Source organism: Mytilus trossulus, chromosome 14, assembly GCF_036588685.1.
Source record: "Mytilus trossulus isolate FHL-02 chromosome 14, PNRI_Mtr1.1.1.hap1, whole genome shotgun sequence".
NCBI lineage: Eukaryota > Metazoa > Mollusca > Bivalvia > Mytilida > Mytilidae > Mytilus > Mytilus trossulus.
This window is the reverse complement of record NC_086386.1, coordinates 69774845-69919023: the sequence shown is the minus strand read 5'-3', so window position 1 is coordinate 69919023 and position 144179 is coordinate 69774845. Positions and strand designations below refer to the sequence as shown.

The 144179-nt window shown below is 32.1% G+C and overlaps 5 protein-coding genes and 1 long non-coding RNA gene across 7 annotated transcripts in view; 4 read left to right on the top strand and 2 right to left on the bottom strand.

The window, feature by feature from the left end:
* LOC134697254 (stomatin-like) overlaps positions 1-5331 on the top strand; it is an 18559-nt gene extending 13228 nt beyond the window's left edge. For both annotated transcript variants that reach the window (XM_063559412.1, XM_063559411.1), the window contains 5 exons: positions 740-822; positions 2266-2469; positions 2906-2961; positions 3368-3446; positions 4436-5331. In XM_063559412.1, the coding sequence (XP_063415482.1) occupies positions 740-822; positions 2266-2469; positions 2906-2961; positions 3368-3446; positions 4436-4624 (611 nt within the window). In that variant the 3' untranslated portion in view covers positions 4625-5331. The remainder of the gene's footprint in view (positions 1-739; positions 823-2265; positions 2470-2905; positions 2962-3367; positions 3447-4435) is intronic.
* A 10085-nt stretch (positions 5332-15416) lies between these two features.
* On the top strand, positions 15417-22937 carry LOC134697257 (stomatin-2-like). The gene is made up of 8 exons (XM_063559414.1): positions 15417-15687; positions 17309-17433; positions 17917-17989; positions 18323-18405; positions 19011-19214; positions 19961-20016; positions 20353-20431; positions 20705-22937. The coding sequence occupies exons 1-8, from the start codon at positions 15672-15674 to the stop codon at positions 20888-20890; spliced, it is 822 nt and encodes a 273-aa protein (XP_063415484.1). The 5' UTR covers positions 15417-15671; the 3' UTR covers positions 20891-22937.
* A 1760-nt stretch (positions 22938-24697) lies between these two features.
* LOC134695979 (cyclic nucleotide-gated cation channel alpha-3-like) lies at positions 24698-34731 on the bottom strand. Its single transcript, XM_063557486.1, has 5 exons — positions 34475-34731; positions 32740-32754; positions 31835-31956; positions 28222-28439; positions 24698-26476 (listed from the first exon to the last, which is right to left on the bottom strand). The coding sequence occupies exons 1-5, from the start codon at positions 34622-34624 to the stop codon at positions 24939-24941; spliced, it is 2043 nt and encodes a 680-aa protein (XP_063413556.1). The 5' UTR covers positions 34625-34731; the 3' UTR covers positions 24698-24938.
* Positions 34732-45209: 10478 nt separating this feature from the next.
* LOC134696485 (kinase D-interacting substrate of 220 kDa-like) lies at positions 45210-111836 on the bottom strand. The gene is made up of 23 exons (XM_063558319.1): positions 111716-111836; positions 104634-104806; positions 103560-103658; positions 103072-103170; positions 102373-102471; positions 75234-75332; positions 74624-74722; positions 73138-73236; positions 70574-70672; positions 70128-70226; positions 69292-69390; positions 68361-68459; positions 67761-67938; positions 65106-65267; positions 64204-64383; positions 62657-62816; positions 61758-61912; positions 60527-61272; positions 59168-59378; positions 58681-58843; positions 57513-57706; positions 51331-51674; positions 45210-47729 (listed from the first exon to the last, which is right to left on the bottom strand). The coding sequence occupies exons 2-23, from the start codon at positions 104790-104792 to the stop codon at positions 46425-46427; spliced, it is 4947 nt and encodes a 1648-aa protein (XP_063414389.1). The 5' UTR covers positions 104793-104806; positions 111716-111836; the 3' UTR covers positions 45210-46424.
* LOC134696486 (uncharacterized) lies at positions 90974-94597 on the top strand. Its single transcript, XR_010102956.1, has 5 exons — positions 90974-91047; positions 91647-91778; positions 92429-92509; positions 94112-94228; positions 94482-94597. It is a non-coding gene; the product is annotated as an uncharacterized LOC134696486 (long non-coding RNA).
* LOC134696484 (pre-mRNA-splicing factor 38B-like) lies at positions 111837-115412 on the top strand. The gene is made up of 3 exons (XM_063558318.1): positions 111837-111944; positions 112559-112633; positions 114489-115412. Exons 1-3 carry the CDS (start codon positions 111913-111915, stop codon positions 115375-115377), a joined length of 996 nt encoding a protein of 331 aa, XP_063414388.1. The 5' UTR covers positions 111837-111912; the 3' UTR covers positions 115378-115412.
* Positions 115413-144179: the final 28767 nt, after the last annotated feature.

The window sequence follows — 144179 nt, the reverse complement described above, 5'->3', positions numbered from 1 at the left end:
CAAATAGCCTTTAACTATTTATTCCGTATATCAGCACTAACAAGCTGTACTCGTAAAAGAATTAACATATAAAAGTAAAATACTTATGATAACACTTCAACTTTTTCAAAACCTAATAACCTGGTTTAATTTGTCAACATGGTTCATAGCATTTTACATTGGCCGTCAACTTTGTGCACGCCGTCACACTGTTGCTTGCAGTAACGACAAAAACAGAGTTCTGATTGGCTCGGGTGTATATAAAAAGACGAATTTACAGTCAGTATACGCATTATGAATATGCTTCCGGCTTTGAATTATTCCCCTCCTTTATGAAAATTTCGGTCGGGATCCACCTGTCTCTCAATCGATAGTACGCTTGTATATATGTAGGACTTTGTAGGTATGCAAACTATTTCAACCCCAACGAATTGTGAATAGACTTATTCTCATTGCTGGACTTTTCCATTCTGGCTTTTAAAGCTCTTATATACCCTAATTTCTAGTACTTTAAAGAACCATGGCAACAACTGTAAGGGAAGGTATTGTATGTTGCAAGAAACATTTTCATTAAACATTTTCTGATTGTTTTATACAGCGGTCTAAATTATCCTATGTGTCCTCATTCAGGCGGGTCCGCAAACTTCACAGAACATATTGATTAACTATTCACCAGCACAACATCAGACCAAGAGACTAGTGTTACATACAACTGCATGCTATATATCTTTTTCTGACTTTCTCTTTCTTTTTTACGCAGGAATGTTCTTCATATTACCATGTCTTGATGAGTTCAAAAAGATCGACCTCCGTACAGTATCATATGATGTCCCACCACAAGAGGTAAGAATACGTATTTAAAAGAATGTCACCAATAAAATAGAAAATTAACAAAAATACCGAACTCCCAAGAAAATTGAAAACAGAAGGACCCTTAAAAAATTACAAAACTCAAAAGCTCTAACACATCAAACAAATCGAAAGCAACTATAATATTCCGGACTTGGTACAGGCATTTCCTTGTGTAGAAACCTGGTTTTAAAGCTAGCTAAACCATTGAAATTGTTTCGAAACTTTGAAACCATTGCAATGCATGTTTACATTGGAATTTGACTTTAGTGTTTGATGATCTTTGCCAAACCAATGCATTTCATTATGTCATTCTTATCTACAAATTAAGCACATTTACATTGTTTTAATCAAGAGAACACGTAAAACAAAAAGAAAAAAAACATTGTCATGTTCCATCTTATCATCTTTATTATAATTTTTGTTAATATTATTAAAAACAAATTTACAAATGAAAACATGTTAAAACATAAGTCTTGTTATGTAATTTGTGTAAAAGGGGATAGCAAATGTCACGATGAAAAATAGCAATAAACGTTTACCTTTTCTGTAAAGATTATCATACAAGTAAACTAAAAAGTATTACAGTACATTTTTCTTAAAGATAGTTGTTCTTGGTTAAAACATGCTTATGAGTAAAAGTTTTAACAGGAAAATCCCAAAAATACTAAACTCCGGGGATAATTCAAAACGGAAGCCTAATCAAATTGCAAATCATAAGCTCAAACACATCAAAAGAATTGACAACTCGTTACAACTGTCATATTCCTGACTCGGTACAGGCATTTTCGGTGGGTGGATTTAACCTGGTTTTAAAGCTAGATAAACCTCTCACCTGTTTGATACTCCCATACATTTCCATTATATTGAACGATGTGGGAACAAAACAAACAGATATACTTATAGGTAAAATCTCAATAATAGAGGAACAGTAGTCAACATTGTGTTAAAATCGTAATCACTATGAAAAAAAAATATGTAAATGATTTGCAAGCACCAATCAACTCCTGTGACCGATTTAAGTTGTTCTGGTTTTGAATTGACTTCGAATATGTAAACTTCACAAGTTTGTTGTACCAGTTATATATTGAATATGTTTAACCCCGCCACATTATTTATGTAAGTGCCTGTCCCAAGTCTGTAATACAGTAGTTGTCGTTTTTTTGTTTTACATATTTGTTTTTCCTTATTTTTTTGTACATAAATAAAGCCGGTAGTTTTCTCGTTTGAATTGTTTTACATTGTCATTTCGAGGCCTTTTATAGCTGACTATGCCTGATGGGCTTTGCTCATTGTTGAAGGTCGTACAAAGCCTACAGTTTTTAATTTCTGTGACATTTTGGTCTCTTGTATCATTGGTCATCATACCACATCTTCTTCTTATATATATATATATATATGTTCTTTTACAAGTATTAAGACATGCACTACTTTCAGATTTTAACCAAAGATTCTGTGACAGTAGCCGTAGATGCTGTTATTTACAGCCGTATTTTCGACCCAACGATGTCCGTATGTAACGTAGCAAATGCAGATTCTTCTACTCGATTGTTGGCTGCTACAACCTTGAGAAATGTCCTTGGAACTAAAAACATGTCTGAACTCCTGACTGAAAGGGATTCTATTGCTCACCAAATGCAGGTTGGTATGTTTAGTATTTTTTTATACAAAGTTTTTGTTCTGTTTCAATTTAGTACATTTTTGTGTATGTCTTCTGATTAAACCAAACTTTCATCCACTTTTTGTCTCATCGAAACGAGAAAATGAGACATGGACATGCTGTTTCTGACCATGTTGACAGCAATTGCGGTGTCATCAATTTGTTAAAGTTTGTGGATTAGATCATTGTAAGGGCTTTGTCTAATAGACTTGCAAGTCAATGATATTTGGAAAACAGTTTAAGTAGCATTTGTGCATATCAATATCATTAAGATTATGCTTCCCGACCATCAGTTATGGTTCATCGACTGTGGAATTTTTCATACTTTATATTTGAAAAGTAAGTGTTAGAGAAAGGATGAGGGAGATAGCAATAACTATAGCATTGTCTCAGGTTTTTTTTGTGTTCTTTTTTCAGGCTATCTTAGACGAATCAACAGATCCCTGGGGAATCAAGGTAGAGAGAGTTGAAATGTATGTATCAGCTATGTCCCTTGTAATCAAAATTATTTATCATTTATGCCTCCCTTCAAGGATGGTACAAAAAGGATAAAATGAGCAGAATGGAGGGTGGACAGAAGAAAAATCGGATAAATATTAATTTACACAAAGATAATATTGGATAAAAGAAATAGAGAATAGAGAAAAATGGTGTAAACATTTAATAATACAGAAATGAAGCTTTCAAAGACCCTCGTCAAGACCAAATGTATTCTTTGTCAAACATCTTCGCTGAGTTGTTTTTCAAGAAGCTCTAGATGGATAGCAACTGTTAATTAGTTTTAAAAACGAAGAGAAAAAGTTACAAGCGAATGTTTCTTAAATAAGCATCCCATGTTCTGCGTATTAGTTGTAAATATTTATATTTCCTTTATTACAGTAAGGATGTCAGACTTCCGGTTCAACTCCAGAGAGCAATGGCCGCCGAGGCAGAAGCTTCAAGGGAAGCACGTGCTAAGGTTTGTTCACAAAACATTTTTTTTAGTGTATCTTTTTGTATTTTGGAGTTTTTTTTATTTTACGCATACTTTGTTAGAAATAAATGACGTTGTCCGTTAATCAAAGGGTTGACCAAAGGAGTAGGTTCAGTAAGATCCCTTTTTGGCCCCAAAATATAGCAGTTTTACAAAAGTATGAACATGTAATCTTTTAGCTATTAACTGGACAGTAGAATGCTTCTGTTACATAAATATGGTATGTTTTTGACAATCCAATGCACATATATCGAGTACTAGCATCATTAAGGCATGCTAAATTACTGAAATCTTCACAATTTGAGCATTTTAGTTGAATTTTAGACGGTGTCCGTCTTGAATGAAAGTGAACGCATTCGTGTTCGTTTATAATATTGAAATGTCAGTTGTATTTGATGATAATACATAACATATATAAATTATGAGGATGAACACGGATACGGCCACTTTCATTTGTGACAAAAACCATCTGAAAAATGACGTTTTTTTGCATATTTGATAGATTTTTCATATGTAAGCTTGAATAGGAGCGTTTTTAATGACAAAATCACTTAAAATCTTTTACACAAACTAATTGAATCAATTTTAATAGACACTAAAGTGTTATAAAAGTGTCTCAAATCTTTCGTTCGATGAACCTAGAAATTTGAGGCCAAAATCAGCCCTTTCCGGACCTACTCCTTAATTATGAGTTCATGGCGTTGTTCTTTTATTTATTTTTTATGACTTCATTACGCTGTTTTATTATTGATTTGCTACATATTCACGCCATTGTATATAAGTTAGCCTCAATAAGTTCATGGCGTTGTTCTTTTATTTAATCGTAATCTGTTCACGACGTTGTTATACTATCAATTTGTCACCAGTTCATGACGTTGTTATAAAGTTAGCCTCATGTATGACTCTAACTTAGTTAACGCTTCTATTTTGATATATTAAACAAGATATTTATATATTTCGTTTATTTTCACTAGGTATTAGCAGCTGAGGGAGAACAGCGTGCCTCACGTGCACTGAAAGAAGCAGCCGACATCATGGCCCAATCACCAGCCGCTATTCAGCTCCGTTATTTGCAGACATTGAACAGCATAGCAGCAGAGAGGAATTCCACCATTATTTTCCCATTACCTATGGATTTGTTGAGTGGATTTGGCAAAAAATAGAATTGATATTATATGTTGTTTCAATCCAATGTTGTTTGTATCATATAAAAGACGGATTATGCTAGAAAATTACAACAATCAAACAATATTACTTTTATATATAACATAATATGCATTGCCATGTGATATCCTGAATATGCCTTAACTACAAAAATAATAATAAAAACGAGATTTTTAGTGGTTTAAGAGGTGAATAGTGACCTAAAGATGTATACATTCACGTTTTCTTGTCTCTGCTAGAAAGTTAGCTTTTTCGCAATCGTACTGTGTTTCTATTATAAATTCCAATTTTTACCTTTTTATTATCAGGAAAATGGCCATGCATTCTTCTCCATGAGAGGCATAACTCGCTAGGCACTATTGGCTGTTATTTTTAGAATGACATTGCTTTGATGATTAAAATGGTCTGTTTTTTGTTAGGTTGAGAAGACAACCAAACCACTTCATGAACATCTCAAACCATTCAAGTTTTTTGGTTTGTTTTTAAGTATGTTTTAATACTAAGTGCTTAGGTGTTTCCTTCATTTCAGGGTGAACATATTTTGCAACTAATGTTGTCATATTGAATGATATTACATGTTACAGTTTCAATACATGCGGGTGTTTGATAGCAAGGTTAGATACAGGACAAAATCCTCATTTCTCATTCACAGATGAAATTAATACAGGACTACTAAAGGTTATTTCGTTTTTACTATTAAATGTAATTTAGGTCTCAACAGAAATAACAATTAAATTAAAATTTGACAGGCTTTTACACTATTGAAATCAAATATATTAGAAATATATTTATTTTATTTTTTAAACTAAGAAACCAATAATAGATCTTTAAAACACTTGTTCCAATGTATTGAAATGTCAAAGGTATTTTAAAGTAAATAGGTCGATATACATTTTTATATTTATCAATACTTCTTTCTTTCAAATAAATCCACTGAAAGCAGGTGAAATATTAATTACATGAAAAGCAATACATATACCTTTGACGTCAGTCAGATAACTATAATAATATGGTTGTAGGTCTCTTAATTACTATGTTTTATTTTGTATCTGTATCATATTGATGTCGCCAGGTGTTGTCAGTATTGCATAGTTTAGTTGTTATGGTAACATAAAATATCGTCTGTTTCATAACAAACCGATTGTACATAAGGGGTAAATGCGTATTTAAAAGCTTGCCTGTTTTTTAAGTTAAATTAATTGAGACATGCAAATACATATTCCATGTTTTTTTTACTTGTTGTTTGTACATTATATATTTCTTAATTACATAATAAATTTAAATGATAAAGTTCCTGTCCCAATTTTAAAACATATATTCTATTTTTACTATATTGTTATTTGTATTATATAATATCGTAAGACAAAAATAATAAAATTAATTAAAAAAATCATGTATGCTTTTATTTTTGAAACAAATGAGTATGCGGAAATAATGAATGCACACATTTGATTTGATTCTTGAATCGATGGAAGTTGGCACTTTGCATGACACGCCTCGTGATAGCATGTCCACTCTGAATGCCAAAACCGGGCCAAAACACCTTAAAACCAGTATTTGCTGCTTGCTTAAGTGTCAACATTTAAAAGATTGAAGAGTTACATGTCAGCTCGAGGTTTGACTAGTATGAAATTTTGAAATAGGGATCATGTCTTCTTGTGAACTGTTTACTCGTGAACTAGTTGTTCAGTGGTTGTTATTTTTTGATGTGGTTCATACGTGTTTCTCGTTTCCCGTTTCTTATATTATACACTAGACCGTTGATTTTCCTGTTTGAATTGTTTTACACTAGTCATTTTGTGGCCCTTTCTAACTTGCTGTTCGGTGTGCGCCAAAGCTCCTTGTTGAATACCATACTTTGATCTATATTTGATTACTTTTACAAATTGTGACTTCGATGGAGAGTTATTTCAATGCCAGTCGTACCACATCTTCTTATATCTATATAGTAGGTAAAAATCCACACGAATATCCTCAACGAAACGCATGTAACATTTCCGTGCCCTTGTCGTTGATTGTAAAATTTTCAGTGTTGCGCAGTTATTTTCTATTGGTTAGTCTGATTTAAACTTAATACGCAGTGTATATAAAGTGCGAATCCAGCTAGTTCATTTTTACTGTTATATGCGGATATGTCTATTGTAGAATAAAGGATCATGGGAAAACTGTATTTGTTTACGTTTTAAAAATATCAAGTTAAAGGATTTTAAGTTAAGTTTTAACATATTTTCATTGTGATATGTCTTTATAATATACAAACATAGCATTAAAGTTCAAATAAGTGTTATAAAAGCATCATAATATAGCATATCGATTATTGAAAGCGATCCATTTTAACTATAGATGCGATGAATTATCACTGTTAGTGCAGTCATTATTAATGTAGAATTTTCAAAGATGCGAGGAATTTTTATTGTAGAATTATGTGATCAATGCACTTGCAACAAATGAAAAAAAGTTAGTTGATGACTTTAGGATTTATGATACGTGTATTTCCAAATTGAAATACAAACTCCTCATTCATTCTTCATCAAATATATAGCTTTTCAAACTTGTAACACAAGCGATTCTCAAAATGTCATATTGTATTCTTCAAATTACGTCTCTCCTTGATTTTAACTCATATAGGGAATCACTGGAGCGTGACAGCAGCGGGCCCTCTTAGGCAGTCAGTGGGCCCCTAAAGTTATGAAAAATTCTAGATCCGCGAATGGATACTACCGCAGAGGTAAAACCATGCACATTTGGGTTCATGTACACGAAATGCATGCTACAATTCATTTTTTTTGATTTTAGACCTTTTGGAACTCTATGTGGGCTATTTCAGCAACTAGGCAAAAAATCCCCAAACTAGATACACAGTTAGATTCAGCATGTCAACGAATTCCAAATATCTATATTAAAGGACTTTTGTCTATAAATTTAGACCCCAAAAAAATTGAAAAAAGGACCAAAAATATAAAAAAAAAATGCATGCATCGGATACATTTGTTACTGAAGGCATGACTGTAACAATAGGATGAATATACAAAATTATCTTATTCTGGGGTCTCATTGGGGGTTCTGATCCCGGATCCCGCTTACTGTTTTGGCAGATTCCCGTATTTCGCTTATTGTTTTGTCAGATTCCCGTATCCCGCTTATACTATGCAGTTCTATTTTTTTTGTAATTATCCGTTTCCCGCTAGACTTCATTTCCCGTTTTTCACTACACAATCATTTGAAATTTCACCTGTCACGCTTGCAAAAAATCGGCAATCCGGATCGAGTGACGCTTATACCCAAATGCGACCGACTATTTTACTCTATTTTGACTCATATTAAGCCCATTATAAATTTATTAAAAAAGTAGCGTGGATTTTTTTTATCCCTTTTTATCCCGCCTCGTTTCTTTTTTGAGCCATATATATAGATGTCGTATGTGACAATGTGACAACTCTCCATCCGAGTCACAATTTATAAAAGTAGACCATTATACGTCAAAATACGGTCTTCAATATGGAGTCTTGGCTCACACCGAACAGCAAGTTATAAAGGGCTCCAGTGTAAAACCGTTTAAACGGGAAAACAAAGGTGCAATCTATATCAAGATGTACGTAATTAGTTGTGAAGTGTCATGGAAATGGATAAAAAAATAAGGATAAAGATCCCTATACGCTTTATCAGAAACTAAATGGAATACATTTGAAATAAATGTTATTTCTATTGAATTTATTAGAGTGTTTTAAAACAAAACTTTCCTCCGTAAGTTAAATTTTATCAAATCTTTCTCTTACTTTATCTATTGTTTGAGCAAGTCGGCTAAATTAAGGCTTTACAGCTAATTTCCTAATGCATGTAAAGCAAAACTTTCGTTTACTTGCTTGCTTTGTTTGTATAATTGTTTATACAAACTTTGTAAATAAGATTGACATTTTTAAACAATATGAATAGGCATAGTTTAACCTGTATTTTTAATAGTTGAATTAAATTGGGTGTTATCATAATGATTATCCAATAAAAAAAAGCAAGCAAATCAACTAAAGTCTTGCTCTACATGCTTAAAGAAATGAGCTGTAGTAGACGAAAAATAAATAATTATACAGTGAAAATGCACCGCATATACAATACTAATGATTCGCTCCACAGTTAAAATGACAGAGTAGTATCATTATTCGACAGTAAACATGACTAGCATTACGAAATCATCATAGTGGAATTTAGTTAAATATGAAGAAACTGAATGACAAAACATATTCTACGTTATACAACTTTAATAATTGTATTAAAATTAATATTTTTTACTGCAACATCATCTTACCTGTTAGTTATAAAGCACCTGCACGATCTGTTCGTGAAATGTCCTAAATATTCACCTATTTTGGTAAATATTTCACAGCTGGATGGCTTTAGGCGCGATAAAACCCCGTTCTCATCTTTTACTTTGTTTTATTAGTATTATGTATTTCTGAACATATACATTTTAACTCATTTTCTTCATTTTCTTCAAAAATTAAAAAAAGTTCGTCTGTTTATTTATCATTCTACATTAGACATTTATGGCATATACAGTAAAAATGATATTTTAGGATCCGCACTTTACATACACTGATACGCATCAGTGTTGGTAAATTAAACGAAGTTGCGTCATTCTATTCATAATCGTACATACAAAATAACCCGACCATTTTCTGAGACATAAACTCATGTAAAGATTGGTTCTTTTGTAGTAGAGTTTAAATAGCACGACTTCATTGAAATGAGATGATGTATTGTACTCGATTAAGATTTTAAAATTATAAGATATTCATCTAGAACAATTTCGAAATATTAGCTGACATGAAAATTAGTACAATATTATCCTATAGTATTCATAACTATCATATAGCGACACAAGCTGTTTGATCACCCTGCGCCGTCAGGTCCTGTAGGTTGTCTCTTAATATGAATTACTTTGGTCAACAGTTGTGTGGTTTCATGACCAAGGTAGTTTACTTTCTTTGCAAATAATGTGCACTTTGTGAGCTTAAACTTAAGGTCAGCTCCCTTCAGCCAATTAGTTGTTGATGCATCCCATCAAATGATTTTGAAACTACAATCATACCATTCAGATAAACTATTCATTTACTTTATTGTAGACCCGCTTATACCCTTTCAATCAATTTTTAAACGGTTGTTAGTCAGACCAAAAGTAATCTGTATAATCAGTCCCCGTCTAGAAGCAAACGTCAAGTTAGGTAGATATTTCTTTTTTATTTCCATCTGCCGGTACGCCTAGAATCATATTCAAAACAGTGTGGTCCTGGCCATTGATTGACGACCTAAATTATCCCATTGACTGGGACAGATTAGGTGAAAGTTTGTCTGTAACGACCATTGCTCACTTCTTACTTATTATAGAATTTAAACTGTTGGATCACCAAAGGTTCTTAACGCCTTTAATAATAAAATTATTCGAAAAATTATTCAGGAATAACCTTTATCTTTTGATTTATATTATTGATATAAATCAACACATTGTATTATTCCGGATTCGTTTTTCGAATTGCTTTATTTAGGTAGCAATAAACAGTTAGGAAAAAATATTAAAATTTGCCCTTATGAATTTTACCATTCCCTTTCCATTGCTTTCTTGCAATATCAAGCTTACTGTTTGTTTCATATATGGGCATAGGTATGTAATCAGAATCTTCCATAGATTTTATTTCCAGTATATAAAATGGTAAAATATAATTTCTTTTTGGTGTATCCATGGCAACAATCTGCATTTATTTGTTATGAAATATTGCAAAAAGGGTGGAAAGATGTCACATATTTCCCCAAAATTTGGCTAAAAGTAGAATTTCAATCGCTTGAAGAAATACCTTTTCTGAAACTGTGTACATATATCATTCAGCAAATCCAATGAAAATCATATGTCTTTCGTCTCATTTTTTGGTAAAATTGCGTCAAAAACTTCGTGTAGAAAAAGAGTGTTTGTAAACAGTACATTATTTTCTGGACCGATGGCCGGTCTAGCTATGAAAATACGGACTGTCAAACAGAAAACAGCCCATAAAACATGTAAAAAATAATCTTGATGCTCTTATAAACCATCTTTAAAGGCTAAATTAGCACTCATCTGTCTAAAAATTAATTTTATTACACAATAACTTTCCTATTTGAAAAATTCACAGGGGCCATAATGCGAAACTAAACTCCTAACTGTGTATTGCTACCTTAATAGTAAATATTTTTTTCAAATTTTCCCTTTTAACTTATTTTCTGAGTTCTGCTAGCTAAAAGGAGTAAAATGGCCTTTTATTTTTGAAAATTGGTTGAGTAATGAATATTTTATGAAGATCAGCAGTTGACACTGAAACGCGACAAAAACTGATTTTAAGAAAGGTGCCAAGTCAAAGTGTAAAATCTTGTCTCTACCTCAATTTTTAGCCAAATCTTAAAAACTGTACCTCTTTTGTCAGTTTTTTAATGTTGAATATCATAATAAGATCTCTGATGATGCAACATTGTACAAAAGTTAGCAATTTTAAGCATAAAAATGTTAATCTTTATGCTTATTGCATACAAAAGACTTGATTAAAAAAATTGGTGATAGGGAATCAATTTCTTACATCTGATTTAACTATACATTTAATATATGCCAAAATGTAACATGAAATCTTGATAAGAACAATAATTTGATATATTTGCAAGAAAAAAACCAACGCGTTCAATACTTGGGCTACTACATGCAGCCCAATATCAGAAGCAAGCGTTAAGCCGATAGAGTGCAAATATAAGCCTAGTGTCAAAATGTCTTATTTTGATTGCTAAGGACTGTAAACAATAAAATTGACACATATTGTCATTGTTAAACACTTAATTTACTCAGAAGTTGATTTTGAATCTAAATATCAATAGATTTGTGGCATGAAAAGTCTTATATTATACAATTCTGAGCTTGGTAAGTATGCCATAAGGTAGCAATAAACAGTTAGGAAAAAATACTAAAATTTGCCCTTATGAATTTTACCATTCCCTTTCCATTGCTTTCTTGCAATATCAAGCTTACTGTTTGTGTCATATATAGGCATAGGTATGTAATCAGAATCTTCCATAGATTTTATTTCCAGTATATAAAATGGTAAAATATAATTTCTTTTTGGTGTATCCATGGCAACAATCTGCATTTATTTGTTATGAAATATTGCAAAAAGGGGGGGAAAGATGTCACATATTTCCCCAAAATTTGGCTAAAAGTAGAATTTCAATCGCTTGAAGAAATACCTTTTCTGAAACTGTGTACATATATCATTCAGCAAATCCAATGAAAATCATATGTCTTTCGTCTCATTTTTTGGTAAAATTGCGTCAAAAACTTCGTGTAGAAAAAGAGTGTTTGTAAACAGTACATTATTTTCTGGACCGATGGCCGGTCTAGCTATGAAAATACGGACTGTCAAACAGAAAACAGCCCATAAAACATGTAAAAAATAATCTTGATGCTCTTATAAACCATCTTTAAAGGCTAAATTAGCACTCATCTGTCTAAAAATTAATTTTATTACACAATAACTTTCCTATTTGAAAAATTCACAGGGGCCATAATGCGAAACTAAACTCCTAACTGTGTATTGCTACCTTAATAGTAAATATTTTTTTCAAATTTTCCCTTTTAACTTATTTTCTGAGTTCTGCTAGCTAAAAGGAGTAAAATGGCCTTTTATTTTTGAAAATTGGTTGAGTAATGAATATTTTATGAAGATCAGCAGTTGACACTGAAACGCGACAAAAACTGATTTTAAGAAAGGTGCCAAGTCAAAGTGTAAAATCTTGTCTCTACCTCAATTTTTAGCCAAATCTTAAAAACTGTACCTCTTTTGTCAGTTTTTTAATGTTGAATATCATAATAAGATCTCTGATGATGCAACATTGTACAAAAGTTAGCAATTTTAAGCATAAAAATGTTAATCTTTATGCTTATTGCATACAAAAGACTTGATTAAAAAAATTGGTGATAGGGAATCAATTTCTTACATCTGATTTAACTATACATTTAATATATGCCAAAATGTAACATGAAATCTTGATAAGAACAATAATTTGATATATTTGCAAGAAAAAAACCAACGCGTTCAATACTTGGGCTACTACATGCAGCCCAATATCAGAAGCAAGCGTTAAGCCGATAGAGTGCAAATATAAGCCTAGTGTCAAAATGTCTTATTTTGATTGCTAAGGACTGTAAACAATAAAATTGACACATATTGTCATTGTTAAACACTTAATTTACTCAGAAGTTGATTTTGAATCTAAATATCAATAGATTTGTGGCATGAAAAGTCTTATATTATACAATTCTGAGCTTGGTAAGTATGCCATAAGGTAGCAATAAACAGTTAGGAAAAAATACTAAAATTTGCCCTTATGAATTTTACCATTCCCTTTCCATTGCTTTCTTGCAATATCAAGCTTACTGTTTGTGTCATATATAGGCATAGGTATGTAATCAGAATCTTCCATAGATTTTATTTCCAGTATATAAAATGGTAAAATATAATTTCTTTTTGGTGTATCCATGGCAACAATCTGCATTTATTTGTTATGAAATATTGCAAAAAGGGGGGGAAAGATGTCACATATTTCCCCAAAATTTGGCTAAAAGTAGAATTTCAATCGCTTGAAGAAATACCTTTTCTGAAACTGTGTACATATATCATTCAGCAAATCCAATGAAAATCATATGTCTTTCGTCTCATTTTTTGGTAAAATTGTGTCAAAAACATCGTGTAGAAAAAGAGTGTTTGTAAACAGTGCATTATTTTCTGGACCGATGGCCGGTCTAGCTATGAAAATACGGACTGTCAAACAGAAAACAGCCCATAAAACATGTAAAAAATAATCTTGATGCTCTAATAAACCATCTTTGAAGGCTAAATTAGCACTCATCTGTCTAAAAATTAATTTTATTACACAATAACTTTCCTATTTGAAAAATTCACAGGGGCCATAATGCGAAACTAAACTCCTAACTGTGTATTGCTACCTTAGGTGTTGAGAACCTTTAGTGACCCCACATATTCAGTGTCTTTAACAAGTACAAAGTAAGCAGTGATTGTTACCGACAAACGTTCACCTAATCTGTCCCAGTCAATTGGATAATTTAGGTCGTCAATCAATGGCCAGGACCACACTGTTTTGAATATGATTCTAAACTAAAGTATAGAGTAAAGAAACAATGTTTTTCTAAACATAATTATGCTTTATGAGTCGCCGACGAGGGGCAACTGATGTGCATCTGTTACTGGTAAATCGTTAACATTGCGAAAATCCACACAAAAACGAGTAATTTCGTCCTTCGTCAACAATACTATCCCAGAAGACCACTGACCATTGACCGTCGGCTGACTTAAATATCCCGCATTCTATCATGCCATCGATGTATTTATCGACGCTCTCTCGCACAATAAGTGTGCTGCAAGGTGGTTGTTTTGAGCTTTTTATAAATTCTAGTAAACAAGTTATATCCTTAATTTTGAAAGAAAGATTAATAGAATGTTCATATAGACACTGGTACTATCAAACACGCATTATCATCATATTTCTTATCATGTTTAGGCACTTGGGGTGCGCTATCAAACAACTAAAGAAACAGATGCATTATTATATTTCTAGAAAAATTATGCCAAGAGCAATATAAGGTATGAGGGTTATGATGGGAGATATTCATTAAATTTTTATTGCATTTCTGTCTTTTTATTCTTTATTTTCTAGCACCAGTGGCCTTTTCTACCAATCCTTTAATCTTAATTGTTTGCACCCTATTCTTCGTTTTATGTCCGTTCCGATTTATCTTTATTCTGCAAACCGCCATGTTTGCTAGCCATGGATTACTACAGGATACTGTAGAAGGAAAATCATATCTTGCCCCTTGGCTCGTGAAGATAGTAAGCTTCATCCCGACCTTAATGTTATTGATCATTACTTAAATTAAACATGTTTATACAAAATCAATTATTTAAAAACAATTACAATTTTATTTTTTTAATATGGTTAAACTTAATATTGTCTCAAAATATAAAATTTATCTGTACAAGGTAACTGCGAATGGCGCGAGACTTTGCAAAGCATTTGTAACCTGTTTCGAACCGGCTAAAAATAAAATGTATAATTTGAGACAAGGTATTGATATTTTCTTTCTACATTTTATTGTTCTACTGCAACTCTTAAAGCTGCTCCAAATAAAATAATATGGGTACAAACTCCACGAAAACCGATTGCCAACTTCTTAAGCAAGGCGATATACGGCCAGTGACTGTATATTACAAATAAATATACGGTCAATGCAATTCTCAGATAGCACTGTTGTAGTATACCTTGTCATCTTATCTTTCCTTTCCTTTCATGAATGTGACCTACCGAATTAGACTATTTACCGGATTTATTATCACATAAGCAACACGACGGGTGCCACATGTGGAGCAGGATCTGCTTACCCTTCCGGAGCACCTAAGATCACCCCTAGTTATTTGTGGGGTTCGTGTTGTTTATTCTTTAGTTTTCTATGTTGTGTCATGTGTTATATTGTTTGTCTGTTTGTCTTTTTTCATTCTTAGCCATGGCGTTGTCAGTTTGTTTTAGAATTATGAGTTTGACTGTACCTTTGGTATCTTTCGTCCCTCTTTTATATTTATTTTTTCGTAGTTATTTTGTAACTCGGATAACTACTTGCACATACTAAGTAGGTTTGTGTAAATACATTTTGAACTTTCAAGGACTATATTATTCTATTTTTACCTGTCTCGCATATAGGTTTTTACCTGTATGTGTATTGCATACTTGTGTTGGCAGCTAGGTCAAGATCCTATTTCGTAATTAATTCTTTGCTAATTTCGAAATAACGTCGTCGAAGTTGATCATGTGCTGTTTGTGACGTCACGGGAATACATCGTCTTTCTTAAAAACTATATTATATAACAAATAAGCTAGATAATTAAACAAGCCCGATTCGGAATTATTTGTTTCTACCCGTGACGTTATTTTACAAAAGACAAATCCGTTACTGGAATAATTTTGACGCAAAACATGGACGGAAACAGAGGTAAGAGTAAGACTAATTCAATTTCAAAACATTATTTCAAAAGTGATGGTTGATTTAGTATTAGGAGTAGTGAGGATTTAGAACCTCCTCTATACTGTTGGATAACTGAGGTGTGATATGCCTAAGTTACTATAGGGTAGTATATAAACAAGATACATATCTTTGATGATTATTTACTTATTAATAGATATTAAGATGGTTCTGCAAAAAAACAAAACAACAGACAACAACAAAACAAAACAACTGTGGAAAAGTAAGATAAAGCGTTACACGATTGATATTTTTTCTCAGACACACTTTGTTTTAGATACATAGAAACCAAGCATCCAAACAAATAAACAATTGATCATAAATGTCCATGCTAAAGAAAGCTATAGACATCTGTCACTTGGGGAGCGTAATTTTGTAAAGCAGACATTTCCATTGTGCACAGATTTCCCACAAGTACTCGATTTTAACATTGTTCTTAAATTAAGCGTATTTAGAATGTTTTGCAAGCCGCAATTTCAATTTGGAAATGTTTTACGTTTTAACCCTACCTAATGTACACATGTTTAATTGCGCTTTAATACTGTAAACAGACAAACGAATTTATAGTGCCGTCTTTTTTTGCAATTCGTAAACCAAACACTTTTACTAAGGAGAGGCAAAAGATACCAAAAGGACATTCAAAGTCACAATTCGAAAATAAACTGACACCGCAATGTAAAAATTAGGAAAGGATAAAAAACAAACCAACAGTATACACAATAATTAAAAATACTGACCAACAAATGTGCTATATTTTTAGGGGGGATAATTGTACGGAGACTATCAACTTATAAAAGTCACTTAATGTTTTTGTTCATAATTAGTTTTTAACCCCTGTATGATAATTTAATACAATAAGATAGTACTTTAAATTTAAACATCAAATACTGTAGTGTACCCATGTATGATTGGGTAGATAATACGGTGTGTAACTGTGTGTACAGGTCTAATGTTGACGAACAGAATGATTTACTTTAACATTTACCTTTATTTAATGTATTTGATTCAACAATTTATAGTATATGACTTGCTTTTTTGTTTTTAATGCTGAAATTTTACAACGGGTGTCAAATGTAGAGAGTTATATGCTTACCCTTCCAAATGTCAACCCATCTTTAAAGTCTTATAAGAAAAAACTGCCTCTCGAAAGACAAGTACTCATAAAAAAATATCCCCTGGTTTTCTAGAAATCTTAAATTTGTATATCATGGTGCGTTTTTAGCCTCAATTTTTAATGCAAACTCAGAGACAAGTAAGTTTAGGCTCAGGATGATTAAAAATATATCTCTATTATACCAAGAGTTTCATTTCCGTGAGTTTGTTGGTTATAGTGTATGTAATCAATGACACCGATATCACTGTTTTGTGTCAGAGTAGGGCAACATTAAGTTCTCAATTAGTTGTCTGACACCATTATGGAAGTGTTTACTCTGTAATCAGATATACTATTTTTTAAAATGAAAAAATGAACTTTAAGCGAATAACTGTGGTTCTATTATTGTTTCATTGTATTGCTTGACCCTCATGGGTGTAATTTTGCAATAAAGATATATTTATTAAAGATCATAACCACATACTAATGTCATTTCAGTTAAACATTCAGACACTAGTCAAGGAAATGACAGTGGGATAGGGTGCTGTGGATGCATTTTAATGGGACTATCATATGTTCTAGTTGCTTTATTTTTCCCATTTTCACTCTGCATGACGATAAAGGTAAGCAGCATCAAGTACAAAATTACGCGTCACTACTCGGCTACTTCCGACAAAGGCGGAAATGACCGACATACGATTGCTCGAGTCATAGAAATTCATATAACTGACGAACCTTGTTTAAGGCTGAGACAACTGTTACTGTAGTCTCAGTTTAAGGCAAAAGAGATATTAATATCTGAATGATGTTAACTTTGAAGAGATAATATTTTTTTTTTGCAGGATTGACTCAGTTTTCTGAAGTTTACATTTATTTATGTAGGTGGACTAAATTTTAGACACACAATTCATGAAAAGTTAATAAAATACATGCTTTATGATTCATGATCAAGAAATATGATCTAAGGAAAAAAGATTAAATTTGTATCTTAATTTTATTGATAAATGGGTATCATTAATCAAATTGATTTGCGATGCATGCACTTTTTGAAGTTTTTTTTGTGTTGCTGCATGTATGGGATAATCAGACGTATTTTATTGTTTTAGATCGTGCAAGAATACGAGAGAGCTGTCATTTTTCGACTTGGACGCGTACTTCCTGGAGGAGCCAAAGGTCCAGGTAAGATTATAAAAAATTTGAATTCACCTTCAACAGAAGGGTTGTTGAAATGGGTGGTTGTTGTTGATTTAGTCATAATGTTATCCCACAGTCAACCAACCGTTGTAAGTTTTGCACTATTTATGTACTTTGCAAAGACCGTTGATGTCCATACAATATTTGTGGTAACTACTTTTATCTACTTGATAAATTATACAATAAGATATCTACTGTCTTTCCAGAATATTGGAAAAGATATACTGTAAATGTAATAAATAGTTGTTTTACCAAAAAATAATACCACAATATATTTTGATTTTTAAAAAGCAGAATTTTTTTTTAACATTTTTGCAGGAATGTTCTTTATATTACCATGTCTTGATGAGTTCAAAAAGGTCGATCTTCGAACCGTGTCCTATGATGTTCCGCCTCAGGAGGTAAGCTGGTATTTCATCCCTAAACAACAATCGTCAATTTTAGGTTGAACCTGCTCCTCGTTTTCTAAGAAGGCACGGAAACTGGCGAGTTGTGACAAATGCCATTAACAAAATTTTCATGCAATGTCGTGCTTGGTTCTTACACACCAAGCTACACGTACGCAGGGGCAAATGCAGGAATTTTCCAAAGGGGGGTGCTATCCCAGGTCAAAGGGGGGTGCAAAACATATGTCCCGATACAAATGCATTGATCGGCCAAAATAAAGGGGGGTGCGAACCCCCGGAACCCCCCCTCTGGATCCGCCACTGCGTACGCCAGTGCAGTCCGCAACTCTCTGTGAAAGTTGTAAAAAGTCGCGATTTTGTGATCTCCTTCAATGACAACTTTACCCCTTTTTTACAATTTTGTTGAAAACTGAGAAAGAATATAAAGCAGTAACCCAGTAGTTTTCTGATAGACAGGAATATAATCAGCTGTTAAAAAACGAATTTCAGAATTACTGTAAATTACATTTGTACCAACAAGAAGTACATTCACTAACCTACGAAACCGCCCCTTTATTGTTCCTCAATTGGTTTGATTTATTTAACGTGTTCATTTGCAGATTTTGACGAAAGATTCCGTTACAGTAGCCGTAGACGCTGTAATCTACAGCCGCATTTTCGACCCTACAATGTCTGTGTGTAACGTAGAAAACGCCGACAGTTCTACAAGGTTGTTGGCAGCTACCACTCTCAGAAATGTTCTCGGAACTAAAAACATGTCTGAAATTCTAACTGACCGAGATTCTATTGCTGCTCAAATGCAGGTATTATTATAAATTAAGAAATGTATCTCCCTCATGCAAAGCTCTTCTTTCTTTCACGGATTTGGCTAAACTTTTTGGACCTTTTGAATTATAGCTCTTTATTTTTTATATAAGCTTTGGATTTCAAATATTTTTGCCATGAGCATCACTGAAGAGACATAATTTGTCGAAATGCGCATCTGGTGTAAGACAATTGGTACCGTTTATTATATTAATAATATCTATAACGTGTTAACATCATGTACAGTGTGTTGTCAGCATGTCCCTTCTGATTCTTCAATTGCTGTTTTGGTTGTATTTTTTCTGTTGTTTTGGGGATATGGGGTGAAAAAACGCAATTGTTTGAAAAATCTTTGCAAATGGTATTTTTAATTTTAAACGGAATGCATCGTTTGTCATGCATGTATCACCTGTCCCTAATATGAATACTATGACAATCAACAGTCCATCCCGCGGTATCAAAAGTTGGCATTACCTCATTCTTTATACCAGAATTACAATTGTGTACGCCAAATGCGCGTTTCGTTTACCAAAGACTCGTCAGTAACGCTCGAATAAAAATTCGAAACAAGCCAAATAAAGTACGAAGTTGAAGATCATTGCGGACCTAAATTCCGAATGGTTTTTCCAAACAAAGCTATGTTGATCGATTCATGTCACCTGCAAATTTGAATTATATGTTTTCTCCTCTTAGGGTATAAGAAACTAAAAATGTGAATGTGACTTCTTATAAATTTAAATTTCAGCACATTTTGGATGAATCGACAGATCCCTGGGGAATCAAGGTAGAAAGAGTCGAAATGTAAGTTCTGGCTTATTTTTGTTTTATCAGTTTATCTGGATAGATAAATATTTCATAATTATCAAATTTATTGCATTTCTGCAACTGAAATTTTACTATATGACATAAAAGTATGTTTTGCGTAAGGAATTTTGTCACATTAAATAACAAATTATGAGAATTTATCAAAAGAATAATAAATGCAAAAATTCTGTAAACTATCAATATCAAATTTATCTAAAATAAGTATTAGGTAAATACTGTATACATTTTGAGTGCTGTTTTGTCTGAATTGCTATTTATTTCACTTGCATATTTTCTATGATATTTGAACGATCTATTTTTTGTGATTAATAGTAAAGATGTGAGACTTCCAGTACAACTCCAGAGAGCAATGGCCGCCGAGGCAGAAGCTTCAAGGGAAGCACGTGCTAAGGTATGCATGAATTATATTTAATGCGATAATTCTGTCAGATCTTAGGTATAAGTCTACTTTGTAAATTGATTTTGAATTCGTAAATTCAACTTGTACTAAGATTGCATTTCTCTTTGGCAAAGTTGTTTAGAGACAATTTTGGATGGTGGATAGAAGCATTTTAGCTGTTTAAGTTTATATGCTTTCAAACATTTCATTGTTAACTAATTTTTTTAGCAACAGCAGCCTTTACATTTGTATTTTTTTTCATTAAATTTCTTTATTTTTTAACAGGTTCTTGCAGCCGAGGGTGAACAACGTGCCTCACGTGCGCTAAAGGAAGCAGCCGACATCATGGCACAATCACCAGCCGCCATTCAGCTCCGTTATTTGCAGACGTTGAACAGCATAGCAGCAGAGAGGAATTCAACCATTGTTTTCCCATTGCCAATGGATTTATTGAAAGGATTTGCAAAATGATAAAAGGTCGAATATTCCGGAATGCGACTTATATGCTTGTAGTTTTAAAGCTAACCAATCACTTTTATTAACCATATACTTACTAGTTTCTTAAAATCTCGCTTGGTTTTTTTTTGTATTCAGATGTTACCAAATGCATACATGTTTTTTCTTATTTGAAATTTTAATGTATACTTTTTGAGAAAAACATAATTTTTGATATATAGTCCAGTCAATCTAGCATAATTTAGACCCTAACCCGAAAGTATTTGCAACAGAAGAAATTTAAAGTTTAATCTTCAGCATTATACCTCAAATATACACAGAAAAAAGTCCCATATAAAAACTTAACTTGAGGAAGACTATAAAAAATCCCCATTTAAAACTATGGAGATTTGAATTGAAAAGGGAGATGAAAGGCAGAAATATCAATTAAAATTGATACAATATTATTAATTTACCACTTCTATTCATCAGAATGTAATGATTCCTGATTTTTTTAGCGGTCTTTAGGGTGTGAAAAACAACTCTAAAGGTGTTTTCATATCTGTAATCTAGATTTCGAAAAATTCATTAGTTGACCACTTATTCAATTTTTCATTATGTCAAGGTAAAGAATCTCTCAAATTTAATAAAAATAATTCAGCATGTATTCTTCTTTTTGTGGTTTAAAGTTTCTTTAGATTAGTAAGTTGCTGAAAAAATTTAATATACAGATATAAACAATACCAAATTTTCATATTATTTTTTTCAAAATGATCACAAATCTTCATATTTGCGATTTCTTTAATGAAAAATGCATGAAAAAAATAAAGCTACCCATAACACTTCGGTTTTGTACATTTCATGAGCAGAAGATTGTATGATTTAGTCCAAATTATTACCCCATCAAAGTATCATACTTTACATAAATTTCAAGAAAAACAACCAAAACTGACCAAAAAAAGACTCATTTTTGCAAGAGTTATCTCCCCTTCCAATGTTAATTCTGATAGGAAATTAAAAATGCTGATTTGCAGTTTTCCTCAAGTTAGATTTTACGGGACTTTTTTCGGTGTATATAGAGGGCAAAATGCCATAGATTAGAATTTAAACATTTTCTGTTGGAATTAGTTTGAGGCTAAATCTTAGTTTGACTGGACTAATACTACGATTTTATGTTTTGGTTAATGTTAACTGGTTTCTTGCATAAACTTGGCTTTTGATAGGTTTTGAAGACTACATGCCTTAGTATATAAATCATTTATGATTTTATCAGTTTGAAATCCATTAAGGAACAGGCCAATTGTTGATGAGAGTTTTCATGTGTAGTTCTGTGTTTTTTTTTCCAGATTTCCTTCATTGTTTTTTTTTTTATTATTTGTATTTAAAGTCGAAAGCAATCTTTGATGCAATTTTAAAATGATTTTGATGTGCCACTAGTTAGTTCTTGAAAATCTTTGCTAGTACGTATACTACCTGTTAAATCTTGTGACTAATACTATGTATTATATATATGTCAAAAAAGTAGTTTCTTTGAACAAGTGTGTTGTCTCTATTTTTCAGTGGCGGATCCAGATATTTTTCAAAAGAGGACTCACTGACTGTCTAAAAAGAGGCCCACTCTAGTCATATTTCAGAGGTCCCCTTATATAATTAATCAAAACTACCCACAACATGAGTTGCACCCTGGGACCCCTCTCAATCCTCCTGTGGTTTTTATCTAGGACAATATCAATCGAATAAATTTAAGGTCTAGTATACTCGATTTGTTATCGTTTATAATTCAGTTTTACTATAGTTGATGCATATTTGTTTAAGAACAATATTCTTTCTTCTCATATTTGCTTATCTAACACGAACTTGTCTTTTAAAAAGACAATGAAAACGAAAGAAATATGGTAATTAAAAAGTCTTATCTACTCATATCGTTTAAATTAAAAAAAAAAAAACGATAATCGATCATAAAGAGATAATTGTTAAAACTTTTATTCTTTTTATCGTCTGGCAGAAGAAAGATTATTTGTGCTGCAGAGTTGGATTTGCCTGTATGTTTACCCATGGGTAGACCCGGTGTTAGCTTTGCGTATAATGAATTAAATATAATAATGAAAATTTTGTTTTGTGATTTTATAGAATATTATAGTGATCTGCTTTTTTGTCATCTCTTGTAGCGTGTTTGTAAAATAAGAAGATGCGATGTGATATGATTGTTTATGAAAACATTCTGCGCTGGAGAACAATTGACACAGAAATTAACATCGATCTGTAACCTTAGTTACGGCTTTCAACAATGAGCAAAGCCCATACCGCATAGTCAAATAAAAGGCTCCAAAATGACCCGCTTACATGTTTAACGCCAAATTATTTATGTATGTGACTGTCCAAAGTCAGGAGCCTGTAGTTCAGTGTTTGTCGTTTGTTTATGTGTTACATATTTGTTTTTCGTTCATATTTTTATATAAATAAGGTCGTTTTATTTTCTCGTTTGGATTTTTTTACATTGTTATATCGGGGCATTTTATAGCCGACTATGCGGTCTGTGTTTTTCTCATTTTTGAAGACCGGTACGGTGACCTATAGTTGTTAATGTCCGTGTCCTTTTTGGTCTCTTGTGGACAGTTGTCTCATTGGCAATCATACCACATTTTCTTTTTTTTATATATAAAATAATTAATGACAGCTCTCTCACATGCAAAAAAAAAACAGCAACCAAAAAACTGTTAATGTATAAATGCAGACTATAGGCATGGAGAAACATTCTACTGCATCCACACAGCTTAAGACAGCTCTCTCACAAGTAAAAAAAACTAACTGTAAGAATATAATGGTTTACTTTTAAAAATTGTTACTTTAATGTAGAGTTGTCTCATTGTCACTCATACCACATCTGTTATAACTATCTATAACTACAGGTACAGGGAAGCATTCTACCGCCACCATACGGCACGTTTACATCCTAGTTCTTTGGACCATTTCATATTCTTCAAATTCCAGTATGTATTTTTTACCGGGCACAAATTTTTTGCAAAGGATTCCACTCAAACCAGTGCTAGGTGCCTTCTAAAACTTGCAGTGAGGCGAATTTGGTTTCTCCGTGTTGACGGCTTTACTGTGAACCACAATGAAAGGGCCTTTCCTTTACTATTTTGAATTTGATCATAGATTGATACCGTATATCCTTTGTGTTTTCCAGTAATGACTGATTAGGATATTTGATATTGTTATAAACTTTCAGTTTACATTTGTATTTAGACCTGACCTACTAAAACAAGCTTCGTGCCGGAGCCTTGTATAACCAATTGTACGCTTTGTGTTTTTCTCATTGTTGAAGGCCGCGGCCTATTATTGCTTAAATTCACTTCATTTTAACTTTGATAGATAATCATTTCATTGGCAATAATTTTACCACATATCCTAATGTTTAAAGGGAGGGACAGGACCCTGTAGTGTTAAGTCTCAGTCTAGGGGTAATTGTTTTTAAAAAGGCCAAAAGACAAACAACAGTCCACTAAATATGGCATAGAAAACTAAATACCGAGCAACACGAACCCAACCAAAAACGGACGTACTAATATCAGGTTCTCATGAGGGGTAAGCAAATCATTCTCCACACGTGGCACCCGTATTTAGACCTAATCTAGTAACATTAACAGATTATAAAATACAACATAACGAAAATCAAATCCACAAAAACGCTCAATAAATAAATTTTGATAAATATATCGTCAATTTTCAACTCTTTTTCACAGGTTTTCCCCCAAACAATCACAACATTCTCAAATCTTAATCATACATGTAACAAACCAATAAGAAAACCCATCATAGTTTTGAAATTAAACTTAGTAGTGTGTGTCCACTTTTACTTCTTACTAACAATTTACATAATAACAAAATATGATAAATAACAATAATACATATTATTGAAGTTCTAAATCCAAACAATCATACACCACCCCCCATGTAACGCAGCCATTCCACATTTCAGTTTTACAGTCATACTAACTTCAACGTAAATTTGAAACACTGAAAATGTCAGTTCTAGAAAATTGTGTTTTGCATTGTTTTTACGAAACTCTTTTTGTATGTTCTACTTTTCGCTGTCTTCTGGTTTTGTTTCTGGTTCTTTTTTACTTTCCTCTTTCAGAGCAGGTGCTTTTGGTGGGTCTTTATATTCCTCTTTCGGTGCGGCAACTTTTGGTTGGTCTTTAGCATCTTCTTTCGGTTGCTCTTGTGGTTTAGGCATCACCTCAATACGTGATTTAGACTTCGGTTGCTCTAGTGGTGTAGGCATGACTTCGATACGTGACTTAGATTTCGCTTGTAGAAGGCCTGGGTTCTGCTGATTTTGTATTTGTTTAGCCAGTCTTTTGACGTTACATTGCAGGTCATCAACTGCGTCATGAATTAGTTCAATCCTCTTGTCTAGATTCTGTAGACGTCTCTCCTCTTTTCTGGCGGCATCCTCGTCGAGAAGGTTGTCTTTACGAAGGAGTTGTTGACCCTTGTGCATAAGATTCTTCCTGGCTTCTGGGTATTCTTCTAAAGCATCCCATAGATCCCTTTTCGACAACAAAAACAAATCTGAATAACCAACACTGCGCACGCTTGCCGTTCGACGATTTCCGGTCTTGTTTCCAGAGATATTAAGAACGCTGATTTCGCCGAAGACGGAACCATCGCTAAGTGTAACAAAAATTACCTTTCCATCGTCTGACACAACTTGTAATTTCCCGCGTTTTACAATATACATGTCTTTTCCGATGTCTCCTTTACGACATATATAATCACCAGGGCTAAAGACCTGTAAACGAAGTTTCAACACAAGTTCGACAAGCAATCCTGGCTCGCTGTCCTGGAAAATTGCGACTCGTCTTAATGTCCCTAAATGAACGTGCACCGAAATTTCGGCGCGTAGTTTATCGGGAAGGTAAAATAGTACCTCTTTGTCATCAAACGACTGTTTGTTGTTCCACGTGTAATCGAACCATTTGATGACACGTACTTGTAGTTCTCCGAACACACCTCTTAATTCCATGTATCTCTTCACTGAATCTACCTTGGCCTGATATTCCGTTCTTGCGGCATCCATTCCGTTAATCAACGCACCAACGTTTCCAAAAATAGTAGCAAAAATCAACACACCAACCAGTGAGTCGACTATACAGAAACAATAGGATATGACTGTTTCCGGATAAGCCGTGTCCCCGATTGTAGTCAACGTCAAGCAAGACCAGTAAAAACTGGTTACATACTGCTTAAAGAAATCCCCGAAATCTTCGGTGGTTGGATCAGGGTAAACCCAACCATCGCTTCCGAACCCAAGATAACGGCTTATTGCGAAGTAAAAACAGGCGTTCCAGTGTATAATGATGATAATGTATAAAATCAACTGAGCAACACCAAAAAGATTGGGAAAGTTTGTATGAGTCTGAGCCAAGCCAAAAAACTCCCTCATTCTCCAAATTTTGATAATTCTGTTTAAACGAAAGGCTGTATTTCGTTGTAGAAAATAAAAAAAGTCGGTTGGTAAGATGGCTATTATGTCGACCTTGAACATCCAAGACTTCAAGTATACGTTGGTCAGGCGACCAACATCTTTCACCAAGAGACCACTCTCAAGAAACCCTGAAAAAGAAGTAAACGTAGATATAAGTTATAACTTAAATATATTCGGCTTAATATTCATATATTTATTTAGGCAGTGGCTATTATTCCGGCTCCGGCATAATAGCCTCCATGGCGCTATTTTGCCGGTTCCCGCAAAATAGCGATTTATATAGAGTTTTGCTATCTTGCTGGTCTTCATTAAGATTTTTAGTATATAAATTGAGAATAGAAATTTAAAATCTAAAAAATAAAATAAATACAAATTAACCACAGCATTCAAACTCAAAATATTGACACTCTAATTAAATCTTTTAGTATTGATATCCTATTAGTTTTGAAATAATCAGTAACGGAGCTACTTGGTAACGTTTTGTTTAAAAAATATCGATTTTAGTTGAAATGATAGGACAATTTTTGAGTTTGTCCTATGACTGATATATACATGTATACTGCCGGGTGTCTTTAATTCTGTATAGATCTGTAATTGTTGGGATATTTTTTCGTTGATTGCTGACTGTAATATCAGGCCATTGTTTTTTATTATTTGAATTTTAATTATTACATTTTTTCATGTCTGAGCCTTTCTTAGCTGACTACATGGTATACATTTTGCTTACCGTTTAGGGCCGTACAATGACTAATAATCACAGGCACTTGTCTCAATAAAAAAATTCTATATACCTTAATATAACACAAGGTACTTAACTAAATTTTTGAATAATGACACCCAGTCCCAAATTCCCGTTATTTTGTTTATTTTCTCGGTTGTCAACCCTACTTAAACTTTATATGCCGTAAATCTAAATTGATTTATCTACACAATGGTACATGACACGACTATCATTGTTGTCTGGATCATTAGTAGCAGGCCTCAGAAGTCGGTCAACGGGATGTTTTTTTGCATTCGTCTCAATTTTTGGCAACACCCAGTCCGCGTGTAATTTTATACTGGTTTCTCATTGGTCAATCGTCTGGCTAAAAATAAAAGTGGTAAATTTTGGTCAAATTATAACTCTACATTGGTGTCGTTGTGTACACGTGTGTTTCATAACAAACTTATTTGGGTTTGTTTCACGTAATCTGTAAAGAATTTACAATAAAGGTAATAATTCATAGTCAGAGGGAAGCTGACACTTTTTATTTTAATAATGTTTTATAAAAATTCAATCACTGCGGGCTGGGTGTTGCCAAAAATTGAGACGAATGCAAAAAAACATCCCGTTGACCGACTTCCGAGGCCTGCTACTAATGATCCCGACAACTATGATAGTCGTGTCATATACCATTGCCGCCTACAACACCAAAAGACGCTAAATAAATAATTTTCGTTCATTTTTGAAGTATGTATTAGGTCGTTGCATATCTCTGATGAATTGCTTTACGGTTTTTTTTCATACCGGGACATTTATAGCTTACTTTACGCATTATTTCTAACTTATAAGTACATACATGTTCAATTAGTCAAAGATTGCTCTGACATATGACGGTCTTTTTCGAGGACTAGTTTTTGGGCCCGATAAGCCTTTAAAAAAGCTGTCAGACGTCAGAGAACTCCAGGACTAATGATCGAAACGATTGCTATTGCTATAATAAGTATTAACCGATTCTGCCTTTGACAAACATCACAAAGATAGAAGAATTCTGAGATATAATCGAAGGCTAAAAAAGGGGCTTTCAACCCCGGAAACCACCCCCTGAATCTGTCACTGAACAATATCCATATACTTATGCTACCACTATATGATTGTATGGTAAGTACTAACCGATTCTGCTTTTGGCAAACATATCACAAAGATAGAAGAAGTCTGAGATATAATCGAAGACGAACCAGATTGGCATATTGTGTGGAGACTCGACTTGATCGTGAAAGGTTATTCTCAGGATGATGAACACAATGTTGTACATGATGATCGATGCAACCAACATCGACCAATAATAATACGGGAAATCAGCAGGGTCAAAAACCAGCTCCTTCCAATATCTAAAAATAGAAATATCTAAAATTAAAAAATCAAAATATCAAAAATTCTAGTACAATCAATCGAACGTCTACTGTAAGTTACAATATCAAAATTCTAGTATGTATCAACGTCTACGGCAAGTTGCAATATCAAAATGCTAGTATTTATCAACGTCTACTGCAAGTTGCAATATCAAAATGCTAGTATTTATCAACGTCTACGGCAAGTTACAATATCAAAATGGTAGTATGTATCAACGTCTACGGCAAGTTGCAATATCAAAATTCTAGTATGTATCAACGTCTACGGCAAGTTGCAATATCAAAATGCTAGTATTTATCAACGTCTACTGCAAGTTGCAATATCAAAATGCTAGTATTTATCAACGTCTACGGCAAGTTACAATATCAAAATGCTAGTATTTATCAACGTCAACGGCAAGTTTCAATATCAAAATGCTAGTATCTATCAACGTCTACGGCAAGTTGCAATATCAAAATGCTAGTATTTATCAACGTCAACGGCAAGTTTCAATATCAAAATGCTAGTATCTATCAACGTCTACGGCAAGTTGCAATATCAAAATGCTAGTATTTATCAACGTCAACGGCAAGTTTCAATATCAAAATGCTAGTATCTATCAACATCTACGGCAAGTTGCAATATCAAAATGCTAGTATTTATCAACGTCTACGGCAAGTTGCAATATCAAAATGCTAGTATTTATCAACGTCTACGGCAAATTGCAATATCAAAATGCTAGTATCTATCAACGTCTACGGCAAGTTGCAATATCAAAATGCTAGTATTTATCAACGTCTACGGCAAGTTGCAATATCAAAATTCTAGTATGTATCAACGTCTACGGCAAGTTGCAATATCAAAATGCTAGTATTCATCAACGTCTACGGCAAGTTACAATATCAAAATGCTAGTATGTATCAACGTCTACGGCAAGTTGCAATATCAAAATGCTAGTATGTATCAACGTCTACGGTAAGTTACAATATAAAATTCTAGTATGTATCAACGTCTACGGCAAGTTGCAATATCAAAATGCTAGTATTTATCAACGTCTACTACAAGTTGCAATATCAAAATGCTAGTATTTATCAACGTCTACGGCAAGTTACAATATCAAAATGCTAGTATGTATCAACGTCAACGGCAAGTTGCAATATCAAAATTCTAGTATGTATCAATGTCTACGGCAAGTTGCAATATCAAAATGCTAGTATTTATCAACGTCTACTGCAAGTTGCAATATCAAAATGCTAGTATTTATCAACGTCTACGGCAAGTTACAATATCAAAATGCTAGTATTTATCAACGTCTACGGCAAGTTGCAATATCAAAATTCTAGTATGTATCAATGTCTACGGCAAGTTGCAATATCAAAATGCTAGTATTTATCAACGTCTACTGCAAGTTGCAATATCAAAATGCTAGTATTTATCAACGTCTACGGCAAGTTACAATATCAAATTGCTAGTATGTATCAACGTCAACGGCAAGTTTCAATATCAAAATGCTAGTATCTATCAACGTCTACGGCAAGTTGCAATATCAAAATGCTAGTATTTATCAACGTCAACGGCAAGTTTCAATATCAAAATGCTAGTATCTATCAACGTCTACGGCAAGTTGCAATATCAAAATGCTAGTATTTATCAACGTCAACGGCAAGTTTCAATATCAAAATTTTACGGCAAGTTGCAATATCAAAATGCTAGTATTTATCAACGTCTACGGCAAATTGCAATATCAAAATGCTAGTATCTATCAACGTCTACGGCAAGTTGCAATATCAAAATGCTAGTATTTATCAACGTCTACGGCAAATTGCAATATCAAAATGCTAGTATCTATCAACGTCTACGGCAAGTTGCAATATCAAAATGCTAGTATCTATCAACGTCTACGGCAAGTTACAATATCAAAATGCTAGTATGTATCAACGTCTATGGCAAGTTGCAATATTAAAATGCTAGTATTTATCAACGTCTACGGCAAGTTACAATATCAAAATTCTAGTATGTATCAACGTCTACGGCAAGTTGCAATATCAAAATGCTAGTATTTATCAACGTCTACAGCAAGTTACAATATCAAAATGCTAGTATTTATCAACGTCTACGGCAAGTTACAATATCAAAATGCTAGTATTTATCAACGTCTACGGCAAGTTACAATATCAAAGTGCTAGTATTTATCAACGCCTACGGCAAGTTACAATATCAAAATTCTAGTATTTATCAACGTCTACGGCAAGTTGCAATATCAAAATGCTAGTATTTATCAACGTCTACGGCAAGTTACAATATCAAAATGATAGTATTTATCAATGTCTACGGCAAGTTACAATATCAACATTCTAGTATTTATCAAAGTCTACGGCAAGTTACAATATCAACATTCTAGTATTTATCAAAGTCTACGGCAAGTTACAATATCAAAATTCTAGTATGTTTCAACGTCTACGGCAAGTTACAATATCAAAATGCTAGTATTTATCAACATCTACAGCAAGTTACAATATCAACATTCTAGTATTTATCAAAGTCTACGGCAAGTTACAATATCAAAATTCTAATTTATCAACGTCTACGGCAAGTTACAATATCAAAATGATAGTATTTATCAATGTCTACGGCAAGTTACAATATCAACATTTTAGTATTTATCAACGTCTACGGCAAGTTACAATATCAACATTCTAGTATTTATCAAAGTCTACGGCAAGTTACAATATCAAAATTCTAGTATGTATCAACGTCTACGGCAAGTTACAATATCAAAATGCTAGTATTTATCAACATCTACAGCAAGTTACAATATCAAAATATCACACTTCTATTAGTTGTTGTCCACGGCATAATAATTCATTTCAACTGTATAAAAAAATTCAAATCAATCGAGTTCAATGCTTGATAGAGTAGGGGTTAGACATGCAGCTAACATAAAATCTGACGTCAGGGTTAATCATGAGGCATTGTGTTTGATTCGATCAAATAACGGCAGATGCAAGTTACTGAAGTGGTGCTTTCTCTATTCATAAATAACTAGCCGCCCTCGATTAGTTACACTAATGGAGTACTCTTTAAGAAGTCCTGCTATGCCAATGGCACCAATCATTTGGTTCTTGTCTTGTATAAGTTAGATAATAGTGCATATATTAAAAAAAACAAGAAGCAGAAATTGAATATCAAGAAAATATATCAAAGAAGATTATTTTTTTTTATAAATAAACCTTATCAAACGGAAAGAAGCATTCATATAAAATGGCAGTCACCATCATATAGATCCATGATTACAATTTAATTTTAAAACCAACTAGTTATAGCACTTGCAAGCAGCGCCACCATAAATTGGTAGTGTCTTAATAAACTCATTAAAAACAATTAATACATTTACTTTTTGGTAAATAATTTAGAACATTCAAAATTGTCATCTTCGTCTTTCTCAAATGCTCTTCCAGTTACTGTAAATTTATCTAGAAACGGATCTTTCTCTACGACTTCACTCTTTCTTCTTAACTGTAAATAATAAAAATAATGTTTTAAACTTTCCTCCGATAAATATAGAATTATGGACAGTGCAATTGATGTGATTAATTCGCTGTTTCAGAATCTAATGAATTCTGGGTAATATTTTCAAAAGTGTACACCAAAACGTCGTGATTGGTTGAAAGCGTTGAAAACAATGAAAATTCAACAAATGTCGTGACGTTATTTTCAATTTGGTGTACGACCAACGAAATTACCCATAGACCTTTCGATTCTGAAACGGCCAATTGGTCTACATGTATGGTTTTTTTCATGATTTTTTTTACAAACTAATTAAGACGAATATGAGCAGCCTCCTGTTTTGTGGTAAGATCAGGAAGGATGATATCTTCTGCATATTTTGTTATAAACATGTCATTTCAAAACAAAACAAAAAATGAATGTGAATGTGTTTTGTCTTTTCAAATTTAACATCAGCAGACTAAAAACCTTTGTGTGTTTCTTGTTTCAATTATTGAACTTTTTTTTTTGGGGGGGGGGGGGGGGGCTTGCTTAAGCTAGTTGAAGATTGTTCTGACGTCTGGTGATCTTTTTTAAACTTGATAAGACACATCATTCAAACGTCGGATTTTTATAGCGGACAATACTGTATGAATATTGCTTATTGTTTAAAGCCGTACCGACCGTATGCTCAAATTAAAAAAATTGACAAACTATGAATAAAATACAGATGTGGACACTTGTTCTGAATTTAATAATCAAATCAGTATTCTAAACATCTGAAATTATAAATTTTAAAAAGTTTGTACTTACCGATTGTCTCCGATTCTGAAAAAAAATTAAAAGCATAAGCAGTAAAATATAAACCAAATATTTTTTTATGAAAATTATTCAATCTGACAAGATTTCAATGACAACATCCATAATAAAAGTAATATGGTTCATCAAATGATATTAGTAATAGTTGTTCTTTCTCACATGATCAAAATTATGAATGCTCTCACTTACTTTTTGACGCATAAAAAAGATTTCAAAAACTTTTCCTTTTCCTTTTTGTTTTTCTCCAAGTTGTTTGAAGTTATATGCAACCAGTTTTTTAATGTTCAGGAAATTATTGGACCAATGCATACATATATTTTCAGATTCAGAGTGTTGTCGCAATAATACAAAATCTTCTTATCTATAAAAGTCATGGGCCAGCGATAGTTTCTCGTAACATTGAAGACCCATTGGTGGCCTTCGCTGTTGTCTGCTCTATGGTCGGGTTATTGTCGCTTTGACACATTCCCCATTTGATTTTCATTCTCAATTTTATTAGAACTGGGTTTTTTTCTAAATCTAGAACGTATAATCGACAAATAATGTATCATTCAGTGAAAGTTGGTAGATATTTTTGTTCTTTTTGACTTTTACCTTTTAGTCATTGGTTTATGTTGGTAGCTGTCCGTCATATTCCCTTTTCGTTACTATTTCTGTTTACAAATTAGGTTTAATGCCGCTTCTTTTTTTTTTTTAAATTACATGTATTTATCACTTCCATTTTGTCATGTCGGAGACTAGTATATTTTATACTTATAGCCCACTTTATGGTTAAAATTTTTTTCATTCTTGAAGGCCGTATCTAAATCAAATGCCAGTAAAGGAATAGTTGAGGGCCGTAATGGAGGTACCTTCATGACGAATAACGCTAAAAATCTTGTCAAATGACGTTAGCGATAGTTTTTGGTTCATTGCGGTATTAAAAATGTTCTTTTAGACGATAAAAAATTCGACTGATTTTGACGAATCACGTTAATTTTTTTCCAAAAATAACCGTAAACGTTGAGACCTCTGACGAATCACGATTACAGATATGTTGACGAATCACGGTAACATGTTAACCAATTTCACGCTAAAGGTAGCCGAAAATGACAGTTTGGCGCCTTACTGCAAAGGACACTCCTATATTCCTTCCAACATAGTTGTCATTGGCAATCATAACCTCTCCTTATTTTATAATATTCAATCTACCTTGGTCCAAATTGCTAGCTAGGCCAGTAATATTTTTTTCAGTAATTGTATTATTGAAAAAGTAAATATCAATTGTGCAGTTTCCCATTTGTAAGCAGGTCACTGAGTCAAATAGAGGACTAGGTTTGTGTCGGTGGGGATTATTTCCCTGGTATCACTACGGAAGCCGGATTGGTTTAGCCGGAACGACGAAAAGCAAATTGGTACTCTCCCCCTTCCCCCTTTAATAGTACTTTTATTTTTTTGCTTTATTATTATATTTTTCCCTTTCTATCACACTTTATATAATACTTGCTTGTATATTTTTGGTGCTACAAAATTACCTTTGCTAGTATTTCTTGCGCCCACCGAAAGCGGTGAGTATTGGTCTTGAGCTTGACAGTTCAACTAACAAATGTCAATGTAGATGTTAATAAGTTTTTTTGGAACTATTATACTTAACTTTTATTTCATTTGATGTAATTTACACTTTTATCTTAATTAATAAATGCTTTAAATTGACACCAATGTTGAACTACGCCGTCATATTTAGGCTTACCACATTTTTGACAGCTGTTCCCCATTTATTTTTTAAGGCTGGCGTTTTAGGGCTGCCCGGCTCATTATTTTCTGTTTCCTCGGTCTCAGGAGCATCATCCTTTGACCAGATTTTTCGTGCAATGGTAAATCGTCTAAATGCCCTAATCATTTTCCTTTGTGGTGTTTAATAATCATATTTGCATAAATCAAACTACCAATATTTTGCCAAAGTAGCCATTTTGTTGTTAAGGCGTTATGACGTCACAAAACACGTAATTTAAGATGAATGGTGGAATGGAAATGAATGGAATACGGAATCGCTTGATTATTAAAAATAGTTTTATCCCTGAATATAAATTATAGTTTGATTCGTGATTAATTCATGCTCGGCACCTATATATATATGTATACGTGCTAAATTAAATTAATAAGAATATGTTTCATGATATACATAGGTACTAGAAGACAGGACAATTTTATTTTGCCTTCCCCCTTTTTCAATACAAGTTATTTGTAGTACATTTATTTTCGTATAATACAGAAAAACGCGAACATAGCTGAAATTAATAGAAAACGAAAACTAACGGATTTTGAAAAAGGGAGAGGGCCAGAAAGTCTTGTCAGCAAGTAGGCCTACATATGACCACCTATATATGGCCGGTTCCAAATAATTCAAAAAAGGATTCTCTATCTTCGGAAATGACTAATCAGAAATTAACAAAAGACCTACACTAGGTTAGAATATATATTGGCTTTGGTATGAAATCCCATTAAATAGGTAGGCGTTCTGTATTCTTAAAACCTATAGGCCTAACAAATTCTAAAAAATCTGAAAATCTCTGAAGAAATCTAAATCTGGAATAAAATGTTATGTTTCGAATTGTATTTAGATAAATAAAACATGTTTTATATGCTCCCACATTGCTCTCTTCGCAAATTTTTTAACCTAAAGGTATTTCTGCATGTCAAGTCTATACGATTTTTTTTTTTTTAAAACTGAGAATAATTCGTGTCGATCGTTGTCAATTTATATGTTGGACCCATCGCCCCAGCTTGTCTTGCAAAACAGCCGTACGTTGGACGTCAGGGTAATTTCGGACTAATGTTGGACTAATGTTAGATAATGACGGACGGACAGGCGGTTCGACTGACGAACAGGTCAAAACATTCTGCAGCTTATATTAATCAAGGGATTATTATAGCTAGATTTACAAATCCTAGCAGTTGCGTAGGTCATAAACCTAGGTTTATATATATTTGGAATAACTTTCTTTTTCACACAAACGATTGCCGAATAAACAATGTTTGATTTATATTATTGACAGTGTTTGCAAATATGATAAAAATGCGTTTCTTCTATTTCGGAGAGATTCATTTTTTTTTATGTTTCTGTGCATGCGTGTGACATAGTCATAGATGTTAATTAACGAGCTCGAGATATCATGCAGTTTGTGTTCCTGGGGCCGGGGTGGGGGTGGTGGTACTTCCTATATTTATATATGTCTAGAACTGGAACACGTATCTAACTGTTTAAGATAAGTCTATAATCTAGTCTAGAACATCATCTACTTTATACGAGTTAGAACAGGGTAGACATTTTGTGAGGGTGTCTAGAACCGGGTATGTTTTTCAAAATTTCTGTTTAGAACAGGTAATGATTCTTCTTTTCTTTATATAATATAAATATTAATATTATGAGATATTTAAAACATAAGATTGATAGACAGTCTCTGGAAAGACTTTATATTGCATTTATAAGGCCTATTTTAGAATATGGGAACATAATTTGGGATAACTGCACACAAGAAGAATCAGAACTTATTGAGTCTGTACAACAAGCTGCTGCCAGAATTGTAACTGGGCTTCGAAAGGGAACTCATAGATGGAGATTATATAAGGAATTAGGTTGGGATTCCCTCCAGAATAGACGTCAGAAAAACAAATTATTGTTTCTTCATAAAACTATTTCTGGATATATTCCTAATTATATTGCTGCTGATGTCTTGTCATATACAAACACAAATGACCAGTATGGTCTGAGAAAAAAAAAGGGAATTTAAAACTCCTCAGTGTCGAACCACACTTATAAAAACAGTTTTATTCCACATACTCTTGAAAAGTGGAATTCACTTGATGGAGAAGTTAAAAATATTTTAAGCTTTACAGGATTTAAAAGAAAACTGAATGAGGACATAAGTCCTTGTCCTGTTTTCTTTTCCACTGGTTCACGTAAAGTTAATATAATCCACTGCCAATTAAGAAATGAAGCTAGTGATCTAAAAGATCATCTCTTCTGTGATCATTTGTCGGACATCTCTATATGTGCCTGTGGAGATCCAGTAGAGGATAATTTTCATTTCTTTTATGTTTGTCCATTTTACATCTATCAGAGATATGAGCTCTTTCGAAAAATAAGTAACTTTGATAATGTCAATCTTGATGTCCTACTTCAGGGTTGCTCAGACTTGAATATTGATGAAAACACAGAGATATTTACATATGTACAACAATATATTCATGAAACTGGAAGATTTTTATAATAATTCATGTGATATTATACTGTTTAGAAATCAGCCTATAACCACAGTGTACCACTCTTTAGTCTTAATTAAAGACAAACCTTTTACACAAAAAACAACCAATTGTGTTTAGCATTTTTTTGCAAATAAATTTATATATATTTTATTTTATTTTTTGTATTAGTAATTATATTTTCAAAAATCAAGAAATTAATAGTCTTGTAATAAGATGGTAGACTAAATTATTTATGTATTGCAAAAAAGGGCCAATCAATTCTTGTTATTCATATAAATAGAACAACTTTGTTGCAGTGAGTTCGTAAATTTGAGTAAAAAACACTTAATGATCTACTTGATTCCTTACCAACACTTATTAATGTGGTATAAAATTCGACATTACCTTCAGTAGGTCTTGCTTTGACTTTGTTAACATAGTTATTTATATATGTATGTACACAAAAAATACTTCAAGAAGTGGGGGAATTGCCTCCCCTGACTCACTGCAACAACGTATGGTCTATTAACTTATCAGAAAATTATATACTATCATGCATGTTATTTAATCCATCTTGTATGGGAAAGGATTTGTATAGGCACTGCCTTTTGTCCAATCCCTTTGTTTAAATGTACATTTGATATTTGAACAATAAAATATTTTGAATTGAATATAAATAACAAGTATGGACACAACATTCAAGCTGGATACAGCTCTGAATTTGGATTGTGATTAAAAAGTTGACACAGCATAGGTTTCGGACACCGAATGAATGCAAAGTGAACTTTTTTTTGCTTTTGAGCAATTCACTATGCTGTTGAATATTAATCCTCTCAAAAAATAATATTTGAGGAACTTTTTTTTCAATAATTTCTGAAATCTGAAATAAGAAAAATTGACCGAGTTGATAGTAACTTTAAAAAAAAAATGGGGAATATGTTCAAAGGGACACAGATGATGCCCCCACTAGCATATAACGTTTCAAAGGGACATAACTCAAAAACTGATAAAAGATTCAGACCAAAAGGACATAAAAACATACATTTAAAAGTCGTTTATCGATAATGAATCAACATCGTGTCTTGGACATACCTCCTTGTAAAGGGGCATAACCCTAGAAAGTGCTTGTAATTACTGAATGGTAAATATTGCTTTAATTTATTAGTTGGTAGTAAAAGTGAATATTGCAATTGCATTGTATATTGTAGATAGGCTATATAAAAGCATTAGTCCTGGTATCTATTATGAGTTTATTTAGATGATTCAACAACCATTCTGGACAAAGAAAGATAACTACAATTTATTGTCTAGAAACTACAAAAATGCTTGTTTTTTTGGCCCTTTATTCCTTGACTGTTTGCCCCATAACCCCTTAAAATATATCCCAACCTTCTACTTATGCTATTGAACATTGTGGTACACTTTCAGAACAATTGAAATACTAATTGTCCTGACACTAGATAAATGCTGGTTTTCCTAAACCTAAGGGACCATAACTCCCAAAATCAATCCCAACTTTCCTATAAAAAAATTGTGGTTATAAACATTGTGTTAAAATTTTATTGATTTCTATTTACTTAAACGAAAATTATTATTTGGAAACCATCAGTCTTCGGACGACGCTGATGACAATGTGATACAAATATCAAAGCTCATCTGTCCTGACTCCTATGTCAGGAACCTCTTGTTCAGTAGTTGTTGTTTGTTTGTGTGGTTCATTGGTGTTTCTCTTTTCTTGTTTTTTTATATAGATTACACCGTTTGTTTTCCTGTTTGAATGGTTTTACACTAGTTATTTTGGGGTCCTTTATATTAGCAATATAGCTTGCTGTTCGATGCTAGTCAAGGCTACGTGTTGAAGGCTGTACCTTGACATATATCAGTGTTAACTTTTAATACATTATGACTTAGATGGAGTTGTCTCATTGGCAATCATATCACATATCCTTCTTTATATGAACATCAGTACTCAAAATACAACATAATACACTAGGAGCAATATGAACCTTTACAAAAACCAGTGGTGATCTCACATGCTGCAGAAGGGTTGGCAGAGCCTGCTTCACAAATTATCCCTGTTACAACCAGATGCTCTGCAGGGCACAGCTTTATACAACCACAGAGGAAGGACCTTGAAGAGTTGGGGCATGTATGGCCACAACATACAAGCTTGATACAACTCTGAATTTGGATTATGATTAAATAGTTGACACAGCAAAGGTTACTCCCACAGAATGAATGTGGTCTAATTCAGATTTTGGATATTAGACCATAATAGGTAAATCAAATATATTTCATGGATGACCAATTTGATAACACAGCCCAGAAATCTAAATACATGGTTAGATTTAGCATTCATGTACCAAAGAACCCCATACATTAAATTTTTGTTGAAATCAAACATGGTTAGATTTAGCATACATTTGTACATGTACTAAAGAACCCCATACATTGAATTTTTGTTAAAATCAAACAAAGTTAAATTTTGGACCCCCATTTGGACCAACTTGAAAACTGCGCCCATAATAAAAAATCTGAATACATATTTAGATTCAGCATATCAATGACCCAAAGAATTCAATTTTTGTTTCCTTTGGTAGACCAATTTGAAAACGGGACCTAAAATTAAATCTCAAAATACACGGTTGGATTTGGCATATCAAAGAACCTTAATAATTCAATTTTTGAAGAAATCAATCAATGTTTAAACCCTTCTAAAAACGGGGACCAAATTCCAAAAACTTAATACATGGTTAGATTCAGCATATCTAAGAGTCCAAATAATTCAAGAATAAAACCCCATCGAAATTGGTCAAGAAATAAGCAATTTATACAAAGTATTAGAAAAGTATTGTTTTTGGCCCCTAATTCCTAAACAGTTTGGGCCATAAGCCCCTTAAATCAAACCCAATGGTAGTGGTAATAAACCTCAAGTTAAAATTTTATTGATTGCTATTTACTTAAGGGGTGGGAACAAAAGTTCAATGTAAGATAAAAAACTTTCACATAGTTTTTTCACTGACACCCCCCCTCTTAACTTAATTTGGCAAAAATTGATTTACCAATAGGGATATATGTAAAATCGATTTTAGATATACAAAACTTGCAGAATTTTACCCCCCCCCCCCCCCCCCCAAACTATTTGATTTGAGTTTTTTTTTATCCTACATCGATCTTTTGATGTCGTCCCTTACATCCAGAAACAATCCATTTTCAGATGACGACAATGTGATACCAATAAACGGCCAAAACATTTTCTAGTGCACACTCTGAAATGTCTCGCCTTCTTTACTTATCATTGATATAGTGTTGATAGTCCTGAATATAAAACTGTCACATAAACTCAACATTAACCAAGAAAACTAATCATTGGTCAATGAACCATGCCAGGGAGACATATACAGCTAACAATTCTTCCATACAACTAATATAGCTGACCTATGCTTATAAATTAAGAAAAACAGACTAAAACACAAATGCTTAAACCTTAGCAATGAACCGTGAAAATGAGGTCAAGGTAAAATTAAACTTGTGTTACTGACATTTAGGGCCATAGTAAATAATAGGTTTGTTTGCCCAAACGCTACCTACCCAGAACAAGAGGCTCTCAAGAGCCTGAATCGCTCACCTTAATTTTTTTGGTTAAATCTCTCATCAATGATTATTTTGGCTTTTCAATTTATTCAAATGTTCTTTGAATCGTCCTATTTTCTTCAAAAGCAAAAAAAAAATCATTTTCTCCTATGTTCTATTTTAGCCATAGGAGCTATGTTTCTGACATACAAGGAGATGAAATATAAAGTTTATACTAGAAACTCTGAAACTCATTTAGCCTAAGTTTGGCTGAAATTGATACAGCAGTTTCAAAGGAGAAGATTTTTTAAAGTAAGTCAACATGATGAACAAATTGTGAAAAAAGTCTTTAAAGGGCAATAACTCCTTATGGGGTCAATTGACAATTTTGGTCAAATTGACTTATTTGTAGAATTTACTTTGCTTAACATTTTTGCTATTACAATGTAACAGTTTATCTGTATCTATAATAATATTCAAGATAATAACCAAAAACTGCAAAATTTCTTTAAAATCATCAATTCAGGGGCATTATACCTGAAAAACTAGTTACCCAATTTCGGCTGAAAATTTCAGGACAGGTAGACTTTGACCTAATAAATACTTTAACTTCTTGTCTTATTTGCTCTAAATGCTGGAGTTTTTGAGATATAAGCCAAAAACTGCATTTTACCCTGTGTTCTATTTTTAGCCATGTCGGCCATGTTTTTTGACGAAATAAAAAATTAAGCACAAATTTTATTTTATACACCCTACTGATCATTCAGTTGAAGTTTGGTTGAATTTGGTTGAGTAGTTTTAGAGAAGAAGATTTTTTAAAGTTAGCAAATATGATGAACAAATTGTGAAAAATTGACATTAAAGGACAATAACCCCTTAAGGGGTCAATTGACAATTTTGGTCATATTAACTTATTTGTAGATCTTACTTTGCTGATCATTTTTGCTGTTTACAGTTTATCTTTATCTATAATAATATTTAAGATAATGACCAAAAACTGCAAAATTTCCTTAAAATTACCAATTTAGTGGCAGCAACCCAACAATGGGTTGTTTGATTCATCTGAAAATTTCAGGGCTGATAGATATTGACCTAATGAACATTTTTACCCCATCTCAGATTTGCTCTAAATGCTTTCGTTTTTGAGATATAAGCCAAAACTGCATTTGACCCCTATGTTCTATTTTAAGTAACGGCGGCCATGTTTTTTGACGGATCAAAAATCGAAGCACACACTTTGTGCAGGATAATCTAAGGAACAATCATGCTAAGTTTCATTCAAACCCATTCAGTAGTTTCAGAGGAGAAGATGTTTGAAAAATTGTTAACGCCAGGTGAGCTAAAAAAGCTGCCTACACTTTCTTTAATTGTCCTGATTTGAAGAAGGTTTTTTTTAATCAAATAGGCATGAAGACTTATAAACGTCTGATACTTCAATTTCTTTTTTGGAAAAAAAGAAAAAAAATGCCTGCCTACTTACCCACTGTCTCAACCTTTGGGTAGGGTTTGGGCAAACCAAAATATTTGCCTAGATGATAAAATATTTCCAAATATAGTTGACCTATTGCATAAAGTATTCGAAAAATAGACCAACACTCAACTTTGACCACTGAACTATGAAAATGAGGTCAAGGTCAGATGACACGTCAGTTAAACATGTACACCTTACAATCATTCCATACACCAAATATAGTAGACATATTGCATATGGTCCAAGACCACAATTAATTCGTAGTGCATTTCTTTTAGAACATAACTAAAAATAAAAAAAATCCCACCTGCGCTTTCTGAATGAAATTTTTACAGTTTGTTGTACTATTTTGGGGACAAATTATATCAAAATTATAGAAAGCTTCATCGGCTCTAACTCAAAATATGGTAAATTTTATGTTTAAGGCATAATTTTGACAGCTTCCAAAGTGCTAATTTTTAACCTTTTTCAGCTGGACCAAATCACTACTTCCCTTTAAAATTCTTGACCCATTTTTTTTACAGTGTAATTTCACCCCCTACTTCTTATTTGAGGCATAAAACATGGAGAAATAAATTTGGAAGGGGTAGGAAAAATATTGGCAAGTAACCCACTATCAACACTAGGGACTATATTCCTGAACAACGAAAAATCAGGGGACAACAATTGTGGTCTCGGACCATATAGTATAAGAAAAACAGACCAAAACACAAAATCTCAACTATAACAACTGAACCATGAAAATGAGGTAAAGGTCAGATGACACCTGCCAGTTGGACATGTACACCTTACAGTCCTTCCATACACCGAATATACTAGACCTATTGCTTATAGTATCTGAGATATGAACTTGACCACAAAAACTTATCTTTGTTCACTGATAAATGAAATGAGGTCCAGGTCAAGGGGAAACTGTCTGACGGGTATGAGGACCTTGCAAGGTTAAATATACTAAATATAGTTATCCTATTACTTATAATAAGAGAGAATTGAACATTACTAAAAATCTTAACTTTTTTTTCAAGTTGTCACTGAACCATGAAAATGAGGTCAAGGACATTGGACATGTGACTGACGGAAAGTTCGTAACATGAGGCATCTATATACCAAGTATGAAGCATCCAGGTCTTCTAATTTCTAAAATATAACGCTTTTAAGAAGTTAGACTATCCCTATGTCGAGCTTTGTGCAAATAAAGTTGAAGACTCAACAAAAACAAGTTATAATATAAAAGAGAAAACCCTCACTTCTTATCTCTGATGAATGGAAAAGTTATTTCAAATCCCTTCGACTTCCAACTTATCAAGTCCAACTACATTGTAAAATATCAACTCAATGACAAAAAAAATCTTTGTTATCTAGTTCCAATGTTACTTTGCCACAAATTGCTAAAAATTTTGACTCACAGCTAACATGTAAATATGCATAGTACTGTACAATAGTTTTAGTTCAATTTTCGGGTTGACACGACAGAGAATAATTGACAGTATCAAAATTTGAGTGTCTTCTGCACCTTGCAAGAGTTACATGCAAAATGAAAACAGTTTAAAGTTATGCTGTTTAATCAAGATTATATTTTTTAAAAACAATTTTAAATTCATAATAGGTATATTCATATATAAAACAAATTTAATTTTCATAGAAAATAAAATTCTTTCGAATATTAAAATTATTCGGGACATACAATACAGAGGACAGTGATAATTATAACGTTACAGTACAAACAAACAAACAAACACAACAAAACAAAAAATTATTTGTGCTTAGAAAATTTAACTGGTCAAAGCACTCATGAAATCCAAGACACATGCTATCCCCACAAAAACAATCTATAATAATTAAAATTAGTTCTCAACGCTTGCTCCTAATTTTGTTGCAAATGTAACATATAAACAACCCTAGGAAAAAGAGGAGCAAGGCGGGGAACTAATTCTAATTATGAATCCACTATGTGTGTTCATTCTTAAAGGGGGTCTCATTGGGGAGTTCTGATCTCTGATCCTGCTTACTGTTTTGTCAGATTCACGTATCCAGCTTACACTATGTTGTATGTAAGCAATTTTCTTTTTTTTTGGTTAATTCTTGTGATCTGCAAAATTTATTTCTGTTTTTACGTCACAATAATTTGACTGCACTTGCAATGCTTACAAAAATTCAGCAATCCCACTACACGCTTAGACCCCAATGAGACCCACTCAATGTAGTCTGAGTTGCTAAGTAATTCAAAGAAAATTTAAGTCATTATATCAAGGATACTAAAATCTTATCTGAAACATAACTAGTCGATAAAATTAATTGTGTCATTCAAAAGCTTAATTTAGACCTCTATCAAAGATATTAAATATACCGAAATATCATAATCAGCTACCATGGATGTGTTTGGAGGAAAAAAACAAACAAACATCCTTATTTTTACAAGACAAATTAATTGACAACTCTGTTTATTACACAATATATACAAAGATTTTTTTTTTTATCATAATATTCATATATAGTTTTAAAAATTCATTCAATAATATTATGCGTAAAATATTTAAATAGGTAGCTTGGATTTCAAAATTTAATCACAATAAAAGTAAAGTTTATAGATAGCACTTAATGACTTTTGGCAATGTGGTCAAACTCACAGGTAACAATATATATTTACTGTACACACAAAATTAATACATTATTATTAATTGGCGTCCGACTCATTCAAATAGTTTTCTATAATAATATTTTTAAAGGAGGTAACTTAATTGTTTGAACAAACTTGTTTCATAAACATGATAAATAAATATGTGTATTTTTCATTATTTTTACACAAATAAACATAAGAAAAAACTAGATAGATAAACAACAAAAAACAAACATAAAAAACAACAGTAATGTCATTATACACATCAACATAAATCAGTAAGGACCTAAAAAGATATTTTAATGTATTGTGCAATATATTTTGAATAAACAATATTCCACAAGTAAATATTTTATAATCATGGTTTAAGATTCTACTGTTCTAAAACAGCTATTCATTACCGAGTGAATGCAACTGAATAATGTTACACATACAAATGTTGGATGTATAATTATAATATATCAACAAAATTAATGATGAAATCTTGAGGTTTCTAAAAATAAAATAATTAAAATATTAATTCATTAATAGAAGAAATAGTATATATATTACAGAAAATGACAAATATAACAAAAAAAATTATGAATTGCTGGTTGTATTCTATGAAATCAAGTTATCCATACTTTTGCTGTCAGGCTACAAACAGTCATTTTCAACTACAAATTGGTGAAAATGTTATAATTGTGATTCATAAAATATCATAGTTGTGATTTAAAATTAATAGTTTTTTGTTACTGTTATTTGTCATGATGGTACCCCTGTTACAACCCTCTTTCTAGGCTTTATTTGTTTTAATAATGTTGCTATCTTTTAAAAGTCTAACACTAGAATGCTGCCTTATACCAGATACATTTTAAATCAAATAATTGAATGTACGGTAAAATAAATAATTTTATATGATATGCTTTAGAAATAACAAACTTTAAAAAAGGAATGTCTTCTGGAGATTAAGGTTTCCATTGACACAATAAGAGCAAGAGTTACTCCCCTTTTGTTATAGTTTGATACCCGTTCTGTCTGTTCAAGTGCACAAATTCCGACCATAAATTAGCCAAATTAAACACGTTATTCTGATGGCTAGACCAGTCAAATAGATCATGCCTTAATGGGTTTTTTAACAACCTTCATTAGCTATTAAGCTCTCACACAGAAGAATCTAGTCAAATAGAAAATGGGATTTTTAACGACCTTAACTGGCTATAAAGCTCTCACCAATCGGATCTAGTCAAATAAGAAAATCAACCATTCACCTCTCCAAAATGACACCCAAGGAAAGTAACTCAACTCATATTACATCATATCAAAACCTATCTATTAAAATAAAGCAGGAAATTTTTTTTTACAACATTTACAAAACAAAATTCTGGAATAAATACTATCAATCATATTGATCTCAAACAAAACTGACTACAGCATAAGTAATCATGACTTATTAATGTTCTTAACACAGACTCTAGAATTTCATAGTTTTGAAATATAGGATTTGTTCTCAATCAACGAAAATTAGTACAAGAAGAAAATGAGTTAATCCATAGTAATTCAATCAAATGTTTGAAAATTTATAGCATTTCCATTCCTACTATTGTGGATTCATTTATTTTCGAGGGTATCAATTTTCGTGGATATTTGAATTTATGGTCTGCAGATTTCTGTGTACAAAGCCTGTAGAAAATATGTTATTCGTTTAACATTTGAATTCATGGTTCACCTGTACCCACGAACCCCACGAAAATTGGTATCCAACGAATAATAAGGAATCCACAGTATCAAATTTAAGCAAACTGGTTCCCTGTATTATACAAAAGCTTCTGGTCCCTTGTCTTTACTATGGTCTAACATAATCATTTGTATATCATCCACACTGCTTGGAGATGACCTCTGACCTGACCTATTCTGTGCTGAGTCTATAACAAAGTCGTGTATACTTTCTTCAATAGAATTTTCCTTTGTCAACTTATGATGATGATGGCCGACTTCATTGACAAGTTCAACTTTATCGTTGTTCAAACCTGATCCGGCTGAAAATTGAGGAGACCGATTACCTGAACCAAGACCAGGAGAGAAACCAAGGGTGAAACCGCCAGAATCAGTTGATTTTGTTATGTCTTCATTCCTCACGTCAGTCAGTGCCGACTTTAATTTAGTCCTTGATAAATTTGGTGAGCTCTGCCTTCCTAAATCCTGAGATAGCATCTGTCTAATCTCATCTAAACTTTCATGATGACTTTCTCTGTATAAATTGCTGTCTGATTCAACCTGTGGAAAAGCAGTTGCCCCTAGTAATGGTTCAGTGTCTCTGCCCGTTATAGAAATTCTTGCTGAATCAAGTGAAACGTCATTGTCTTGTTCTGATGACAAAGAGAATTGAACAGGAAGAGTTTTCTTCTTCTTAACTTCAGATCCACTTTCTAAAACACTTGAAAGACTTCCAGATGGAGTTGCATCTGCATCAATTTCTTCTAAATCGCTATCGGACTCTTCCTCTTCATCTTCTTCGTCCATTTGAGAGAAGCTATGAATGGCGTCGTGAAGGAGGCTAGATTCATAACTCATCTGCTGTATAACACTATCGTTACGAGGCATTTTACTCCTCCTATTGAGAGCCACCAGCTCTTCATGTTCCGTAATCGTCTCAAAGTCATCTGCATTGTCATTTTTGGGGAGTTTATATTTCACGGATCCTGAACCACCTTCAGAGTTCGTTGACCTGAACACTTTTTGTGACTTTTCCAATTTATTATTTGTTCCGTTAGAAGCACTTGAACCAACCGTTGAACCTGATCCAAAACTATTCTGTGAATTTCTATTCATTTCTGATTCTTCTCTCACAGGATTCATTTTTCTAGCGGTGAGATTATTCTCTCTCTCAATAAGCGATTTGACAGCTGCCTTAAATAACTGCCAATCACCAAACTTCATATCTAATACTTGTCCAAGTTCACTAAGGTCACAGTTGACTAGGACACGCCCACTGATGTTGTTGTCCATCACACAGTCCTGGTATTTCAGTAGAAATGTGTTGTTAATACCATCAAGTTTGGATAACAGACTGCAAACATCCTGTACAGACATTAAACTCAGTCTTTCATTGTTGTAACCCTGAAAATAAAAAAAATAAAATGAAACTGCAAGCTACTGCTCACTTATGACACCTGCCTAGGAAGTTGTTGAGCAAGGAATCTGAAATTGCATCACAGAGTATAGCTGATTTATATAAATCCTAAACCCAAGTTTCAGAAATCCTTATAATAGACAGTAATGCAGTTGTGAAGAAAAATATTCATGAGACAGTTAGACAGACAGATCAGATGTTAGAGAAACAGACAGAGATAAAACAGTATACCCCACTTTTTTTTAAAGAGGGGGTATTAAAACCCCATTAATTGTATTTTCTCATGCTAACATTTCTATTAAAGGCTACAACCAATGTATGTCTTTCTCTAACATGTCAGATTTTTTCTTTCATTTTTTCAAAATTTCAATCAAATTTATTTTGCCTGGCATGTTTCATGAGAACATTCTCATGTATGTGCCTGTCCATAGTGAGTAGCCTGTGATTGAGTGGTTGTTATTTGTTGCTGTGTTACATATTTGTACAAAAATTAGGCTGTGATTTTTCCTATTTGAATTGTTTTACATTTATCATTTTGTAGCCTTTTATAGCTGACTAAGCAGTATGGGCTTTGCTCATTGTTGAAGGCTGTACGGTGACTAATAGTTGTTAATTTCTGTGTCATTTGGTGTCTCTTGAAGAGTTGTCTCATTGGCAATCAAACCACTCCTTTTTTATATTTCTATTGAGAATTGAGATTTTGTTGACTAAAATTTCAGTCGACAGGTTAGTGATTCAGTAGAGAAAATCCTTTCTGTTGATTCATTACTATTTGTGGGATACCAATATTTCAAGGATTTCAAGGGTATAGGTGAACCACAAATTTAAATGCTCATCAACAGTCTGCACTGTTAGCCACTAGTCCGATGCCCCAGACAAGTAAATATTGATCCGAGACCACAATTAATTCGTAGTGCATTTCTTTTAGAACATAAATGAAAATTAAAAAAATCCCACCTGCGCTTTCTCAATGAAATTTTTACAGTGTGTTGTACTACTTTTGGGTAAAAATTATATCAAATTATAGAAAACTTCATTGCCTCTATCCCAAAATATGGACAATTTTGTGTTTAGGGTGTCTTGAAATCTTTTGACAGCTTCCGAAGTGCTAATTTTTAACCTTTTTCAGCTGGACCAAATCACTACTTTCCTGTAAAATTCTGGACCCAAATTTTTTTACAGTGTAATTTTACCCCCCTACTTACAATTTGAGGCATTAAACATGGAGAAAATTTTTTTTGAAGGGGTATAACAATTAATGGCAAGTAACCCACTGTTAACACTAGGGACTATATTCGTGAACAACGAAAATCAAGGGACGACAATTGTGGTCTCGGACCTAATAGGATAGAAAGAGTTGACAAATCTTAAAAAAACTTGGTATGACCAAAGCTTAATAAATTATAACACTGCTTGCAAAGTTTCATAACAATAGGATATATATTATAGACAATATGTTAAATTATATCTCATCTTTGCGTGTTAAATTTTGATGTTAAAATTGAAAAATTTCAACTATCAACATTTTGGGCTTTAAAAATTAAAATTTTGCAAAAAAATACTTTTTAAATGACTTCTTATATAACTTATTATGTACTAAAAGCAATAGAGTACTCATTTGATTTATCAGACTTAGCATAATTATTCAAAAGTCAAATTTATATGAGCCTGCGCCTAAAAATTGAGGTTTTTCAATGAAAGGGGGCCTTACATGAAGATGTAATAATTTCCAGCAATTTTAAATTTGTGAAGCTTTTTGGTTATAAATAATCCTTACATATGTATTGAAAGTACTTTAAATGGAAAGAAAAGTTACAAATAACATATCATATTAGTTTAAAAGGGTCTTAAGCAGTAAGACTGGAAAAAAATAGGGTCAATTTAGGCCGTGCCATATATTTACATTAAAAAATAAAAAATTGTGTCTTTTTTTATCATTTCTATACTCATGTGACATGATGCAACAAATCTAAGCACAAAAAGGCTCTTGCAATTAACTTTTCTTGCAGACAGTATGGTCTGATACACAGATTTTTGCCTTTTTAGTGAAAAACTTGAATGCAATTTTAGTCTCAACAGGCTTATATTTAAACCACTTGCTATCCTACAGAAGAAAAGAAAGATATTTTGTGAAATGGAACAGGTACAATAGACATTGTAAAGTGCTTTTGATACAAATTTAGTGAGGTCTTTATTATGGACTTCAAATTCTATGTACCAAGCTCCCCACTTTTGACTTCATCCAAAAAGGGCGTTAGACAAGGGTCATTTATACAACACATTTTGCACATATTGTCTGAGATAATCTTCTTTTCTGTAGATTCAGAGTTCATAAACAAGTAAAAGAACTAGATAAAGGCACAGAAACACAAGTATTAACACATGAAAACCTGTCAGTTAGAAAGTCGGGATGCCATGTATGCATCAATATTGAAAAAGCCTTAAAATGACTATTTTGACCATAAAATGCTGAAATTGGTCATTTTTGCAGAAATTCTATAAAATAAAAGTTTAAATCCTTTAGTTTCATGCTATTTGTCAAATTGACACCACCAAATCATTTAGGGAAGTTGCCAAAGTACAGATTCTATATTTACAGACTTCACCTCTTAGGTCCGAGACCACAATTAATTCGTAGTGCATTTCTTTTAGAACATAAATGAAAATTAAAAAAATCCCACCTGCGCTTTCTCAATGAAATTTTTACAGTGTGTTGTACTACTTTTGGGACAAATTATAACAAAATTATAGAAAACTTCATCGCCTCTATCCCAAAATATGGACAATTTTGTGTTTAGGGTGTCTTGAAATCTTTTGACAGCTTCCGAAGTGCTAATTTTTAACCTTTTTCTGCTGGACCAAATCACTACTTTCCTGTAAAATTCTGGACCCAAATTTTTTTACAGTGTAATTTTACCCCCCTACTTACAATTTGAGGCATTAAACATGGAGAAAAAAATTTGGAAGGGGTATAAAAATTAATGACAAGTAACCCACTGTTAACACTAGGGACTATATTCGTGAACAACGAAAATCAAGGGACGACAATTGTGGTCTCGGACCTATTGATTCGGACTAGTGAAAAATTTCAAAATTTTATATAGTCCGATAAGGACAACTATTGATATTTAGTTTCCGGACTAGTAGATGAAAAAGTTTTTGGCGCAGACTGCAACAAAGCACACATTTTCTATAAGCTTGCATATATAGACTTTGCCAATACCTCAAAATCATATATCTCATAAAATTAATTTTCCATCAATTCGTGAGATTATTTATGAGATTTGGTACTTTAAACAATTCATACATACTGTGGATTCATTAATATTCGTTGGAAATCAATTTTTGTGTATTTCATGGGTACAGGGGAGCCACACATATAAATGTTCAATGAATAACATGTTTCCTAAAGGAATGTATGCAGACTTTCAATGCCAAAACTACAAAATTAAATATTCACAAATATGCAAGATTTCCTCAAACTACGAAAATTGGTATCCATGAAAATAAATGAATCCACAGTATAATTAAACCACTTGGCCACTGAGGCTCTTAGAAAATTTGTTGCCTACAGTGAGTATCTATTACCTTTATAAAAGTATCAGGAGTGGCTTGTTTTGCTGTCGATTCTGGTATCAGTTTTGCATTAGATGATAACTGTGGCATATAGGGTGGCATACCATAAAAATGTGGGGGATAATACGGCATATTTCCATACTGTGGCATTGCAGGTGGCATCTGCCGATCTGACTGTAACAGATTTGAGGCACTTTGATTTCTGATGTTACTCAATCGTCTGGGTGTGGCATACTGATCTGGAATCATTCCCGTGGCAATGGATGGTGGTACTCCTAGAACGGATGTAGACATGCCAGGGGCAGGAGTAAACATGGGGAACTCAGATAAGAAGACATCAGTACTCTTCTGTAATTCTAAAAATAGAATAAATTTTATAAATTACATTTTTTCTTTGACAGCTTATAAACTTACCTCACTGAGAACTTTTTTTTCAATTTTGCTGCTTCGAGGCATACTCCACACAATATTTATTGTTTGCCATTTTCTAACTTTGTAAATTTCTTCATGCATTTATAGTAAGATTATTTGTATGAAACAGTTCATGCAATTATTTTACTGTTATTAGAATTTTACAAGCTAGTTTTGCACTAAGGTAACCTGGCCAAAAATTGTCTAAGGTTAAGTATTTTACTTGTGACACATCAAAATAAACCACATATTTTTATGCTAAGCATTATACAAGTTTAAACAAAAAAAAAGCTACTAAATACTGGTAAAAAAATAATTTAACAACACTGGACAACTACCCAGATTATATGAAGCAAACTACAAACATGATAAACATAAGGTTATAAAGAGTTGGGCCATTAGCCCTTTCCTCCATAATGACGCCTTTTGACGCCACCCCCCTTACTCCATAATGACGCCTTTTGACGCCTGTGTAGTACCTCAGTTGAAACACTTTGACTACAAAGTGTCTGCAGGTGACTTAATAAAGTTTGTATCCAATATGAAAAGGAATATCATAGGAATATCCAACTTAAATTTATTTGATGAAATAGTTGTTTTTCGCAATGCCTTAATACTTTAAAGCATAAGTTTAGCATTTTATCAAAAAAATCCTATGCGAATCAAGTATGCCAAAAAAAAAATTCAATGGAGGAAAGGGTTAAAGCATATGCCCATCACTTTTTCAATGAAATACCATTACTCCTCAATGTCATATCAGATATTTATGAGAGAACTAGAGGCTCTAAAGAGCCTGTGTCGCTCACCTTGGTCTATGTGCATATCAAACAAAGGACACAAATGGATTCATGACAAAATTGTATTTTGGTGATGGTGATGTGTTTGAAGTTCTTACTTTACTGAACGATTTTGCTTCTTACAATTATATCTATCATGAACTTTGCCCATTAGTAACAGAGAACTATATTTGGTAAAAATTTACATAAATTTACCAAATTAATGAAAATTGTTAAAAATTGACTATAAAGGGCAATAACTCCTAAGGGGTCAATTGACCATTTAGGTCATGTTGACTTATTTGTAGATCTTACTTTGCTGAACATTATTGCTGTTTACAGTTTATCGCTATCTATAATAGTATTCAAGATAACCAAAAACGGCAAAATTTCTTTAAAAATTACCAATTGGAGGGCAGCTACCCAACAACCAGTTGTCCAATTCATCTGAAAAATTCAGGGCAGATAGATATTGACTTGATTAACAATTTAACTTCTTGTCAGATTTGCTCTAGATGCTTTGGTTTCATAGTTATAAGCAAAAAACTGCATTTTACCCCTATGTTCTATTTTTAGCCGTGGCGGCCATCTTGGTTGAATGGCCAGGTCATCGGACACATTTTTCAAACTAGATACCCCAAAGATGATTGTGGCCTAGTAGTTTCAGTGGAGATTTTGTAAAAGATTACTTAGATTTATGAAAAATGGTTAAAGATTGACTATAAAGGGCAATAACTCCTAAAGGGGTCAACTGACCATTTTGGTCATGTTGACTTATTTGTAGATCTTACTTTGCTGAACATTATTGCTGTTTACAATTTATCTCTATCTATAATAATATTCAAGATAATAACCAAAAACAGCAAAATTTCCTCAAAATTACCAATTCAGGGGCAGCAACCCAACAACCGATTGACCGATTCATCTGAAAATTTCAGGGCAGATAGTTCTTGACCTGATAAACATTTTTATCCCATGTCAGATTTCCTCAAAATGCTTTGGTTTCTGAGTTATATGCCAAAAACTGCATTTTACCCCTATGTTCTATTTTTAGCGGTGGCGGCCATCTTGGTTGGTTGACCAGGTCACGCCACACATTTTTTAAACTAGATACCCCAAAGATGATTGTGGCCAAGTTTGGATTAATTTGGCCAAGTAGTTTCAGAGGAGAAGATTTTTGTAAAAGATTACTTTAATTTACGAAAAATGGTTAAAAATTGACTATAAAGGGCAATAACTCCTAAATGGGTCAACTGACCATTTTGGTCATGTTGACTTATTTGTAGATCTTATTTTGCTGAACATTATTGCTGTTTACAATTTATCTCTATCTATAATAATATTCAAGATAATAACCAAAAACAGCAAAATTTCCTCAAAATTACAAATTCAGGGGCAGCAACCCAACAACCGATTGACCGATTCATCTGAAAATTTTAGAGCAGATAGATCTTGACCTGATAAACATTTTTATCCCATGTCAGATTTCCTCAAAATGCTTTGGTTTTTGAGTTATAAGCCAAAAACTGCATTTTACCCCTTTGTTCTATTTTTAGCCGTGGCGGCCATCTTGGTTGGTTGACCAGGTCACGCCACACATTTTTTAAACTTGATACCCCAAAGATGATTGTGGCCAAGTTTGGATTAATTTGGCCAAGTAGTTTCAGAGGAGAAGATTTTTGTAAAAGATTACTTTAATTAACGAAAAATGGTTAAAAATTGACTATAAAGGGCAATAACTCCTAAACGGGTCAACTGACCATTTTGGTCATGTTGACTTATTTGTAGATCTTACTTTGCTGAACATTATTGCTGTTTACAGTTTATCTCTAACTATAATAATATTCAAGATAATAACCAAAAACAGCAAAATTTCTTCAAAATTACCAATTCAGGGGCAGCAACCCAACAACCGATTGACAGATTCATCTGAAAATTTCAGGGCAGATAGATCTTGACCTGATAAACATTTTTACCCCATGTCAGATTTGCTCTAAATGCTTTGGTTTTTGAGTTATAAGCCAAAAACTGCATTTTACCCCTATGTTCTATTTTTAGCCGTGGCGGCCATCTTGGTTGGTTGACCGGGTCACGCCACACATTTTTTAAACTAGATACCCCAATGATGATTGTGGCCAAGTTTGGTTTGATTTGGCCCAGTAGTTTCAGAGGAGAAGATTTTTGTAAAAGTTAACGACGACGGACGACGACGACCGACGGACGCCAAGTGATGAGAAAAGCTCACTTGGCCCTTTGGGCCAGGTGAGCTAAAAAAGGGGAGGTTAATTTCATAGATATAAACCAGTCAACAAAGTTTCATGAAAACTGTTCATTACACTTTTGAGTTATTTTCCAAAAACTGAAAGAAAAAAAATCCCTTTTTTATGAATAAAATCCCATAACTAGGAAACACAAGAGTGCACACCCTGAAATGTCTACTTTCTTTACTAATTATTGATTTTATGTTGATAGTCCTAAATATGGAGCTTTACTACTGTAAAACTGTCACATAAACTAAACATTGACCAATGAACCATGAAAATGAGGTCAAGGTCAAATGAACTATGCCAGTCATGCATGTACAGCTAACAATTCTTCCATACAACAAATATAATGACCTAATGAAAAAATAAAACTGCCTGACGGGCATGAGGACCTTGCAAGGTAGGCACATATTAAATATAGTTATCCTATTACTTCTAATAAGAGAGAATTTAACATTACAAAAAAAATAATCTTTTTTTCAAGTTGTCATTGAACCATGAAAATGAGGTTTTGGTAAAAAAAATCAACAAAATGAGTGTTGAGTTTTTAAAGTCCGTCAGTATATTCAGCAGAAAAAGTTATTAAACACAGGTATTAAACTTGTATGTGAAAAACAGATGATGTCACAATTGGTGGATATTAAATTCACAGTATATATTACTATATTTGTAAAAAATGTCAAAAGGACAATGTTAATATTGTTTTAGGTGATCACTTCTAAAGGAAAAAGTTATCAAAAAAAGTTATTATTATAAATTTATGTGAAAAGCAGCAAATAAAGATGAATTCACATCTAGCATGTCTATTAAATATTTAATTCACAGCATATGTATAAACCAAGTAAAATATACAATGAATATTAAATTAAACACAGGTATGAAACCTATGTGAAAAGCAGTAAATGAAGATGATTTCACTACTAGTGTATATTATATTCACGCTTATGTAAAATATACAATAAACATTAAATTTGAGATCACAACACTCTTTACCTGGTAAGGCATCTGAAGATCACAAATGTAAAGACACAAACAAGTATATTGTATTATCTAATAAATGTACAAAAATAAAAAGCTAATAATTTTCAGATTTGGATAAAAGGTTAAAACTCTGCTCCATTAAATTATGAAAATCACTTTTTTAGTTTATTTTATATGAATCTGTTAAGTTACATGACATGTTTTTAATTTTTTACAGCTTTGATTAGACCTTTGCATTTTCTCTTCTGGGAAAGAAACTTTTAATTTCTAAATAAGAAAATGTTAGCATCTAATATTCTTTAAAGTCATAAGAAACGAGTGAGTGGTGAAAAATAATGTTTATCCAATTCTTGAACCACTGCATGTATATATCATAAACTTAGTTCTCTGTGCACAATTTTATCATTTTTTACACAAATATATTGTATAATCATCAATTTTCTCTCTCTCTGTCTGTTATGATTTTACAAATATGACTGCTCATTATAATATGCCGTGGTTTTGAAGCTGAAGTTGACTGATTGTCACCTTATAGTAAACAAATAACAAAAAGCATGGGTATTGAGCACGTGTTTAACATGTATAATCAGATAATTGTTTATTTTAGTGACAGATCCATGCGTATTGCGATCACTGGATTTTACGAGGAGGGCCACACTCAGGTATTGTTGCATACAGAGAATTTTGTCTGGGAGCAAGCAATTAAAAATAAGTAAACTTCTCCTAAATATGGACAAATTAAAGAATTTTCCTCAGAAAAAAGTATATATACACAAGTTGTATAATGTAAACTATCCATTTAGTTATAAAAAGCATATGCATATTTTTTTTTAATTTTAGGTTTCATATGACTTTAAATTGATACTTTTACAGGTCTAATCAAATCTGTAACCAAGAATGTGTCCATAGTACACGGATGCTCCACTCGCACTAACATTTCACATGTTCACTGGACCGTGAAATTGGGGTCAATACTTTAATTTGGCATTAAAATTAGAAAGATCATATCATAGTTAGCATGTGTACTAAGTTTCAAGTTGATTGGACTTCAACTTCATCAAAAACTACCTTGACCAAAAACTTTAACCTGAGCTTTACACTATCTTTTTCTTTGTTCAGTGGACCATGAAATTGGGGTCAATACTTTAATTTGGAATTAAAATTAGAAAGATCATATCATAGTTAACATGTGTACAAAGTTTCAAGTTGATTGGACTTCAACTTCATCAAAAACTACCTTGACCAAAAGCTTTAACCTGAGCTTCACACTATCTTTTTCTTTGTTCAGTGGAACATGAAATTGGGGTCAATACTTTAATTTGACATTAAAATTAGAAAGATCATATCATAACGAACATGTGTACTAAGTTTCAAATTGATTGGACTTCAACTTCATCAAAAACTACCTCGACCAAAAACTTTAACCTGAAGCGGGACGACCGAACGAACGGAGGAACGGAGGCACAGACCAAAAAGGACAAAAATTAGAATTTCTAAATCAGTCAAACTGAATAAATACCTTCTTACTATACAATTATCCATATTTTGAGTTAGAGCGCAATATGGTCATAGATTTTTCTATAATTTTGATATAATCTGTCCCAAAGAAGTAAAAATCTTTTTGGATAGAGAAGATATCATTTTTTTTGTGTGTTTTTTTTGTCTATTAAATGAAATGCACCAAGAAATAACCGAGTTTTTAAGAAAAGGTTGAATAACACAAAGATCCACCACCTCTGTGATGTACCACAATAATAATTACCTCTGATAAGTTTCCTGAGGTATGGATCCAGATTGATCGTACACGGCAGGAATTTCTTTAGATCAGCGATGGTCAACATGTGACTTTTGGATGACGAAGATTTACTGGATAAAAAAGCTTCTAATTTTCGTGGATTTCTATCTATCTCAAGCAGAGGTTCAACTTCTTTTGAAATTGGTAATTTATCTGCAATTCTGGTAAAAATATAAAAATTCTGATAAAAATATAAAAATTCAGCTGAAAATATAAAAGAACACAGTACAATTATCAGGAAAACTTTCCATTGTATGGTTCTTCTTTACCAACAAAACCCATGACAATATGTTAGTCCCTGAATAATAATGAATTCACAATATTTCTTTAAAGCAGTTGACCCGATAAATTCTGTATCAGAACGATTGAACACTGTAACGAATTTATCCTGATTTTGTTATATTACATATTATTATATTCAAATTAAATTTTAGGACAATATCAACAAATATATTTTAGATAATTAATCTAAAACTGTTGAAAATTAAAAATATTATGATTAAAGCAACTCATTTTTTTTTATTAGGTCAATGGTATAAGGGAGATAATTTTCAATTTTGACTTAATAAATAAGGGAGATATTTCCAATTGACAAGATAAAAAATTGTACTGAAATTTATAAGAATAATATAAGCCAATCAAATTGCAAGAAATTACTCTAAATCAGGATGCTTTCTTTTATATATATATCTTATTTGAACAGAAACACACTATTTACATGTGCATGATGTATGTAAAAATAGTATACAATGGAAACTAAGAAACTGATTTGAATCCCCCCACTTTTTCCCCCAAAAAATTCATTTGTTGATGAATTCAGTAATGCTTACATCTTGCATGACTTGTAAACTAATCATAATACACAGAAATATGCAACATGATGTAATTGAATTTTTACAATTTGAAATTGGAATTATTTCATTAGCAACAATTTTTTTTTTTAGGAAATTATTCTGTTCACATTATTTGTCTCATAGATATAAAACCTAGCTTTATGAAATCAGTTTTTATCATTTACATAAGTACATGATGTAGAACTGGACTATTAATATTCAAGATTTGCTGTAAGATAAGTACAAAGTACAGAGCTGTTGGGTCCATCCCCTGCAGTCTCTCTTTAGAACAACAAACTTACTTCTGATAAATAGAAAACAATGTAGAATTATTATCCATCATTTCTTTCTCTTCATAATACAATATAATCCATGATGTCCTGTATGGCCATTGTTCTATAATGTTGATCCATGATGCAAGCCGATACCAACTAAAATCTATATTGTATGCTCTCAACAAACGACCTGAAAACAAAAAAATATTATATATTTCTTGTTGAAAATATGTTGAAATTTGTTCTGGGTATTGCACAAGATTATGTATATATCTGTACTGTTTTTGAAATTACATGGTCTTTGGTATTTCACTGAGATGACCTTGATAGTTGACTCCTGTTATAGATGAATGTCTTGTTATTTTTATGTGTTGTTTGATAGGTTTCTATCTTAATGATGCACCACCTTCATTTCATATTATGAATATTTAAACTTTATTTTATAAATTAAAAGGTTTGTATATGTTTGGCAAAATAAATAATTGGGCAGAAAACTAAACTAATATTGACTTACCTGTAACTGCCACGATATTTAACAATCGCCTCATACTACGTGGGTTAACATCACTAAAATAGTCATTCTTGCTGAAGAAGTTTCCTGTGATATCAAAGTTGGATGTTCCTGCTATAGACAGACTGTCAGACCGACCTTGTTTCCTCCGACTCTTTTTTCTCATCTCATACACTGTTGTAGAAGATACAGTAGACTCCTGATGCTGTACAGACTGAAATTTTAAAATGAAGAAAATAATGTCAATTCTACAATTTTATTCCCATGAATACATGTACAGATGCTCGTCTTTCACTGTGGTGAAGACCAATTGGTGCACTTAGGCAGTTTTCTGCTCTTTGGTCTGGTTCTTGTCTCTTTGACACATTCCCTATTTCATTTTTAATTCAATTTTGGCAGTTTCATTTAAACATATAGTTTTCCTGTTTGCATTGTTTTACATTTGTAATTTTAGAACCTTTTGTATAGTAGCTTACTATGCAGAATAGGTTTTGCTCAATGTTGAAGCCTATATGGTAATCTATAGTTGTTATCTTCTATCCCCTTTGGTCCTTGTTAGGAGGTTGTCTCTTGGCAATCATACCACATCTTCTTATTGTCATATGGAACCAAGTAAAACACTGTTAAAATGGATCTACTATCTATAGAGGCAATTTAGAATTAAGAAATAATTGCTGCAAGCTATACTTTATTGGTTGTTTTAACATAGGTAGGCATTATATTCATGATTATTTTTGCCTGAGCGATAGTGAGGGCTGAAATAACACGAATATAATGCCCACCCGTGTTAAAACAACCAATAAAGTATAGCTTGCATCAATTATTTCGATTCTGATTAGGACAATTAAGGTAATTTCTATGTTCGATGTGTATAAGGGTAAAGCAATTGTGTAGGCTCTTCCATGTACCTCCATTTTTGTTTGTAAAGAAGCAAACAGCTGACACTGTGATTTTTCAGAGGGGGGAGTTTTTGAACAGCCAGCATGAAGTTTTTTGTATCTAGGTCAATTATGTCAATTTCGGAATGCAACACATTACAGTCGTAGTAAATGAATTAGTAACAAAATGTGCATCATTTAAAATTTGGAAGTGTTTTAAGTTAATAAAATATATTAAATGCATGCCAATTTGATAAAATTCATTATCCTACATAGTAGTTAATATATGCATGTGCAGGAAAAAATTATTGGATTTAGAGCATGGGTTTATTCATAATGCAAAAGAAGCATGTCATATAAGAATGTCACTTACATTTTCACTGTAATTGACATCCGCCTATAGATATGATTAATTAAAATCAAAAGACCTCATAAGATTTTATACATGATAAATTTTATTGTTAATCAATGTGTCAATACCAACCTTTGGCCTGGTTTCAGACACATCATACTGTGAGAAGCCTTTCGTCATGGTCTGTTTAGGTATGGCCATTCCCTGGCTTTGTAAATAGAATGGCAGATGTACAACATTCCGTAAATAATCAAACCCGTTTACATTTGTATCTACAAATGACGTCTTTATATTGCTTTCAATTCCTTTTATAATGATTTGTGGATCTACAGCTAAAATGGTGATAAATGGAGAGTCTTCGTCTGAAAAAAGAGTCTTAATCGTATCTAAAACTTGTAATACTTTATCTTGTTCGCAGCTGTCTAAACCATCAACAACAACAACTAGTCGAGTCTGATTTTCGGTAAATCCATCCATGCTTGTCACCATTTTAGCCATGATGTCAACTTCAAGTTTCAATTTGTGCATCAATCCATCTAATTTTATCCTATCTAGCTGTGACCCAGCATTCATAACGCGTCTCTTCTGTGACCAAACAACCGCAATGACAGCTTGACCCCATGTAAATATATTGAGGAAGAAAGCACCACCTATAATCACGGAAAATACAATCAACGTCACAAACACAGGAATATTACTACTGATTTTTACTCCAAAGTCAGTGGTTGTCACATTATGCACTGGATCAAAATAGACATCATCATCTTTGGCGAAGGTAACTAACATGGCCACGCCCACTTCTAAACAAATTAGAACTATATACAAATACACAAAATATGGTACACAGCAAAATGTCTTGAATCTTCCGGTGTAGGAATCTGAAATATAAGAAAAAATTTAAACTGTCATCCAATTGCATTACTTTAAAAGACCTTTGAAATTATGAATATAAGGCGATACAGTGTAACTTGTGTTTCCTGACACACTGGGGGACCAGAAAAAAATGTCGGATTAAGCAGGGTGTCAGAATACTCAGGTTTTATCTGAAGGATAGACAAATTTTGGGTGCTGGATTCGGCAGATTGCACTTGCACTGTATATTGTACTCCCACTAAGAATATGTCATTCGACAGACACCCAACAACCCCAAAAAAATATTGCATTCAAGTCAGGAATATGACAGATGTTATCCATTGGTTCAATGTGTTTGAGCTTTTGCATTTGGCCATTTGATTAGGGACTTCTTCGTTTTGAATTTTCATCAGAGATCTGTATTTTTGTGATTTTATTTTTCATTATGCAGTGGTTACCAAAAAAATAAACATTATTTGCATTGTAATTAGCATATGAAGGCAATACTTACTGGTAGTGTCAGCTTCCTTTTTAAACACCCTAAACAGCCGTGCTACAAGGGTACCATATTCTTGTTCTAAACTATCACCCAGGGTCCCAATCATCGATGCCAAGGCTTTTTCACCACCTACACTTGTTAATCTTGTACTCTCACTGAACAAAAACCTGAAACCAAAAATATTCAGATTCATGAACCAAATGTTATACTACAAGTATGTATTTATTATTATTATTCGTTGTGTTTTGTTACGACTGTATTTTACCTTTATTTGTCTTTTGCCATCAATAGATTTTTTATTGACATAAGCCTAACATCTTATTCATTCGTGTAAAAAACATACCATTAATATGATGATGATGATGATGATGAGAGTTTTTAATAATTGATTTTTAATGTTTTAACGCGACTTTAAAGCACCACTTTTTTGGCTTTTTTTTTTGTGGTTGCCAGTTTTCTAATAGTGGAGGAAGCCGGAATGCCCAGAGAAAACCACTGACCTATGATAGGAAAACTGACAATCCTAGTCAATAAAGATTGGAGTCAAGTGCACCTGCATGAGCGGGTTCAAACTCACAACCTCAGCGTTGACTGGTTAGTTATTACAGTAGTAACTATTTAGACCATTTGGCCACCAAGGCCTCTTTTAAATGCCCTTATCCCTGTTTAAACTAAATGAATTCAAGAAAAGATATAATAAATATTCTTTAGCAATTCACCCTAGCTAAACTGCATCGGATCTACAGTTTAAAAAGGATTTCGGTCAGACAATACTAACTTAACTGTTGGTACATCTACTTTCTTGGCTGAGGATGGCTTTGGATTACAGAACAACACCTTGATGAGTAACGTCAATGATCTCAATTCTTGGCAGAGTTCAGATAAGACAGGTTTCACTGTATTTTACTTACTTGACTGTTGGTACATCCACTTTCTTGGCTGAGGATGGCTTTGGATTACAGAACAACACCTTGATGAGTAACGTTAATGATCTCAATTCTTTACCCAGCACCAGGCTGATATTGTTTGATATTCTAAAGTTGTTTTTCCGCACAAGTACAAAGATGGCAGCTATAAATGAAGATAACACACAGTGTGAATTTTGAGACAAGAAAGTAATATTTATTTGAATAGCAGTTCATAGTAATCAATTAATATTTTTTGAAATAAATGGTAAAAACACGAACATTAGTAATAACTTGTCAGTTAAATGGTTACAACCAGTGGACATTTTTGTAGCTCTTGTATAGCTATTATTGTTGTTGTGAGATACAGTTTTTATCTTTTTGATATAGTTATTACAATATTTGGTAAACCTTTATCAAAATAGTCATTTACGAACAATAATTTCTTATGGAAGCACCCAATTGTTTTGGCCATTTGGCATTTTTGTAGATTTTGTATTGGTGACCAGTTTTACCATAATATTTTTCATTTACTATTATAATTTTCAGGATAATTGCATAAACACATGCGTTTAAGCCTTATGCTCAACTTTTAGCCATGATTACAATGTTTGTTGTCTGAATGTGAACAAAAAAATACTAGATAGATATAGGAAGATGTGGTGTGAGTGCCAATGAGACAACTCTCCATCCAAATAACAATTTAAAAATTAAACCATTATAGGTTAAAGTACGGCCTTCAACACGGAGCCTTGGCTCACACCGAACAACAAGCTATAAAGGGCCCCAAAATAACTAGTGTAAAACCATTCAAACAGGAAAACCAACGGTCTAATCTATATAAACAAAACGAGAGATACTTTAGATCATTTACCCCAAACTTGGTTCAACTGGTTCAGAAATCTCATAGGAAAAAATTTCAGAAAAAGTTTTCAACCAAGTATGACGACAACGATGAAAGCTAAGTCAGTAAGTGATTACAATAGTTCATTTGGCTATAGGGGTAAATTCAGTAAATAAATATACATCATCAGGGACCGCCCATTTGGGGGAGAGCTTTCTGTCTAAAAGTGAAGTCATGTGCTCTTCTAATTGGTAGATAATGTTTGTAATAAATATTTTTTGGTAGATGGATCAAAACTAGAGATGAAAAAAATAAAAAAATAAATGCTGAATGTACTAATTTTTTTCCCTACAGGGTTGAAAAGTAATGGGGGTCAGTATAGGAATTCAGTGCGAATCTACATTGTTTGTAAACAAGGCCATGTGAATGCCCAAAAATGCCGCATGACCCTATGTTTTTATTGTTGCAAAAGATATGGCTATTTTTGTACTTTCATGAATGATAAATGATAGTTTTTAATTTCTAAAGGTAAATCAGGTATAAATTTATTTCCACACATAGATTAGCATTAAAGTCAATGGGAGATTTTTTACTGAATTTACCCCTTTATGGCCAGGTGAGCTAAAAAAATAAGTTGTGTTTCATTATATTCAATAAATATCCCACATCTTCTATAATTTTTTGTAACCAAATATACAATTTTACCTACCTAAAAATCCATATTCCAGAGCAAATAGACCAAGACCTACACCTAGTCCAATCTGCCATTGAACTGCCAATGCTAAAGTCAGACCTATAACATTGTTAATCAGTAACAAGAAAAAGAACAGAGGCCAGCAAAATGTAAAATGTTCATCCTCACTGGCTATAGTGAAAGATTTCATCTCCTCTGAAAATAATAAAAAAATCATGATTTCTTTTAGGCATATGGGAGATAACTCCATGTGTTTAGATAAAACAAATCTAATAAAAATTAACTTATTTAACCTAAAACTTGACATTTCTTGTTTATTGTCATATTGAAGTGTAAAAGCTGCTTGCTAAGGTTAGTCATACTGTAAATTCATTTTCTATGTTATTTATTGTTATGAATTATGCAATATATATTTTTTAATTGATTTAAAGACATTTCAAAGATTAATTTTCATTTTTTTTCAAAAGATTCTTCTAATCAAGTACAATAGTCAATACTGTATCTTTTATGGTAAAGTTTTCTCTAGTGTAAAACGGACTAAAAATTCATTCTTATTTTTGGGTACATTTTGTGCACCTTTAAAATACAGTATAATGTTTTTTTTTCATTTTTTCACATCAAAATAACTTTTTTTTCCCTAAGCTTTTTTTTTCAAAATGAATAACAATAAAACAAAGTCAAGCAAACTTTTGAACTCATACATGGTAAAAAAAAAGCCTTCACATAATGTGATTTGACCTTAAGTGTATTCTTTTTGTCTGTTTATTTTCTAAGCTCATTTTCAGCCCATTTTATATCTTTCTTCTTGTGGTTGATTTTTATTTAGCTATACAATGCCATGCTAATGCTTAAACTTTAAGTCAACCATTCACAACGATACAGCAAGCTTTATTTTTTTTTACTTTGAATATACTCACTCTGTAGTTTTCCTAACAAGAAAGATTTGCCACTCCCCCATTTGGCATATAATCCTACTGTGATTGGCGTGTTGAGGGAGGGGTCACTCAGAATATCAGCCAATGCACTGCTGTATATATCGTAACCAAGGAGATTTTCACCATCAGCTGCATTCAAATTTCCTGTAAAACATTAAAAACAATTAATTAAGAGAAATAAACATTGTTAGCATCTCAAATTAAACAAAAGTCTACTGCATATTTGGACCTAGTTTTTTCAAGTTTGAATTGAACAAAAATTACTTCTAAAAAAAATACAATCTTCATATCACAGATGTTAAAAATTAAGTCAAAATTGCTTTTATAATGATGTATCTACATTAAGCAGGGTAAATAAAATAGATTAAGAATCTCTTTGTCAGAATGTGGACAAATAACATTGTACATATTGTATATATATTGAATATTCATTTTACAGATAATTAATGTGTTACAATGTCAGAAACAGATACAAAGAAAGCATTTAACATTCCCTGTTTATTTACTAGTGATCACATCAACTTTACAATGCCCAAACATTGTGAATAAATCCCCTTGCAACAAGAAGCATCTATTTGTACTTACGATGTCCATAGATTTGTGACAGAATTCCCTTTTGATGGTAAGCATCTATTTGATACGGAGTCTCTCCAGCTTTATTAGGTATATACATAATGTTATATTTATACTTACGATGTCCGTAGATTTGTGACAGAATTCCCTTTTGATGGTAAGCATCTATCTGATACGGAGTCTCTCCAGCTTTATTAGGTATATACATAATGTTATATTTATACTTACGATGTCCGTAGATTTGTGACAGAATTCCCTTCTGATGGTAAGCATCTATTTGATACAGAGTCTCTCCAGCTTTATTAGGTATATACATAATGTTATATTTATACTTACGATGTCCGTAGATTTGTGACAGAATTCCCTTCTGATGGTAAGCATCTATTTGATATGGAGTCTCTCCAGCTTTATTAGGTATATACATAATGTTATATTTATACTTACGATGTCCGTAGATTTGTGACAGAATTCCCTTCTGATGGTAAGCATCTATTTGATACGGAGTCTCTCCAGCTTTATTAGGTATATACATAATGTTATATTTATACTTACGATGTCCGTAGATTTGTGACAGAATTCCCTTCTGATGGTAAGCATCTATTTGATATGGCGTTTCTCCAGCTTTATTAGGTATATACATAATGTTATATTTATACTTACGATGTCCATAGATTTGTGACAGAATTCCCTTCTGATGGTAAGCATCTATTTGATACGGAGTCTCTCCAGCTTTATTAGGTAAATACATAATGTTATATTTATACTTACGATGTCCGTAGATTTGTGACAGAATTCCCTTCTGATGGTAAGCATCTATTTGATACAGAGTCTCTCCAGCTTTATTAGGTAAATACATAATGTTATATTTATACTTACGATGTCCGTAGATTTGTGACAGAATTCCCTTCTGATGGTAAGCATCTATTTGATACGGAGTCTCTCCAGCTTTATTAGGTATATACATAATGTTATATTTATACTTACGATGTCCGTAGATTTGTGACAGAATTCCCTTCTAATGGTAAGCATCTATTTGATACGGAGTCTCTCCAGCTTTATTAGGTATATACATAATGTTATATTTATACTTACGATGTCCGTAGATTTGTGACAGAATTCCCTTCTGATGGTAAGCATCTATTTGATACGGAGTCTCTCCAGCTTTATTAGGTAAATACATAATGTTATATTTATACTTACGATGTCCATAGATTTGTGACAGAATTCCCTTCTGATGGTAAGCATCTATCTGATACGGAGTCTCTCCAGCTTTATTAGGTATATACATAATGTTATATTTATACTTACGATGTCCGTAGATTTGTGACAGAATTCCCATCTGATGGTAAGCATCTATTTGATACGGAGTCTCTCCAGCTTTATTAGGTATATACATAATGTTATATTTATACTTACGATGTCCGTAGATTTGTGACAGAATTCCCTTTTGATGGTAAGCATCTATCTGATACAGAGTCTCTCCAGCTTTATTAGGTATATACATAATGTTATATTTATACTTACGATGTCCGTAGATTTGTGACAGAATTCCCTTCTGATGGTAAGCATCTATTTGATACAGAGTCTCTCCAGCTTTATTAGGTATATACATAATGTTATATTTATACTTACGATGTCCGTAGATTTGTGACAGAATTCCCTTCTGATGGTAAGCATCTATTTGATACGGAGTCTCTCCAGCTTTATTAGGTATATACATAATGTTATATTTATACTTACGATGTCCGTAGATTTGTGACAGAATTCCCTTCTGATGGTAAGCATCTATTTGATATGGCGTTTCTCCAGCTTTATTAGGTATATACATAATGTTATATTTATACTTACGATGTCCGTAGATTTGTGACAGCATTCCCTTCTGATGGTAAGCATCTATTTGATATGGCGTTTCTCCAGCTTTATTAGGTATATACATAATGTTATATTTATACTTACGATGTCCGTAGATTTGTGACAGAATTCCCTTCTGATGGTAAGCATCTATTTGATATGGCGTTTCTCCAGCTTTATTAGGTATATACATAATGTTATATTTATACTTACGATGTCCATAGATTTGTGACAGAATTCCCTTTTGATGGTAAGCATCTATTTGATACGGAGTCTCTCCGGCTTTATTAGGTCTGTATAGCAGACGACTATTCCTTGGATTTCTAAGTAGTAATTCTGTAATCTTTTTACTCCTTCCTCTGATAGCTATATGCAATGCAGTATCTCCTTTCTACAAAATAATTTTTCATAGAAATTTTTTCAAAGCTGCAACTTTAATGCAATCTTTACTTAATGCTTGGTTTATTCTTATATTGTACAGACAAATGGCACTAAATTTCAACTCCCCATTATATATGAAATTATGTTGTACACTTACATTTTTAAAACTTTGAAATCCATTGATTTTTCCATATTTTGCACGGTCATGACCGTATAAAATATTTCATAATCATAGAAAATCAATTTTGTAAATAATTCCCCTTTCTGGAAAAAAGCCTGGACTGAAATAAATATTGCCCTCAGTGCATAAAAAAAATTCCTGGTGACATAAGCCCTCCCTTATACTAAAGTTTACATTTGGTGCTTCAATTTCATTTTAAGAATGAAATATAGAGTCAAAGTCTATTAATTTTACCCAAAATAACTACTTACTTTGTCAACCACCGATATTTTGGCCTTTTTATCAAGTAACATTCTGAGTACATCTTCATTCCTCGACCTAACAGCTCTTAGTAACACTGTATCACCATCCTATAACATGAACAAAGTTATATTATTTCATTTTCTCTCTTTAACATGTTTATATTATATTAAACTCCGTTTGGTGAACCAACGCCTGTGAAAATCATTTCGATAGTTGATATATATTATATTATTGTGAATAAAATCCATGTTTTTTTTAAAGGTACCATTTTTGGTGGATCAATCAAAAATTGTATTATTATTGAAGCTTGTTTTTTTCCCTCTTAAACATAATAGTAGACATTGGCTTATTTTTCAGCTCTATAAACAACATATTTAGTGGTCAATATTACCAGATGCTCTCTTGCAATTAGTTGGAATTAAAAACAGCTGTTTTTTCTCCTTAAAAATACTCAATATTATAAATTATGTGTCAATCATAAATGTCCTTCGGTTTATACTGTTCAATTGACATTTACCAATAATCTCCTGTTTTTCTCTTCTCCATATTTCAGATTTTAACTTGTAGGTAAATGATTTAAAATTTTCTTGGTCCCCTCAGTTTCTGCTAAAGAACATTGGTATAAACTGAGTATTTGTATCCTCAAATTATCATTATCCAATTGACATGTTTATAAGGCCACCCTTAACAACATTTTTGGTTTCTATATTGCATACCCATGAATTCTAGGCTTGGGTAAGTAGGTAGGGATTTCTTTTGGCCAACAACAGCAGTACAAGATTATGCATGTAAATAACGTTAGAGTTCGTAAAAAACTTTAAAAAAAAATTGAAATGACTTTTGTCATATAATATTTTGGGTAGGCTACTTTAGGTAGGTAGGTAGTCAACATCAAACAGTTTTATTTATATTTTTGGCTGTATAACTATTTATTCATACCTTTGTACAAATCTCTAGGTCAGGATCACAATCTAACAGTAAATACACAATAGCTGTATGTCCTTTCTCTACTGCCCAGTATAATGCTGTTTTACCATCCTGTCAGGAGAAATTTTCATTCAAGTCTTATAAACAAGAATACGTCCATGGTACAAAGATGTCCCACCCCCCTGATCATTTTCTATGTTCAGTGGACCATGAAATTTGGGGTCAAAACTTTAATTTGGTATTAAAATTAGAAAGATCATATCATTTGGAACATGTGTACTAAGTTTCAAGTTGTTTAGACTTATCAAACATGACCTTGAACAATACTTTAACTGAAGCAGGACACACAAATGAACATACAAAAGAATTTTAAAACATAATGACTCCCAAGTGGAGCATAAAATGGATACAAACAAAGCAATGCCATAAATACCAAACTGAAAGGGCAAATAGTTACATGCAAACTGTACATCATAGATTTCTAAGTAAAACTATCAACAGTCAAGCATTAAGCTTGCTTTAAAACCAGTTTGATTCTCATTTTTTTCTTTGGAAAAAACCTGTACCAAGTCAGGAGAACGGCAGTTGTTTTTTATTTAAATGTGTTCCTTTTACATGTTTTACTGTGGATTCATATCAATTTTCGTGGATTGATGAAAACTTGCATTTTCGTGGGTATTTGATTTCGTGGTTTTAGTAATCGCTGCATTCATATCCTTCAGAAAATGTGTAATTCATTGAACATTTTAATTCGTGGTTCAACGGTACCCACGAAAACCACGAAAATTGGTATCCAACGAATAATAAAATATAGCTAATTATTGTCTGATTATCATATATAAACTTACAGCGCCCTCTACATCAACATCAGCATATTTATTAATGAGAGCTCTGACCAGTTCTAGATGTCCACCTTTCACTGCGTGAATCAGTATGGTATCAGAAGCCTGTAGAATATAATTACAATTCAATCAGTTATGATTATAATTTAATCATTTAAAGTACAATTTAATCATAATAATTACAATTCAATCATTTAAAGTACAATTCAATTATAAGAATTACAGTTCAAACATTTATGATTATATTTTAATCATTTAAAGTACAATTTAATTGTAATAATTACAATTCAATCATTTAAAGTACAATTCAATTATAATACTTACAATTCAAACATTTATGATTACATTTTAAACGTTAAAGTACAATTTAATTGTAATAATTACAATTCAATCATTTAAAGTACAATTTAATCATAATGATCACAATTCAATCATTTAAATATATTCTATACCTTATCAGCTATGTTGACATAAGCTCCTTTGGACAACAATTCATGTGCTATGTCAGCAAAACCTTCTTTTGCAGCAATACAAAGGGCAGTGAATCCATCCTGAAATAAAAAGTGTAATTAAGCATAAAGGAAAGGTCAAAGAAATTGAAGGAGTCGTTTTTGAGTATGTTCGATAAGGTGCTAATTTTGTTTTTATGAAGGAGACTTTTTTGAGTATGTTCGATTAGGTGCTAATATGGTTCCTATTTCAAACTTTTTTTCAAATATAATAAATACTTTATTTGATTTTCTTCCTCAGGAATATAATACCATGGCTATATTTGAGATGACCTTTCAATGAAAATTTGGGTCATTAACTTCATACTATATTTGGCCTTTTAATCATTTTTGTCATTTACTTCATACTATATCTGGCCTTTTAAACATTCTTTTCAAGAGGCACAGATGAGTCTTTCGTAGAGAAAAATGTGTTTGACATACAAACTTTTAACTCTGGTATCTATGAATGTATTTTTTATTGTTTGCAATGAATTTCTGTAATTTTTCATTAAAATAAAAAAAAAAATATCAACTGCGTTGTCAAGACATGGCCTATGACATTGCATGAAATCAAAATGAGAATGCGTTGAATAAAGATATAGTTCCTTGCTTTTTTATATTGTCATTAAAAAGCCTGTCTCAATGTGATAAAAAGTATAACTAGATCTAATTGATTTCTTTTTAGCTTTACAAGTGTTCTGAAATTTTGTGATTTATCTACATGGTTGCAAGTTAGGGCTCATAATAAATTATTCAATTGCTTTGTCGAGAGCAGTGTTTTTACAGAAATTTTATCGTACCTTGTAGAGAGAAGTGCAATTACAGAAATTTGATCGTACCTTGTCGAGAGCAGTGTATTTATAGAAGTTTTATCATACCTTGTCGAGAGCAGTGTATTTACAGAAATTTTATCGTACCTTGTCGGGAGCAGTGTATTTATAGAATTTTTTTCGTATCTTGTAGAGAGCAGTGTATTTATAGAAATTTTATTGTACCTTGACGAGAGCAGTGTAATTACAGAAATTTTATCGTACCTTGTCGAGAGCAGTGTATTTATAGAAGTTTTATAGTATCTTGTAGAGAGCAGTGTATTTATAGAAGTTTTATCGTATCTTGTAAAGAGCAGTGTATTTATAGAATTTTTTTCGTACCTTGTCGTGAGCAGTGTATTTATAGAAGTTTTTTCGTATCTTGTAGAGAGCAGTGTATTTATAGAAGTTTTTTCGTATCTTGTAGAGAGCAGTGTATTTACCTGAGCCTGTACCAAGTCAGGAATATGACAGTTGTTATCCATTCGTTTGATGTGTTTGGACTTTTGATTTTGCCTTTTAATTTTGGATTTTCATATTTGAATTTTCCTCGGAGTTCAGTATTTTTGTGTTATTACTTTTTATAGAAGTTTTATTGTATCTTGTAGAAAGCAGTGTATTTATAGAAATTTTATCTTACCTTGTAGAGAGCAGTGTATTTATAGAAGTTTTATCTTACCTTGTCGTGAGCAGTGTATTTATAGAAGTTTTATCGTATCTTGTAGAGAGCAGTGTAATTACTGAAGTTTTATCTTACCTTGTCGACAGCAGTGTATTTATAGAAGTTTTATCTTACCTTGTCGAGAGCAGTGTATTTATAGGAGTTTTATCGTATCTTGTAGAGAGCAGTGTATTTATAGAAGTTTTATCATACCTTGTCGAGAGCAGTGTATTTATAGAAGTTTTATCGTATCTTGTAGAGAGCAGTGTATTTATAGAAGTTTTATCGTATCTTGAGAGAGCAGTGTATTTATAGAAGTTATATCGTATCTTGTAGAGAGCAGTGTATTTACCTGAGCCTGTACCAAGTCAGGAATATGACAGTTGTTATCCATTCGTTTGATGTGTTTGGACTTTTGATTTTGCCTTTTAATTTTGGATTTTCATATTTGAATTTTCCTCGGAGTTCAGTATTTTTGTGTTATTACTTTTTATAGAAGTTTTATTGTATCTTGTAGAAAGCAGTGTATTTATAGAAATTTTATCTTACCTTGTAGAGAGCAGTGTATTTATAGAATTTTTATCTTACCTTGTCATGAGCAGTGTATTTATAGAAGTTTTATCGTATCTTGTAGAGAGCAGTGTAATTACTGAAGTTTTATCTTACCTTGTCGACAGCAGTGTATTTATAGAAGTTTTATCTTACCTTGTCGAGAGCAGTGTATTTATAGGAGTTTTATCGTATCTTGTAGAGAGCAGTGTATTTATAGAAGTTTTATCATACCTTGTCGAGAGCAGTGTATTTATAGAAGTTTTATCGTATCTTGTAGAGAGCATTGTATTTATAGAAGTTTTATCGTATCTTGAGAGAGCAGTGTATTTATAGAAGTTATATCGTATCTTGTAGAGAGCAGTGTATTCATAGAAGTTTTTTCGTATCTTGTAGAGAGCAGTGTATTTACAGAAATTTGATCGTACCTTGTCGAGAGCAGTGTTTTTCTAGAAGTTTTTTCATACCTTGTCGAGAGCAGTGTTTTTCTAGAAGTTTTTTCATACCTTGTCGAGAGCATTAACATTAGGATCATGTTCTAACAGACTCTGTACTATTTCTGTAAATCCACCTTTCGTAGCTACAAGTAACGCTGTCCAAGAATTCTAAAACAAAATTTATAAAAACATATACATAAATAATCATAAAACTAGTGTGAGATTAACTATAAATCACTGATATACATTCCCATACAATAAATTCTGAAGAATTGTAAATAATAGGTATTCTTAGAATAGGAAGCAGTAGCCCATAAACAATGAACCCCATATTTTTTTTTATATAATTATAATTGAATTCCCTTTTCAAAAAAATATTTCTCCATTTCTATAATAAATCCAATTTTTTTTTTGATACACAATATTTCTAATTATGCAAATGAGGATAAGCACCAAGTTTTCAGCAAGTGTTAGTGTATCAAAATAATTTGTTATTTAAAAAGATATGGTGAAACTTGGACACTTGTCTTATTGGTTATCACACCAAACCTCCTCTATTGTCATTATTTCTATGTTATTATTGTAAGATTTTATAGTGATATATAATGTTATCATTTTTAAAACTACTTCAAACTTTTTTTTGGGGAAGAAATACTTAATTTTTAATAAAATTGGGAAGTTTGATATTTTGCTGACCTTTGCTGTCTTTTTTGTACAGTTTATTCATCTATATTTTGATTGTCAGACACTTTTACATGGAAGGTACTTTTTGAGGAGGGGAAAGAAACGGAAACAATGATGGTACTTAATACATTGAAAACCATGTGTGTTACAAACGCCGTGATTCTAATTAGAAACCTGGATCTCAAAAGTTCTTTAAAGGTTGCATTTTTGTAAATATTGACAAGGCAATTTCCCATAGGAACTCCTCTTACATCAAAAACTGCACCACTTTTACTATGAAGTTTTGAAAAAAATCTTATCCTAGAATTCATATGCACTACAATTTTTTTCAAAGATTAAAATATAGGGCTGTGTGGCATATTTTCAATGTTTATATGCCCTGAACTTCTCAGAGTTTTAAACTAACACTAATTTTCTTAACTACCCCTACCTCGAATAAAGGGTTAACATAGATTTCAGTATAAACAATATGCACATGTATTTTTACTGGTAATATTCCCAAGTTATGTATCTGTGAGATAAGACACAGAGAGAATAACTGGGAACCAGTATGTAAACAAAATTTTCTATGCATATTCAAGATCTCCCCAAAAGAGGTGTGGTTTGAGAAACAGCTGTATTTACAAAGTGCAACCAACATGAAATCAAAATAATAACATAAATACAAAATTTACATACATTACTACTGATGCCATCACTGTTTTGGAAAAATGGAGGAATTTTTAGTTATTTTTTTTACATTGGGAATTTTCTTTAGGGGAAAAAGACGTATTTCTGATGTAATTTGAGGCACAGCACATCAATGTCTTATCAATTTGATGATCAATCTATCAAACTCATTTGTACTGACATAAACCATGCATAAACTAACCATTCCAACAACATCTACACTAGCCCCAGCCTCCAATAGACTTTCTACCATCTCTAGGTTTCCTCTCCTACAGGCCCATATCAAAGGTGTCGTACCATACTGAAATAACACAAATATATATGTTATACAAAATAAACAAACTTTCTACCATATCTAAGCTCCCTCTCCTACAGGCCCAGATCAGTGGTGTTGTACCATACTGAAATAACACATATAATACACTCATAACAAAATAACATCAATATCTGAACTGGCCCTTGACTCAGACGTTCCCTTATCTTTAAAACAACTTATCATCATCATGTCTCTTGTTGAGAGTTGTCTCATTGGGAATCATACCACATCTCTTTTTTATTTTCATATTTACAGTCATGACAGTAACTCTCTTGGGAACAGTTCAATAATTCAATTTCATGATTTTAGGACCTAACCTGCTCACCAGTTTTTTTTCCCCTGATCTTCCATAAAATTCAAATTTACTATTAGTGAATATTTCTTTATCATATATTGATCATGAAATAAGTGACATTTTCCTATTCTCAGAACTTGGCTTATTTCTGATTGGATCACTGCAGCTGAAGAAAATACAATCTTGACCTTGACTTCTCACCTTATCAGAAGCATTGACCTTTGCCCCTTTCTGTATCAGGTACTTGCCAACTTCATTATGCCCTCTGCCAGCAGCCCAAGCCAAACATGACATGCCAAACTGAAAAGTAAACAAATATTTGTTTTTATTCAAGCATAATAATTATAATTTAAAAGTACTGCTCCTTTGGTGTTTTTTTTACATGGTTGTGTAGTGATTTTATTTAATGAATTAATGGATCAAAATACTGTCTATTCTCTTTATTATGAAATATATCTCTAAATAAACTAAACATTGAAAAAGAAAACATGTTTTTTCCCTTTGATATTGATGGCATATCATGCATTTGTTTGGTAGTCTTTTGTCAATTTTTTTTAGCATGTCAGTGGTTCTCTTCCAACACCCTTAATATTTTAACCTGCCACTTTCTGTATGTATTGGCCTTTCCCACATCAGAGCCTGTTATTCAGTGGTTGTTGTTTGTTGCTGTGTTCCTTATTTGTTTTTTTCTCATTTTTCTTCTGCACATTAATTAGGCTGATAGTTTTCTCATTTGAATTGTTTTACATTTGTCATTTAGGGGCCTTTAATAGCTGATTATGTAATTTGGACTTTGCTCATTGCTGAAGGCTGTATGGGGACCTATAGTTGTTAATTTCAGTGTCATTTGGTTCTTTGTGGAGAGTTGTCTCATTGACATACAGTCAGGGGAGTTACTTGTACAAGTGATTTTTTAAATCACTCCTTTACGTGATTTTTTGTTTTTGCATAGAAACATAGCGATCGGTAAAGAAAATTGAAATTTGAATTTCCCGCAATTCGTAGCTCGTTGTAATCTCGCGAGAATACGCGGCAACCACGTGGTTTTCAGAAGATTCGGAGGGAAAAGATTGTAAACATTGACAAGGTAAGACGTTTACAAATATTGATTGAAAATGACTAAAAATAGCTTCGAAATATAAATAGTCTGGGGATTTTACTAGATTTTTGCTGAAACTGGGATTATTTTTCCGATAAACTTCAATATTTAAACTACATTTTTACGTTGAAAAATATACGTACTCTCGATGAAAATGTACGTACTCGCGTGGTTTGAAAGTTGGCCTTTCTGAAGATTGGGAATCACGTCAATGCGTGATATTTTTTATTCAGATATAAAAGATCATTCCAGCAAGTGATTTTCATGAATGTAATTAACTTTAAGGGGGTTAACTCCGGATGACTTAAAACTTTCAAACAATTTCCCCGTGTATGTTTTTCAGAAATTTTTGGCACAATATTATAAATTATTATCAATATATATAAAATCATTAAGTGTTTTTTTTTATAATAATTTCACACTGCAAACGGAAATATTGAATATTTATTTGATAAATACAGACTTAAGTAAGCCGATTTTTAAGACCAAACTTCCTAACAACTATTAAACTAATACATGTAAAATGCCAAGATGATTTTTTTACCATAGATTGTAAACAAATAATTTACATATCTATTTCCAAGTGTATTTTTTAAAATAGTTTATTACATGCAGTTGTATAAAGTGTGCATATCATATACTATGTGTTTCAGGAAAATAAACAAATAACAGTTGCAAATTTAGACTACATGATTATACCTTACAGTTACAGTGGCTTACTGCATTAGGTAAGCATTAAATGTTCTATCAATTATAATGCATATTTCATACATTTTGTATTTGTGGTTTAAATTGATATAACAGTCTAATCTCCAGATTTATGCATGTTTTATTAAACATTGGCAGTAAGATCATTTGTACCATCATAGGAAAAATTAATCACTCTGTGCAGTGATTAATTATCATTTGTACAAGTGATTTACATGTACATCATTTTTTATTCCAGTCTAAACGGTTTTCTTTGTGAAGAATGTATCAATAAATATATAATTTGAAACAATTTTTCTAACAGAGGGGTCCACTTATACAACTGTATCTCACTATTTTTATTAATAAAGAGGATACAAGTCCATAAATATAACAAAATTCTTGGGACATGTTTTGACCATGTAATAATGACCTGACCACACTTAATTAGAATGGTGTTCAATATCGCTAAACTAGTTATTGCTCAATGTTGAAGGCTGTACGGTGACCTTTAGTTGTTAATGTTTGTGTCATTTCGGTCTTTTGTGGATAGTTGTCTCTTTGGCAATCATAGTATCATACCACATCTTCTTTTTTATATAGTCTATCAATTATTATGCAAATTTCATACATTTTGTATATGTAGTTTTTATTGATATAACAATCTAACCTCCAGATTTATGCATGTTATATTAAATTATTAAACATTGGCAGCAAGATCATTAGTACCATCATAGCAAAAAAAAATCACTTTGTGCAGTGATTAACAATCATTTGTTCAAGTGATTTACATCATTTTTTATTCTGGTCTAAACAATTTTCTTTCTGTGAAGAATGTATTAATAAAATATATCTTCATATATAATTTGAAACAATTTTTCTAAAAGAGGGGTCCACTTATATCTCACTATTTTTATTAATAAAGAGGATACAAGTCCAGAAATATAACAAAATTCTTGGGACATGTTTTGACCATGTAATTAAGACCTGACCACACTTCATTAGTATGGTGTTCAATATCGCTGAACTAGTTATTGCTCATTGTTGAAGGCTGTACGGTGACCTGAAGTTGTTAATGTTTGTGTCATTTTGGTCTTTTGTGGATAGTTGTCTCATTGGCAATCATACCACATCTTCCTTCTATATAGTCTATCAATTATTATGCATATTTCATACATTTTGTATATGTGGTTTTTATTGATAAAACAATCTAACTTCCAGATTTATGCATGCTATATTAAATTATTAAACATTGGCAGTAAGATCATTTGTACCATAATAGCAAAAAAATTAATCACTCTGTGCAGTGATAAACAATCATTTGTACAAGTGATTTACATCAATTTTTATTCTGGTCTAAACAGGTTTCTTTCTGTGACAAATGTATTAATAAAATATATCTTTATATATAATTTGAAACAATTTTTTTAAAAGAGGGGTCCACTTATATCTCACTATTTTTATTAATAAAGAGGATACAAGTCCAGAAATATAACAAAATTCTTGGGACATGTTTTGACCATGTAATAATGACCTGACCTCACTTAATTAGTATGGTGTTCAATATCGCTAAACTAGTTATTGCTCATTGTTGAAGGCTGTACAGTGACCTATAGTTGTTAATGTTTGTGTCATTTCGGTCTTTTGTGGGTAGTTGTCTCATTGCAATTGGCAATCATACCACATCTTCCTTCTATATAGTCTATCAATTATTATGCATATTTCATACATTTTGTATATGTGTTTTTTTTATTGATATAACAATCTAACCTCCAGATTTATGCATGTTATATTAAATTATTAAACATTGGCAGTAAGATCATTTGTACCATAATAGCAAAAAAATTAATCACTCTGTGCAGTGATAAACAATCATTTGTACAAGTGATTTACATCAATTTTTATTCTGGTCTAAACAGGTTTCTTTCTGTGAAGAATGTATTAATAAAATATATCTTTATATATAATTTGAAACAACTTTTCTAAAAGAGGGGTCCACTTATATCTCACTATTTTTTATTAATAAAGAGGATACAAGTCCAGAAATATAAAAAAATTCTTGGGACATGTTTTGACCATGTAATAATGACCTGACCACACTTAATTAGTATGGTGTTCAATATCGCTAAACTAGTTATTGCTCATTGTTGAAGGCTGTACAGTGACCTATAGTTGTTAATGTTTGTGTCATTTCGGTCTTTTGTGGGAAGTTGTCTCATTGGCAATCATACCACATCTTCCTTCTATATAGTCTATCAATTATTATGCATATTTCATACATTTTGTATATGTGGTTTTTATTGATATAACAATCTAACCTCCAGATTTATGCATGTTATATTAAATTATTAAACTTTGGAGTAAGATCATTTGTACCATAATAGCAAAAAAATTAATCACTCTGTGCAGTGATAAACAATCATTTGTACAAGTGATTTACATCAATTTTTATTCTGGTCTAAACAGGTTTCTTTCTGTGACGAATGTATTAATAAAATATATCTTTATATATAATTTGAAACAATTTTTCTAAAAGAGGGGTCCACTTATATCTCACCATTTTTATTAATAAAGAGGATACAAGTCCAGAAATATAACAAAATACTTGGGACATGTTTTGACCATGTAATAATGACCTGACCACACTTAATTAGTATGGTGTTCAATATCACTAAACTAGTTATTGCTCATTGTTGAAGGCTGAATGGTGACCTATAGTTGTTAATGTTTGTGTCATTTCGGTCTTTTGTGGGAAGTTGTCTCATTGGCAATCATACCACATCTTCCTTCTATATAGTCTATCAATTATTATGCATATTTCATACATTTTGTATAGATGTGGTTTTTATTGATATATAACAATCTAACCTCCAGATTTATGCATGTTATATTAAATTATTAAACATTGGCAGTAAGATCATTTGTACCATAATAGCAAAAAAAATTAATCACTCTGTGCAGTGATAAACAATCATTTGTACAATTAAGTGATTTACATCAATTTTTATTCTGGTCTAAACAGTTCTTTGACAAAAGTTTCTTCATTTTATATAAATATTTGCTCATTTGCACCAAAAAGTGTTTTTATTACAAAAAAAATATTTGTTATCACTTGAAAATATATCCCTTATTAAGGGGTTGTTGCCAGGGACAAACTTTAAGGGGGCCCAGTCGCCCATGGCTCCCAGATTTAAATTTCAGTTGAACATATAGAAACTAATTATGACATATCTGGTCTGGGCTCCTAGCTTGAAATTCTTAAATTTAGTCCCTGTGTTCCAAACCTGATTAAAAATGTATGTATTTTGCCCAAACTGATTACAAATGTACACATTTTGACATCACAATTTTCATTGAAAAGCATGCATAGTAAAATTTCATATGAGGTTAGAAATCATATGATCTGACTATAATGGAAATCAGTTATACAAGTGATTAATATAATTGAACTAAATCACTCTTAGTAGTGATTTGAAATCACTTTTATAAGTGATTTATATTATTGTTATCCTGGACCGCAGTCCTTTCGGTTTTCTTAATTTTTTAACAGGTTGGTAACACCCCCAACCCCCAAAAGAGGGACTGTCCAACAGACAAGGGGTCATTTTGCTGTTGTAATACAGAAAAACTTGTAATTTTTTTTTTATTTTAATTTAAAAAAAAAAAGCCTGTCATAATTTCAAACAACTTTTCTAAAATAGGGGTCAATTTATTTTAAGTATTAAATACACATTACACAGAAGATAAAAGTCCAAGAAAATTCTTGAATATGTTTTGACCAGGTGATACATAGAGAATAATACATGGCAAAATCAGTATCATATGTCGTATCATCCCGAGACATCAATATCAGCCCAAGGGCCTTTAGGCCCGAGGGATGATATTGGTTGAGGGTGATATGGATTTTGCCATGTATTATACGCTTTATCATATGTTTCAACAGAAGAGTATTATATGAACTGTTTTCTGATCCATAGCACTGGGTTACCTTCAGTTCTACTTTTGTCTTGTTTCAAAGGCCTCAAAAGAACTGCTCCGAAGCACCTTGGTTACCTTACAATTTGCGTGCTGTTGTTTTAAAAATATTTTGTTTATTTTTTTAGTTGCATTTAGTTTGCCAAAAACTATACAAACATGACGTTCGTAACGTCACATATAATATGAAAACGACGTTCGTGACGTCACATTACCAAACAATGATCATTAAAAAAAAATTTGAGGAAATTTTTTCTTGAGCAAAAAAAATTAAAACAGACTTTATGTAAAGAAAAAAAAAGTAGGGGTGTGATAAAGGGTATGCGATAAAGGGTAGGGGTGTGATAAAGGGTGCGCATCAAAGTTGCGCGATATGGATTAAACAGCAGGCTATTTATCACATATGCAAAACTACTGTATTTACTACTAAACATATGATAAAAGATAGATATACATTTACAGTTCTTTGACAAAAGTTTCTTCATTTTACATTAATATTTGCTCATTTGCACCAAAAAGTGTTTTTATTATAAAAAAATATTTGTTATCACTTGAAAATATATCCCTCATTAAGGGGTTGTTGCCAGGGACAAACTTAAAGGGGGCCCAGTCGCCCATGGCTCCTAGATTTAAATTTCAGTTGAACATATAGAAACTAATTATGACATATCTGGTCTGGGCTCCTAGCGTGAAATTCTTAAATTTAGTCCCTGTGTTCCAAACCTGATTAAAAATGTATGTATTTAGCCCAAACTGATTACAAATGTACACATTAAGCATGCATAGTAAAATTTCATATGAGGTTAGAAATCATATGATCTGACTATAATGGAAATCAGTGATTTGAAATCAGTTATACAAGTGATTAATATAATTGAATGTAAATCACTCTTAGTAGTGATTTGAAATCACTTTTATAAGTGATTTACATTATTGTTATCCTGGACCATTCTCTTGTTGGTTTTCTTAATTAGTAGAACAATTTTTGAACAGGTTGGTGAACCCCCACCCCCACCCCCAAAATGAGGGACTGTTCCACAGACATAGGGTCATTTTACTACCAATATTTTTTTCTTTTTTCTTTAAGTAGGAAAAACATATCATAATTTTAAACAACTTTTCTGAAAGAGGGGTGAACTTATTTTTAGTAATAAATACCTGTTATAAAAAAGGTAAAAGTCAAGAAATATTACAAAATTCTTGGACATGTTTTGACCAGGTAATGCAAGTAGATATACTGTTCTTTGAGAAAAGTTTCTTCATATACATGGGATTAGAAATGTACATACGATCTGACCACAATGTTAATCAGTGATTAGAAATCATTTATACAAGTGATTAATATTATTTAATATAAATCACTCTGTGCTGTGATTTAAAATCACTTTTAGAAGTGATTTACATTACTATTTTTCCTGGCATGCCTGGTCTGTAGTCTTATCAGTAACAACAACATCCCCCCCCCCCCCCCCCCTAAAAAAAAATGAGTGACTGTCCCACAGACATGGGGGTAATTTTTACTGTTGTAAAACAGAATAACTAATAGTAATTTTCACCTTTATTGTCAGTTAATTTTTTTTATATATATATTCCTTAGTTAAAAGAACAATATTTCTGCTAATATCTAATAAGCTTTGGTAATAACTAATACAAGTCTAGAAATATTGCAAAATTCTTGGACATGTTTTAACCACTTAATTCAAGATAGGTTTATAGTTCTTTGGGAAAAGTTTCTTCAAATCTTTAATACTAAAAGACGAGATCTAATTTGTCAGCCGTCATCATGTAAAAACGATGAATCAATTATTCAACTTTATTCATAACTAATATAGTACAATGGAGTTGATTAAAAATTGCACCACTCCAGGCCCCTTTGTTTTCCGCGTAATTAAAATTGCCAATAATTAAGATGTTTCGGATCCAGTCTGACACCTATACAAATATTATATTCACCTGTTACCTATTACCTTATCTGTACATTCCGCATCTGACAGGCGCACCACCAAACTGTGTATTTACAATTTTGCTGTATACTGATTAGTAAAAAATACTCCATTCCAGTCCCTTTTGTTTTCAAATTATTGATATTACCAATAATTGATAGGTTCAAGGTCGACGGGTTCAAACAGAAATTTTTTGAAAGCAGAGAAAACTGCATCTTTTAATCGACATGACTTTATCATGGTTATTAAATGGCAATACCAATACTAAAATAAGGCATACGCATAGTTATATACTTTAATTCAGTCACGGACCCGTGATATCACAGGTGTGTTCTAGTAATATAAATAATTGCTCATTTGCACTTTAAAGTGTTAAATATATTTGTTATCACTTGAAATATATCCCTCATCTAGGGGTTGTTCCCAACCTGACAAGAAATGTATTTTGACGTTACAATTTTCATTGCATAGCACAATTTCATATACTAGTATAGGGTCAGAAAACATGATCTGACCACAATGAAAATCACTTAAGTGATTTGAAATCATTCGACAAGTGATTAATATTATTTAATGTAAATCACTCTGTGCAGTGATTTGAAATCACTTTTGCTTTTACAAGTAATTTACATTATTATTTATCCTATAGTCTTGTAGGTTTTCTCTGCTATAAACAGTTTGCATTGGTAGATCCAAAGGTGGAGGGGGTTGAATATTTTTATGATAATAAAAAATTTAGTTGATTATCTAGGGAACCGCTCGAGCTGGTCCCTCTTAGGTCAGTCAGCCGACCCCCTCACAAAAAGTAAATAGATTTACCTCTGTCTTTCCATCCATCCCAGGAACATTTTGATAAGGATTTATGAATTTTTGTTTTTAAATTTAGGGTTTAAATAAATCAGCTACATGATACCCTATGATGTGATTTCAGAATCATCACTCACTAACTAAAGTTACTTCCTGTTTACCGAACACTTGTATCATTTTGCACATGACTCTTGTTTCAATTTCAGGGAATCAATGTATTTTTATGCCCCACCTACGATAGAAGAGGGGCATTATATTTTCTGGTCTGTCCGTTCGTCCGTCTGTCCCGCCTCAGGTTAAAGTTTTTGGTCAAGGTAGTTTTTGATGAAGCTGAAGTCCAATCAACTTGAAACTTAGTACACATGTTCCTTTTGATATGAACTTTCTAATTTTAATGCCACATTAGATTTTTTTACCCAATTTCATGGTCTATTGAACATGGAAAATTATAGTGCAAGTGGGGCATCCATGTACTTTGGACGCATTCTTGTTATTTATTGCTCTGACAGGAGAAACAATTTTTTCACCTCCCTTATAATAGTCAACTCAATGGAAGAGCTTTGACTTCGATTTGGAACAGATGGCACATGCACATTAGTACTGATTTTTTAACTGAAGTCAACCCGAGTTGGAGAATCAAGTAGGCCCTGCTGGTATCTGAGATAAACACACATTTTAATTCACTCTGTGAAGTGATTTAAAATCATTAATGCAAGTGATGTACATTTAATTGAATGAAATCACTCTGTGCTGTGATTAAAAATCATTCAGTACCAGTGATAAACATTATTTAAAATTGTATGCAATGAAAGACGCCCTGTAGAGTGTTTTAGTGTTATTTATTCCAGTGATCAACACTTTTTTTAAATGAATGATTATATTTCATAATTGCCACTACAAATTATAATTTTGACCTACACAATCTTATTTATCATTCTTTGAATCTTTAGTTTCTACAACTGTTCATTTTCTGTATATAAAATGTTTGTGTTTGATCATTGTCATAGCAATTTCAGTTTATGAGTTTTTATTATTCCTTAAATTTTATCCCCCAGCTGTAGCGTAGGGGCATAAAGTTTTAACCTCGTCCAGGTGTTTTTATACGTCCCAAAGTTTGTTTCAGTTCTCTAACTTAAGTTTGTCTCAACCAAATGGATAAACAATGCTTATTACCGCTAAACTCAGACAAATGGTAGCATCAATTTGACAGTTCTCGAGTTATGTCCCTTTGTTGCATTATATGCCAACAGGGCATCATCTGTTCCATGGACACACTTCCCATTTATTTTGTGTTAATTTTAGACCTCTTATTTAACAACTTTATTATTGATTACTAAAGGACACTTTATTCATTAATAGGACCAAAATGAATACATCTGAGTTGCAAAGGCATGCTGAATTATTACAAAAGCTCTGTCGCTTGTGTGGACATGAAATAGATCTTAAATACAAATATGACAAACATCATTTTAATGAAGAATTAGGCGACATGTATGGGATGGACCTGAATTTTGATTTGGACCACATACATCCAGTATATATTTGCAAACGATGCTCCAATGTTTTATATAGGGTGCGACAGGCCAAAGGTAAAGAGGAGAAAAAATTTACAACGGACTTAATACCTTTCTCTTTTGACAAACACACAGACAAATGTAAAATTTGTCTCTTAAGTAATGATTCTGAGGGTGAAGCTAAACGAGGACGTCCAAAAAAAAGAAAAATTCCGAAGCCCGAGAAGATAATCAAGGAGTGGAAAAATGAACAAGATGATGATGAGATACCCTCGAAGGCACCCAAGGATAATTCTACAGAATGTAAACATTCAGAAGTTCAGATTAATTGCAAACCTTGTTTTTCCTATGTCAAAAAACAGTTTTGTACCTTATTTAAAAATAGAACGGAGGATGAAAAATTAACGATCGTTAAAGAATTCATGTTGGAGCTTGACACATCAGATATAAGTTTGTTTGCATATGTTATAGGCCTTCAACAAAGGAAATCAATTAAGAAAGATGCTCAGTCCTTTGCCATGATGTATAAAGATCTTGACACTGTCGCAAAATTCAAATCAAATGACTGGCTTCAAGATCGAAACCCAGTTGTTAAGAATTTTTGCTTTGGTATGTGTGGTTTACCAAGCAATTCATCAACTATGGACGATAATCAAACCTTAATTGTAATGACTACTGTAGAACAAAGCTACAAATTATGTGAACCTAAACTTGTGTCACCTTTTGCCTTTTTACAGAATTTATGTATATACTCTTTAACTGGGAGTAAACAGGCAGTTGATATTGTTGGAAAAACCAAGCCAGCTGGGTGCTACAAAACTGTTGTGTCATGGTTGATGGAGCAAAGTACTGATGCACCAGTCCTTCCTGGTTGTGATGTTATGAATGTTTTTGATAATGAACAAGTTATTGGTAATAAAAGTGGTATAAGACCAAAAAATAAAGCAAAAATATCAATCATAACCAATAAGGGATATGTAGCAATTGAAGAAAATTTGCAAAAGATGAAGGAACTAAAACCCCCGTACATTATAAGAAAAGATACAGAAGATTACTTGAATTTCCCAGAGTTTGATCCTGATGTCTTGAAGTCCACTGTTGAATCAATCATTGACTCTAAATCAGAACGAAACAAAAGTTACATAGATGCTCATTATGAACAGTTGTACTTATTTTTAGAAGTTGCAATGAGAGTTGTGGCTGAGGAACAAGAAGAAGAAGAAGAAAATCTTAGAGATTATATTGACCGAAATATCATAGAAAAAGAAATCACAGAAAGTTTTATTAAGTGTAGCATTTGTGGAACATTGAACTCAAAGAAAAAAAGGATTTGCCAAAGGTGCAACGAAAAAGAGGGAATAAAGAAAGCAAGAACAGAGGAAAAGCTGAATGACAATCAGGGAAATGAAAGACGAAAGACAAAAGAAGAATCATTTACAAAATTAGAATTTGACATAGGTATAGATGGTGAGGTTAAAATAACATCAACTAATGATGTGAAAGATAATGAAAGATATGAGCATGTTCAGTCTGGACACAAGGGAAAGAAAGAACTTATATTAAGTGATCCAGTCTTCTGCAACCCAAATTCCTTTGACACTGTTGCAAGAGTTCTTCGTCAAATTGGCCAAGAAAATGGTATATATCAGTATGGTGGAAACTCAAGACATTGGACCCATGTGTGCTGTGATGGGGTGCCTTATTTAATTTGTAAAAAGTTAAAAGAAGAAGCAGTGGTATGTATATATGAAGACCAAGAACACAGTAGATGTGGAAAAACATTTTTAAGCTTACAGTTGTACGAAAGTCATGTTCAACAGGAACATTCAGATACTGAAGAATTTAACTTTTGCCATGAGTTCAATTGGTTTTATCTACGCATTGGTGGTGGCCATTTTGAAATGAACCTAGTAAAAGGCTTCTTCGAATTGAATTGGTTACCATTTATGGAGAAGTTGTGTGAAGAAATGAGCTTTACATCAGATGCTGCTAAATTGTATGCCAAGAACTGTAAAGACCACCACAAGAGCTGGCAACTTCTGCTCACAATGCATCTATCTGTTTTACGTGAACTGGTTTTGCCATATGTACGGCATTGTTTGTTGACAAAAGAAAACTACACTGGTAAAGGTTTTTTTAAGTACGTAGATAAGTCCTACATGGAAATACCAAACCTAAGATACATTATGGATCAAGTCTGCAGATTTTCTCAGGGGATTATCAACTTTCGCATTGGAACAAGACGAAACAATGCAGCATTAATGGCCAGTGCCAAATACATGACAAAAGAGATATTCCATGCCAGAAACCACCCAAAGTATCAGCAAATTGAAATGTACGATCACATACAGTACTTAATAATGCCTGATGAAGTTAAACAGCAAAGTGATAGATTTGCATCAATCACAACTTCTGGTCACAACTCCACTGGTGAAGATTTAGACTTTGTGTTAGAGGAGAAAAACAAACAACTTAAGCAATGGATTAGTAAAGGAGTGCCAACAGATGCTGTTTGGCAAAAAATTTGCCGAAATAATACTGTACTACAGACTTTAAAAGTCAACCTATATTCACTGTTAGGTATTTTGCCAGCAGATGCATCTCTAAGAGGTCTTGACATAGATCCAGCAATAGATGCCTTTAGATTGATTCTTAGGGAGAAAAACTACCTTTGGGAACCTAAAGATGAACATTTTTCCATAGATGGACATATTTTGGATTTTGACTTGGTTAATTTAATTGAAAGAGCATCAGCAAAAAGAGTGTACCTTTTGAAGACACAGTACTTGAATGACGACATAGATATTCCTAATATGAGCTACCCAATTCCAGTTACCCCTCAAGAGAGAGACAAATTTGAAGACATTAACAATCAAACGAAAGCCCAAATTGCAAAAGAGATAAGTTATTGTATGGAAATGTTACCAGAAGGCGAAATACATGATTACTTTGAAGTATGCTTCAAGAAAGTTAAAGCTGGGAAAAAGACTGAGTATTTGTCCTTTTTAGCTGAGCTAAGAGATGTCATAAGAAGTGGTCTTGCTGAAGAAGCTGATGAGGTACATCATCATAATATTTGAATGCATGCGATGCACGACTTATTACTCCTGTTATGTTGTGTGTAGATTGATATTAATTATCTCTTGTCTGCATGAATATATGCTTGTGAAAGATAATACTTAGTGAACATAAAAAATGGGGAATGGGATACATTTGATACTCCTGATTGCATAGATTGTTATAAAGTGGCATAACTTTATGCCATATAACAGTAACAGTCATCATGCAACCCATATTCAACTTGATCTGTTTTCTGTACTTCATGTGGTAAAAAGCATTGTTGTTAGTTTCCTATAATTAGAGGTATAACCCTTGAAATTCCCTGTAGGAACTTCCTTTACATCAAAAACTATGCAGTACCATTTTATTTAAAGGTTAAAACAGTGCTGTCCTGCATATTTTCAGTATTAAAATAGCCCAACTTCTGGGAGTTTAAACTTTACTTTAATTCTGTACTACCCCTCCTTTCATTTTGGTGACCATCAGAATTAAAAATTCCCTATGAAAATGTGTATATATACATACTGGTTACATTCCCAAAATATTTCTCAATGAGTTAAAACCTAAAGATCATAACTGGGAACCAGTATTGTAAACGAAACAAAATATCTATTAAATCATTTTATATGTCTCCCCAAAAGAGGCATGGTTTGTGAAACAGGTGTATTACTTTTGATGGATTGAAAAGTTTATACATTGTACATGTTGTACATGTCATGAATATTTGATTTTTTGGGGAAAAGTCTGCACTAAATCCTTTAGAAAGTTTGTAATTTGTTGATCATTAAAATACATGGTGTTCCTGTACCCATGAAATTTGGTATTCAATGAAAAAAATTAACATGATTATTGTCATTAAATATGCAAGCATGTACTCCCCCTATTTTATGTTTTGTTTGTGTCTTGTGTGAACTCATTAAAATACTATAAAAAATACAAAATAAATGCATGACTGATATTATGCATGTTTCTTTTTTTAATAGCTAAGGCATGGATGAGATTGTCCTTCCAGCACTAATGGTCATATTTCCAATATTGGCAGTTGTATTGTCAGTAATATTAACACTTATTGTCCGCCATACCATTGTCAAGTTAAAAAATGTGGACAGACTCAGAGTACGGGTTTTAGACATTTCTATTAGGTATGTCTTCTGTAAAATGTATAATGAATATATATATATATACATTTGAAAAAAGGATTGCCCCACTTAAACTTTTTTTCAGTGTACATTTCTTATTCCATACTTTGGACTTAAATAAATAAAATGTTTGTTTTTTTTTCTAAATGGAAAATAATGTTCATGATGTTCACTGATGTAAGTTTGGTGTTTTTTTCTAAGATCCAAGATTTTATTAATAATCAAATTCATAAAAATCAAAATTACATTTGATTTAAATAATGCAATTGGATATTTGTATTTATCAAACTTTAATTTAAAATGAGGTAGAAATTCAAAAAAGCCTTGCTTGTAAATATATTGATATTCATTATCATTTATGCATGTAAATTTAATACAAGTGTTGCAGTTCTTTTCAGGATGTGCATTTGGTTTTATTACTTCTATTTCATTTTGTTTTTTGGAATAAAAGGTACTATACAGTTCTTGTATTTTTGCAGCCTTTACAATAAGTGAATTTATATCAACTGCAATCTGGTTTATTAATTTATACTTTTTGCATGTTTAAACGTGTTCACAAAATAATAAAACGTGAGACATATCTCTGTTCAGTTCATATACAATTAGAAGAGTACAGCAAATGCAAGAGAGAGGTGAATGACATCAAAGGGACATCCAAACTCATAAGTGAAAAATAAACTTACAATACCATGGCAAAAAATGAAGAAAAAAAAAAGACAAACAACAGTAAACAATGGTATATAAAATTCAAAACAGACATGCAACTTAAAAATTAGCAACTTAAAACAGAAATACACTGTTTGTCAAAAAGATAATGTTTATGTACAATGTTTTCATGATGTATAAAACATGTTAAATCCCCGAGGGTAGAAACAATTAAAATAATCATGCAAAAAATAGTAGGTTACAAAGTCATCATTAAAATAGTTAAAATGTTTGGGTAAATTTCAGGACACACAACAATGATAGAAGGAGAAGGAGACCATAACTGCAGCTCTGGGAACGAGGCAGAGATGTTTGGTGAAATGCTGATGAGACATAAATTAGAGGCTATGGCTTATAAAAAGCCCAAACCTGGGACCTTTTGTAAATATCAGACTGAAGACAGACTGATAAAAACTGAAAGAATGAAAAAGACAAGACTCATAAAAGAGCTGACAAGAATTGGGGGAAAATTAAAAACTCACAATAAAGAACCAGTTGAGTGTCTATTCATCATAAAAAACAAATCAACTAACCGTTTTAAATATGTGGGTTTTGGAGACGTTTGTGAAAAATTTGAGAGTGGCTTGCCTATTACTAAACACATTTCCAAGTGCAGAAAATATACCTTTCCAGAGCAGGGATATTTTCCGAATACAGAAGAAGTCAACAAAGACATTGAACAGTTGACACCGAACAAGTACTCATTTGGGTTTATTGATACAGGAAATCAACAATCAACATCGAGCAACATGACTCTCTGTGAATTGCAAAAGAAACGAATAAATTCAATGGAAATTAATGATTTAGAAACCATCAACATTACAAGGTGAGTCCTTTCACAAGTATTGGATGTGTAAATTTATACAAAGTATATGAATAATATGTAGCGCCCATATTCTTTTTTGAACGGAAGCTTGAATTTCATTAATATTCTAGAACCAGTGTGTAAATGTTTGATATTATCTACCTTGGTATGAAGTGTGATATGCTAATGTTATTTTGTAATATTTACAGAAAGAGGGAACTGTTCAGCCAGAAGGCTAGAGGGAAAGGAGCGAGGGGAGGAGGGAGACAACAGTTTAGAGAGTAAGTTCCTGGGACCTCTTTATCATAAAGAAAATTGATAATATTAATTATAAAAAAGAAGATGTGGTATGATTGCAAATGAGACAATTGTTCACAAGAGAGCAAAATGACAGACATTAACAACTCTATGTCACTGTACCTACCGTCTTCAACAATTAGCAAAGTCTATACCACATAGTCAGCTTTAAAAGTCCCTGATATGACAATGTAAAACAATTCAAATGAGAAAACTAAGGGCCCTATTTATATTAAAAAAAGGAACGAAAAACAAATATGTAACACACAAAGAGACGACAACCACTGAATTACAGGCTTAAGTTTATTTGATACTTGTGGTAAAACCTTCATGTTACAGACTTTCAACAAAATATCAATGATAAGTTGAACAAACGAGACATTTCAGGTGTGCACTCCTGATATATAAACTGTGACATTTTTTAGATAAACTTATTTACTTTTTAATATGTGAAGCAACAAGTTGCTCATAGACCTTGCATTTGATTAGAAGTGTATTGGGTTCAAATGCCAGGCAGATGTTGAAGTGTTACACTATGATTCTTTAGCATGTTTAACCATTTACTGCAATATCCTTTTTTCAGAATATCAAGTGATTCTGAGAGTCAATCAGATGGTGCCGTGAACAAAAGGTTAAAAAAGGCTAATCGGGGAAGAGGAAGAGGAAGAGGCGCACCCAAAGGAAAGGGAAGAGGAAAGACATCCCAAAGAAGAACGTAAGTTGAGTCATCATCATACACAAGTTCTAAAAAAAAATAGAGTTTGTGTCAAATGTTCGGACTCCTTGGTGATGTTCCATACAATACAATGTAAAACACTTTGCCCCATAACACCTCATTTATTTTTTTTCATATAAGACTTAATAGCTCATGAAAGGTCATTTACCTAAATTTTAAAAGATTCTTGATTTTCTTTCTTTTGTTTTGAGACCCAAATAATACCAATGCAATGATAAGGTAAAAGTCTGAGTTAGCCTTTTCCCGCCATATTTTGAATCTCAAATATTTTGGCAAGGAGGTCCATGACCTATCAATATTTTTAGTTTATCTTTATCCTAAATTGATGCTCTAACAGCTAATAGTATCAATTTTAATTTCTTAATTTGTACCTAACCTCACCAAGTTCATCCTTTAGTGTAGATTAGGTATCATTTTAATTGATTGCTTCCTGTTCATAGCAACACCTTTTGCTTAGATTCCCTGTTTACCTTTAGAAATTTCAATTGGTATTTGCTGAAAAAGGAAAAAGGTCTCAAATATGTATTTGAAAACTATTTTTTGGTCAATAGTGCTTTCACAAAGACTGATCACAACCTCTGGTAGCAACCGATGTATCCAATACTTATTGTTGAAAACTTCTCTTTCAGAACTGAAGCTAATGCACCTGAACAACAGGAAGAAAAGGACCTAAGTGATGAAATACCAATTATCATCCATGAGCGCAAAAGGTATATATAACAGTGATTTTAAGAGCTGTTGAGTAAGTTGTAAAACAAAAAGGGGGGGGTTCACATGTTGTGCAATATCTCGGAAACCTTGTTGCATTTAATTTTACACACTTTTAAGTTATATTAATCTGATCAACTGTATACTATTTCTTGTTGATTCTCGATTTTATTTTAGAGTTATTGTTTTTTTTGGGGGGGGAAAAAGGAGATTTGTTTTCACATGTCGTGCTGTATCTCATAAACTATTTATGATAATTGCATAAAAGATCTTACAGTGACTCAGTCTGTGCCGCAAACATATATATATATATTGTTTTTAACATATTTTAACATTGCCCATACTTATTTTTATTTACTAAAAGGAACAATGTACCCAAGGCAGGAACCAGCAATGACCATGATGACAGTTTAAATGTACATTCTTCATTTTCAAGTTGAATTCTAACATGTTTATATTGAGTTGTTAAATTAACCTTCCCAACACTGGCAACTGATACTTACTTGCATGTTATTTTTTAATTAAACATTGTGAACAATATTCTCCCCATTATTTAAAAAAAAATGACAGCACAAACTTCAATATAAAACATTGTACTATTAAAATGGTCAAATATCACCATGGCACCCTGGGGAGAATGCTACATTGCTTATTTGTAACTTTAAAAAAAATCAGCTATGTCATTCCTTGTGAAACTGTAATCCAAGCTCAACTATAAAAAAAACTAGTTTTTTTTCTGTGTAGATTTTTTTTTATCTAAATTTAATGTTTATTTTGAAAAATGAACTGTTTCCATCGATTGCAAGATAAAACATTTCATTTCATCATGCCTTGTAAATTTAAACAGAGGGTTGCATTCGACTTAATTAAAGCATGAAGCCTCACCATTTCTTAAAAGAAAACCATTGTTCTGTATTGTTCAAAGCATGAATAATTTACTTTATATACTTACTCCTGTTAACTTGCATGGATTTGTTACTACTAACAACATGAACAAAGCATGAAACAATTTTAAGTTACCTTCATTAGGTACAACCACATTTACCATAATATTTACTAGTCACGGATACTTTGAGTATTCAAAATATTAAAATACAATTGATTTATTTTGTTGACAAGGTAATTCTGAAAAAATATTTTCAAATGCAAATTTAGTGTTCTGAAATTTTGCAAAAACCATCACCAAAGTATATATCTTAAAGCTGTAATTTTTTTTATCTTGATGATTAGTTTGAATGTGGCCAGGTCAAACCAAAGGGTTTTAAATTGATATTTGCTATTTTTAAACTATTTACACATCATTTAGAATTAAGAGCAAAGTAGTAGTAGTCTTAAGGTCATACTTATGTGCATGATTAATGTAAAATATCTTCCTTTGGCCTGTTACCTTTCAGCTGCCTATTTACAAATATCATCTCAGCATGTGTCAAGTGATAAGCAAGATTAATATGATCATATTTACATGTTATTTGCAACTGAACAGCTTATCATCATCATCATCATCATCATCATCATCATCATTTCTAATGTAGCTTAATATTCAAATTGAGGCTGATGAAGATTGTTTACTTAGTGAATTGATGTTAGTCTTTGTTTTTTTTCAGATAAGTAATACCACCTTGAACGATTTGTTTCCAATTGATGGTGCCTCGGAAATTGAAATGGAAGATGGTACCACAATCAGTTTCCGGGAATTAGGGGATGTTTTTGAACAGCACATGGTAAGTGTTTCATTTCTTTTATTGGTGAACATTGATTTGTATTTATTGATTTTTCTGTCATATCTACCATTTTTTTGTTAAGACATTGGGTTCTGAACTGTTTAAAGAATTTTGTCAAGCAACAAAATTGCATAGATGATGACTTTAAGGGAAAAGAGATACATATCAATGACCGCTTGCTACCACTTTATTCATGATCAGATAAGAAACTGTAACTAGTGATAATATTAGATTTATAAATTTGCCCTTTTAGGATGACTCAGAAGAAGTGCAGGCCCCTGAAGTCAAGGCCCCGGAAGTCCAGGCCCCTGAAATCCAGGCCTCTGAAGTACAGGCCCCTGAAGTCGATGCTACCAAAGTCCAGGCCCCTGAAGTACAGGCCCCTGAAGTACAGGCCCCTGAAGTACAGGCCCCTGAAATCCAGGCCTCTGCAGTCCAGGCCCCTGAAGTACAGGCCCCTGAAGTCCAGGCTACCGAAGTACAGGCCCCTGAAGTCCAGGCCTCTGAAGTCCAGGCCCCTGAAGTCCTGGCCCCAGAAGTCCAGGCTACTCAAGTCAATTCCACGGATGAAAGTCAACCCATACCAGCTGCACAACTGCACACAACATGTACAAGAAATGTAAGAGACCTGTTGTATGAATAGATATAAATTTTGGTTATTCATGTAACTATGTGGTCATGATACATGCAATATCTTTTTTATTCAAAGTTTCACTTTGGTTTTCTTCTTCTTGTAGAGTAGTATTGTCCTGGTTTGTCAAATAGTGTTCATCTATGATACACTTTATTGGATAACTATATCTGTAGCAAGATTTTAATTTTTGAGATTGAAAATTATATGAAGTTATACATATTATCATTGATTATAATTGCATATGAAACTAAGACATCATAAATTAAACTGTTTTAAATATTACGTGATCATTTTTTAAAGGTGCCAAAGGAAAATGATTTTGTGAGAGTGAAGTTTGTTGTTAAAGCCAGAGGGAGTACAAAAGAACAATATTTTATTGGACAGGTATGTTAAATTTAGTTTTTTAAAGGAATGCCTTTAAATGCCACACACATATCACGTAAAGTGTGTATGCCATGTAATACAACACAAGTCGTAATTCAAAGGGTTTGAAAATCTAAGAGATGTCCTTTTTATTTTGGAAAATAACCAAACACAGTGGTGGATCCAGCCATTTTAAATAGGGAGGTTCCCAACCTAGAGTAAAAGGGGGGGGGGGGGGTTCCAATCTGTTTATCATTTGTAATTGTCTTGAAGTAACTGCAAGTACTCTGATTCTTGGTATTTTATAGCTTAATATAAGGTATGGGTTTTCTCAATGTTGAATGTTGTATGGTTGCCTATAATTACTTACATCTACTACATTTGAACTTTGTTGGATAGTTTGTTTAATTGATCAATAGATTGTTAAACAAACAAAGTTTATATAAATATTTATATATCCATTTATTTCAGGTTGTTGAACTTATTGATGGGGAACCTGTGGTATCTTTTTTAAAAGATACCAAGGATAGTCAACTAAAGCAGTGGCCTGACAAAACAGATTTGGCTTTGGTGGATCCTTCAATGATCACAGATATTCTACAAGAGCCAGAAACTGTTTTAACTGGCAGAAGACTACTGTTGAAATTTAATTAATATTTTTATGTTGAAGGCATAGTTTTACTATGAAAGTACTTTTATTTGTGAGAAACCAATTTTCATGGTTTTCATGGGTGACATTATCCATGAATTTAAGTGACATGTAAATGGCCTAATAAACACCTTTGATGGTCTTTAATCAGTCTCTACTTCGAGTTCATTAGTACGTATGATCACTTTGATTTACAATTTACATTGGTCAATTTATACTTTGAAGCTTCCTTTCATCTAGACAATTTCTAACGTTTGTTTCTAATAACTTCAATATTTTGATTTTTTTCTTTTTTTTGGAAAACTAAAATCTACAATTTTAAAACCCACGAACATGTAAATGTTGCTCAAATCACGAAAATTGAAACCCACAAATTAAAGTACTTTCACAGTAACTAAATTGATTTTGTGTGTCCTATAGATTTCCTTATGTGCAATGAGAACTTTTGATGTGTAATTACAAAATGTAACTGTTTGAAATGCAATACATGCAATAAGTAGTGAGAAAGCCATCAGTATTGAGTTCTATTAATCACTTAACACAGTGATTCTATTGTCACTGTTTTAAGTGATTCTTTTTTTTTGTAATGGAGTATTATGCTTGTTTTTCATTTTATGGGAACAAAAGTTTGTTTTTTCTGGCAATTTAAACTTCATTTAAAGTATGTATCTGTAAACGTTCCTTATGTGCAATGAGTATTTTTTTAATTTTAGATGTGTTTTTATTTTTAGTGCTTGTTTGACATGAAATGAAATAAGGAATGCGAAAGCCAAAGCTATCAGTATTGGTCTCTTTTAATCACTTAAGACAGTAATTCTATTGTCACTGTTTTAAGTGATTCTTTTTTTTATATATATATATATCATGTATATAAGGAGTATAATGCTTGTTTTTCATTTTATGGGAACAAAAGTTTGTTTTTTCTATAAATTTTTTGGATGTGTAGTTTTGTTTTTTTAGATATGTTAGTATTTTCAGTGCTTGTTTGACATGAAATGCAATAAGTGGCGAGAAAGCCATCAGTATTGGTCTCTAATAATCACTTAAGGCAGTGATCTATTGTCACTGTTTTAAGTGATTTTTTTGTGATATAAGGAGTATTATGGTTGTTTTTCATTTTATGGGTACAAAAGTTTGTTTTTTCTTCTAATTTTTTTGGATGCATTAAATTTGTTTCTATTATTGTTCCTTATGTGCAATGTGTAGTTTTGTTTTTTTAGATATGTTAGTAATTTTAGTGCTTGTTTGACAGAAATGCAATAAGTAGTGAGAAATTCATCAGTATTGAGTTCTATTAATCTCTTGACCCAGTGATTCTATTGTCACTGTTTTAAGTGATTTTTTTGTGATATAAGGAGTATTATGCTTGTTTGTCATTTTATAGGTACAAAAGTTTGTTTTTCTATAAAAAAAAATTGGATGCACTAATTTTCTTCTTAAACATGTTGATGGCAATTTAAACTTCATTTAAAGTTTGTTTCTGTTATTGTTCCTTATGTGCGATGTGTAGTTTAGTTTTTTAGATATGTATTTTAGTATTTTTAGTGCTTGTTTGACATGAAATGCAATAAGTAGTGAGAAAGCCATCAGTATTGAGTTCTATTAATCACTTAAGGCAGTGATCTATTGTCACTGTTTTAGGTGATTTTTTTGTGATATAAGGAGTATTATGCTTGTTTGTCATTTTATGGGTACAAAAGTTTGTTTTTCTATGAATTTCTTGGAGGCATTAATTTTCTTCTTAAACATGTTGAAGGCTGTTTAAAATTTCATTTAAAGTTTGTATCGGTTATTGTTCCTTATGTGTGATGTGTAGTTTAGTTTTTTAGATATGTATTTTAGTATTTTTAGTGCTTGTTTTACATGAAATGCAATAAGTAGTGAGAAAGCCATCAGTATTGGTCTCTAATAATCACTTAAGGCAGTGATTCCATCGTCACTGTTTTAAGTGATTTTTTTGTGATATAAGGAGTATTATGCTTGTTTGTCATTTTATGGGTACAAAAGTTTGTTTTTCTATAAAAAAATTTTGGATGCACTAATTTTCTTCTTAAACATGTTGATGTCAATTTAATCTTCATTTAAAGTTTGTTTCTGTTATTGTTCCTTATGTGCGATGTGTAGTTTAGTTTTTTAGATATGTATCTTAGTATTTTTAGTGCTTGTTTGACATGAAATGCAAGAAGTAGTGAGAAAGCCATCAGTATTGAGTTCTATTAATCACTTAAGGCAGTGCTCTATTGTCACTGTTTTAGGTGATTTTTTTGTGATATAAGGAGTATTATGCTTGTTTGTCATTTTATGGGTACAAAAGTTTGTTTTTCTATGAATTTCTTGGAGGCATTAATTTTCTTCTTAAACATGTTGAAGGCTGTTTAAAATTTCATTTAAAGTTTGTATTGGTTATTGTTCCTTATGTGTGATGTGTAGTTTAGTTTTTTAGATATGTATTTTAGTATTTTTAGTGCTTGTTTGACATGAAATGCAATAAGTAGTGAGAAAGCCATCAGTATTGGTCTCTAATAATCACTTAAGGCAGTGATTCTATCGTCACTGTTTTAAGTGATTTTTTTGTGATATAAGGGTATTATGCTTGCAGTTCATTTTTTGGGTACAAAAGTTTTTTTTCTTTCTATAAATTTCGTGTAGTTTAAAACTTCATTTAAAGTTTGTATCTGTTAAATTTCCTTAAGTGCAATGTGTAGTGTTTTTTTTCTTCAGATATGTTAGTAATTTTAGTGCTTGTTGATATGAAAATGAAATGTAGAAGTGAGAAAGCCATTAGTATTGGTTGCTTTCTTTCACTCTAGCGCTCTATTGTCACTGTTTTAAGTGATTTAAGGGTATTATGCTTGTTTTTATATACCCATTTTATGGGACTTATTATGGTTTACAATTGCCTGTCTGTCGTCAACATGTCGGACATTAACTCAAAAACTCTTAAACCATTTTACATAAAACTCTGGTGAATTGTTTTATATCTATTGATGTGAGCTTCCCTTTGTTTTTTATACCCCCGCTTTAAAAAAGGGGGGGTATACTGTTTTACCTCTGTCTGTCTGTCAGTCCGTCCATCAGTCAGTCCGTCCCATGAATATTTTTCTTCGCATTTTTCTCAGGAACTACAATACAAGGATTTCTGAAATTTGGTTTCAGGTTTTATATAAGTCAGCTATACCCTGTTATGCGTTTTCAGATTCATCACTCAACAACTTCCTGTTTACCGAACACTTACATATTTTTACACTTTTTATATTATCCACTTGCGGCGGGGGTATCATCAGTTTTCTAACAATGAAATTGCTGCTTCACCATTTACAGCAATCAAATCCACAACAATGGGAAAGTCCCTTGGCACATTTTATTTAGAGACAGTCTATTAGATATATACTGCATCTAACTAGTACATTGAACCAGTAGCTCGCAGTTTCATCGTTATTATAAAATTTAGCTTTTATGTTTTCAAGTATTGGGGTTTTATTGTATAAAAAATTGAAGATTTTCCAATTTACACAAAATAACTCAAGAATGCTTTAATCAAGTTGTCAAATTGTGGTGTACTGTTTATATCCTTTTGATTTTTATGAATATTTAGATTTAATGTTTCGGAGTTACAGGGGTTTATTCTTAAAAAATGGGGATTTTCAGTTTTCAAACAAAAAACTCACAAATGCTTTCAGCAGTTTTTATGAAATTTTGATGAATTGTTTATATCTTTTGATGAAAGCTCCCTTTAAAATTTGATAAATTTTAATTATTCATGATGGGTACAAAATATTTGTTTTCTATTAATTTTGTGGATGCATTAATTTTAACCTTGAAAATGTTGAAGGCAGTTTAAACTTCATTCAAGTTTTGGTATCTGTAAAAGTTCCTTAAAGTGCAATGTGCAGTCTTGTTTATTAGATATTTTAGTATTAAGTATTGTTAAATGAAATTGCAATAATTAGTGAGAAAGCCATAAGTATTGGACTCTATTAATCACTTAACACAGTGATTCTATTGTCAGTGTTTTAAGTGATTTTTTTGTTGTATAAGTAAAGTATTTTGCTTGTTTTTATTCATTTGAATGGTACAAAAAATTTTAATACTTGCTATAAGGCTATTTATTCTATTAAAATGTATTTGGGAAAGGAAATAATTTGATGTGGGTTACAGGTGTTTTTTTTCAGCATGCATCTGTAACCATTATGCAAAATATCTTTGATAATAGTTCTTGGTATTCTTGGTAGTAGGAATATTTTGAGAGACCCTCCCACATACATTTTAATGAAATGGTTCTTAATATATTATTCATTTCTGTCATTTTAATAATAATTTGGGCAAGCCATAATTAGTCGTCATGTTTTAGACAATTTAAGTTGTATTCCAGTGTGATATAGAGCATTAAGAATGTCATAGTTGACAAATACTTTTACATAATGTAAGTTTGCAGAATATTTGCAGTCCTTTAAGTACTGCTTACATGTAGGTAGAATGTCTAATTTGTTTTAAAATATGATAAAAGGATTAATGGTGATGATCATGCATGTTGTATATATATCCTATATAGAACATATGTTATCTTAATGTTAGAATCTGATGTTGATGTTTGTTTTTTATATTTCTGGTGAAAAATCCTTGTTTTTCTGATGTGCCTTTTATCATGTTTATTTAGTCTGAAATCACAGATTTTTTTCCTCCATTATAGTAGTATCAAGTGTTCTCACCACAAGGCTTAGTATACTACAAGAAAAAACTTTTCCAAAAATGTTAAAATACAAGTTTGATTTTTCTATTTCTATATATATATATACCAGCTTCAAATTTAATGGATTTTGTGATCTTTTATATATAATGTTCAACTTTTTTGTACAAATGAAACTTTTATCATTTTCAGTGGAAACCTTTGCTTTATGAAACATATGTAATTCATGTACAACTGATATAATCATGATAATGCTCTATACAGAAAATAAATTTTACTCCATACAAATTGATCTTTGTTTTTTTTTCACCTTTTAAATAGGTGTCTTCTATTAGTTATGCCATGATGACTCCTGTTGTAATGTGCTCTGAAAGAGGGAGATAACCCTTGTTTCTTATTGAAACTTTCCCAAACATAATAATCACTTAAATAAGTGATTTAAAGAAATATTTATAATCACTGGTAGAAGTGATTTTTGATAAGTAATGAAAGGGAATTAACTCTAGTTTGTAAAAAAAAATCACTTAAGAAAGTGATTTAAAAAATCACTTGTACAAGTAACTCCCCTGACTGACATACCACAGCTTCTTTTTTATATTAATTCCTCAACACATAAAACTTGCTGCCACTACATAGTCAATAGTGTTGAAAGTTGCGCTCAACCTCAAATATATATCAACCAATAATTTTGGTTTAAATTTTGTCTTGACATGCTTAACATAGTTGATGATTTGAAATATAATTTCTGGTTATATTGTGTTCTTTGATTGCATGATTGCGTATAATATCTCTTTTTATTCAAAATTTAGTTTTTAGTTCATCACCATCTTGACGAATTAATAATTTGACAGGGAAATATCTGAGTTCTAAAATAAAATCACTATCAATATTTTCTAAAAAAAAAAAAAAAATCTGTGTTCAATGATACAAAAAATTTGTAAGGGTTCCGCGGAACCCAGTGTCTCGCCTACTTTTGCTGTAAATTGCAGGCTCAACAAAATCGAGGGAAAAAATCAATAAAAATATTCAGCTTGATACTGTCTTTTGATTGTAAGAAGCTTCTGTCCAAGTTTGGTAAAAATCCAGGATAGTTTATGAATCTAATAAATGTTTTAAAAACTTTAACTGCAGACTGGATGCAATGTTAACTGGAAGAAAAACTAAGTCCATTTATAAGTAAAATACAGATATCCAGGTACAAAATATTAACAAAATTACCTTTAGATACTAGCTTTTGATCATAAACAAGCTTCTGTCTAAGTTTGGAACAAATTAAAAATAGTATACCACAGAGTGAATGTGTTGCTGGCAGAAAATCTAAGTCCATTTAAAGTAGAATACGGAAAAAATGGATTTATTGTTTTACAAAATTTACTTCTGGAATCTGGATACTATCTTATAATCATAAACAAGCTTCTGTCCAACTTTGGTACAAACCAAGGATAGTTTAAGAAAGTTATTAAAATTTAAAAAACTTTAACCAGAGTGAATGTAATGTTTTCCCACAGAAAAACTAAGTCCATTTATAAGTAAAATACGGAAAAAATGGAATTTTATTTTCACAAAATTTACTTCTGGATAATATCTTATGATCATAAACAAGCTTCTGTCCAAGTTTGGTAGAAATCCAGTATGGTTTAAGAAAGTTATTAAAATTTCAAAAACTTTAACCACAGAGTGAATATTTGTTGACACCGCCGACGACGACGGAATGTAGGATCGCTTAGTCTCGCTTTTTCGACTAAAGTCGAAGGCTCGACAAAAAGCTTTTATATATTGTAAACATCTGAATGATTCAGATTTCTGCTCACCTCTGCCTTGACATTGAAGTTAGCTCCCCTTTCAATCAGTTCCTGCACAACAAGGTTCTTTCCTTTATAACAGGCCCACATCAGTGGAGTCCAGCCACTCTGAAAACATAATTGTGAAAAAGATTAAAATATTATCCACAATTTAAAAACTGCATAAATATCATAAATATGATCAAACGAAATATTCATATTTCAGAGAGAAACTATGTGCAAACTAGACTGCATATGTCATGTATGTGTTGACGTACTAATCCTACACCAACACTTCAAAGTATCGCAAACAAGAAGTTGGTATCTTTCACATCACAACTCATCAACCTGCTGACCAAATATTGGTGAGGAAAATGTGAATAGCTGTTCAATGGACAGATAGACAAGGTGGTTGCAGCTTAGCCCTTCATCTCATCTGGGGTAATAGTAAAGACTACATCTGTTATTAAGCAAGCTCAACACAATTGAATCAAATATAATTTCAGAGTGTGGGATTTTCTGGCTGTGTTGAAGACCCATTAGTGGCCTTCTGCCCTTCCCAATTTCTATTCTCATTTTAAAATTTAACATGTATGATATTTAACCTCTGAAGTTTTTTTTCTGTTTCCTGTAACCTCCTTGGTTCAATCAATAACTTATCCAAACTGGTATTGTTTACATTTTGAAAAGCAGAGATATCAGACTTAAGAAAGTTTTAATGATTTATACCATATCTCTATGTTCAATGTCTGCTCCTCTCTCTAATAATTCTATCACTACTTCAAGGTGACCTTCCTTGGCAGCACACAGAAGGGCACACCATTTCTCCTGCAATTAGAAAAAACTTCTGGTAAATAATTAATGGTAATTCAGAAATTATTGCAATGTTTTAATTAATGAGAAGAATGAGATAGTATCAAACATATAATTTAAGTAGTGATAAATAAAACTTTTGCAATCACATTCATTAGATTTCACATTTTTTCCCATGAGTCAGACTCTCAATACATTTGCAATGAGAGAGGAATTCATTTATTTCTAACTTTTATTATAAGGTCTAAATAAAAATATATGTGTGGTTCCAATCACATCTCGAAATAACTATATGGTCTGTCAGCGTTTATTGTCAAAATCTGACCACAAGCAAAATTGTGTGTTCACAGAGTCTGATTTTGGTCATGTTGATGTTACATGAGTTAATCATATAAAATACCTACACTATCTACAGCATTTGGATCTACATCGGCATCTAGTAATTCACGGACTATATTTATCTCTCCTAGTTCGCAGGCTAACATTAAAAAGGTCTGTCCATTCTGAAAGTAAAACATACTTTTGTAGCTGGAAAAAGTTTATTCTATAAAAAAATGTCTCTCTTTTTTTCCTTTATCACAATCATGTTTATTGGCATCTATCTGTATTGCCCATAGAAATAAAAGAAGAAAGTTTCTGAGGACACAAATGCCCCAGCTGAAGATCTGCTGCTTTCAAATTAAAAAGGGCCATAACTCCATAAAGGTAAATGACTCATACTCACTGCCAAAATCCAAGTCTGTCTGCGTGTTGTGGATCTTAGCATTTTGTATGAGTTCCATAAAACTTGAATGAGGAAAACTTAAGAGTGCAGAAACAAAAAAAATAAGTTCCCAAGTTATAAAGGGGCATAACTGTAAGTAAGCAAATGAATTACTGCCCAAACTAGAACTCTGTCTGCGAGGGTTTGGTTCTTAGCATTGTGCATGAGTATCATAAAACTTGGATAAGGCAAACTTTAAGTTAGATTGTTGAAATATTTTTGTTTAAATAATTTTACAAGTTATAAAGGGGAATAACTCTAGAACATAAATTGACATATTACCCAAATTCCAAGTCTGATTGAGAGTTTTGGTTATAATCATTGTGTATGGCCTTAGCTGGGTCATTGAAAAATCAAGTGGCGTCCAATCCTGACACATATTTTGCCGGGAAACCCACTTATCAAATCAAAGAAAGGTTTTCTTTCTTCAGCATAGTAAATCATAGGTCTTCTATCATCAAATATTTCACCTTTTCTGACTTCCACTTTTGCCTCTCTCAGTCAAGGAAAATACTTGGGAACTGTGTCATTTAGTCTCTTGTGAAGATGTCTCATTGGCCATCATACCATATCTTCTTATTTTTTTTTATATATAATGTTAGTCATTGAACATGTAAAAAGTCTATGCATTAACCATCTATCTACATTTTGAAGGTCAATAGGGGGCCACTGAATAGGCTGTTTCCCCTTATTTCAGTACTAATACTAATCATACCTCGTCTCGCTCCTCCAAGTTAATGTTGCCATTTTCCAGGAGTGTAACCGAAGCAGACAGATCTCCCCTTCGTATACTGTCCCATAACATCTGTGTTTTTAACGTTCCCATGATGTGCCGATCCTTCAAGTTTAATATCTGTTCTATGTGTACAGGCATAGGTCTACATCATTCTGTAATGAGAGAAACAATCAACATGATCAATCACTTTAAAGTCTCAGAACAAAATTAATGTGTATGCATCAATGGGTTTTAAAAATTGTGTGATGATAGAAACAACAAGAATGTGTCCAAAGTACACAGATGCACCACTTGTGTATTCATTTTCTAAGTTCAGTGGACCATAAAATTGGAATAAAAACTCTTATGTATATATGCAATGATATAGGCATTAACATTAGAAAGATCATACATGTATCATAAGGACATTGGTACTTTGTTACTAGTTGATTTAACTTTTAACTTCATCCAAACACTTCCTTGACAAAAAACTTTAACCTGAAGCCAGACAGAGAGATGAACGAACAAACTGACGCACAGACTGAAAAACATAATGCCCCTAACTGGGGCCAAAAAATAAAGATCAAATATATATATAAAAACTTGAATTTCAAAAATATAAATTTGAATGACAATCAAGATTATAAAATACTAAATTCAATTTCAGTATTGTATAGTAAATTCAGTATCATGATCAATGCAGAGAAACATGTTTTCTCATCAATAACATCGTCAAATTCTTTTTACATTTAGTTTTCTTTAGTGAATTGAAACTAGCATTTGACATGTTTGAGAAGAAATAAATGTAAATTTCTTACACATTTTTTTAAAACTGTTATACATATATGTATATATATATCAAAATTAAAATATCAAATCCCCTTCTTTCATTGTGACTTTTCTTGTGTATACAATTGAAATAAAACTTAACCTTTTCACTGAAAATGATATCCTCCACAAGTCTAACTTTAAAATATTTTAGTATAACATGTTAGACAATTCCTACAAATTTGAATGTCTTACAAAAAAGACCTGCTAGCCACAACATTTAAGACAATATTTGACCATGTATTATGGTATCAATCTATCATTGAGGGTCAACATTAAACTTTTTTCTATTATTATACTATGTTTACATCATCATGTATCAATAAGATCGCTATCTACTTAAATCTATCCGCAAACAAAATTTTGAATATTTTACTGTCATTGACCGATAGTCTCTTTAAATTGTTTGAAGACAGTATCTTTAAACTCATGACCTTTACAAATTCTTTCTTGACAAAAAATGGACATGACTTTTAAACATGTTTAACAGTAACACAAATGGCTTGGGACTACGAAATTATCTGCTAACCACATCTGATATTTTTTTCAAACCAAAAATTCACTGATGATATTTCAACAAACATGACAAATATTTCCTAGAGCACCCACATATGAAATGCTCAATAAAACCTGATACACTGAATTCACTTTTGTTAGTCAAAATAAACATTACAAATATATATTTTTATTTAGAAATTGTTGTTTATCATGTTTATTAACTAATAACAAAATAATTGTAAATATGAAATTTATCACTATGCAACATGCATGAGACAAAAAATTACTGTCCAAAATACATTCCTCTATCTTCAGATGTTCAATTTAAGCAAAGTTATCTGATTTTATAAAAGCAGTATATATATACACATTAAATAGAGGATGAACTAAACAGTACATTTGTACTTTAATATCAATTTTGTCCTTAAACTTTGCACAGATAAATTTGCCCTTAACACACCTTTTCTCTAACTATTATGGGTAAATTTAGTTTAAGTTCAACATTGACAATTGATACAAAATTGTCAATAAAAATAATTAGTTTCTTCTCCTCTACATTTATATCTACATGTAAGTCTGTTATACTCACATTATGGTATGATTCCAACATTTTTTCATCTAAAAACCTTTATTTAAAGTTTTAAATGCATGAGCATGATGAGTGATCTAACACAGAAATGAAATACCATCAAATATTTTTGTAAAAATTTAAAGTTCAAACTGCATGTCAGATGTAGTAAAAAGTAAATTTATGCATGCCTAGTTTTACAATGTAAATTTTACCTGGTTTAGACGAATGTGAAACACTGATTCGACCTAATAAACTAGTCATTTTATCGCTTTTTTGAAATGTTATTAAATATATCATTTGTACTTCATTAGTTTTAGTATATATCATGAATATTAATTTATGCAAATTGGTAATGATTTACAACAAGTATCTTAATCATGAAATATTATACATGAAATAGCTAATATTCTTGCTTGTTTCATAAATTTGATAAGTAGTAGGTGTAAAAAAAAAATTCTCCTCAAAAGTAAAAAAATAAGCTCTGTAAATTTTCTGTTCTAGATACATGAGGAGGACATGCTTTTTAAACATTTTCATCATTTAATACATTGTAATACTATATTTCATGTTAGTTAACTGAGAAATAATGCTTTATGTCAGGACATAGTATTATATCAATATCTGTCGAACTTAAACAATCAATATATTTACATGATTTAGGGACTTTATTTTCAGAATTCTGCTTTTTATGTCTGTCAATTCTGCTCAGATTATTTTCTATGTTGTCTGTTTTTCAAATTACTTTACCAGTTTATAAAATTCATATGAAACAATTAACATAGATAGAACAAAGAATGAAATTAAAAGAAGAAATTTGTGTGACATTACAGGCACTTAAATATGTCTTAAGTGTTTAAGGAAAAATACAAAAATCAACTGACCTAAAATATTTGTCCTACAACATGTACAATGTCCTAGAAAACTTATCTTAAAAAAATTATAACAATTCCTATGACCTTGTTTAATTCAGTATCACTAACAAAGATAAACTGACAACTTACCTATTTAAATAAATTTTAATCACAGAAACTTAATATTATACAATAGTAACAACAACTGCACTTAAGTTTCAATTAAATGTCACATGTAGTCCCTTATATTGTGGAAACTACTGCAAGTCATATTGTCATGACTGGATTTAAAATTTACAAGCATTTGTTTGAGGGAAGTTAAGAGAATGTAAACCAATTTAGGGATGTACATTTAGGTAGTTGAACAAGGGTAAAACTTACTTAGGCCGAAATTTAATATATTGTTTGTTTCCCCAATCCCGACCCTGCCAAGCCAGGTGTTGGTAGGTAGGTAGGGAAATAATTTTATTTTTCCAAAAAGTTTTAACAATATCGTACATTGTCATGATTGTCGTACAATCCGGCAAGCCAGGAAATTGGAAATGAATAAAATAATATTTGACCTAGTTTTGACAATAAAATTTTATAAGTAGCACTGTTTTTGCAGGGTCGGTCCGGATTGTGGGAAACAAACAATATTTTATTTTAGGCCTTATGCTTAAATCATGCTTATAAATACGTTATGGCATCTGCAGACCTTCATCAAGTTTGTGGAATTTGATTTTGGAGGCAGATCTTAATCGTTAACTATGTCATGTACATGTAATAAGCTACAATGTATGTTCAAAATGATGTTATCAAGGTAATAAAACTTTCAAAACTTTTTAAGGTGCGTAACCGTATGATATGTTACTTTTTGTATCTAACATGTCTAATTTGGATTCCTTTATTTTTGTCAGTAACAACTATTGTGGATTAAAAAAATATATGTTATTTTCGTTGAAATATTATTTTGCAGATATTTTGGTTATATATATCTTATACATGTATTATTTTGCAGACTTTAGACCAAATTTTGCATACAAGCCTTTAGAAATTTTTTTTTTCAAAAACTATTTCAAGATATAGTTGTCTTAAACCATAAAAAAGCCATGAAAATTGTTATGTACGAATAATAAACCCCCCCCCCCCCATATTTACCAGTGGTATCTACCGCCCCAGACAAAACTCCTGAAGTGGTCAATACTGGCAAATACTGGTCAATTGAAATTTTCATGGTTGTTTTTACTATTAATTGAAGTAAAAACTTGATAAAAAGTTAAATATACTTCAACTTTAACTTTTATGCATGTGTCAGCTAGCTTGTAAAATTCATGAATTTGATGTTTTATTCATTTATAACACCTATTCCTACTGATTTAAAATTTAGTTATTATGAATTATGATATTGTATACTTAAGATATATATATATAAAAATTCACATATTATTTTAACTCGAATAATTCAAGCCCTTTCCGTGTCCGATTTTCTCCCACATGAGGTTTAAATGTAGCCATCGTAGATCAGCGGAATATAACGACTGAATTATTCTGGTTAATATTATTTCAACATTTATAAATCAGGTACAGTTTTTGAAATGAAAGGTAAATAAAACTACAGGTAAATGAAGTTACATTTGTCTTTTTACCTATCACCATGATCACCTGGCATTGCTTGGTGAGAAAATTTAATTACTAAAACAACAGCCTCCAATAAATGTTGACAGTACATGGGTTGAAAGTAATAAAAGTGATACTAGAAGACTCCCTTAAACAATAAATTATTTCCTGTCTATTTAAATGTGTGACAAAACCTTCTTCATCCTGGAAATAGAAATTTTGAAGCAAGGACAAAATGTTTTTATCTTTTACTTATAATACACATTAATCAATATAGATCCCTGTTTGAATGTAAATTGATTTGAACACTTTCTATATTTAATCATTGATAGTAATTATAATTGACCAGGTATTAAAAGAATGGTTTATATAGTAATAAAATTGAGAATGGAAATGGGGAATGTATCAAAGAGACAACAACCGGACCATAGAAAAAACAACAGCAGAAGGTCACCAACAGGTCTTCAATGTAACGAGAAATTCCCGTACCCCGAGGCGTCCTTCAGACCACTCAAAATCTCAATTGACCAGTATTTCCCCGGTATTTACCACTGGCATGGTCAATACTAGTATTGACCACTTTTTTGCCAACTTTGTAATAAATCCACAGTAAACATTTTGCAACGTTAACCCATACAGTTTTGTTAAAGAAGACATTGACCTATTCATTCTATTGCACATATAACTGCTAACAGATGTGATGTCAGATGGTTTGTTGTGCTGAACATTGACCTCTGACATTCTTCTCTTCACGAAGCTCTGGATAGGGGTTCCTTCATTTCTTAATATAGCTTTAATTTCTCTATTCTGTATTAAATTTTCCTACATGCATGACATTTATATTTTCTATTCAAATATATTCCAGCAACCCATTTTCTCTATTAAGAATCTGTTTTACCCTTATTTTCTATTGTTTATATTTTAGCACCCCACTATTCTCTTTTCTCTACTTTTGTCTATTCGTTATATTTTCTGCTTACAATGTACTTATCAGCACTTTTCCCAATTATTCTCTATTCTGTAAACTACTTCCATACCCTCATTCATGACATTGTAACTTTGGACTTACAATTACATTGTAAGATTCTTAATTTCTAAATTTGTAACATATGCGCATTCACACAAACCAGCTCCTAGTCAAAGTTTTCTTGTATAAATATCATGAATACAGACAGGATCCCTGTATATTTTTATAATTTAACGTTAATGCTACTTGTATATATTATCACAGCATCTGCAAAATGAAAATAGTTCTCTTGTTTCAGGTTTACTTGTACTGAATAACAAACAATGACATTTAAAGTATATATCTTTGATAACCATTATATGTGTAATCTGATAATAAAATGTGCACAAATGTATCTAGATAAACTGATCAGAACAATAAACATGATAAACTTTTACATTATATCTAGGTCAATATGAAACAAAATGCACTGCAGGCACAGCTTGATACAACCACAGAGGTCGACTCTCAACAATTAGGGCCAGTAATTTACTTTTATTATCAATAGATCTGAACTTATCCATCAACAGGTTGTTGTAGTACATGTACAATGTATAAGTTTATTTATTAAGGATGACGGTCATTCATTCTTCCTATGGGCTTGAAAACCCTCTGGTCCCGGTTATATCCAATTTTTTTTGGTTTAAAAACGTCATCATTTGATCTCTTTCGTTTTATAGCATTTCCAAGCTTCAGGTCACAGGCACTTGTTTTCTGCCTGTGCCGTCAGTACATTGAAGCATTTTTACGTTTGATAACACATGGTTTCTGGTCTTTCTAATTACCAAAAAAATCAAAGTGTACCAACACTATGTTGTTAAGATAACTCATAATGACATAAATCTATTTTACTAACTTTATTGATTATGTGAAGTAAACTAAAACATTTCTATAACATTAAAGATATATATAATTAATCGTGGAAAAACTAGATTTTTTTTGTTGTTTTATAAACATTGCCGTCATTATTAGAAAATTTAACGTGTCTGTGTTGGTCCACTTTCTACTGGATATAAGACAGATCGAGTTACAGGAACTACATGTATTGCGACTGGTTTTCGTTTCTGTTTCACTTCCTCTGGATAAATGTGTACAGTTATCAATCTCGATAGTTTAGACTTCAGAACACATTAATTTGGTGATCTTTTCTGCATTACTTGTCAATTTTAACTTCAAATATGTTCAAATTTCAAATAACATAGAAAGGACATTATATTTCTTACAAGTCCGGTCGGGCTAGCGATAAAAAAATGTACTTGTCCAAACTGAAAATTACTAGTCTGGGGCATTGGGCTAGTGGTTAACGTCGCCAACTGCTATGGTAAAATTTTAACTCATTTGGCGCCAACAGTAACCGTTAATTTACTGTTTGCAGGCTGACCCTAAATGGCATTGATAGTGATCAGGTGATACCTTCATAATTTCAGTGCCAGTGGACAGCTGATCCACAAATGATCCTCAAATTTGCCACTGTGTTTTGGTAACCGTATGGCAGAAGAACAGGCACTTGTTTCTATCCATGAGAATGACAAAATCAACAGTTTAGTCGACCTTCCCATGGACATAATAAATTTATGATGGACAAAAATGTTCATAATGGAGAGACAAGTGATGATCAGTGATGCCGATGGATGTGGACAGTAGTCATTTTTCACGGTCTTTTGACTTTAGACCCTGAAAATTATGATTTTCATAAATCAAAATGTATAAAATTTAAGTTTAACTTTACCCCTCTTAAACAGCTGTTTTTCTTACAACCTTCGCTATGAATCAGGATGTTTCAATGAAATATACATCACAGAATAACCATCTAAGCTTCTGAATCAACTGACTTCGCGGCTGCGCTTTAAAGCGTGTCGAACGTCACTTCCGTCAACAAAAGCAGGTGCTTTCGTTTTATACTCGAAATTCATAAATTTACAGAATATGGAAGATTCGAACGAGGACGAACTTGATAGGTAGACAGTTAACTTAACAGAAATGGTTTAACCGCTTCATTCTTTAGAGTTCTGTCATACATGTGTTAAAAAGGGAGAAAAATAATGAAAGAGTACACTAAAAATACTAAAATTAGACACAAATCTGGATTATACACGAAATAAATCTGAGTTGACAACTTGTTGGAGAAAGAGAGATAACTCTATATTAGTTTTTTTCCAAATTAGGTTTACAGGGGCCAAGGATTTGTAAAGTAAGACACAATGCAGTATTTAACAGGACACATATAATACATACAGGCTATTATGTGTTAAAACAAAACAGTATGCATGGTTATATGTCATGTATTTTTTTTGGAATGAAACTTGTTTTAGTACTCGAATTATGAAAAGAGTTTCAGACATTTTACAGGTGAAAGGCATAATCAGCGTTCCCTTGTTTAACACTACATCAGAATAAAAAAAAAGATTACTGTTCAATACTTTATTTCATTGTTAAAGGCTGTACGGTGACCTATAGTTGTTAGTGTCTGTGTCATTTTGGTCTCTTGTGGACAGTTGTCTTACATTGGCAATCATACCACATCTTTTTTTTTATATACAATTAGCATCACACAATCTTGTTTCCATTGCAGATTAGCAAGGGAAGAATTAACAAAGGAGGCTAAAAGAGGAGCAGAGAGAGCCAGGGAGATAGGAGCATATGGATGGTAAGTTAACTTTGAAATACAGATGGTAATTAAGTTAACTCTGAAATACAGAAAGAGCCAGGGAGATAGGAGCATATGGATGGTAAGGTAACTCTGAAATACAGAGAGAGCCAGGGAGATAGGAGCATATATGTATGCCATGGAAGGTAAGTTAACTCTGAAATACAGAGAGAGCCAGTGAGATAGGAGCATATGGATGGTAAGTTAACTCTGAAATTAAGTCCCAGTGGCAGTGTACATGGTGTAGGGCAATGTTAATGAGGCATACAACTTTGATACAAAAAAAGAGTCTTTATTGAACACAATTTAGGAAAATTTTCAACTCATCCATGTTTTCTTGTCAACCTATTTTTTTACCAGGAAATAAAAAAAGTTATAAGAAAATAAATTCAAAAATATTAATCCAAAAAAAACCCCAACTTTCTCGACTTTGAGGTTAGTCTTTGTAACCATGGTAACACAGTTAAAAGCAGTAGACAAAGACAAGGTTGGCAAAAAAGTGGTCAATACTAGTATTGACCATGCCAGTGGTAAATACCGGTATTTACCGGGAAATACTGGCAAATACCGACAAATACTGGTCAATTGAAATTTTGAGTGGTCATTACTATAAAAACCACTATCTATTTGGTCAATTATAATTACAATTAACAATAAATTTATATAGAAGGTGTTCAAATCATTTTTAATGCTTTAATTTTAATTCTCTATATATATATGTATTGTAAATTCAAACAGGAATCTATATTGATTAATGTGAACATAATATTATAGTTAAAGGATAAAAACTTTTTGTCCCTATTTCAAATTTTCATTTCCAGCATGAAGAAAGTTTCTGATCTCACAGTTAAATAGCTATAGACAGGAAATGATTTATTGTTTAGGGGAGTCTTCAAATATCAATTTTATTACTTTCAATCCATGTACTGTCAACTTTTATTGGAGGCTGTTGTTTTAGTAATTAAATTTTGACACCTAGCAATGCCAGGTGATAGGTAAAAAGACCCAATGTAACTTCATTTTCCTGTGGTTTTATTTACCTTCAATTTTAATTACCTGTAAAATCATACATTTTGAATAAAAAATTCATTAATTTAAACATGTTGAAATAAAATATAAATTTGTATATATATATATCTTAAGTATGTAATATCATAATTCATAAAAACTAAAATTTTAAATCAGGGACAGTAACAATCAGTGTTATAAATGTATAAAACATATCAAATTCATTAATGTTATAAGCTGACACATTATATTTGACTTTTTATCAAGGTTTTACTTCAATTAATAGTAGAAATAACCATAAAAATTTCAATTGACCAGTATTTGCCAGTATTGACCACTTGGGGAGTATTGTCCAGGGCGGTAAATACCGGTAAATACCACTGGTAAATACCGGGGGTGGTATTTACCGCCCAACCTTGGACAAAGACAAACATGAAAGATATGATGGAAATAAACATGCAAATAAGGTTTTGATCTCATCACAGATCCACATTTAGAAAAAAAATATATGTATCATATGGAAATTATTGTAAACCAAGACTTCCAAATCACAGGAGATAACTTATTACATTTGTTTGTTTTTTTGACATGCTATTTAACATGTTTAAAATTCTATAACTTTTTTCTGATTTTTTTCTTTTTTCTTCTTTCCTGAACTGAAATCACAACTTTATGCTTAACTGCCTTATAAGACCAGGAGCTCCAACTGACAAGAAACTTTACCATACTATTACAAGTAGCATTAATCTACTTTTCTCTTTAAAGGGTAAAGAGACAAGGAGCTCCAACTGACAAGAAACTTTACCATACTATTACAAGTAGCATTAATCTACTTTTCTCTTTAAAGGGTAAAGAGACAAGGAGCTTCAACTGACAAGAAATTTCTAGGAAATGTTTTAGTCAGTACTCTCAGATCAAATAAGAGAAAACATTCACGAGATCATGATCACAGATCACATAGAAGAAAATATATAGAAAAAAGAGACAGGTATGACCGTCCCCGTCACAGTTATCATCGACAACATCATCCACCGAAGTTAATAAACGGTGGATATTTTCGTTACAATGACCAAAGAAAATATTCTCATACGGATAATGGGAAACGTGAAGAAAAAAGAACTGCAGAGAAACATGAAAGGATGAGTGACAAAGATGGTTCTCTGGAAGATAAACAAACAATGTCTTTATCTGATAGACTAAAGGATAGAGAGAAAGAAGGAATGACAGAAGAGAAAAGCAGTGAACATGAGATATTAAACACACAAGATTTGGGTAAAGATCACAAAAAGGATTTTAAGAATAAGAAACGTAGGGATGATAAAAAAGACCGTGAGAAAAAGACAGCAAAAGAAAGAAAGAAGAAAGAAAAAAGCATAGAAAAAGAGGCACAGTATATTCATTCAGATGAAGAAAAAGTGACAATAACATGTGGCAACTCTGATACTGATCTCATCTCAGAAAAGACATGTTACAAGGACACAGGTCAAGGTCATAGAAAAAGGAATATTTCAAGTAAAAGTGAAGAAGAGAGCTTGCTTGAGGATATTAAGAAACATAAAGACAGTGATGACGACAAAAATCCTCAGGAAAAAATTATTGAAATATTCGGAGACTATTTAATTGAGAAAAAGCAGAAAAAGAAGAAAAATAAACAGAAAAGTCACAAAGCAAAACATAAACACAAAAAACACAAACTTAAACATGATAAACATGATAAAGCAATTGAAGATTCTTGACTAATTGTTTTCATATCCCAAATTCATGTTAATTACTACATCATGTACATTGTAATCATAAAATATGTTTATTTTTTGTCTTGAATGCCATGAATAACGCTTAATGGGAGATATAGATGATATAGGGTTGCTCATAATGCCATGATTTGAGAAGTGGTACCTTTATCCTTTAGCAACAGACTTTATATTTCAGAAGGTAGAAGATGAGGATAATCCATATTTGGTACCTCTTTGGCATATTCCCGTTCTCCTTGACCATGTTGACATAATTTTCATTGTTCGGAACCACTTTTAATAACGTTGTATAGTTTTTCATCGAGAGATCTTTTCAGTTAGAGGTGCTATGAGTAATAGGACAACAATACTTGCTATAAAAAAATGTCATGAAAATTAATTCATTGCAAAAGAAAAGTACTCATAAGAAAGGGTTCATCATGTTCATCTGACTTTGAACTCGATTCATAGTTCAATAATCTGCTCTTCACTTTTTATGCCCTAATCAGGGGCATTATGTTTTTTGTTGTGTGCATTTAATCATTTGTTCCTCCTCTTTGCTCGTTTGTCTGTCCTGCTACAGATAAAAGTTTTTGGTCAAGGTAGTGTTTTTTTTGTCTCGTCTTGAAGGAATAAATAAACAGCTGCGCCATGATCGCATGATACGCCCAACGTCTTATGTGGAAGTAATATGCAATAATCATAAATAGTTTCTGAGAAAGTTTAAAGCAATAATCATATATAGTTTTTGAGACACAGCGGGAAACCCCCCACCCTGGTTTTTTATTGAGCCTGCAACTTTTGTCGCAGAAAGCTCGATATAGGGATAGTGATCCGGCGGTGGCTACGGCGGGGGTGTTAGCTCACATCTTAAAAGCTTTATATTTTAGAAGGTGGGAGACCTGGATGCTTCATACTTTGTATATGGATGCCTCATGTTACGAAGTTTCCGTCAGTCACAACTCACATGTCCAATGTCCTTGACCTCATTTTCATGGTTCAGTGACTACTTGAAAAAAAAGTTAAGATTTTTTGTAAGGTTTAATTCTCTCTTATTATAAGTAATAGGATAACTATATTTGGTATGTGCATACCTTGCAAGGTCCTCTTGCCCGTCAGACAGTTTTCACTTGACCTCAACTTCATTTCATGGATCAGTGACCAAAGTTAAGTTTTGGTGGTCAAGTTCATATCTGAGATACTATAAGCAATAGGTCTAGTATATTTGGTGTATGGAAGCACTGTAAGGTGTACATGTCCAACTGGCAGATGTCATCTGACCTTGACCTCATTTTCATGGTTCAGTGGTTTTTTGTGTTTTGGTCTGTTTTTCTTATACTGTATGCAATATGTCTTCTATATTTTGTGTATGGAATGGTTGTAAGGTGTAAAGGTCTACCTGGCAGGTGTCATATGACTTTGACCTCATTTTCATGGTTCAGTGGTCAAAGTCAAAGTTAAGTTTTTGAGTTTTGGCCTTTTTTTCTAATACTATATGCAATAGGTCAACTATATTTGGTGTATGGAAATATTTCATGATTTTCATGTCAGTAGCGCAGGTTTTATTTTTGACCTTGACCTTATTTTAAACGGTTCATTGCTCAGTGTTAAGCTTTTGTGTTTTGGTCTGTTTTTCTTAAACTATAAGCAATAAGTCAATTTTATTTGTTGTATGGAAGATTTATTAGCTGTACATGCCTACCTGACATGGTTCATCTGACCTTGACCTCATTTTCATGGTTCAAAGGTCAATGTTTAGTTTTCTTGGTTTATGTTAAGTTTATGTGACCGTTGTAATAAAGCTTTATTATTAGGACTATCAACATAATATCAATGATTAGTAAAGAAGGCGAGACATTTCAGTGTGTGCACTCTTGTTTTTACAAAAAACTAAATATCACTAAAATAAAATTTTGAATCAACACCAAAAAGTATACAGATCTTTAGATTAATATAACAAAGAAGTGTGTAAAGTTTTAAGCAATAATCATAAATTATTTTTGAGATACGGTGCGACATGTAAAAAAAAACCTCCCCTGTTTAACAAAATACTCAAAAACTCAAAAATAAAATTTTGAATCATCACCAAAAAGTATTCAGATCTTTAGATCAATATAACAAAGAAGTGTGTAAAGTTTTTAGCAATAATCATAAATTGTTATAGAGATACAGCACAACATGTAAAAAAAAAAGTCCCCCTTTTTTACAAAATACTCAATCATTAAAAAATGAAATTTTGAATCATCATCAAAAAGTATACAGATCTTAAGATTAATATAACAAAGACATGTGTAAAGTTTGTAGCAATAATCATAAATCAATTTTGAGATATGGCGCAACATGGAAAAAAAAAACTCCCCCTTTTTTTACAAAATACTCAATAACTCAAAAATGAAATTTTGAATTATTCAACCTATCTTCAAGAATAAAGGTAATATATATGATCCTAGTTCGTACAGACCAATAACATTAGTGTCATGTCTTGGGAAAACTTTTCATCTATCTTAAATGAAAGACTTGGGGAATTGTCAACTGAGGTCATAATTACTTTTCTTTACGGCTTCTTATAAGTGTCCTGAATTAATTTGTCCCTCATTCCTGTAATTCAAAGAACCCATCACTACTTTGAGTAACATTCACCAGAACAGAATGTACGCAATTGGTGGTTAAAAAGTAAAATAAATAAACTCCGAAAAAAATTCAAAACAGAATTTTGCCTATCAAATAGGAATATTAAACACATCAAACGAACGTGAGTAACAATGGTGACGTTACCACAAATTACTGTCAACAATGCCAATTTGACTAATCAAGCTCACAATGGATGTCGCTTTGCTGCAATCAATTATTTCGTGGTTTGATTTAAGTATCTTAAAAGCAGCTCAATTGTTTTCCGTCACGAATTGTATCACATGGTGGCATGTATGATCCTTTATAAAGCAAACTATGGTTCCTGGTAAGTAGTGAAGATTGTAGGTCAAATCTAATTATTTTAGTTCTTGTCCTGGTCTATAGTTTTCTCGTTTGAATTGTTTTAAAATTTGTCATTTCGGGGCCTTTTATATGTGACTATAATATGACATGTGCTTTGCTCATTATTACTCATGACTTATGGTTTAAATTTCTGTATCATTTGGTCTCTCTCATAGGAACTCATAGCACATCTTCTTTTTCATAATTTTTAGCTGCCTTCTTGACAATCTACCAAATCTGGTAATTTTTTTTTTTTGGTAATTTGCGTGACAAAATTATCAGAAAAATGGGATACCATTTCATGTTTTGTTTACTTTAAAGAAAAGCTTAGCAGCAAAATCTAACTTATTTTTTTTCCTTTCAATTGATTCATAATCATGATTATGATTCTTTTCAACAAATTTGCCTTAGTTACCTTGCATATCGTATGTTGATTGAAAGTATGGACAAACGTAATGATCGATCAATGCCCTCTTTATTATTAATTTGTGTTTCATAGTTGTTACAAACGGTAAATAAAAGTTAAAACATTTAACCTTTTTTAGGCTGCGTTTTGTCTTACAGAATATGTAATCGTAACTTTCTTTTCAAAAAACTACATTGAAAAAAATTACCATACATATTTTGCCATCCTTGGTTGAACTAAAACAATACAACACTTGGTTTATCTGTATAATTAACGATTGGCATAGAACATGACCACACGAAACGAAAATATTTGCTGATTGAATTTAAAGTTTCGATTACAAATTAATTTAAAAAGATATTAATGTCGGTATATACTTAAGATCCTACACGAATCTTCTTCACTCCAAAGAGAGAAGTTGAGTGCAACTCACAACAAGTAGGAGGTAAGTTAATATATATAACGTTTGTATGGACTTCATTTACTGGGTTGTTCTTCTTAAATACAATGTTTTACCTTCACAATAACACACTGATTGACGAATAAAATGTATCGGGTAGTCGTGAGATATGTAATTTAATGTACGGTGTCTATTCCCGTTTGTGATAATTAACTCGAATGTCGAGTGGTTCATGCATTGCAGTAAACCCATAGCATGTCGACGTCCTATCTTTTGGAACAACCTGTTAAATATCGTCTCATATCAGCCTCTATTGTAATTTACAAAAAACAGAGAATGGAAATCGGTTATGTGTAAAAAAAAACTCTAGTATATTAACCTTTCTCATTAGAGAAGATGGTTTTAAATTAGTTGCAGCAAATATATTTGCAAACAGATTTATCAAACCACCATTTAATTCAATAGGAAAACTTTTGTTTGATAATATTGTGTGAAAGTGTAGTGTAGAGAGCTGAAATGTCAAACCTTTTAACAGAATCAAAAGATTCGTTAAACGTAATTTATCTAAAACGTCCAAAGAATATTTTACACTCCAAAAATATTTAATTTGACTATTTTCATATCTTTTATCATAGAAGTGTATAATAAGCGACTTTTTACTTGTTTTTTGTGTGTGTGTAATCTATGTAACAAATACATATATTTTTGTAGGCACCTTCAAATGTTCAAAAAATACCTTAAGCTGTCATGTGGTCATGCTATGTTTTTTCCTATATGATTCTGAAGAGCACTCGGACTTAATTGAGGATGAATTCAAAAGTTCGTCCTTAAAAACGTCCATGTAGTATTTACGTCATTTCCGTGCACCACATTGTTGGCTGCTCTGTCGGCCGATACAAACACAAACCTCTTTGATTATTCTTATTTCTTATTCTGGACAAATATGAGTTTGTACTCCTGTATATCTGTCTATATTTTTGAGAATCCACAACATTCATATATTTATTAAAAGAATCAAAAGATATTTTATTAGATTTTTCCCGTTTACACCAATTTTTACAAAACGAGGAAAGAGCGACTTTTGTGACCTGACGACACTGTCTCCAATCTATATTAGATGGAGGAGGATATTTTGGTCCTTTTTTCAGTTGCTTACCACTCTGTCTCGGAAAATATTGAGGTCAACTGTAATAAAATAGTCATAGGGATCATATCTAAAGTTCGACGATACACAGTTTCACGATAAAGGGGTATTATTTTCAACACGGGTGTTACTGACATATAATTATGAATTAATTTTTTTTTCTGAAATAAAAGTAGGCTCTGTATAATCAAAATTTGAAGGTATACAAATTCAAATGGTAGTGCAAATAAATATTCTCGATCATTTTAAAAGTTGATAAAGTCAATACAGCTGTTAAAGTATTTAATTTTTAAGTGCCCCTTATGATTTTTATGTTTCTCGATACGCCAGAACAGGCTTTGTGAGCAAAAAGCTGTCATTAGACACAAACTAACAGTACACAATACACATCATAGAAAACTAAATACTAAGCAACACGAACCTCACCAAAAAATTGGATGATGTCAGGTGCTCCGGAAGAATAAGCAGATCCTGCTTCACATGTTGCACCCGTCATGAAAATATCATGTACTTTACTAATTGGAATTTGACCTAGTTTACATAATAATAGTTGCCTACCATTATTTTTAATATAGATAGGTGATTATCAACAGTATAATTACACGATGTTCAATTCGTTGATGTCGATTAATACGTTTACCATGAGACCTATTATTTCGTTGTCTTTTATCAACGATATTCATGATATCAGTACATAAAGTGTGAAATACGTTCCCTTGTCCGAGTAAATTATCATTTAGACTTAGGGGATAAGCTGTCATAAGTCGTTTAATCGAATACATCTATAGTTTAAGATGAATATTCAAGGTGTTTATGCGATTGCCCTTGTTGTTTCTGGATAGTTTCGAGTGGTTGATCTTATCAATTAAATATTGTGGTTGTGTTAACATACATAGGCCAAATTTGCTCACGTGAATTTCACATGAAATTGGTATTTTTCATGAGTTTACCTAAATTTGATAATTTCGATGTTGTTTGAAATACTTTATTTTGAAAATTCATGCGAATTTCACGTAAACAAAACTCATGTGATTTTCATGTGAATTTCACATGAATTTTAAGATGAGATTCATGTGAGACTCACATAAACTGATATCCCGTGAGTTTCACGTATAAGCTCGTTTGAGGTGGAATTCACGTGAAATTGATGTGAATGAAATTTGCCTGTGTAAAAGTTGGTAAATAATGTTAATGAATTTCTTCGATTTTCGGAAGCGGTGTAGATGTTCCTGAGTTCGTTTAAATAAGTCCGTCCTGTTTGTCCTGCATATTATATACCACACTTTGGCTTTGTTCGAGTAACCAGATGAATGAGGCTTTGTCTGCACTCGTGGTATTTAGACTATCATTCTATCAAAGTGATCACGTCTTTACACCGTGTTATTTTTATAAAGAAACGTGCTTTCTCTTTTGTTTTGAATGGGAAGTAACTCATAACTAGCCCCATTTGGTAACTAACCCTATATAGTAACTAACTATATATTTTTGAGGACACCTAATTCAATTATATATAGTCACCACGTGTAGTCCTTTAACCAATCATATCACTATAAATTTATAGGAGCTTAGACATGTTAGAAAGAGAAAGATAAAAAATCTCATAGAAATGCTGTTTCATGGTAGGAATATGACAGCTTTTTTTTTCATTTGTTTGATGTGCCATTGACAAGGAACTTTCCGTGCTTTTTAGTTCGGAATCTTTGTTGTAGTACCGCTTGTAAACGTCGGTAGAATACGTTGGCAGAATTTAAAATAATATCTTATTCATTGCAATTTTGCTCACCACTGAAATGAGACTTAGATATAGGAAGATGTGGTGTGAGTGCCAATGAGACAACTCTCCATCCAAATAACAATTTAAAAATTAAACCATTATAGGTTAAAGTACGGCCTTCAACACGGAGCCTTGGCTCACACCGAACAACAAGCTATAAAGGGCCCCAAAATTACTAGTGTAAAACCATTCAAACGGGAAAACCAACGGTCTAATCTATATAAACAAACCGAGTAACATATAACATTGGAGTTATATATGAATTAAATATATTACATATACTGTAACGTAATACATTTGCCTTTGTCAGTGTGATATTTCTTTTAAATATTTGAATTTGCCGTTTTATCTTCCGTTGTTCAAATAGTCTATTTGAACCCATTCTCCACAAATAGACACAACATCCTAATTTTTTCGATCTTGTTATAATTTAAGGGCATACATGAATTTGAATTTTGTTGTAGTTTTAGTAGTATATCATTGCGTAATTAGCATTTGTAATATCTTGTTTAACTGCAGACTTCTTTCGGTCTTTTCAACATTACATTGGAAAATAGCATTTGGGTGAGTCAGTCATGACTATGTAACTGATGATTTGGTCAAAATATTACCTGAATACATATCATGCCTATAATGATCACATATTCATAAGGTACTTGAATGAATACAAAATATGAGATGATGGAATTGGTAAATGGTAGGCAAATGTAGAAAACAAAATGTGTATTAGTATTATTATTAAACCATTTGTTTTTATTTAAATGGTCCAAATGCAGAATAATACACTATCTTATTTTGAGTTTCAGATAATATAATAAAGTATGAGCAAACAAGATAAACGTATTCATCCATCACAATCAATTTACAAGGCGAAGCAACATTCAATTTTGTCAGCGCACAGTAAATCTAAAAGGACTACTTCACGTAAAAATCTTACTGATTTCGATGCCAATTCAGTGACCACAATACCCTTGTCAACTTTCCAAAGTAGTTTTCAAGGTAACTCATTAAATTAGCCTATTGTTCCTTTATATATTTGTTGGTCCTTCTTTTCGTTTATTGATGATATCAAATGTTTGTTGATAATTGATTTCGTGGTATGGAAAAATCTGCACACAAGCTACTAAAAATTTGCACTATATTGAACATAATCGATCAAAGTTAATACAGTTAAAACTGTAAAGCACTAGATGATATAGTAAAAAATGTAGCATAACATTGTAAGCAAAACATTTCTTCTGAATGATATAAAAAAAGACGATGTGGTATGATTGCAACAACTGTCAACAAGAGACCAAAATGACGAAGACATTTCCAACTATAGGTCACCGTACGACCTTCAACAACGAGCAAAGCCCATACCGCATAGTCAGTTACAAAAGGCTCCGATATGACATTGTAAAATATTTCAAACGAGAAAACAAACGGCCTCATCTATATAAAAAAATTAACGAAAAACAAATATGTATGACATTAACAAACGACAACCACTGAATTACAGGCTCATGACTTGGGACAAGCACATAGCTGAATAATGTGGCTGGGTTAAACATGTTAGCGGGATTCCGACCCTCTCCCTAACCTGGAACAGTGGTATTACAGACAACATAAGAACGAACTATAAAAATCAGTTGAAAAAGGTTTAAATCATCAGATGGACAAAAATACAAGTGGACATGGCCGGTTACTTGTATATCCCGACAACAGAAAGAAACAGGAACAGACCTGAGAGTACTCACAGTTATCTGACAGCTAGTTCAAAGCCACTTACTTATAAAAAAAAATGCATTAAGACCAAACTATCAATCCGTACACATCCAACATCCAATGGATTTAGTGTAAAGACGTCATAAACAGTCAGACAAAAAACATGACCTTGTGCAATGCCAAGTGACAGGTACGTATCGACAGATTGTAGATCCATAAATGTGTATATGTATATAACATAGTAGTTATATATAGTTTGCTTTTAATTTACTGATAACAAAATCAATATTTATACCAATAAAAACAATATTCAATGATCTTAATACAGTGTTGAATTGGAAACTTTTTATATTAAGTTTATTTAAAGGAGCGATAAGTTTACAAGGATAATCCTAAATTTCCGGGCACGGTTAACAACATTTCCGTAAAAATGAAGATGTGCTATCCCATCTGCAATAAGTTTTCTACAGGAAAAACCAAGCTTCAAAACCAAATCTTTATATAGATGTTGATTGTTATCGTACTTTAAATTATTCTCAAGTCAAAAACTCTTAATACATTAAAGAAATTGAAGACGTTATTTTCTACAGTAGGATACAAACATTCAAAGAAATTGAAAAAAGGTCGGGAACTTGGAAGTGAAATGTTATAGTTAACATAATTACGGTTGCTGTAATATTACATATATATATATATATATATATATAGCCCAGGTGGTCGTGTGGTCTAGCGGGACGGCTGCAGTGCAGGCGATTTGGTGTCACGATATCACAGTAGCATGGGTTCGAATCCCGGCGAGGGAAGAACCAAAAATTTGCGAAAGCAAATTTACAGATCTAACATTGTTGGGTTGATGTTTAGACGAGTTGTATATATATATATATATATATACACATGACATGGGATGGTGTTTAAGTTTTAAATTGTGCTAGATATAAGATGTTACTATCACAAGCGAAACAAATCATTATTTGACAGTTAAATACATATAAGGAATCCGATATATTGATAGTTTCAGATAACCATGACAACCAGATATCGAAGGTAAGTTAAAGCTATTATATTGTAACATTGCTGCTACGAATGTTTTTTTCTTCATGAAACTATGTAGTGTCAAAACGTGTTACCTTACCTAAACTTGTTTTTATTTTTCGAATTTTATTTTTTAAGCTTCCCTGTCAGTGCAAACAAGATGATAATTTCGAAAATATTAGCGAACATAATTGGTTCCATCAATGACACTTTTATTTCGCACAACTTTTTGGAATTTTGGGTCCTCAATGCTCTTCAACTTTGTACTTGTTTGGCTTTACAACTATTTTGATCTGAGCGTCACTGATAAGTCTTATGTAGACAAAACGCGCGTCTGGTGTATTAAATTATAATCCAGGTACCTTTGATAACTATATACACATGAATGATATACAAATTCTTGTGTGAAAGACATTTTAACACAACAATAAATCTAGATCCGTTTATGAATGCAAAACATTGTGAAAAATACAAAAGGGACATTCGAACGATTTTGATAACCAATTTTTATGTATAAAACACAAAGTAGAGACATGAAGATACTACTTCATACTCAAAAGAGCAATCTATTCTTAATCTATTAAACTTGATGCATAAATCATCAGCGAACTAGTTTTGTTCCAACACGCTCTTTCTGATGCAAATAGCTCTTAAACGACTGAAAATAAATAATGACGTCATTTTCAGTCATTCAGTCCATGCTCAGTCTTATCGACTGCGTCAAATGCAGTACTATTCAGAACATTTGCTTGGTCGATGCCACTGCGTGTAGAGATTTATTTCCCCGAGGGTATCACCAGCCCAGTAGTCAGCACTTTTTGTGCTGACATGAATTAACATTGATATGGTTATATTTATAAATTAACTGTTTACAAAATTTAAAATTTTTGATAAAACAAAGGCGTTTCTACCTCACGCATAGATTACCTTAGCTGGATTTGGCAAAACTTTTAGGAATTAAGGTCCTCAATGCTCTTCAACTTCGTTCTTTATTTGGCCTTTTTATCTTTTTTTGGATTCGAGCGTCACTAATGAGTCTTTTGTAGACGAAACGCGCGTCTGACGTATATACAAAATTTAGTCCTGGTATTTATGATGAGTTTATTTACAACCACTGGGTCGATGCCACTGCTGGTGGAGATTTTTCCCTGATGGTATCACCAGCCCAGTAGTTAGCACTTTTTGTGCTGACATGAATTATCATTGATATGGTTATATTTATGAATTAACTGTTTACAAAATTAAGAATTTTCGAAATACAAAGGCCTTTCTACCTCAGGCATAGATAACCTTAGCTGGAATTGGCAAAACTTTTAGGAATTTTGGCCCTTAGTGCTCTTCAACTTCGTTCTTTATTTGGCCTTTTTAACTCTTTTTGGATTCGAGCGTCACTGACGAGTCTTTTGTAGACGAAATGCGCGTCTGACGTATATACAAGATTTAGTCCTGGTATTTATGATGAGTTTATTTACAACCACTGGGTCGATGCCACTGCTGGTGGAGATTTATTTCTCTGAGGGTATCACGAGCCCAGTAGTCAGCACTGTGTGTGCTGACATGAATTATCATTGATATGGTTATATTTCTAAATTAACTGTTTACAAAATTTAGAATTTTCGAAATACAAAGGCTTTTCTACCTCAGGCATAGATAACCTTAGCTGGACTTGGCAAAACATTTAGGAATTTTGGTCCTCAATGCTCTTCAACTTCGTTCTTTATTTGGCCTTTTAAACTTTTTTGGATTCGATCGTCACTGATGAGTCTTTTGTAGACGAAACGCGCGTCTGGCGTATTTACAAAATTTAGTCCTGTTATCTATGATGAGTTTGTTTGCAGTCAAAACAGACCTTTCAGCCTATGCATAGACTGATTATTAGTTGATATTAAGCTATATGTATCCGTGTGTACTGATAATTTCAGGACAGTCCATCATATGAAGTGAAAACCCAACGCGTTGCCTCGGAGCCTACGGTTAAGTGTTTATATTTCTGATTTAAATTGAAGAATTATGCCATTATTATGTTAAGAGTTATCAAATGCCCATATAATTGATATTAATCTCAACATCGAAGTGCTGACTACTAGGACGTTGATACCCCCGGGGACGAAACGTGTTATCCACCCTAAAGTTGTTTTTATTTTTCAATATTTATTTTTAGTCTACCCTGTCAATGCAAACAAGATGATAATTTCGGAACTATCAGCGAACATTAATTGGTACCATCAATGACCCACGGTGGAAACGACCCATTTGGGTTAATAGTTTTTTTTCCATAAGACCCCTCAGTGACGATCAGATCAAAATAGTAAGATAGCCAAAATAAGTAGAAAGTTGAAGAGCATTGAGGACTCAAAATTTAAAAAAGCATGCCAAATGCGGCTATGGTAATATATGCATAGGATAAGCAAATCCTTAGCATTTTGAATAATTCATACTTTTCCAAACAGTTTATCTATTAAAATGATCATATAATTTATATTCATGTCTACATCGAAGTGCTGGCTACTGTACAAATGAATATCACATTGAAACGTCTGGAAAGCTAAAGAATAGTACTGAAATGACTGCAAAATTTTATTTTGTGCACAGTACTGAATACAATGCAATGAATAAGTTTACATATTATTGTACAGATATGACATGACAATAACTGCAAGATTTATTGTCCAGATTAGTCAGTTGATCTTGAAATCAAATACCCGTTTAAGATTAAAGTTCAATTACTATTGAATATCATATGGGATGGTAGTGGACCCAACTGAGATTTTTTTTTAAAGTGTTTAACTTTCTGTTTCGTCTTAAGCTATCTATAGAGTACTAACTACCTAAGGAAAATATTATCAATTTCCTAATGAATCGGTGATATAAGTGATCATAAAAACTTCCAAGCGGCTGTTTTCCCACTCTCGGGGCTTTTGATAACAAAATGGTCTTTAGATCTGTAAACGTATGGAATGTGCATATATCCGACGATTACATTCATCTAAGTGTTCATTCATATGTCGAACTGCATGGATATGAGAAGACTCTACTCCTGTCGACACACTCGGTTACACTTCGTTTAGAGAATACAATTTTCTCAACATGACAAAAAACTATTTGTATCATCAAAAAGAATTTCTGAAAATTGAAAATGAATAAACTTCTCCTGCATCTAATTCATTCATCTACCTTCCACTTACCTAACATCATTTGTTTTAATAGAAAGAGACATGTCTGCTTTGAACTAGAGGGTTTAATGTGGTTTGATTTAATCAGGGCATTATCGAAATACTGTTAGGTTGATAATGAATTTGGTGCCGCAAGATGAATTTAAAATGTATATAAAGAAGCGCTAGCTGTGTGTCAGAATTATAATCCATCAGCATTGCATTATGGGTACAATAAAAATAAACCATACGACGAACATTCTTTAAAAAAGTGTACATTAAATTGTTTGTTTTTAATTTCTCCTTTTGATAGGAGCGAAAAGAAATTTAACTCGGCTACAGCGACGCGAAAGATGCCAAGGGGATATTGAAAGCTCTTAAGTAAAAAAGAACCCAAAAAGAATCATTGCACGAATCCCTACAGCACAAACGACCTGTACGTTGTAAATCACATTTTTCTGCGAAATTTGTTATCCAAAGTGACGAAATATCTTGAACCTTGATCCGTAAAAATGATGATGGATTTAGGCGAGGATATGCCATATAATGTATAATAGCAGAAAACACACTTCTTTTCTTTTCTAAGAAGTTAAGGAAGTTAACATATAGTGTCTTTACATCAGAAATAAATGCATTATTCTTAAGGGGGCTTCTGGGTATAAATCAAATTATTTTTTTAATATAGGATTTCGTTGTATTTTTTTAAAAATGAACTTTGTCATATATTTAAAAGAAAAATTAAATAAAAAAATGGGGTCATCGTTCATTCAAGCTCACAATATGCCTCCGGAAGCAGCATACATTTTTTTTAAACAAGTGAGGAATATGACAGTTCTTGTCCATTCGTTTTTTATGCGTTTTGTTATTTGATTTTGCCATGTGATTATGGACTTTCCTAATTGGTTTTCCTCTAAGTGGTCCGAGACCATAATTATTTCGAAGTGCATTTCTTTTAGAACATAAATGAAAATAAAAAAAATCCCACCTGCGCTTTCTCAAAGAAACTTTTACAGTGTGTTGTACTACTTTTGGGACAAATTATATCAAAATTAAAGAAAACTTCATCGTCTCTAACTCAAAAGATGGACAATTTAATGTTGAGGGCGTCTTGAAATCTTTTGACAGCTTCCGAAGTGCTAATTTTCAACTTTTTTCAGCTGGACAAAATCACTACTTTCCTTTACTTTAAAATTCTGGACCCAAATTCTTTTTACAGTGTAATTTCACCCCCTACTTGCAATTTGAGGCATTAAACATGGAGAAATAAATTTGGAAGGGGTATAAAAACTAATGGCAAGTAACCCACTGTCAACACTAGGGACTATATTTGTGAACAACGAAAATCAAGGGACGACAATGGTGGTCTCGGACCAAGTTCAGTATTTTTGTGATTTTACTTTTTAAATTTTACAATTATTTAGTTTATGTACAGCTTATTTGAAAACAATAATGAAAAATATAGGTCACCGATGAGTTATGAAAGATATTTCATATTTAATGCCAAAAATTTGCATTTTTGCACCAAAGAGAGATAATTAGGAGTTTTTCAATGATATAAACATTTTAAAAGTCATCTGACGCCAAACCGAATCAATTTTCTGGGTTGATTTTTGTACCATGTCATAAAGTTATAACTAATAGTGTATTGTATAAAATTTGTAATGAAAAAATAAATGTTTTATTTTTTGCTGAAATTTCTGTACCCGCCAGCCACCTTAAACCTGCTGTTGGCTTGATACAGGTTATGACCTTCTCATATATGAGATGATGGTATTATACTAAACGCCTAACGAAATGAATTGTACTTCATTTCCATATGATGAAGACATAATCTTTCAATCTGTTTAATTGAGCTTTGGAGCTACAATGTCAGCAACTTCTTGTAGTTCTTTGTAAATTTATTTATTGTTGTATGTGTTTCTTTTTTCTTCATTGGCTAAGGGTACAGGGGAAGGATCGACATCTCACAAAACATGTGAATAGTTGATGTGTTTCCCCCGGTTTTAGTTTGTAACCCGGATTATTTTCTCTCGATCGATTTATTTGGCAAAACTTTTAGGTTTTTTGGTCCTCAATGCTCTTCAACTTAGTTTTTTAATTGGCCTTTCTAACTTTTTTGGATTCGAACGTCACGGTGAGTCTTTTGTAGACGAAACACCCGTCTGGCGTACATACAAAATTTAATACTGGTATCTATGATAAGTTTATTTATGACTGTTGAACAGCGGTAAATTGCTGTTGTCAATTTCACGTAAAGAGAGATAATTAGAATCTCTGTAATCAAACATATCTTTAAAATATTTAAGTGTTAAATTTCTATTAAGTTACATTAAAAAGAATCTCAAAAGTGTAAATGTTTCACGGTATAATTTTGAAGGCGAATTATTTTCTTTACTGAAGCATACATAAAGTAATAAAAAATTAGAATCGAACTGGTTTAACGATACATGTGATATGATGATCAATAAGGATATTATACACTAGAGGCAAAACGACATGGTTTCAAACAATTTTAGTTCATTCTTAGGTTTTGAACAATGAGCAACACAGATATCAAATAGTCAGAAATCAAAGATGACATCTGAGCACATGTAAGACAATACAAACGGAAATGAATTTGGCTGATTGACTCGATTGTTAAATTTTGATTGATCGTGAATTTCATGAATAACACTAGACGCTATATTTATAGATACAAATTTTTTTGAAATACTAAGGCTTTTCTACCTAAGGCATAGATTACCTTTAATAGCTGTATTTGGCAACAATTTTATGAATTTTAGATCTCAATGCTCTTCAACTTCGTATTTTATTTGGCTTTTTTTTTTAAACTTGTTTGGATTCGAGCGTCACTAATGAATCTTTTATAGACGAAACGCGCGTCTGGCGTATATATAAAATTTAGTCCTGGTATCTATGATGAGTTTATTTGCTGTCGACACTCGTAATTATTTTTTGTTTTACCTTTACCATGCTTTTAATCTATAAAACCCATCTACGATAAGGCAATTTCGTAAACTACTGTCGATTTGATTCAGGACAAAAAAATAAAAATAATCGCATATATGACAAACAACAACAAACCTTAATTACGGATTCTATCTGAGATCAGACACACATGGAATGTGGAGCATCAGATAGACATATGTGTGAGCAGTTAGCTCTCTCCTAAGCTAGAATAGAAGTGTTACAACACACAATAGGAACAAATGTTAAACCCAGATTGAATTTACTTCACTTATGATAATTGTACGAATCACAGAGAACATCTAACATAAAGACAAAAGACACATTGTACCGATCTTATGATTATCACAGTTACTTAATATGGCCCTTTTCCAGACTCAAGTATCAATCGGTACATTTTGAGAGGAATTATTGTAAAGTTACTATTAACAGTCCTAGAAAACCATGAGCTGTATTGCTGTATATTCGAATAGTAAAACAAAAATCCTCTCAAAGTACGGAAATGATATCGACTATAAATAGAAGCATTCTTATGCATATATGTATTTCTTTATTGTTTTAAGTTATAGTAAGATCAATACAAACTACTGTTTAAATTCATTACAGAATAAATTTATTGAAATGATTTGTTAAGTTTGTTCTCTAAATCAAATGTCTTTATAAACACTATCGGATAAATTTAAAAGAATTATCCCATTTGTAATATATCCAAACTTTCACACTATTAAATGAGAGTTTTAAATAACTTATGATACAGAATTCCAGGACTTGATAATCTACCAGATACACGTCTAGTCATTTGATTATGATTGATACGGTTGCCAAGGGACCTATGATTACATAATCTATTATAAAAAAATGCTTGAAATTGATAAAGGGAGTTTAAGATATGTTTCTTTGTATTCTACTGTCATTTAGACTAAGGTATATCCAAGGCAGTTCATCTTTTATAATCTGTCAATGAATTATATGCACTGATAGGACGAACCATATAGAACTATATTTGTGATTATCAGTAAAAACGAATGGCACCCATCATAAATTTTCACTAAACTATTGTCATTTCGAGAAAAAAAAATATATCATAAAACGAAAATAAGTTTGATCATCACATGCATGATTTTATAAATAACTTGTATAGAGCTCATTCTGGAAGCGGATTAACTATCTGAAGCTTATTATATATTTCCTTTATTACGATGTTATAACATATGCTATGCCTCCATCAATTTGGTGTTATTATCTTGCGGATGAATATTTAGTATAAAGATTGATTTTACCAAAAAAACATGAAGTGTACATTTTGATTGTTCATTTCAGAATGATACTACAAAAGGTAACCACTTTTTAGAGAACAAGAATTTCATACAAACTATAGCAGATGTGTCGCTAATGATGGCAAATATTTCACAGTTGAGAGCAGTTTTGGGCATTGGTGATGATAATACATATTTTGATGTCCTACTCACATTAATAACATTATCGATAGTGTCTCACATAATCTTCGTGCTTCTAACTGTTTGGAGATCCCATTGCGAAAAGCAACACCGAATTGCGGTGTATCAAGCAAGTATAAACGAGATCTCAGATGGAGTGGTAAAGTATTGTTGCTTTTTTTCAGAAAATGGAAGACCACGGTTATACAAGGAGAACGATATGTGTCCATGTCCACATTGCCATACCGATCTATGGCTCCGTAATGTGTGTTATATTCTCGTTTTCATTACAATTGCCTGCAACATTGGAATAACAGGCATTGGAATTTCTTAAAAAAATATATACATCTGGATTTAGTATTATAAAACAGTATAACTATGTGGATTATTAAATGATTATAGGTATTGATTTACTTATTCAATTATTAGAGGCATTCACAATGTATTCGTTTGTATTTATTTTTTTATTCAGACTTACACTTTATTTTATAAAACTGTTTTAAAGTACTTAAACCACATGTTTCAAAGGATTATAGTACACTTACTGACAAAAGTGAACACAACTAAATATTTTCTTAAAAAAAGCCTCCAAATTTAAAAAGACAGTTGTCTAAAATATTGAGTAGGTAAAAGCTAGACTAAATTGTGATAAGAATTATGATACCAATGTATATATCAAATTATTCATTTGAAATATTAAACTTAATTCAGCACGTCACAATCGTGTGATTATATTTTTTCTAATAGACATATTTTATGCAGCTTTCAAATCCAGCTGGAACAAATTCCTTACCTATTTTGCCTTCTTCGTTTTTATTGTCTTTAAGGTAATTATTCACTGAAAACAAGTCTTTGCTCAGTCTTATTTTGTTATTGGTTTTAAATATTTTAATTCTTTAAATTACAAAAATGTAATTTCCTTAACTATGAGGATAATGTTTTAGTGTGACGTAAAAAAAAAAAAAAATCCACATGTCTACGTAAATAAATCATTTGTTCATTTTTTTCACTGAACATGATTGTAATATCATATTGTCTAATTCTCAAACTCAAAATTTACCATTTTTAATTTACATGATTTTCTCGTAAGCTTCCGTCAAATCCAAAGTTGACATTTCGTAACTAAGGAGCCGCCATGTTGACTTGCTGAAATTAGTAAATATGCAAATAATGCAATAGCATAGACAATAAAACAAAACCTACCTCAAAAATCAGTTTTAATACAATAGCATACGAATTTCGATGGTTAACGTAACAGAAAACTTTCAACTTTAGCGGTTTCATTTGTATGACGTCATGTTTTGAAATTACTAAAATGCGCAAAAAAAATAATAGACTTTCGCGGGATTTTATTTCATATTTATTTTGTTGATTTCTCCTAGCTCTTGTGCATTACTGCTTTTAATTATGCATCCGAATAAGAATAACAGTTATTTTGTCTTTTTTTAATTGCACTTTTTTAATCAATAAAATCGGCAAAGGGTCTGCAAATAGGTTCCAATACATGTAGATTTACGTGGGAAGTATATTGTAACAGCCATTATTATGTATACCTGCGCTAAGCATAGATATATCGAGAATTTTATCACATTGTTGTTTAAAAAGCGAAATAAGCACGTGATATTAGCATTACTGTTTACATACGATAACCACTGAATTATTGACATCTAACTGGAGACAGATTTCCACAGAATGTGGCAGATTTTAACATGTTTTTTGCGCCAAACCTTCCCCAAACATGGGACAGTGATATTTATGTACTACAAAACTCTTCAGGGATTGTTTGATGCTAAATGTTAATGTCTTTGAATATCAGTTGAGAAACAGGTGTAATGCGAATTTCAGCGCGCTATTACTCCTGTTTTGAGACGAGTACAAATACATATGATATCAAAGACACAGAAGAGTTATGGTCTTTATCCTGTAATTACTTTAGTTTGTTTCTTCTTTTTTGCCTTGAAAGACACAAGAACTTACATTTATTGTATTTATTTTCTATTCAAAATCGATCATTTGAGGCCCGTGTAGTAATAAAATTACACAGCTGAAAACGGGCTCACAAAAAAAAAGAATCTCGAATTGTCAACGATAATACTTCGCTCAAAGTAAATATGTATTTACTATAACATGACAACTAATTTCAACAGTAAAACTAAATAACACATTGTTCGATTTAAAACAAAAGTGTATGATTTGTTCAGAGCTTCAGAATTTGAAACTGAACTTGACATTGACAAGATGAAATTGATGTTGTTGCATGGTTGATCGTTTCTGGTACACATCTAAGTTTGAGCTTGATGATTGCCGCCGTAGAAAATGGAATAAATCCTGCTGTTCATATTTGTTTGTTAGCTGAAAATGAGCTTAATATATATCGCTGTAAAGAAATGCTTGAACACAAAAAGATCGTTAATTATTTTATAGTTCGAAGAATGTTTAGTAACTCAAACTGAATCTGTAACTCATAATGGTTAACTCACATACCAAAAATCAGCCCAATATCTGAAGGCGTTTAGAAAAAAACTCCGTATAATGGTTTGTTGCGGGATGACGGAATTACGGAATAACGGACAAGGGTAAAACTATATGGCACCGACAACTTCGTTGTGGGGCCATAAAAAAGATGAGGTATGATTTCTAAGGAGACATTTCCCCACAAGAGACAAAATATCACAGAAACTATAGGCCACCTTACGGCCTTCAAATATGAGCAAATCCCATACCACATAGTCAGCTATAAGACCCCGAAATGACATTGTAAAACAATTTAAACGAGAAAACTAACGGCCTAATTTATATACAAAAAAAAAAATAAAAATATGTGACACATGAACAAACCATAATCACTGCATTACAGGCTCCTAACTTGGGACAGGCACATATATTCAGAATGTGGCGAGGTTAAACATGTTAGCTGTATCCCAACCCCCTTTCTAATTATAACCTGGGACAGTGGTGAAACAGAACAACACAACTATGTTTACTAGTTATGTTGATATTTCTATTTTGTCGTGTTCAGTTATTTTTAAAAGTTGCATAACGTTTATTTCTATGTTATATACTTATTTCAGGTTAGAATGACCTTTGGCTGTTATTTAAACGTATAATCCGACTGCATTTCTATTCACCTGTCTAAGTCGGAAGTCAGGAATCTGTTGTTCTGGAGTTTTTTTTTATGTTAATAATTGTGATTTCTCTTTTTTATTTAGATTAGACCGTTAGTTTTCCTGCTTAACTAGTTTTACCATCGTAATTATTGGGGCCCTTGATAGCTTGTTGTTTGGTATGAGTCAAGACTCCGTGTTGAATACCGTGCTTTGACCTGTAATGGCTTACTTTTTAAAAACTGTGATTTGAATGGAGAAATGTCTCCTTGGCACTTATACCACATCTTATACATTCATCTAGGTTATTTTCAGCATAAAAAGTTAAACGCTTTTGAATTTCTTTTTATTGAAGGAAAGGATATTTGCAATGTAGCATATCGAACATTGCCCAGACCTTCAACTTTGAACATGATCATCATTTTGAAATATTTACCTCGATAGCTAAGGAAGTGATTATGCCAGAAAAGATACCACAAAACCGTTTATATTTCGTCCATTGTAAGTTAATCTGGTTACGGAATGTCCGAATAATGTTTAAAACACTTCGAGTATGATACAATAGTTATCAAAGTTACCAGGATTATAATTTATAGTACGCCAGACGCGCGTTTCGTCTACATAAGACTCATCAGTGACGCTCATATCAAAATATTTATAAAGCCAAACAAGTACAAAGTTGAAGAGCATTGAGGATCCAAAATTCCAAAAAGTTGTGCCAAATACATCTAAGGTAATCTATGCCTGGGATAAGAAAATCCTTAGTTTTTCGAAAAATTCAAAGTTTTGTAAACAGGAAATTTATAAAAATGACCACATTATTGATATTCATGTCAACACCGAAGTGTTGACTACTGGGCTGGTGATACCCTCGGGGACGAAACGTCCACCAGCAGTGGCATCGATCCAGTGGTGTAAATAGTTATCAAAGGTACCAGGATTACAATTTATAGTACGCCAGACGCGCGTTTCGTCTACATAAGACTCATCAGTGACGCTCATATCAAAATATTTATAAAATGTTTCTCATCGCAACATATAAATATTCAGATTTGCAACCTGAGGCATAATGAGCGTATTTAAAAGATTTGTGTAACTGAGCGGACTGGAGAAAGTACGAACGGCGTTGGTGAAAACTGTTTCTCTACGGGTTTTTAAACAATATTTAAAAAAAACTAATTCTAATCTTTTCAATGATCTGTAACATTTGTGTTTGGCCTTTATGTTGTTATCAGGCTAAGTCCTTTTTCTCTTGTATAATTACCTGAAAAAAGTTTCGATAAAAGGATATTTAAATGTTAAGATTTAAAATTTCTATTCAATAATTGAGTATTGAACAAGAAATATCTAAACCAGTGACCGACATAATGCCAAGAATGTCTTATGACCATATCATATGGATGTTCATTATTAGATGGCATGCATCGAGCGGCAATGCGAACAACATAAGTTAGCAAATGTGTGCATCAAATATTTGAAAACCATTATGGTATTATATATAAACTCATCATAGATACCAAGACTAAATTTTGTATATACGCCAGACGCGCGTTTCGTCTACAAAAGACTCATCAGTGACGCTCAAATCCAAAAAAGTTGAAGAGCATTGAGATCCCACATTCCTAAAAGTGTTGCCAAATTCAGCTAAGGTAGTCTATGCCTGAGGTAGAAAAGCCTTATTATTTCAAAAAATTCAAAATTTTGTAAACAGTTAATTTATAAATATAACAATATCAATGATAATTCATGTCAGCACAAAAAGTGCTGACTACTGGGCTCGTGATACCCTCGGGAAAATAAATCTCCACCAGCAGTAGCATCGAACCAGTGGTTGTAAATAAACTCATCATAGATACCAGGACTAAATTTTGTATATTATAACAGGTGCAATTATTTGATTGTTAAGTCATCAGTTAAGATGTTCGTATACATGTTCTTAAAAACAAACATCTTCAACCTAACCCCCACTGTGGTATTAAACCCTACTTGCTATTTAAAGAATGAAATGTTCTAAAAAATGAAGACAATATTTCGCTAATAACAGAAAATCTCAAATCTATTTAGAGAAAGGCAAATCATGCATTTGAATTTACCTTGCATCATTTGGAGGGAAAACAAACATTTCATAATTTCTAGTATTCAATTCTCCTGACCTTTGCACTCTGTTTGACTATAAACTTGCCGAGTCTAATGTAGGCGAAAAGTGCATTTCACGTTTACATTTATAAGCCTGGGGTCTTTGAATGGTTTTTTCTTCATGGTGTTTAATCTTAACTTCTTTTGCATATTCTAGCAAATCTCCAAAAACACAAATTTTTAAATGTCATACCTCATACCATGATAAGGAGACATACAGTTTTATTCCATTTCAAAAACCTAAAAAATGCATCAACAGCCATGTTCTTACGCAGAGAATTCGGGGTTTTACCATAAACATGATAAAATGTTACAACACAGAATAATTATGTTTTTTACGTGAATGTAATTACCATTTAAAAAATAGTTTAGGTTACATCATTGGCGATGTCATTAGTTTGATTTTTCATCCTACGCATTACAAAATTCTAACTATATCAAACATAACGTTTTTATTTGACTGTTTATGTTTATTATAGTAATAAATATCTTTCTCTAAATAGATTTGAGATTTCCTGTTATTAGCAAACATTGTCTTCATTTTTGAGAACATTTCATTCTTTAGATAGCAAGGAGGGTTTAATACCACAGTGGGCGTTAGGTTGAAGATGTTTGTTTTTAAGAACATGTATACGAACAGTATATGAAAAGTACCATAAATGTGTATTTTACAGAATTTGCCGAGTATTACCGGAACGCCTTGCGATAACGTTACGGAAAAGCATATGATAACATACGAAGCAAGTGATAAACTTTTCATATCTGCCCAATAAGCACCAATTAGAAAAAATTTGGAATTTACTTTTTAGTCTAAGTATTTGATAAACAGATGCATGTATATTGTATTGTGAATAAAACATATCATACTATAATCTTCAATAGTTTTCTCAGTTTAAAGGAATATCAACTGATGTTAATAATGAATGAGTTATACGACAAGCTTTATTGATTTAAACCCTTAACAATAGGAAATGGTGGAAACTAACCGATACCTGTATCTTCCGAATAACGATATATTGAGATCTACACCATGCTCTTATATTACATAACACAAATTCGGAGTTCAAGATTGCATTTTACTCCAGTTTTCCCCCCTTTTTTTCAAACATTTGCATGCATGAACGCACTTTTTTAAATGTTTACGACACGATATTGTTGATTCTTTACCCTTCTTGAATATTATCAATTCAAAGTATGTAAACAAAATAGAAGGTGTACATGCATCTGATTAATTGGTAGCATTCATTTGAAGTTTAACTATCGCGATAAATTAAGAAAAAACAACTACTGGGCTTGTGATACCCTCGGGAAAATAAATCTCCACCAGCAGTGGCATCGACCCATTGGTTGTAAATAAACTCATCATAGATACCAGGACTAAATTTTGTATATTATAACAGGTGCAATTATTTGATTGTTTAGTCATCAGTTAAGATGTTCGTATACATGTTTTTAAAAACAAACATCTTCAACCTAACGCCCACTGTGGTATTAAACCCTCCTTGCTATCTAAAGAATGTTCCAAAAAATGAAGACAATGTTTGCTTATAACAGGCAATCTCAAATCTATTTAGAGAAGGCAAAACATTGCATCATTTGGAGGGAAAACAAACATTTCATAATTTCTAGTATTCAATTCTCCTGATCTTTGCACTCTGTTTGACTATTAACTTGCCGAGTCTTATGTAGGCGAAAAGTGCATTTCACGTTCACAATTATAAGCCTGGGGTCTTTGAATCGTTTTTTCTTCATGGTGTTTAATCTTAACTTCTTTTGCATATTCTAGCAAATCTCCAAAAACACAAATTTTTAAATGTCATACCTCATACCATGATAAGGAGACATACAGTTTTATTCCATTTCAAAAACCTAAAAAATGCATCAACAGCCATGTTCTTACGCAGAGAATTCGGGGTTTTACCATAAACATGATAAAATGTTACAACACAGAATAATTATGTTTTTACGTGAATGGAATTACCATTTAAAAAATAGTTTAGGTTACATCATTGGCGATGTCAATTGTTTGATTTTTCATCCCACGTATTACAAAATTCTAACTATATCAAACTTAACGTTTTTATTTGACTGTTTATATTTATTATAATATTAAACGAATGATACAGATTATATACATATGATGGCAAATAATATCCATATAGACAACTACAAAATTATCAAATGTCAAATGAATGCATTAATGAGGAACTAGTGGTCAAACTCCACATAAGAGAAAGCTAAAAATGTATTTGGTATAAAGCATGTCTATCCAGAACAACTAGTGGGCAATAACAAATGAACAATGCTAAAGTGCAAAAAGACAACCAATTATTTGGAGAATAGTTGAAATATAAACATATAAGAACCTGTTTCTCTGCAATGGGTCATCATCACGATCGAAAATAAACGAAACGACAGATGTATGATGTCTTAATTGCACATGTCTTTGATTTTAATATTTATTTTTGTTGTTGGCAGAACTTAATCATGTTGATATTGTTCCCTTTATGTGGCTCTGGTTATTATATTCGTTTTCGTGTCAGTTCTTAACTTTTTAAAATTTATGTATATATACCTTTTACTATATTAAAAGATCATCTAATAAAAGAATAACATTCACGAAACTCTCAAAAGGGGTGGATGGGGAGGGTATATAATTTTATACTGATTATCTGTTATCAAAATGTACAATCTTTCTGAATATTTCATTCGATTCAATTAAAATTGCTGAAAAATTAACCACTTTTTCGCGGTAGAAATGTCATTACAATAGGAAAAAAACATAACACCCCGTCTAACTTTTCAATAAACAAAGTTGGTACAATAAATTACTTACAATGTGTCTTTTATTTTTCATACACCGTTATCGAATGGTAAAACAATTCATTTATGTCTTTCGTCATGCAGTTACAGTAATATTTTTTATTGTGTATAGATAATGATTTCAAAGGTTTATATCTAGATTAATTAGTGAGCTTTATTTCACATTCTAAATAAGCCGTAGGGCGTATTAAAACCTGAACGCATTAGAAAGGAATATCCCACTTTTGTGTGGTCGGTAAAATAGGACGATAAATTTTGCAAATCGTTATAAGAAATAATATTTTTTTGACGGTGTATAAGTCAGATAATGCATATCTTAAGGTTTTTCTTGTCGTAGAACACACCTCAGGGTGTCAGGATTGCCCAAAGAAAGACCTCCCTTCGGTCGGTCTTTCATTTGATCAATCCTGACACCCCTCGGTGTGTTCTACGACAAGAAAAACCTTAAAATATGCATTATCTATAACATAATAAACAACACTAATAATAACAAACTAAACATATAATAAAGGTATCTAGTAATATGTGTGTCCATTTACCGTATATATTCTAAGCAACAACACAAAAAAATAAATGAAAATAGTAACGAAAATGTTTCATTATTTATTGAAAAGATGATTAGTTTACGTATATCATACGCTATATCCGCTACGGGGTAGTTGGTGGTTGTTTTTTTTTTTTTTTTTTTTTGGCGATTTGATGAAAGCAAAATAACGCAAAAGCATCACCATGGTGAACTTAACCAACTGCCAGCTACAGTTACAAATACATACGATGTTTTCTAGATAAAATAACCATAATTTAGGGATTTTGAATCGACAAAATGGCCATTGTGTCGAGCTAGAAAAAAACCAGATTTTGATAATTTTTTGTGATGGTGTAACAAATTACATGTAGGCATTTTTTCTATACAAAGATTCATATGAAGACAACATGGAATTAACGAAATCTGTATTGTAAAGGTCGCAACATTGATTTGCCAATTGACTAATTTAAATTTAAATAATAAATAGCTAATATTTTCAATCAAAATGATTTAACCGAAACTTACTCTTATCATGCTTATCTCAAATCCAAAAGGCTACAAAAGAATTGCTAACCGGAACTGTTTACTATCTTAATTTGAAATATCAAACAATGGTTCTTCATTTTTTACTTTTTCTCGGGGTAGGGGTTGTAAACATTCATCTATAACAACCCAACAATATGTACACAAATACAAGATTAGATAAACTCAAATATTTAAAAAAAAAATGGAATACTTTTATCCTTCATCAATTCCCATTACCAGAGATAAAATGGCGACTAATTCGTCATGCGTTATTACTGAATACACACATAAATATCAATTTTCGACACCAATACGTGTCAGTATATATTAAACCAAAGACGTTACATGTAGGCTAGAATTTCTATTGTTTTATTAACGAGTATCGGCACTTTATGCTAACAAGTTTACCATGTGCTTGAGTGATATCCTTAAAGAATTTACAATAATAACACACCGAGACAAATTAATTAGTATGAAGTAAATTAAATATGAAACTGCAATTTTTGCATGTGTTTTACTACCAACAAGTATTGGTGTAATAAAACCCCAAAGAAGTACTTTACGCCTACATAAATTACATTAAATTAGTGGAACCTCAAAGAAGTAGTATACTTTCACGCAATCCCTTCAGCTTTGAAAATTTCGAAATGAAGAGTTTGTTCTATTTGTATACGTTTGTTGGAATGCAACTGAATAAATTAAGTATGATTTTCAACATCAATCCGTAATATTTTTGATGTCAAACATCTCTTTCCAAAAATTCTGTATACAGTTTGATGACTACTTGGAAATTACAGTTTCCGTTTGCCTTAATTTTGCAATGGCATACTCCATCTAACACGCACAACCATTGTATACATGCAATGTGTTAGACCTGAAAAAAAGTTTAAGTCATCAGACGTTACACTATGATCAAATAAAATATACATGTTTTAGATAATTAGTGTTTTTTTTACATAGTCTATGTCTTTTTAATTTGTTTTTGGCTTTTCATTAAATGCTTTTATTCACCTTTGTAGTACTAACATTTAAAAAAAATTAGACCAATTAATCGGTAACACCAATTAGCAGCCAAAATCTTTCAAAGATATATTTCTAGTACACATTTTAGTTTCGGAGCCAGCTTAAACCCAACTCCGGAAGATATTATCTCGATCTGTTCATATTCCTTGTACTAGAATCAACATATAAACCAAGCTTACATTTTTATTCGCCTGACTCGCGTTTCATTTTCAAAGTACCTCATCAGTGACGCAGGAATAAAAAAGTTAGAAGCCAAAAAAAGTACGAAGTTGATGGTAATCTTTTCCTGAGGTCGAAAATCTCTAATATTTCAATATATTCAAAGTTCTGTAAACAGTTAATTTAAAGTTATGACATATGAATTAAAATGTATATCAACACATGTATTTATTTGTTTACGTATGCAAAAATGCTGTTCTCTTTGATGTCTAAACATTCATTATTTTTTCAACGGTAAATAAGTTACTCACCCACATTTGTGACAATTCCTAATAAAAAAAGGAGACTGTTCATCACAAGTACAAAGTTAGGAATAGTTGGTCTATTTACAATGTACATATAAAATTGATTTTAGAACATGAAGAAAGTATATCTTCGTTAACCGATTGTGTGTCGGTAAACGTCAATGAGAAAGTAGTTTTCAAAAATTCCGATTTTTACAGAGGTCATGATAAGATCATTAACAATATCAATATGTCTTTTTCCCGTACAATAATCAAGCTCTGCATCTTCAAGACGCTATTTGGATAATGAAAGATTCGACAACTGTTACCAAATAAATACCATTTAGACTTAATTTCACGAATGGGAAATAGTAAGATAAAATCTAAGAAATCCGTTTACTGTTAATTGTCCTATTCCTTGATATACAAATTAAAATACTGTAAATTCAGAAATTATTGCATGCATTTATTATTTCAATTTTGTCATTTTAGACCCAAAAATACGATTTTTATTTTTTTCGTAATTGAGAAAATTCTTGTTTAATACATACAAAATAAATCAAAAATGCGAGTTTCAATTATTGCGATTATAACCCTGTCGAATTTTTCGCAAAAATAAAAACATCTCAATAACTTCTGAATTGACAGTATCGGGTTAAACTGTTACATTGGTCTTGCAATATTTTCCTTTGAAATGTCAATAATAAGAGATACATACGGTACAGTAAGGTCATTTAAAGAAAATCACTGTACTTGATCGTTGATTACAGTATTGGCAAACAAAAACCCTTTCCGAAACCCTCCTCTACTCCAACTCCCCCTCTCCCGCCCCCCCCCCCCCCCCCCAAAAAAAAAAATTGCATAAACAGGTAAATCGATAATAATTATATCATAAAAAATAGTTTAAAGTACTATTTCGACTTGAAATATCGATATGGATTTTTTTTTGTATTTTATCCTCTTATATTCGTTGCTGTACGCATACATAATATTTCACATTAACGACATAGTTAATACATGACGACATTATCCTAGACACATATAAAGTAACTGAGTACATGATTTCTATAAGTTTGATCAATCGTCATTAATCAAACAAAACTGAAATATTCAGGACAATTACTATCTTTTTTAATAAAAAAAAAAATCATAAATGCTTTTGATAAATAGTAATTATTTTATTTCTTGAAGAATTTCTGCATATGCTATTCAACGTCCATATTATATAAGTATGTTG

Coding starts and splice junctions, on each gene's coding strand:
- LOC134695979 (XM_063557486.1), bottom strand. CDS start 34,624: ATGATTAGGGCATTTAGACGATTTACCATTGCACGAAAAATCTGGTCA. Junction 28,440..31,834: donor TCTAAATTATTTACCAAAAA/GTAAATGTATTA, acceptor TTCTATTTTTAG/ATATTGGAAGGAGCTGGTTT. Junction 26,477..28,221: donor GTTTGCCAAAAGCAGAATCG/GTTAGTACTTAC, acceptor CTTCTTTTTCAG/GGTTTCTTGAGAGTGGTCTC.
- LOC134697257 (XM_063559414.1), top strand. Junction 17,434..17,916: donor CACTCTGCATGACGATAAAG/GTAAGCAGCATC, acceptor TTATTGTTTTAG/ATCGTGCAAGAATACGAGAG. Junction 20,432..20,704: donor CAAGGGAAGCACGTGCTAAG/GTATGCATGAAT, acceptor ATTTTTTAACAG/GTTCTTGCAGCCGAGGGTGA.
- LOC134696484 (XM_063558318.1), top strand. CDS start 111,913: ATGGAAGATTCGAACGAGGACGAACTTGATAG. Junction 111,945..112,558: donor AACGAGGACGAACTTGATAG/GTAGACAGTTAA, acceptor TTTCCATTGCAG/ATTAGCAAGGGAAGAATTAA. Junction 112,634..114,488: donor GAGATAGGAGCATATGGATG/GTAAGTTAACTT, acceptor TTCTCTTTAAAG/GGTAAAGAGACAAGGAGCTT.
- LOC134696485 (XM_063558319.1), bottom strand. CDS start 104,792: ATGCCTGTACACATAGAACAGATATTAAACTTGAAGGATCGGCACATC. Junction 103,171..103,559: donor ATCCAAATGCTGTAGATAGT/GTAGGTATTTTA, acceptor TTCTAATTGCAG/GAGAAATGGTGTGCCCTTCT. Junction 102,472..103,071: donor ACATTGAACATAGAGATATG/GTATAAATCATT, acceptor TTATGTTTTCAG/AGTGGCTGGACTCCACTGAT.